General features: G+C 46.1%; 2 protein-coding genes across 3 annotated transcripts in view; both read right to left on the reverse strand.

Annotated features, from left to right (window-relative positions):
- LOC119171455 (uncharacterized) overlaps positions 1-9,013 on the reverse strand; it is a 9,941-nt gene extending 928 nt beyond the window's left edge. The window contains exons 1-4 of one of the 2 annotated variants that reach the window (XM_037422269.2): positions 8,940-9,013; positions 7,916-8,011; positions 5,354-5,546; positions 1-3,508 (exon numbers count right to left, since the gene is read on the reverse strand). The exon at positions 1-3,508 is cut by the window's left edge and continues 928 nt beyond it. In XM_037422269.2, the coding sequence (XP_037278166.2) occupies positions 3,148-3,508; positions 5,354-5,546; positions 7,916-7,973 (612 nt within the window). In that variant the 5' untranslated portion in view covers positions 7,974-8,011; positions 8,940-9,013 and the 3' untranslated portion in view covers positions 1-3,147. The remainder of the gene's footprint in view (positions 3,509-5,353; positions 5,547-7,915; positions 8,012-8,939) is intronic. The other variant, XM_075893623.1, reaches the window with a different exon arrangement.
- Positions 9,014-25,187: 16,174 nt separating this feature from the next.
- On the reverse strand, positions 25,188-121,693 carry LOC119172854 (uncharacterized). Its single transcript, XM_075893169.1, has 15 exons — positions 121,472-121,693; positions 118,361-118,399; positions 103,117-104,856; positions 102,945-103,024; positions 102,690-102,790; positions 88,645-88,913; positions 81,973-82,127; positions 80,152-80,313; positions 38,364-38,562; positions 35,723-37,873; positions 33,779-33,858; positions 33,540-33,646; positions 30,921-31,186; positions 27,068-27,222; positions 25,188-26,042 (listed from the first exon to the last, which is right to left on the reverse strand). The coding sequence occupies exons 1-15, from the start codon at positions 121,560-121,562 to the stop codon at positions 25,875-25,877; spliced, it is 5,763 nt and encodes a 1,920-aa protein (XP_075749284.1). The 5' UTR covers positions 121,563-121,693; the 3' UTR covers positions 25,188-25,874.
- Positions 121,694-121,896: the final 203 nt, after the last annotated feature.

A 121,896-nucleotide genomic window follows, 5' to 3' on the forward strand; every position in this document is an offset into this window, starting at 1 on the left:
AAGCCCTGCACTACGGCGTCTCTCATAATCATTGAGTAGTTTTGGGACGTTAAACCCCACATATCAATCAATTTCAACCATTGCAGCCCAGGTGGGAACATTTGCTCTTGATGATCTAGCTCCCGCAGTATATTGACAATAAATTGGAGCCTTCGGATATTGGCCCAGATTGTGCATGATTGTACGTGCCCCGTTTTTCATAAGTTACAGACTAGATATGACGTCAGCCTAAACAAAAGTTACAGTGCATCTCCGGAAATTGATCAGAGCATTCGTGGTTTAGCTAGCGAGATTTTCAATAATTTTGTGATCATGCATGTAAGATTTATTTATTTATTTATTTATTTAAATCTAATCAGCCATGGAGGCACTACATAATAGTTGGTCAAATAACAAGGGACAGCAATATACAAAATAAGTAATGAGAACATTGTATGATTTTACAATACTTAATTGCTGGAAGCTCAAAATGGTATCTGCTAGTTCATCCCTAGAAGATGACACGTCCTCTGTTCAGGCGATATGCATGATTTTACAATACTTAATTGCTGGAAGCTCAAAATGGTATCTGCTAGTTCATCCTTAGAAGATGACACGTCCTCTGTTCAGGCGATATGCCAAGCGCGATGAAGTTAACTTCTATGTGTGAGTCTAATTACGTCGGAAGCAAGAATTCATACAGAAACGGCATCTAAATATGAATAATCAAGCTATATATCGACGAGACAGCCTGTTTTTTTTATGTTACACGTGTGTCATGTGATTACGAACCCTAGCAAAGCATGACTTCAGCACAAAACGTAAAAGAAAAATGTGTGCCTAATATGCCGCAATCTCATCAATGTAACATCGAAGAATTGCTATCGCTTTAAAACAGTATGCATAACGGGCCCTTTGTCACTTAATGTAACATAAGAAAGCCGAAATACGTCATTCTGCTTTAATAATGTACATTTTGCCCGGCAGCTTCTGTGCGCAGCTTTTTCAGACCTCAAGCCTACTGCACATAAATATCTCAGTTCTGCTGGCAACTATAGAATCATAGCTAAGACTTACATCATTCATTGGGATCAGTGCCGGCAAGTTTAACGTCGCTACGTAGCTTTGACTAAAACTATAACATATTAAATACTGTCTGCATTCTACCTTTTCACCGACAGAACGAGCGAAAAAACTTTATGAAAACATCAGTCAATTAACATCAGAAGAACGTACAGCTCCCCCATCGTCCCTAGCCACCCCCTTACAAAAATAGATTTAGACAGTCTATGGGCTATCTAAATTCATGTTTCGACAACCGAGGCTGGAATCCTTTGAGATAAGGCTTCATCAAGGGCTTGAATTATGATTTGCCGGACGTTGATTTGATTTATTGATCATTGATTTATATGTAGGGTTTAATGTCCCAAAACCACCATATGATTTTGAGAGACGCGGTAGTGGAGGGCTCCGGAAATTTCGACCTCCTGGGGTTCTTTAACGTGCACCCAAGTCTGAGTACACGGGCCTACAGGGTTTCCGCCTCCATCAAAAATGCAGCCGCCGTAGCCGAAATTTGATCCCGCGACCTGCGGGTAAGCAGCCGAGTACCTTACCCACTAAGACACCGCGGCGAGGCGATTTGCTGGATGTTGAGGCCTGGGCCGTGGAGCATGGCCAGCATTCTGGAGTGCGCGAGCTATCGTACTCAGTGAGACATGCCCACACCCTGTAGATTAAATTTGCTACCTCATCACAAAATTCGCACTGGAACCGAAAAACTTCTGGGTGCACTTGCTGCGACGAACAACAATATTATATGTGTAGAAGCGATATGTTAGTCTCTTTTTTTTTCTTTTTTTGGCATTGCATAAGTTGTCAATGCTTCTGGACAAAGCTGTAGTTCCTGTGCTGTAGTTCACGTAAAAAGGCGTAGTCGTCAAATCCTCCTCCATTTTGCACAATAAAAATGGCGTTGAATATAAGACGACGTGGGAAGTGCATGTATCAAGCAGCCGCACGTTTATGAGGCGGCGTGATGACTCGACACTGCTTGAAGGCACAGCAGCGCCACCAACGACGGCCTTCGCGTTTGATTCAGCCTCCCTATTGTGTTTCCATCTTGGACGTGCCACTAGGACATTATTCTAGTACAGTATATAGGTTGTAGGCAATAATTGTAGCAAGGAACAAATGAAATGCCGTTGTACGTGAATACTTGTTGTGCATGAAAGCGGCGTTCTTGTTTGTGTTAGACGACGAGGTGAATCGAACAGGCAGTTATACAGAGGAAAGCATAAGTGACGTTAAGCCTTGTTTTGTTTCTTTCAGTTGTAGTGTAGCAATTATGATGTAAGAGCAAATGAATTAAAGTGTACAAATGTTTTCCTCGCTGCCTAGGCTACGAGTGCCGCCGGCTGACACATACCTGAATTTGGCGTACAAAGAGAGAGAGAGAGAGAGATAAAGATGCAAGGAAAGGCAGGGAGGTTAACCAGACGCACATCCGGTTTGCTACCCTGCACTGGGGAAGGGATAAAGAGGAGAAAAGAGGTTGCAGAAAGATGAGAAGGTACACACAATCACGAGCACACTCGGGGAGCACACACAGTCTACAGGCGGTCGCTCAGGTTTGTGGACTTAAGGTAAAGTAGCAGTGCTTTAGTTGCTTAGTGCGAAGTGAGCGGGGTAGCATCTTCCGTCGTGGCATCACCTGCACAATTTGAATGTTGTAGGCTCTGATTCTACCAAGAAAAACGGTGTTTTCTCTTTCACTTTAAATCATTTCTATCCACCTCATAACTGCTACATTACAGCTAAAATAACAAGAATTGATGTTCCATGTGCTTTCCTTGGTTTAACTGTTTGTTCGATTAATTCGGTTGTACCTGTAAAAAAAAACGAGCACTTTGAAAAAAAAAACACCTTTTGTTGATTCCTAGTTTTACAACTCGCCTATTCAATGTCGGCGCAATAAATGAGCTCTGCGGGTGGGGATTCCGCGCTGCTCGTGTCAGATTCATGGCACAGTAAACCAAGATTAAAAGGTAAATCAGTTCATGTGGCGAACGGCTGTTGTAACACCACAAGTCAACACGCCGATACTGAATCGATTACACGTGAAAGTTAGGCAGACAAATGACGCTTGCGCAACCTCCAACCGGTGGTTCACAGAGGGCAGTGCAGTGACGACGTGGACCCATCACTCGTGCCACGAGCCAATCCTCGTCTTCTGTCGAAGAGCACGATGCGTTGCTGCCTGAGTGCGTCCCTCCTCCTGTCGGCAGTGATGGGCTCGATTACCGGCCTGCCCCAGACGATAGCGGGCTTTTGAGTGCTGCTGCCGAGAAGCCCTGAATAAGCCGGTCGGCGCAGGAAGTAGTCCACAGCAGCCTGTAGCGTCTGCAGCGGGTCCAGGAAGCAGCCGTCGTACTGTCTGCCGCAGTCGGCGGTCGGCTCCCGTCCGTAACGCGCTGCCAGCTGTAATGGTGACGACGGCATTCCTTCGGCGTCACCCGGTCGAAATGGCCTGTTTGAATGAAACAAAGAAGGTGCCATTTATAGTTTGTGAACTTGTGTACTGTTGGCGCAATGGTAACGCGCACCCTCCGGTTTTTAGGAGTCACAGGCGCACACTTCCGACTTGGCAGCATGTGCACATATGCGCGCCTGGCTATAGGGTGATGATTGAACGGCGCGCACCATATCATGGCGAATGCTTGCCACTGTTCATGTTTGGTCTGAGGTGATTAGTACAAGGACTGTTGTTGTCCCCCCCCCCCATACCACAGTGTTACCATTAGTGGCTTCTGTGAGCTTGTCATGTAGCGCATGTACTTCTTATGACGGGGCACGCAAAGATCAAGCATTGTTTCCACGTTTGTCTGCTTTGTATTCTTTTAACTGGCCTGCTGTGGGGAGCTGCAGGTATATCATTTTATCTACACCATTTTCGTAAGTTCTGCAGCGAAAGAAATTGTTAACTGAAATGAGGCGCCTGAAACTAAAATGAACTAGCGAAGAAAAAAAGCATACTGTGTTTAGAAAAAAAAAACTGGTGAACGATTTAGAGTACTTGGTACTCTACCAAGGGAGAGCACTAGGCCGTCCCGTGAGCCTCCGATGTGTAGTTGCTGCAAGCAAAAAACCGAGTAACACGACATGGTAATGTACAGCACGCGTGCAGGCGTTTGCATTGCAATATGACGTTCGCATGCACAAGTTTGTACCAAAGCTCTTCCCACAGTGCATGGATTAACAAATCATTTCTTATAGAGCAACACACGGCTGTTAATAACCAGCGCTTATCTAGTTCAGTGTCCATGGAGAAGCCTTTTAGGGAGATGCACACCTTCTGCTCAATACGCTTTACTGCCGTCCTCGTTCAAGTATTTTTGGGAATGTAAGAGGGCGTCAGTGAAAACTTGCTAGTTTCTCGTCTAACTTTTTTCCCCTCCATTCGCCTACTTTACGCATTCCAAAGTTTGTCGATGCGCGCACATGTTCATCGCTGATTGTTTGACTGTGACTCTCGGTGACCGCACTGCATAGACATGAATACTTCGCTGTCCAAGCTTGAAGAATTTGGAAATCTAAAGCTAATACAAACATCATTGCGGAGCTAACGAAGCTCAAAAACGCACGGCCACTTCATTCGAAGTGAACGGCCACCATTTTTCGGGCGTTTCAGGTCGGGTGGTTCACTTACCGGTCAAACGTGAGGAAATAGACACCATATGTCACTGATATGTACAGCATCCTAAAACATACTGAGTACGACATTGAAAAAACGAAACCGGCATCCGGCTATTGTGACCCGGAGGCTTCCTGCACCCGAGGACTATATACACACAAATGCGTAAGAAGATTTTGCGGCGATAGTTACAGGAATACCTCATTTTGGCAGCGTATAATCCACTCCAACATATAACCTCGCAACCGCAACTGCGCAACTACAAATCGCGAAAAAATAAAAACTTAAAACGAAGAACGTGTTATTGCCGTGTAGGAGTCTTCTTTACAGCATAGCTAGCGGGGCAATGAAGCAAGCTTGCGCACCAGAATTCGCATTGGGAATACAATAATTTCTTTCAAATGTGGATATCGAATCGTCCGATATATCTGACTTCCTTTTTTATGGTGTTGGGGAGTTCGCTTTCAGTAAGTTTGACTGTATTAAAAGAAATGTACCAGCTTCACAGTGAATGTTGTGATAAGAAAGCTTGAAAAAGATGATCAAGATGTGACACGAGTACATAATATTCAAGAGAGTTTCAGGACCACCACATGCTTTAGTAATACTCATGAACATCGCAAGTATTATTTTGGCTCGTCTTCTCTTTTTTTTTGCGACAGTATACAAAGATGGACTCACGGGAAGAACAGCTGTAGCGCGATGCCGATGATCCCATACCGTCCGGGCTTGTTATGCGCTTCGCAGATGGTCCTCTTGAGGCACTCCTGGGCGTCCATGCGGGGCACTAAGTTTGGCATCTTGGCCGCCATGTTCAGCAGCAGCCGGTGGCTCTTGTCCAGCACGGTGTGAACGATGTGAGCTTCAGTCATTCCTGCACAGAGTGAGTTTCACTTCTTTCACCACATCCGTGTCGCCATTATCGGTTTCCATCGGTGCGTTCGTCATGTAGCGATCGCCTTCCGAGACCATTGCACTGTAAACACAGTGCGTGCCGTAATCTTTCTTCTGCTAATCGTGAACGCCGGTGAAAATGGTTGTGAGCCAGATGGAAGACGGGTACCCTGACGCTGTTTTCGGCATTTCTGCTTCGTTCTCTTATCTTGCAGGTAACCTGCGGTAAAATACCACTGCAAGTTGGAGCCTTTCCTGCAAAAAGCCCGTTGCCGCTTTGTGATTTACGAAGTGCGGCCACTGGTAATCAGGAAATCGGACCGCTTTCTCCGGCGAAACCGATACGTGAGGCAGCGTAACTAACATATGACTCCAGTACATCCAGAATCAGTAAGAATAGTTATATAAACCATGGATCAACATCGCTTCAGGAGTTTGCAGGCTGCACTTGCGATTATAGAACGCATCGCGCCAGTCCTTTAACGATGGAGAAGAACCAGCACAATTAAATTGTATTTGTGAAAAATAACGTCGTTCTAGCCGTCTGACAAAGGTCGTCATCTGAGCTTCCGTTTCCGCGGAAAATTGGTGGAAGATTTGGTCGAATATTTGTAACTCCGCAACAGAGGCCGCATTTTTGAACTCTAAAAGTGGGAATGGGCTCTTCGCGGGAAATACTTCTTTCGTATACCGACACCACCTTTCTGCGCTAGGTAAGAGCGCATATGTAGTATTTCTTTCATTACTTTCACTATTGGTCACTCTTAGGATATCTCCCGTTATACAAAAAAATTATGATGAGGGCAGTGTGCAAATGTGCCTTTATTTTCAGTATTTTCGGAGAAACTTGTTCAAACATCCCTTCATTCTCCGGAGATATACACGCCGGTAGACTTGGAAAGTCCATCTTGAACGCATACCTTGATGAATTGTGCCCTTCATGATACGCCCACTTTAACTCCTAATAGGAACACCGAATAAAGTGGTTGGCTAATATATGGACTCATAAAAAGTCGAACATGCCTACAATATGATGACAATCAATGAATAATAAAGATGTTTCTTAATTATTGATTCAGGGAGGTTTGCGCCCCAAAACCTCGGAGCACACTTGACATTCGTCTCTACGCTAGAACGCGAATCTGTAACTACACCTTGTTCACATTGCCTTCTGCAACGGTAACCATGCTTCTGTTCACGGTGCACTGTGCCGTAAGGAAAGGAACGATTATGCGAATAAGATTGTCCGTTTAGAGTTTTTCTTCAATGGCTACTGCGAACGATTACACAATTAAGAGTGGCCACTTAATGTTTTTCTGGAATGGCTACTGCGAGCACAGTTGTTAAGTGCCCACTACGCCATAATTATTCTTTTTTTTTGCAAATCAGCGAAGCACGCACTACGCATCTATAAGACAACGCATGTATATTTACCTATACGCAGCTGCTGCATTAGTTTATGGTTATGCTGCTGATGATGATTGATTATGTCTGAGCGCTTTGTAATGGGTGTGCCTTTAAACATTTCATGTGTTGTGCAATTGATGTTTGGCGCAATTGTTAAAGCCTAGTGCGATTGTACGCTTCTGCTACGGAACATTGATTTGACTCCTCGAATAGCACGAAATTCCTATATATAGGCTTTGTTTTCATGAACAGTTCTAAGCAATGGCGTTGCTCTGCGGTAAAACACTTGCTTCCCGCGCAAAAGATCTGCAACCCAGTTGAACCGAAGTTTGTTATTATCTATATACATACATCTCTGAAACTCACTCACGGACAACGTTGATTTTTTCGCTCACAAGCAACGACGCTGACGCGCACACCAACAGCGTAATTTATGCGAAGCTCTATCGCGTTCAATCCGCCAGACGATCGTGGGAGACAGCATATATATTGGAGGGCCCTGAAAATTTCGAACAATTCAACGAGCGCCCCAACCAAACCAGGCAGGCCTCTAGCTTTTGCCTCTCTCGTAATGCGGCCGCCGCGGCCAGGATTCCACTCCATGATTTTACAGCCGTGGTAGCTTAGCATGTATAAGGCATCGCGCTGCTATGCTCAAGGGCCGGTGTCCGATTGCCGGCGCCAGTGGCGGCATTACGATTGGAGGTGAAACGTAAAGAACACCGGTGTGATTAGCTTCGAGGGCACGTTAAAAAACCCTAAGCGGATGAAATTAACCCGGGGTCGTCACTATACGGCGTGCCTCACTATCACAACGCGTGGTTTTGGCGCGTGAAGCAACGGCAGTGATCTCGCCACCTTCGGTGGTTTAGCAAGTTTGCGAACTAAGTGGAGATATCGAATTTCATGCAGTGACATGCACTTGACGTTTCTGTAACAGACCAAGGGCGAGGACGCACGCGCAGCACAACGTTGCAGCTCTCGTCGAGTGGGGCTTCATGGTCGCTTGAGTCCACTGCGATGCTCACGGGCAAGCACCTATAAGGACAGAAAAAGCTACTCAAGTATCCACATAATTTCTTTATTCCTGGTTGTTCAGCGTCAAGGAACGATTACAGGTACAACTGCAGTCAGATAACAGGAGCCACGACGTTGATAAGTTTATGGGACAACAAAAGAAACGGTGGTTAACAAGTGCTAAGCAGCCAATTCATCAAGGCGCTTGAAAACCATATCGCGAATGTGGTTACCGGGAACTCATGTGAAATGAACCCTTCTACTGCCTAAAAAACTGAAGCGTGGATTTAATTGATTTGCCGTCGTAAACGTCTGTACAGTGGAATGCTCCAGAAGCCTCAGCTATGAAATGCGTAGTCACGCAATCATGTAGGCAGAAATGGTCATGGCACTGAATTAACATCCTTTCCGCTTCTAGCACCTCCCTCTCCAACTCGCCTTCACTATACTGCGCTATACCCTCCCCCGTTCTTTCTTGCCTTCTACCCTCACTTCTCTTTTTTGCATCTTGCTGCGCTATACTCTACATGACTATGCTATGCTATGCTATGCTAGGCTATGCTATGCTATGCTATGCTATGCTTTACCCTCCTTCTCATCTTTGCCTCCTTTTGCCAACTTCCTTCCCAGACTACACTAATTGTGCCTGTTTATGATATGCTTCTCTCTTACCTCCTTCTCCCCCTCTTTCACCAGACGACCCCTTGGTTAGAGCAGCTCCACTGTAATGGTGTTCTTTACCGACGACATGACATTCTGACTATTTCATTCAACTATACTGATTCAATGTTATTACTAATAACGCTTCGTGTACGAATATAGTGGTGTAACGACAAAACCACCGTAATCAGCAGTTTGCTTTGTTTAGAGGGGGAAAAAAGTCGAGAACTTGAAGCGGTGCGTCACAAGTCATAATTGATTCCCGGTAAACAACAGTAGGCGTACTTACGAACCGCTGCCCAGCATGTGCCCAGCATCGCACGGCGAAGTCGCCCTGCATTCTTTCGCTCCTTGGCCGATGAGGTGAACGAACGCAGCGCCACCGGTGAACGCGGAGGTCGCGTGAATTGCAGTCTGGCCGGTTCCGCTGTCGGTCGGGGCGGCAGCTTTTTTCTCGCTGTTCTTTGTTTTTTCAGCCTTTACTCGTAGAAGGGTTACTACGCCGTATACGGCGTGTACTTAAACGGGAATTCCGGCGCATCTTGATTATATTTGTATAATGCTGTTTTCAGAGGGCATTTCCAGTCCAGCGTGGGTGGTTCAACTCACTTATAGGCCCATCAATATTTTATATATTTGAAAGAACGGTGCATCAAAACCAAAACGCGTCAGTGTTTCATACAACGACATCGTACCCAGAGAAAACCTAATACAGTCGGCAACAATATGAGAGGCACCACAAAATTAGTGTTTCTTCGATGATTACTTGTAATGTGCCGATATTTAGGGAACATGTTTATTGTGTGGCATGCCTTTCGGTTTGAGCCTTTAGTGTTAGAATGATTTAGTGCTCGTGAACTATATTTCGTCACTATAATCCATAAAATCATGGGTCCCTAAAGCTTCTCATTTAGGAGTTGAACGGGAAAGCGATCTTCTGTTCCTAGTGCGTTTTTAGAACACTTAGTACATGACACCTTTTCAGACTTGCTAGGAACACACTAAGTGGTCTTAAGGAAACAGGTGCAGTAGCGCGTTTGCCTTTTGCAGCGTGTTACTAAGTTTCAACCACGAAGTCATTATGATAATTGCATGCTCTGACCCCCGATTTCAATGGGCGCCAGTACCATGCAATATTACTGCAATACTTCATGTTGCATTGTGAAGCATGTATACAGGACGCGTGTGTTTGTGAAGCATGAAAGCTACTTTCACTGCATTTCTAAGAAAAGGAAGTTATTTTCAATGTATTCACAAGCAGTGAAAGTGTGGTAGAACACTCTCTTGCTCTGCAAATGACTTGGGTTCAATCCTCACTCTTACCCAAGGGTTTTTCAGGGACGAAGCTCCTAAAGCCATGGGTCTCTCCCTCATAGCTCGTACGTGACTGCCTAGTTCGATGTCTCACTCAGCAGGCACGGACAGACGAACAGATGGACGCAGACAGATCGACGGACGATTCGAGGTTTACCAATAAAACCCTCCGAAGCATCGCCCCACTCCTAATCATTCACTTCGTAGATATGGTGTGGTTTTTTTATAATTAGTTTATTTGCATGCTACTCGATTCTTCGGTCATGCATTATATGATCATTTTTCGCTCACAATCAACGGCAGTGGCGTTGATGTCGACGTCGTTAGTTTTGATCGAAAAATCATCATTTTATGCCAACACCGACGCCGAAGTTTTCGCGATACGAGCTTTTTAACGCCATCGCATTAAAAGACAATTCCACTGTTTTGCTCTAATCTGGCTCACGACTGATAGTGGTGCTATAAAACAAAAGCCGACTGAGTAATCCGACGCTGTATCGAGCTGTGCCAGCTTTTTTGGAATCAGACAGCGAACATTTAAACGTTGAAGGATCGCGATTCGCTTTTCGACACACCGCCGTGCGAAGTAGTGGCGTTGTAACACAGGGTGGCCCGCATTCCATGCTGTGACTGCGGCTACCAATATTTAAAAGTCATTTTTAGGGAAACCAAATGACTTGCAGTCGCATCGTTCGGTACATACTAGAAAAGAACACATGCTGAAAAGTTTATTGGAATCTGAGTACAAGAAAAAAGAAAAAATCTGAGGAGTTTAGCGCACGGCTGATTAAATGGATATTGCAAAAAGACGGGCTTTAAAAGAACCGATGTGATCATGGAGTGTAATTTTAGAAAACAGTCTTCAATAATACAGAGATTAACCCCGCATAATACCGGATTCATAGTCCTTATCGCTAGGAATGTGGTGCGAAATACCACTGTGCAAGTCTTGTTCGAGATAAGTAGGTTCTGTTGCATTCAATTTCTTCCATGAGAAGAAGAAGGTGGGGTAGGGGGTCGTGCGGGTGTTCGTATATATGTGTGATTGCATGTATACACATGTATGCAAATATGAACCCCTCTCTCACTCCACCCCTTGGCTACGCCAGTGTGCTTGTGTGATCAGCTGATTACAGAAGCATCCCTTCGAGAATGAAGTAGGGAAGTGATTGCTTTATTTTTATATTAGTTCGTTATGGTTATGATTAATGAAGCGTGTGATGCAATTGTGTACAGATTCAAGGGATTTGTTGAGATAATCCTCGTGGTGGTAGATGCATTTTCTAACTGTGGCTTCTTGATAGTTTGGTCGAGCGTGTGGGCGGCTGTGCTGTGAAGGTTATAATGTTTATAGATAGTCTAATGCCGTGCACGGCTTTGTAGATATTTGCAGCGATTCGTTATTTGAAATGCATCCCTGGATTATATAAAAGCTGGACCTCGAGAGCTTGCGGGCAATGTCATGCTGTCAATGTCATTTGTCATGCTGGCAATGTCATTTGTTCGAACTCAAGCATGCGATCGAGGTCACACTGAAGTGTGCTATGGTGAATAAATTATTCTGCTCAACATATACCCATTCGTATGGTGAATCGCTAATGAATATGAGAAGTCATAGGGAACCCCAAGCGAAACATCAGTAACAGGAGGTGTGTCATTAATGACTATTTGTCCAATGACAAGCCAGGGAACTAGGATTCTATTAAAGCAAAAAAAAGTTTTTATTTATAAGGCGACATGGCCGAATGCTGTTGAAAAACCTATCAATACATAGTCCACCGAAACGTTATCATAACCTTCACGGAATGTATAGATATGTGGGGTTTAACATCCTCAAACCACCATATGACTATAAGAGACGCCGTAGCGGCGGGCTCCAGAAATATCTACCATTTGGGGTTCTTTAACGTGCATCCAAATGAGAGCACACAGGCGTATACAGAATTTCCGCCTTCATCGAAAATGCAGCCTCCACCGCTAGGATTCAGTCCCGCGACCTGTGGATGAGCAGCCGAGTACGGCAAGCATGACGGATCATCAGTAAATTCTATTCATTGTGCATGAGAATCTTTTTCTTAATGCATGCTGGTTTTCGAAAAAAGTAATTACGTTCCAAACGACCAGTCATGCTTAAACGGATGAATGGCTCAAGTTATTTACCCGAAACTCTTTTATCAATCGATACTTGTATACCTTATTCTCGATTCCAGAAATGCAAAACATCTTTAATTTACCAATTTTCCAATACTTCACCTGCTGTTTAGAAGTGATGGGAAATGCGAGAGGGAATTACGAATGGTTGGATCAGTATTATATTCATAATTTTTGTGTTTATGCCGTCCAGCCTCAGATGAAGTAAATAATATTTTATCGTGATAGTGTTATAGAGATTGTTTTGCAGAAATATCGGTGTTGGCGTCGATGGTTGTGCGCGAAAAATCATCGCCTTGTCCGTGACCAAGAAATCCAGAAAGTTTTAAATAAAATTTATGATAAGAAAATTCAGTTATAGCTCGAATCTAACCAAAGCGGCCAGCATGGCAAGCAGGTATTCTGCCACAAGGTCACTTCATGTTTGAAACTGCCTAAAAAGGAAATGCTATGTGAACATCGCGTAGTTTAAGGTGTCTCCTCATTGCGTGCAATATTGCAAGGTGGAAATGAAGAATTGCGCCATGCCTCAAAACATGCTGATTGCGAAACAAGCGGGTGTTTTAAAAGCCCACACAATAAAAAAAAAACGTTCAAGCAATGCTTCGCATGTTGCCGTGGAGATGTAGCGAACCCTCCGCAGATTCGCCGAACATAAGGAGACACTCATGCGTCGCCTTCAAGAGTTGAAAGTCATAGCGATATTCTGGTCCTAGTGCGCACTTAGTGTATGAAATCTTTTCGTACTTGCTGTTTAAAAAAGAAATGTTTGACAATATAAAGTATTTCATATTCTACTATGGGAGAGCCGAAAGCCGTCCTCTATACGCGCACAGATGATGCACCCACTGCGTGGCCTTGAGGGTTCAGTAACGTGTATGCTTTTTGTAGTGGGTGACGAACTTTCAACTACGAAGCCATTGTCGTAATCCCACAATCTGACGCCCAATGGCAGGGTACGCTTGTACCACGCACTATTACGGCAATATTTCATATTGTATTCTGAAGCATGTATACAGGACGCGTTTGTTTGTAAAGCCGAAATGTTACGTTCACTGCGTTTCCAACCATAGGAGGTTATTTTCACTGCATTCACAAGCAGAGACCAGACGGGTACTCCATCTTGGTGAGGTGCTTGGCCTCACTATAACACGATGTGCACGTACTCTCGATGTGAAGAACTGATGATGTGTTAGCCATAGACTGTTGCTTAGTGACGCTTGACCACTTATCATCGCCAAGTAATTTTACTCGTGTATGCTGTATTTTTGCCTTTATTACGCAAATAATTTATGAAGTACTAAGAAAAAAAAGAAAAAGAGGCTTATTGTGTGGTACAACTCCCGTTTGCCATGCAAACACGTATTTGATGCCCTTTCAGGCCCAGATTTTTAATTATTTCGTTTATTTGCGTCTTTCTCGATTTTTCGGTCACGAAAGGATGATGATTTTTCGCTCAGAACCAATGAGGCCGACGTCGGAACCTCTGCGAAACGAGCTCGTAAACGCTATACCGCTGAAAGAAAAATAATGACGTAGTGGGCACCTAACTCATCTTGCAGTAGACATTCTGGAATAGTTCAAAATGGCCAACGTCACGCTTACAATTGTTGGTTTCCTTACAGCGCGATTGAACCATGCTCTGAGAACCGAAGCCTGAGCAGCAGTTTAAAAGGCGATGCGGACGAGGCTCGATTACGCTATCGCGTTTCACGCTTGAAAGGTGCTATCCAAGTTTTTATTTGTTTATTATTGATCCCTCAGGTGTAACACTTATTCCGCTCATGTACTCCAGCTAACATAAGGCGCAAAAGGCATGTCATTTCGTGGACACAGTTATAAAGTAATTATTTAAAATAATTTAAAAGTGTTTATGCGTAATATGATTGCCGGAGTCTCCTCAAAGTAAAAGTGATCACGACGGAATACCGTGTTAACGTTTCACTTAAAGCTGCTCTTTGCTCCTTTAAAGGGAATAAAAAGAGCGCCTCTAGTATATGAATCACCGCTGACAGTCCGACACAACACCAGAGTGACCGAAATTGGCCCCAATTATTCTAGTACGTATGCAGACAAGCGGCTACAGTTGGAGAACTTGATACCAATTTCATGGTCACTGATGTCTTGTGTAGGCAAAGTCATGGAACATGTTGAACCTATCGAGACTGACCAACAGCGACGTTCTCTGGTCGACAATGTCGGGCTCCTCGGAAATTTATCTGCAGAGGCTGTGATGCTATAATTTAAACACCAAATCATAGATGTCACCAGTCGAAACAAACCTATCCTAAGACATGTTGCGGAAAATGTTTTGGCGGTGTTAAACAGGAAACAAAATTCAGTGCTTTCAATTTTACGTTTATCGTTTGAATGAATTAACTAATGAACTTCATTTAATTTATTTGCTCACTGATAGGTTGATATAGTATTAAAATCAATAAATGTTGTTTTGTCTGTAACATTGCCATTTTTTACGTTGAAGAAAGGAGCATTCACAAGAACAGAATGACACTTTGTAAATTCCAAGTTGTTTTCGGGGGAAGCCAGTAGCGCGCGCGCGCGCGCGCTTGTGTGTGTGTGTGTGTGTGTGTGTGTGTGTGTGTGTGTGTGTGTGTGTGTGTGTGTGTGTGTGTGTGTGTGTGTGTGTGTGTTTGTGTGTGTGTGTGTGTGCGTGCGTGCGCGCGCGCTTCATGCAATCCGGCCGCCATGTTTTCGTTTTGAAAAACGCGTTTCGGAATCGTGGATTGAAGTTGCCCTAAAATATCTGTTGTACTTGCCAAGGATTACGCTCATCCGAGGTACTGAGAACTAATGGTCAATAATGCGAAAGAAAGTGTAGGGGATGTCATCATTAGTAATTGTAATGTAAATGAGAACAAGAAAAGTGGATGAAAATGTAATTTTGTAACTTAAATGAGAAGAAACGAAGGGAATGAAAAGATAGCTTGCAACCGGCAAGGGATCTTTTCATAATCTTTTCATCCACTTCGTTTCTTTTTCTTTACATTACAATTATTTGTAGTAACATCTCCTGTATTCTCTCTGGCATTATTGTCCGTTAGTTCTCAATAATGTTGTGTCTGACAAAGAAAAAGAGCCCATAAATATACACTTTTCTTCACACATCTGAGTTGTCTTTTGTATACATAAATTTGGTAATGATCGTACCGAAAAAAAATTAAAAAATAAAGAAAACAGGTAGGACGTCTTACCTTCCTGTAAAAATTAAACGCGATAGCGTAATTAGGCTGCCTTCGCATCACCTTCTCCAACATATCGCAAAAAAATAGTGTCTGAGCGGGTAACACTAACAGTTTAAAACGATCCTAGAATGTCGACTGCAAGCAGAGTTCCCATGTGTCCACTGCATCATAATTCTTTCTTTTGCGAATCAGTAGTATACCCATTCCGGGTTCGTGAGGCAACACGCGAACATATACGAAACTGCTCACTTTGTTCATGCATTTGCTGCTGACGATGATTATTTTGTCTGGGCGCTTTGTAATGGGTGAGCTTCTAAACCCTTCTCTGGTTAGAAAAACTCACAAGTGCTGGCGCGTGCATGGCGCGATTCTATGTTTAAACGACATTAGTAGAGGTTGTTTCTTTTCTCTTTTTCTGAAGCAGTTCCAAACAATGGCGTGGCTCTGTGCTGGAGTGCCTGCTTTCCACGTAGAGGTCCCTGCTCGAATCTCACTGTTAGCAATATTTATTTAATAATAATTTAATCATTTATAATTACTTAGTTTGCATATAGGTCGAAATTTCACAAATAAACAATGCTGATTTTTTGGCTCACGCCCAACGACACTGACGCCGACACTGGAATTACTGCGAAACGAGCTATTTGTTGCTTTCTCATTAATACAGCAAAATATTGCCTGATGTAAGCCGTATTAGAACGTTTCGTTTTGATACGGCAAAGGTAAAAATATAGCAGGCACTCGATAGCCTTTTTTGTGTTAAAGTTTTGTATGTGCCCAGCTTGAACACTTTGAAGAGCCTCCACTCCAATGTCAATGCAATCTCTGCAGTCAATTTTGACGAATCATATTGCCTATCAGGGGTTAGCTGCTCCGATATCAGCGTCTGGCAAACCTTAGGGATCGATAAGGTATCCATCATATGGGCATTTATATCGTCTTCTTAAAAGACTGTCTCCCGGAAAATGAGGTGTCGATGTCGGTGGCATTGGTTGCGAGCGATATCTAGGCGTTGACCGTGAGTGAAAAGCTCCAGTCGGCTTGAAGTAAACACAGTTCATTCAGTGTAACGTTTAGTGCCAGTTTCTTCAGCAAAATGAGCAATCTTCGTTTAAAATTGTCGATATGCGAGCCCCGTGGATCTGTTTGCAATCCATAACGAAGAACATTTGTTAGGAAGCTTCACCGTTGAACTGTTGTGTGATGCAAGGAAAACTAAACGTTGTGCTAAGAAGCGTCTCACCAGCTTACGATAGTGGCCGGGAAAGGAGTTGCCAAAAAACAAATGTGCTTCAAGGAAGCGAATTGCCCCGTGGTCCTAATCACGCGACATAAGAGAGTGGGTTGCTGAAAATACATAGTTTGCAATTTTTTAGGGCTTCGAAGCAGGTTTAGAGCAACCACTCTCCTCAGAGTACTGTCCGAGGCTTGTGAATATTTAGGAAACAGACAGGTATATATCGCATATTTAATTGTATATAGTATACTGAAATTTTCACGACACCCTCCAAGGTCGATGTATTCTAGGTTTACTTTTGTCCTTAGCTGAGTGCGCGTGCAATGCATGGCGTACTTTTTGTTCCATGAAATATGATCTGGAGAGGGATGTAGATTTCTTGACGAAAAACAAACTCCTATTGTTTTTTGTTTATTGTAAAGAAGTTGCGATTTCACCACAAGGGCAAAACAAAGAATGCGGTGGCGATGAATTGGAATGTTATACGACGTAAGGCTAACATCCCTTTTGCATCTGACATGGCGTATTTCCATAAAGGGCTGGAGTAAGAAAACGCGGTCTCTATAGAGAGCAAACCAACCTTGGTGTTTTTCATGGCTTGAACGCAAACACTTCGATCAAAACATATAAAAAGTCACAGCTTTGCCACAAAGGCGAAGCAATGAACGCGATAACAACAATTTCAAAGGTAACGCGTATGGAAAGCAAATCGAAACGTGCCCCGCGTTTCTCGCGCACAAATAACATATGAAACGTACTCACGGGTATGGATGCACGTGAATAAGCGTCTCATTTGTTACTTCGCTGAGTCTGAAAAGCGCGCGCTTTTCGTGAACGGAGACTGCAATGATTGCAGTGACCTTTGTGCGCCCGGCAACTACAGCAGAATCGTTCCACGTAAAGCCCGAGGCCAGCCAAAGTGTATGATCCTCCCCTTCTCGCCACCGCGAGATAAAGACGTGCGAGGGAGCGTCACTCCCCTTCTCTAAGCCGGGCAAAGTACGCGTAGGAGATTAGAGCGGGCACCGGTGCACGGTGTGGCTATGTGCGCTCATTTTGCCATCTTTCTGGTAAGGCCGAAAACACAGCAGTGGTATGTGGTAGATATAAATTTTTTGCCGTTTGAACCATGAATGGCGTTCTGCGGGGTGGCTCAGTGGCTCAGTGGTTAACGCCTCGCTTCCACGACGCAGAGGTCGCACGTTTGATTCCGCGCGCCAGAGTACTTTTTTCTGGATTTTTTCTTCTTCCTGGCGTTTTCATATACACAGATACGTATACGTATACGGTGCATGAAGTCGACGTCAACGCCGACGGGAAAATCCAGCCGAGAGTGTCCATATAATCGCTATCGCAATAATATATAATCCCTCTGCTAATCTCTGTGAAGAGATGGCATGAACAACCGCTAGCGACCACGGCCGGCTGGTCAGTGCACGCATTTCCCGCCGGCGCCACTCAGCCCTCCCCCACTCCGGAACTTCTCCACACGCCTTTCGCTAGAAGGAGATGGACGGCGCGTTTCTCATACGACGTCTTTCATAAGCCTTTCCCAACAAACGACGCGTGGAGCGATGCGATTGATTTGCACTTTCGCGACGACGGTGCAAGCGCGTCTAGGAGGTAGGTATATTCGCTATCACAATGAAAAATATCATATGCGACTAGCTGGCTCATACATATGTATGAGCTAGCTGGTCGCTTAGAGGACGGCCTTGGTCCGCCCAAGCACTGTAAGCATGGTACGGAAGGAAGCGCGGTAAGGATGGTACGGTGAACTCCTGTAAGTTCACATGAAGGCAGATACAAGACATTTGAATTTCTTGATTCCGCCTTTTAGTGCTTATTTGATATGTTCCGCTTTGGGTGTCTGAGGATGGCTTTGCTGCGACGTTTCATTGTGTGGTGGCTGAGCTCGATCGACGCATTTTACTGCCTTAGTTTAAAGCTAGCACTAAAAATGAATATTAGCTGAATATCTTACTACAAATGAGCACAGAGCGTTTTCAAACTGCTTTTTTTCAAGCTGCCCCAATAGGAAAAAAAAAAGACACCGCAAACTTTGCAGGTAATTACAAAACGTTCGAGAAATGTTTACCGGTCAGCTGAGGGGGCTCAAAGTACAGGAAAGGAAGACACAAAAATGGCACGAACCATCACTTTTGTACTAGCGGACTGTGTGCGTTTGCATAGTGCATACGTTTATATAACGGACCTTAACTAAGTTCATATAATGGGTTCTAATCTGTACACTCCAGAAAGACTTAGTATCGTAAAAAATTGACCCAGTCAGCGCCGTAGACGTAATGGACCAAAGTCTTCGTCAAGTCAGAATCATCGCATTCGAGGAATGTGCTTGCATAACTCGATATCTATCCTCGTTACGGTCTTGCCTTTCTTTCTTTGTTTCCTTCTGTTTCTGTCTTTCCTTCTCTCTTTCCTTCTTCCTTCCTTCTTTTCTTTCTTTTCCTTTCTTTATTTCTGTATTTTTTTGTCCACGCTTTTATTTACTTGTTTCCCCTTTACAGACTCTTTCACCAGAGAGGAGGATAAAAACTGAACGCTTATTTTTATGCAACCACCCCGCTCTTCACATCGAATTTTTTTGTGTCTCTCATTTAACTTGAAGGAAGGGAAGATAATAATAGTCGTTAAAATTTAAAGCCCCGGAATACATGATTATGAAAGACGCCGTAGCGGACGGCTCCGGCTATTTCGATCACTTGGGGTTCTTTAACGTGCGGCTTAATCTTAGTAGACGGGTCATTCAAATTTTCGCCTTCATAGGAAAATGCGACTTCCACGACTGGGATTCGGTTCCGCCACCTGACGGAAGGAAAGAAAAAATCGCGTTATCATTAGGCGTTCCCCGAAAGCTTCAATTTCTCCTCTCTACAAGACGTAGTTAGGAGGAAGTGAAGGTGAGTGCAGGCACACGTCGCCAACGTTTTTAGAACAATTTGCACGTCGCGAATTACGTTCACTCGCCACTGCACTACCAAGCTTTTCGTGCTCCTCGGTGGAGGTGCGCCATCTCGTGGCATACGCTCTTACTGCGGCTGGAGTTGCAGGCAGCTGAATCAAGATGGCCCAATTTTCAATCCGGTGAATAAGTAGCCTATAAAGAAAGTCTTTATTTTAGGGGGGGGGGGGGAGCAGGGGGTTTCACCATCTACTTTGAGTATCTTCTTGCGTGCCGATTCATGTGTGCCTGTATATATACACATGCAAAATCGAACAATTCCGTCATTACATTGCCGATTATACTGCCCCTATCAATCTTACGCTAGCAGGGGCGTAACCAGCATGTTGTTTGGAGAGAGTGAGACAGATTTTGGGGGAGAGTTGAGGGTCCGAGCCCCTTACTCCGTCTGTGCAAACACTAAGACCAGATTACTGTCACTAAGTATTCTTCCAGTGTTTTCAAACCTACGCGTCACGGTCACCGTCTACTAGCTTGCAAAACAAACAGGCTTCTTTTATGAAAGAAAGGGAAGTAATTTGTTTGTTATGTTCGTTATGGCTCGTTCACACGAGAGGAGTTTGTGGACGGCTGTTACATAAGTTACATGATTTCGTTTTGCCATAATAGTCCGCAACTGTGTGCGTGTTGTGTCTGTTCACGCACCTATATATTAAAATGACGGAAGCACATCGAACCTGAAAAACATATGTGTAATATGCAAAAATCGATGCTGGCACCCAAGCGGTTCTTACGGTGTCTAACAGCGACAGCCTAAATGTGTCACTGAATGATATGTCTGCGTTTAGTGTCGTGGTAAACTTTTGCGAAATATTGTGTTGCTGTGTTATGGTTCTGAATATAATGCAGCTGCTTATCGGATCGCTCTAATGAAAGACGACAAACCGGCCTATCTGAGCTACCATTTATTTAAAACGTTCTTACTAAAGCGGTGCTTTGCTCCTATAGAACCAAGCACGCGTTATCGATAACGCCGAAGTAACCAGAATTCTCTTTTTTGAAGCGGTGTGTGCGAACCCAACTTACGCACCTTCTTGCGTATGTTTGCTCCACGTAACTAAAACCTTACGCTTCGTTTTACAAATGAAGTCCTGAGCAATTTAATCAAACTAACAACATATGCTGTGGTGTCATGTGGCGCCACTCGTTATATTTTTCGTTTGTGGTTAACTGACAAAAGAATTCTACGCATTTCCTAATTATTCACGTTGAAACTGAGCGAATGCGATTGCGTCGTAGAAGGTATCCTCACGAACAAGCGGTTTTGCAAGATTGGTTCAATTAAGGTTTCTGCACGATTTAACAGCCCGACTTTTACCTTTGACGCTTTGACAGATGTGGGTTTACAGAGAGTTCTTCATAAGCACTGGCTTTGTCCCGGAAACTGGAAGACGACCTGACAACTAGTATGCGTTCTTTGTTCCATATGCTCCATGAAAAATATGCTCCATGAAAAACGAGACAACTCCCGCCATGGTCACCTTGTGACGGCCATTGCAACAATTCCCCAAAAGCGAGTCTTCACCCACAAGCAAACGCCGCTCGCAATTTTCTTCATTAGCCTTCCGGGAAATACTTCTGTTCGGGGCAAGCAGTTCGTTGACAGAGACACTGGGAGCAAGGCTAAACTTCGGTCTTTTCTTCAGCACCGAAGCAACCTTCTCAGGAAGAGACATGTTCCCAAGAATGGTCAAAGATTCTGGCTCCAGTGGTCACTGGGTCTGGAGCTCGGGAAGCCGAACCAAACGCACTGTCACCAGCACTCCATTGAAGGAAGAAGAGTAAACTTTAGGGCTACTTTTCTTTGTTAAAAACAATAATATTGAGAACTGACCGACAATTATACCGACAAAGAAAGTATAGTAGATATTATTAGAAGTACTTAAAATGTGATTTGGAAGGAAAGTGGATGAAAAGAAAACTTGCCGTTGGCAAGAACCGACCCTGCGATCTTCGAATAACGTGCTCAATGCTCTACCAACGGAGCTATCACGGCGGCTTTCCCCTCATCCACTTTCTTGGGTATGTGCAATAAACAGTGAACAGTGAACAGTGAACTTTATTGACATCATCTACACAGTACACAATGCCGGAGGCCGGCAGAAAAAGCCATCGCAAGGATAGCTTGATGAAGCTGCGGGCCAAACGAGGGAGCTTCGGTCAGCGCTGCCCGTTGCGATTGCGGTGAGTGTTAAACAGTCATTTTTTTTTTTTTGCCTATTAGCGTCATTTAGCACGTGATAATACGACTAGCCGGCAGCTGACCGATAACTCCTCGCATACAACCTGAAGGCACGAAGTCTGCCAGAACGAGACCTTCGCACTTTACTAAGCGAGGGTGCGAAGCGATGACGTCACGGTGAAGCCACATCATGACATCCTTAGTCCCGTGTTCGCGCGGGTTTTCATACTACTTCATTCACCTGGCATATGTCGCTGAAAGGTATCCATTTCATTCGTCCTAAAATTGGGCTGGTGATCACGATGATAGCCTTTGTGTATGACCTCTATACTTAATGATATTCTATAACAACAACAAAATGAAAGCCATCGCGAACTATGCCCTGATGAATTTTTCTAGAAATTATAATTCAATCGACAATCGAGAAAATCTGTGTGAAAGCGATTTCAAGCTGTCTTCTTCTACAGCGGCCTATCTTATGCGAACTATGAACTTGCAATAGAAGGCCTCACCATCTCATTCGTCGCAAGCTGAAGCCGACAGTATCCACATGGAACCACGATTGCAAGTATTCAGCATCCAATTTCAATATTCTGAACGGAATGAATTGCTCCAGGGCACATGCCTTCAAAAAAAAAAAACATCACACTCTTTCGATTGATTGATATGTGGGGTTTAACGTCCCGAAAACACCACACGATTATGAGAGACGCCGTAGTGGAGGGCTCCGTAAATTTCGACCACCTGGAGTTCTTTAACATGCACCCAAATGTGAGCACACGGGCCTAGAACATATCCGCCTACATCAGAAATGCAGCCACCGCAGCTGGGATTCGAACCCGTGGCCTGCGGGTCAGCAGCCGAGTACTTTAGCCACTAGACCACCACGGCGGGGCCGTCACACTCTTTCTAAACACAATTTTGTACCACTAGCGGTCACGTAGCTAGTTATTTTCGCACGCTAATGTTCACGGCCAAGAACGCCGTTGGTTCTACTCCTGGTGGGTGGTTGTGTGTTCCCGCCTTCTGTGGACTCGTTCCGTTCTCCTCTGTGGCTGGTATTCTCAGTTCTGGCTGAGGCATGTTCTCGTGCGGCTTTTCGGTCATTGTTTCTTCGCCAATCACGCAGACCTGCGCCCATGCAGGTCTGCATGATTGCCTATTGACACGCGGCGGGCTATTCCGGAGGCCAAAGACTACCAGTTCTGATTTCGACATGCTCCACTGCATGTGCCGTTCAGATCAGAAAAACGGCGATAACTGTAAGTTTATCGAGAGTGTGAGATGCTTTCTTTGTACATATAATCTAAATATTGGGTATAATGTGCCGCTGAGAAAATTACACGGCTTCACCCCGTGGCACCGAGTCAGAAGCCATCACATGCAACTCTACGGCGTTGAAAAGGTTTAGTACCTTTGTTTCAATAATTGTCGTTACATGAGCATCTTAGGTTAGCAGTTTTGTGTGAAACATAAATTCGAGGTTTAAAAAATTCGTATTGTCAGCTCCTGCAGCAAATACACATTGATTAAAACATACAATTGTGCATCAATGGCAGAGGTAACGTCCGGTATTTTTTTTTTCGGTAAAGCGTTACCTTTCTTTTTTTTTGGAGGTAACGCACCTAGAAAAGTAACATTTTTGTGTGTGTTTGTTTGCTAGACTAACGAGTAAAGTACCTAGTTACCAACAGTGGTCTGCTAGCATGGCAAGTAGTCCACGATGCTGAATCGCCGCACTTGTAACAAAGAACAGGGCACGCACAGACCACACTGTGTTCTAGTGTGTATCATTCTTGGTGGTTGAGAAGGATGGGAAGGCTGAGTGAGAAAGCGAAATCAGCCGAAGTGAGTTCTATATACTGTATCTTCTATATTACGGTAATTATTCACAGAATCTTTGCGGCAGCATGTTTTCACTGATTAAGCGCGCAGTTATCGCTTCATCACGCATCTCGGACCATTGGTTTCTTTATTCGCCCTTTAAACGTATGTCGTTTTCAGCTGTGCCTCCCGTTTCCCATGGTGTCGACTCCTACGCTCACATGCTTAATTTTAAGTTTGACTCGCAATCATTCCTTGCCAGCCGATAGTAAACAGGCTACCGTTATCTTTACCCTGTGCCCTCGACTATAGTTGTCAGAATGAATGTTGCACGCAACACCTCCAGCGAAAACCTCCGTAGCGCATCAGAGAGCTCTGTGCAAGTCATCCACGTCTTACAAACGTACGTATAACCATGACTCGACGCAATTAAACCTTGCAATCGGATGTCTTGTAGGACAAAAATAGTGGAATAATATACTGTTAAGCAAAACCATGACTTAGCCCGACTGCTTTTTATTCTATATTGCAAGCATGATCGCTTACTTCCGTCACCAAAAAAGTTCGTTATTCAGTTGCAGGTAATCGGGCTGCTGGCAGGGGTCACTATATCACTTTGCCCCCAAGAATACAAAATTTTTCTGCGAAGGTGCTCTTCACGTGCCTCGCAGTGCTTGGCTGTGGAAGAAACATAAAACGTAATATTTATCACCCCTTATATACGCAGACAGAACTGATTATTCCAGGTGAATTGCGCGACGTGGCGAACCACTGCACACTCGTTATGTGGCTTTTTTTTTAGTCTCATCAAAACTTTGTTTACACTAATTCACACAACAAGTATAGCGAGTGGTGCTTTTTATCAGCCGTTGATAGAGCTATCCTGCAGGAGGTTGTTCATTTAGACGATTTAAAAACAAATTAAGAGCAAGAAACAAGCACATAGGAGACAAGAACATGTCGCAGACTGCCACACATCACAAGCCAATAGTTGCCTACAAAACTAACCGTATACGACTTGACAGCCCAGAAACAATCTGATCAACATTATTCTCAGAAATATTCAACGTGCCTCTGTTGCACGAAATGCCCAGAAAAGGGTGTCCCACGGATCAAGTTGGTGTTGTAGCATGCGATCCTACCCCTATAAAACGGGGGTGGAATCCTTCAGGACCCCAATAAATTTTTTCATCTATCCATAAAAACAAATCACACGATTATGTTAAATTTGTTATGCTTTTCCATATACGTTGCAAGTACGGCGCAATTATGTCTGCATGTGTTTAGCTTAGGACAGGCAAGTGCCGACATTTATCTGATTGGCGCACCAAAAGTATTTCGCTTCTGTCAAAGTCACGCGTCACGCTGAGCTCTTACAATGGGTCATAACTACGAGTATTTTTTTTTATTGCTGGGGTTCAACATCTCAAAAGCACCATACGATTATGAGAGACGCCGTAGTGGAGGGCTCCAGAATTTTCGACCACCAGCGCTTATTTAACGTGCACCTGAATTTAAGAACACGGGCATGAATCACTTTCGCCTCCATCGAAAACGCGGCCGCCACAGCCGCAATACGATCCCGCAACCTGCTGGTCAGCAGCCGAGTGCATTTCATTCAACAATTTCAAAAACTGGCAAAGTAGACCTTGATTTTACGCCTTTATTGTTCTAATGTCGATCCCACATCAGATTGTCCTGGATGAAAATAAATACTAAAGTCCAACAATTAAAAAAAAACTCTAGTTTCAGTTGGTCCGTGACCACAAAAATAAAATTTTCTAGCCCCGGTACAAAGAAGGCATATTTTGTTTTTGTTCTTTCCAACTCCTCAACGCATGCTAAGCAGGCCACATACAACTCGCGCACAAACAGACAAGTCCGGCGGTCATACAAGGGTCTTCACAGATTGTTCGTTCGCGACCCTTCCTTTCTATACATAAATCACGGTTACTAACTCTTAACGTCTTTTGCTTTCATTGATATCACTCATAACCGCTTTGAACAAAGGTGTTTCTGAACTGAAAGAACTGTCAAGAAGGCTTTGCCTAGAATCGACGGAGCAGCCACCTGTTACGAGCAGCCGTAACGACGAAGTTTCCGAGATGTCTATGGGTGTTCTTTGAACGGGATGATTGTCGAAAGTAGTCGCTGCAAATCCTGCTAGTCTTCGGTAAAGCCACCGCCGTCCACGCAGGCTTCCTCACTGCGATAGTGATCGGAAAGTGGTGACGCAGAAAATCTGTCACAGTTCAAAAGGAAGGGGGGAGGCGTTCACGCAATGCTTCCTGCTAACGTAGCGGAAGGGTCCAACGAAGGATCCGAACTTGTCAGGACTTTTGTCCGGTGACGCTGTCTATCCAGGCGCGGTACGCTGAGGTGCGCATGTAGACGCCCGGCATGTTGGGCTCGGCGCAACGAATCCCGTGCGACACGGTGCCCACCAACACCCAGCGACCGTCGTCCCGAAGCAGTGTCAGCGGACCACCCGAATCACCCTGCGAAGCATGATTGTACAAACGTTACACTCACTCATTTTACACGTCATTGCGTTCAAGGCAACCCGCCCATTTTATTTTCATGTGCTGCTCGCTCCCGTTGAGATTAGGTTTTGGTAGGGGATGGTGCAAACGAAATCGCCAGAACTAAATCATCCGACGTCAAAAGGCGTTTGACTACATTTTCATTGGGGGGAACGGGATATTAACCATGGCATCGTGAGAAAGAATGGTTGATATCGTGCCACTTCGTTACATGAACGACGGGCTTCAGTGGCAGCTCACTGCGTTCGTCACTGCAAGGATATCCAAACGAAAATTATCAGTGAAGCTTCACGGTACACAGAACGTGAGTGCTATCTCAACACACGCATCTCACATCGATGGGTCTTTAGTATTTAGCTAGATACTGGCGAGCTCCAGTATTATGAAGCAACACAATCAACAAAAAGTCATTAACGACAATGATGTGTCTAGCGTTCCGTTGGGCTTGTTCAGGCAGAACAAGAGCACAGCTTGAGTAAGTGTTTAATGTGTGGCTGAACTGCTTGATTATAACACACTGATCATTTTGTTGATAACCATTGTTATTACACTCCTGAGAATTTCACTACTTCGTCTATCTTTACCTCTGTTTACATGTTTCTTCATTGTATTATTCCTCGATACATGCACGTACGCAAACATACATCCTCACAAACGCATACATGAGCGAGAAGTCTATGTAACCCTGTATCACATAAAGAACGAAAGCAACGATTCATCACTCGTGACGTCAGGCGCTACTGACTGCGCTAAGGTCCGTTTCCCGTAAAAGTATACGTAGGATTTATTTTATATATGTATTTTTTTCCAGAATATTCTTCCTCGACTTAATCTGTAATCAAGCGCAATCCTGGAGAACCAAGCTGACCATAGTTTACTACATTTAGCTTTTATCCACGTTACACATCGCTTGTTAAATAATTTTAATTTCCAGCGAAAAAAAAGTGAGACATCTGGCTGTTCATTTCATTAGCGTATACCTCGCAGGAGTCTCGGTTGCCGCCATCGTAGCCAGCACAGACGAAGTTTTCCCTGATGGACTTTATGTGTCCCGCCAGCAGAAACATCTTCTGGCACTTCTCGTTGCTCAATATCGGCACCTGCACGTACTGCAGCACGTTCGGCACCGATCCACCTGCGACGAGTATAGGGCGTCACGAAGAAAGGCGATTATTGGTTGTTCCACTGAAAATTAAATATTTCATATATTATGAATGCACTTGAGAGAGAAGAGAACAGTGTGGCTTATTCACGGTACGCTTAGGTATTTTCTTTAAAGCTTAGATGCGCCATGAAAGTTGCGATTTTAAGACAAGACAAGGTTTTATTGACTTGAATGATATGTAAGGTTTACCGTCCCAAAACCGCCATATGATTATGAGAGACGCCGTAGTGGCGGGCTTCGGAAATTTCGACCACCTGGGGATCTTTAACGTGCACCCAAATCTGAACACATGGGCCTACAACATTTCCGCCTTCATCGGAAATGCAGCCGCCGCAGCCGGGATCCGATCCCGCGACCTGCGGGTCAGCAGCCGAGTACCTTAGCCACTAGACCACTACGGCGGGGCGACAAGACAAGGTTTGTCAAATGCCTCTTAATTTGTCGGCGTCCAACCGCATGCTTCGCCTTGCCTCTCATTTTGATTTGACGTGTAGAGTGGTGTGGTGAGAAGCTTAGCAATATTTGCTGCTCGACTGTAACAATGATTGTGATGGCGCAGGTCAAAAGCGAGGGGCGGGCGAAGGCAGGTGCCGGGCACTGCTGTTGCAGTAACGTTTATTATCTTCGCGACTGTCGACCATGAATATTCTTCTCGTCCACAATACAACCAATCAGCATTTTGGTGACGGATGGCGCCTGTAAACAGCAACTAATAATAAAGGGCTTCACCGTGAAATCGCGAACTAAATGAAAAATAACGAACTAAATAAATAAATTGACGTTAAGAAAAGGAAGATTTACCGAAATGTGTACGGCGACCAGAAGCGAGAACGAAAGTGGCACATCATGCGTTCGAAAGATAATGCATAATACAGTTGTGAGCTCTATAATTTAACCTCATTTACTTAAGAGTTGAAATTCAAACTACAATAAAAAACGGGACACACATTGTTCGGTGGTGTAACCAGGATGGCAGAATTGCAGGGTTTAACGTCACCCTAACCAAAGTCTACCGAAAAATGGACAGCTGGGATTTGATTTAAGCCATAGCACTAAATTAAGCCACTTTCAAATCGACACATGGTTTTGGAGAAGAGGTTCATCTTTTAAAAGCGCTAAAATTCTACGAGAATAAAAGCAAAAGTGTTGAGTAGCCTAAATACGAGATAACAATGAACTTGGAGGTCGAAAACAGCTGACTTAGCAGGTAATTAAAACGTTATATTTTAGTGAAAAATAAAATAGTGACAGACATAAGGCCGGACTGCTACCTACGTATATAAACACGCCCTTCCACACTGGCAACATCAGCGATGACGAATTTCAATTGAGCGAGTTAGTGACCATTCATGTGTGAAACATGCGCACGGACTTCGCAGAAGTGGAGAAAGAAAAGTACAACCGGCCAGAACTTCAACCATCCTGTGCAGCGACCACTTTTTTGTCGGTCAGCACCATATATGATAAAACGAAGTTGCAAAAAAATTGTCCTGGCATGTGCTTTGAGGGCATGCACTAGTGCTCACCCTTTTTAGAGCTTAAAGGGGCCCTGCAACACTTTTTGAGCTTGGTCAGAAAACGCTGCCGATTGGTAGTATGGGCTCCCGAAAACACGCGAGCCAATTCTTATAGCGCAGCACGCGACCTGGAATTCATATAAATTATCAGTCACCTGAAAATGGCTTTCTCTTCTCTCGACAAGTCATGGAATATATCCAAAAATGAAACGTACCAAGCCCATCTATCAGCCATTGATTGATTTGATCATGGCGCGCTCACTCGTTACCGAGATCGCCGTGGGAGACCGCCACTTGTCCACGCGTGCGCGCACGCACACTGAGAAAGTCGCGCATTCGAAGAAAAAAAAAATTGGGGAGGCCCTTAAGCCTCGCCTTTAAGAGTTCAACGCTATAACGAAATCCAACCTCTGTGCACCTTTCAACCACTAAGTGCCTACTTATTCATATGGCTTGTTACATACACACGTACGCACAAAAACACGCGCACAGTAGATTGGACCAGCGTGCGCTATTATCGCCGAATGGGCTCGTTTTCGTCGTAACACCTGTCGACCAAAATGCGTTAAAGGGGCCCTGAAACACTTTTTCAAGTAACCATGGAATGAATTCACTAGAAGAGCTTATTACCTCACCAATTCGACGCCGCAAAATGTTTAAAAATCCGTCCAGTGCAAGTGGAGTTACAAAAGTTTGTCGCATGCTGCAATTGCATTAACTCATCTCTCGTCCCGATGAAAGGGCTGGAAGTGAAGCAGGGAGGGGGCAGGGCAAAGAAACTACCACGCCTCGTGACCTTGAGCACTTTTTTCTTCGAATGCGCGGCTTTTCCAATGGACCGCGCGTTCATGCGTGGACAAGAAGCCGCCTCCCGCGGCTATCTCGGTAACTTGATTTTTCGGTCACAGACGCACAGACGGTTTTTCACTCACAACCAACGGGGCTGACGCCAGCGGCAGGTTTTCTGCTACACGAGATCTTTAATGCTATCGCGTTAAAAGTTCTCAAGGTCGCGAGGCCCACGTGACGTTTTTCTGTGGTCCATTCATCCCTCCCTGCTTAACTTTCAGCGCCTTCGTCGGGACGAGAGAATGCAATTGCAGCGTGCGACAAACCTTTGTAACTGCTCTCCCACTGGACGGATTCTTGAAATTTTTGCTGCGTTGACTTCGTGAGCCAATAAGCTCTTCCAGCAAATTCACTCCATGGTTACTTGAAAAAGTGTTTCAGGGCTCCTTTAAGTCATATGGCAAAGGTACACAGAAAACAGTGCCATATGTGCAGGATGCCTGAAAATTTGGCCGACTGTTCATGAGAGTGCCTAGATTCCTTGTGTTACTCCACTTTTTATGTTTCGCACATTCATTCAGGTGCACGTTACGGTGATAGGGTAGCAAACGTAGTCAACCTGCTAAATATCCATTCATTTATGTTGCATTATTTTCCCGCAAGTTAATCATAATATACAGGGGTGGAAGACGGTAGAATCATGTCGGTGAACGGTTTACCGCGCATGCGCAGTCATGACGGCCATATATTGCAGTACAAACGCACAGATGCCCCCCCCCCCCCCCCCCCGAAAGAAATTTCTTGCTACGTGCCTGCCAGAACCTTACAATTAACTCGTCAACAGTTCCGATGGCCATTGATCATTACTGCATCCGTGAATGATGGACTTCTGCTGCTCATCTTCTAAGCAACCAGATTGTGTTTTTTTTATTTATGCTGAAGGCGTACTGGCGCTAAAGCATAATAATAAAACTGAAGCATCTGAGCCGCTGGGCTTGTCAAACAGCGGCCAGGTGAAAATAGCGGACAGACCGTATCAGCTAAACACCGAAGTTAATGAGCGAATCACGCAGTAATATATCGCACCTTGCCATTCACTCGATCTGAGAAGCGCTGACACGTCACAAACGGAAAGCTAATGCGTGAGCCCCACGCGCTTCTAGCGGCAGCTGCATGCAGCGTGCCAACTTTCCCAGGAGCGCTTGCGCACCCGTTGGCGACGCCCGTGTGCTTGTAGAAAGGCCTGTTAGGGTTGCCTCATGCATCACAAGACATGGTTGCGGTCGTTAGGTAACCCTGCGTCCTGTAAACTTCCTCGCGTATACCAGAATACCGGTCAATTTAGAAACCTCTTAAGCTTACCGTGCGACAGCTTTCCCCATCCTGTGACGTAGGACGTCCTCCCCGTGAAGTCCTCGTTCCTTCCCGGCAGGCAGATGGGCACGATGTGCGGCTGGAACTCGACCGGTCGCTCCAGTTCGAGGAGGGCCAGGTCGTTCTCGAAGGTGGCCGGGTTGTATCGGCGGTGCACGATCATGCGCCGCACGGGAATGGAGACCGGCTTGAAGCGGCCGATGTCCCCGGACAGGTCGTGCTCGCCCAGGATCACCAGCAGCGATGACAGGAACCTGTGCCGCAGCAGGCCCCCTCTGAGAATGTGTCGAAAACGCTTCGTCTCCAACACTCCGAAAGGAAAAAACCAGCACAACACTGTCCGTGCACAACGCAGCTTCCATGCTGAAAGCAGTTCGCATACTGTTGTCCGTGCAGAAAAGCAGCGTCCATGCAGAGCGCAGTTCGTATGCCGTAGTTGTCCGTGCACAGTATTGCAGTCCATGCAGAACGCAGTTCGTAAGCTGTAGCGGTCCGTGCTCAATCTATGCGGTGAAACCTTGACGACATGGCTCGACACATTACGTGTCTTTTTTGTCATAATGCGGCCTTTGTTTCCTCTCATGACGGACGTTCTGCAGCACGTCATAGAGGGGACTTGAGATTTGATTGATATATGGGGTTTAACCTCCCGAAACCACCATATGATTATGAGAGACGCCGTAGTGGAGGGCTCCGGAAATTTCGACCAACTGGGGTTCTTTAACGTGCACCCAAATCTGAACACACGGGCCTACAACATTTACGCCTCCATCGGAAATGCAGCCGCCGCAGCCGGGATTCGAGCCCGCGACATTCGGGTCAGCAGCCGAGTACCTTGGCCACTAGACCACCGCGGCGGGGCGGAGACTTGAGATTAATTTTACCACCGGGTCTTCTTGCATCTCCAAAATGCGGACCCCATAGTCAAATATTTATCTCGCGTCCTCGCGAGCTTGGCAGCGCGAGGACTTGCAGGGAGTGGCGAGTGCCGCGAGAACTTTCCATATTGAGTTCGTCACCAAATGAAGTTGTTTTTGGAGCTTGCAGTGGTTGATACGTATTTATTTCCTTGTGTACCTTTGCGCTACCGGAATTTTGTTTAGCTTCCACATAAACTTTTTGCTACTGGTAACGCCACCAGATGTCACTACCAGTTATCCGCTAGTTTGTTACTCTAGAGGGCTGCGAGCCCGACATATTGGGCACAATCACAATTCATTCATATTCATCGTGCCATGGATGTCTCCGGTAACCTGGTATTCGCGAGTGGTAAGAGGCTTTCGGACCAATTGACACAGTAATTTGCTCTCGAGAAGCAACTTGCAGTGCGAGTTGCGCTCTCATTGCAGACTTATTTGCGTGCTCGTTCATGTCATCGCCGATTTCACTGTTAGAATGCGTTGGCGTTACGTGCAGCGTTGCCCGAGCGTTCTGGTTTTCTAAAATAAATGTCGAGAATGCGTAACGAGACAGCTAACACGATCACCATGCATGTACATACGTTATTAATATCATGAGAAACGTGCGACATTCTTACAATTGTGTATTGTAATGCCACAAATAATTTAGTTCCCAAAGTACGACACAAATACAGTGCTTACGGCATAAATAATTTTTGTATCGCTCTTCTATTGCCTATAAGTTAACTATACACTCCTGTCGCGTTTATTGAACACCTTTACTTCGGTGTGATCATAACGCGAGTAATACCAAATCAAGATAAAAACACGAACCTTAAAGAATGATAGTGCCGAAAAGAACATGGTTTTACTGAAGCGAAAAACGAGACGTGTTTTTGTACTGATGCCTTCGATTCTACATTAAGGGAAAAAAGCGCAACACGTGGTTGTGACAGGGAATATGATGCTGGGCGAAACGTTTAGGCTTTTTTTTTTTTTATCGCGCTGTCACTGTTTTCCGCACCAGTTCCAGAATGTGCTCGATCCGCGCACGTGCGTCGTGCAGGGAATCTGATGACACAATCCGGCACTATCCCGGAAAGTTACTTTGCATACAGGCGCTGAACTTCTTGCTTTTGTTTTAAAATTATTTACTCATTTGACCCATGTCCATACTTAGGAAATAGGAATGCCTGTATTTGCCCGTTTTGTCTTCAGTATGTAGTCCGAACTGCGGGTTTATATGTAACAGAGTTGCATGGCATGAGAGTGGTAAGCTATAATTTCGTCCATACTTCCGGTATTCCATATTAACAGGGTCCACATTAACAAAAGACGACTGTACTGGGAAACACTAAACCACAAGACGCAGTGTTTTTCGTTTTACATGTTGCATCGGAACCTAATATTTCGTTAGCGAAAAAATTCTACATAGCAGAATTCAATGCTAATTGTTATAAGTGGGAATAATACCTGGCTGTTCTTACAACATGAATAGGCTCTGTATGCCGAGAAATTTGAGGGATCAAGTTGTTGCTTTTGTTTTGAGACTCGTGCTTCGTGGGGTTAAATGATCGTGAATGGAAGTCTTATCGTTTTACATCTTGTCCGTGATGAAGTACATATTCCTTGTCAAAGTAGTGCGATCGAGAAGATTCGAAATTGATAAGGGCTTACGTTCGAACGGGAAGAGAGAAAAAAATCTTACCCTGGCTGGCAGTGGGCCGCAGTTAGGGCGTACTTGTCGCTGATCAACACGCCGCCGCACTTATTTTTTATGAACAGGCCGAGCCATGTTGCCTCCTTCACGAGCACCTGTGAAAACAAAATACAATATATATATAGGAGCCGTGACACTCCTCTGAGCGTCCCGAGATGAGCATCGCCTGCGGCACGTCTAGTCGTAAATAAGGAAGCAGGAAGACTTGCGGGTAGTGCAAAACGTACTTGCCACGGCCATTCACCGATGAACGAGTTCCTTCCGCCGACGATCCGGCCCTGGGGATGTAGCGGCCTGACTCCGCAGTCTTTATGGGTCAAAAAGAAAAAATTGTAAGATAAGGTGAAAAGCAACATGACGCCAAATGTGCGAGCGCTGATACGCTAGGCGATCAGATAGTCATCGATTAGATTGTTATCTTGCCGGCATTTCAACGGCAGGACGCTTCATCGTAAGGGATTATTAGAATAGCTTATCACAGGATTAGGACAAAAAAAGAAGGGCGCTAGACTAACCACTGGGTTTGAGAGAACGATAAACAGGTAAACCAAATGATGCAAGCGTGTAACCACATAAAGTTGCTTGAAGGTAACCTATCTAGCTATAAAAATGTTAATGAATCGAAGCTGATAGTTCGTCCGGGAGAGACATGGCCTGCTGATATACTTGTCTGTACCAAGCTTGTGGATGTGCAAAGATCTATACACGTTTTAGTATGTTCCCTTATAGAAGCAGTATTTTTTAAAGATGGCAGCACAACCATAGTTTATAATTCATATCGTCTAATGGTCGTCCGTGCGTGTGGGTACTCAATTGTCATGTATCACTCACACTACACGATACACTTGCCCCGAGTATTTTGTGTGCTGCCAAAACACAAAACGAAAAAAAAAGTGTCGCTCTTACAAAACATACTAACATGCGCAATATACGCTAAGTAAACATTTCACCATACTGCGTGACCCGCTGACATAATATTGGACAACACACAAGCATGCAGTGGGTAAACCTACTTAAAAGGACACTAGAGAAGAAAAAAATTTTCTCGTGCTAGTACATCACTTTTTCGAGGTTCCAAAATCCCCAGCTTACCACGCACCAAATGCCAAGTCGTCGTAAATTTAGGGTATTTACAAGGTCCTAAACAGGTTATAATCGCTAAACATGAAGTATTATTATGAGGCTGCTGACATGCAAACGAAGTACCATGCATGCACCAACTGGCCCTACAAGCCAACCTTATATGGATTGCTTGCACTGACGTCATTGAAGCCACCATGTTGAGGTACAAACGTATTGGAAGGCGAAATTATTGACGTCATGCTAAAGTTAACACTGTATCGCATGAAGGTTGTTTCGCTATTCACGTATACACAGGTCAATAACGTTTCGGCGACGTTATCACTGTGAATCAGGTCAACTGCTGTAAGATATGACTGCCCATGGTGCACGGCACCAAAACTGCCATATTGGAGCACAGTGGCGGAACGTGCAAGCTGAGAACGGGAGTGCTTACACACATAACGTCAACGTGTTACAGCGGATACAGTGCTTTGTCCTGCAGTCTGTCTTGCGACGCATTGTGCCAAAAAGGCACTACCGAAGATAAAGCATAATGAACAATTGCGGGAGCGTAGGCAGAATTTTTTTCGGGGGGGGGGGCTCTTTAATTTTAAGGATAGGTGGGGGGGGGGCACTGGCACATGGTAATTTTACGCTCTGTATGCCATGCAGAAATAAAATTTCGGGAAAGGGAGGCCTGACGTGCCGCCCACTGGCTTCGCCACTGAACAGCAGCTATGTCTTTGGAGCTACTGTCATTCTCGCTGTCTTTCCAGACACACGTCGACGTAAGGCAACGTCGTTTAGCGGCATTATAATTGCAAGGATAGGTGTGAAGGCGCAGGTACGATTACCGGCCAATTTAGGCTCGCTTCGAGGGGCTAAAATGCAAAGTTTTCTTCTACCGATATCCAGGAGCATGTTATCACACCTAAATCAGACGCGGACTTGGCTCGAAGAAAGCTGGCTGGAAACGTGAGCTTACGCGTGCAGAAAATTTTGCTTGAAAGCAACAAAAAAGAAGAAAAAGAAGAATAAATAAATTAAATAAAAGCGGAGAGAAAAAAAAAAGAGGACATGCGCATTAACGACAAGCCCATCGATCTTACGTTTCCGGTAGTCCCACTGCTTACTGCTCGTAGACGTCGGCGGATCCGTGCTGTTTACGAAGTTCTCAGTCGTCACGCTCACTGTTGAGGGACGCGTGGATGTGCTCGAGGACGGCGGCATCTTGGAGGGAGGCTTCTGTGTAGTCTTCTTTGTCGGAGATTTGGTGGGCAGCGGTCCCTTTGTAGGCTTCGCAGGACGGGCCGGCATAGGTAGGACTGGCTTCGTGGGCTTCGGCGTGCTTTTCGGCTTGGTCGCGGCTGACACCGCCATTGTCGTTTTTACGGGTATCGGTTCTCTCATTGCTGTCGTCGTTGTCGTTGGCTTCTTTGTGCGTTTAGGCAGCGTGGTCGTCGTCTGAGGTGTAGTTGACGTTATGTGGGCCTGAGTAATTGACATTGGCCGAGTGGCGGTTCCTACAAAGAGCGTGTTTGTGGACGGCCTAGCGGCGAGCGTTGTACGCAACGGAATTTTGAAGACCGTCGATGGCCAAAGCGTGGCCTTAGAAGGATAAGTCATGTGCTGTATGTCATTGGAAATTGTTGTTGGGGATGTTGGCGGGCGAGGCTTGGTGTGGCTTGGTTTGGACACTATCGTCGAAGGTCGAGCCTTTGTTTGGGGCGTCGTCGTTGGAGAGCGTGTTTTCAGCTTCTTGGTGGTCGTTGTGGACGGTCGCGGCGTAGAGAACGTTTCCGTGGAAGTCGAGACGACTGCTGACGCGACGTCAGAAACGGTGACATCTGTGACCTCTCCGAATGACGTCTGGCCAGACGTAGCACCGTAAACGTGCTCTGTCACTGTTGGTCGGTTTTCGACGTCGAAATCAAGCGTATATTCCATCACGTTCGTCGGGGATGGTTGCGTCGTAGTTGTCTCTGTTAGATCAACAAACCCTGGTTGACGCGTCGTGTGAACGTTTCCGCTTTCCGTAGGCATGAGCATACTCAGGGTTGTGGGATATCCCTGGGTCTTTACTCCGGCGTCGAGATCCGAAAGGTCATTCAGTGTTGATGGTGGAAGTCGGCTGACAGCATAAGATGTGTATTCCCCTGTGGTATATGGCATTGTGTGAAACGGGGACTGAGATGTCGAATAGTGAGTTGACGAGTACCCATACTTTTGCGGTGTAGTGGAATGCAGCATGATTGCAGTAGGAGACTCGTACTTGTGCGTCGAAGCAGTCTGGAACGCGGAGGATTCCGTGGTAGCTGCATGAGTTTCCGCCGGCGTTGCCAGCGATGACGTTGTGACAGGGGAACCGTACTTCTGCCCTGTCACGGTTTGTAAAGGTGTTTCTGAGACAGTTACGTACTTTTTCGTTGGCATAGGTTGCGAAGGTGTTTGGCTCGTCGTATATGTGTCCTCTAGCATTGGTGTGCTCGCTGCGTCGGACTGGGTGTTCACCGCGGTAGTTTTCTTGACTGGCTTCAATGTTGCGACCGTCGGGCGCGTTTTCATGGCCACTGTAACTGGCCGCAAGAAAGGCCTTGTTATGAGAGAACTTAGCATCCCTATGGGCGTGCTTGCGAGTACAGTATGTAGCGAGGGTCGCTGCACATACATTGTTGTCGGAACGAATGGCGAAGGTCGCAAGGCCAGTTTAGTCGGCGTGAACAGTACGTTTGGCCGCGTTGTCATCCAGGTGGTCACGGCCGGGGCAGTGATGCTCGGTGGCTTGTGGTGATTGCTCAAAGTCGTCGCTTGCGGTTGTGGCGTTGGACGCACGACGACCGGCCGCTTCAATGTTGCGGGTAACGTGAGCATGGGCCACAGTGCCGTCGGCCTGGGTCTCGACAACAGCGTTGTTGGTCTCGCGCTGACTGTCGTGGGTGCCTCCGTAGTGGTCGGGCTGGGAGGGAGTCGTGATGCTTCGGGGTGCGTGTCAGAAGGAGACGGTAGTGTGCTGGCGTCGACTGTGACGACGCTGCTGACCTTGGACAAGTCCTCGGTCGTGTACGTGCTCGGCTCGGTCCACATAGAAGTTGTGACGTTTGCTACGTCAGGAAGCTTGCAACAGGCACCAAGCAGAAAACCGTCCATGCAGGCGGACAGCATGGTGCCTTCCTGGCGGATGCATTCCCAGTTGAACATGCAAAGTCCAGTTTCGCCTTGCACGCCTTCGCATGGCCTCCTTCCAATAGTCCATTGTTTCCCTGCAGTAATGAACGCAAGAAAGATTGGTGTTTTATGAATATTCGTGTATTTAAAGACACGCAAAAAGAATTTGTACCGTTCACTTTCATTAGCAGAAATAATGACTGCCTATAAGGCGACCACGTACAGGTTCAATGCATTGACTGTGCACATTTATCGATTCATTCGGCAATAAAAGTGCACACAATACTTGCCACTAGCTCACCAACCACGCATTATACTAATACCAAGATTACTAACAATAAGACAGACACAGCGTAAATTTAAGATACCACGCACTTATGGTCACTCAGTTGTACAAGTCTCGCGAACACTATCCAGACAACTCCCCATTGAAATGTTACAGCAAAGGAGGGCTACTTGGCACTGACAAATATACGCGAATACGCCCACACTGAAGCGTATAAGTTCGATGAAGTTGCAGCTCGTTGAGCGAAGACAAATAATCCACTTATGGATAGGTTGTTCTAGAAGGCAACTACCACTTACAGGGAGTGACTGAGGTGTAGTACTTGGCAGTGTTCGCCGAGACCAAGGCTCCGCTGATGCACAGACAGCCACTGGTGATGATTAGCGCTGTCCATCGGATTTCCATCACGTCGCTGAAAAACACCGGGATGCATTTTTTTAGGAAAATGTTCTTACTGTATGCAAGAGCTCCTATCAGACAAACATCAATGAAGCATGTCACGTGTTCAATTCAACGACTTCCAGAAGCGATCATGCGTAGATTAAAGACAGGCGGATCAATATAAATGATTGCAGTTATCAGTCTCTGCGTCTGTTTCTTTTTACGCGAATTCCGTTGACGTCATTAAGGCTATCTTTCAATAAATACACCAGCACTGCGGGAGTCAGGTTTTGTAACGTCACGTGAATACTGTCGGCACATTGCTCTCGAGTACCGTTGTTCTTTTGGCACACAGACCAAGAATGTTCCTGCTGCTTTTTATTGATAGAGCCAATTATAGAGAACAAGAAGTATGCTGTGTTGACGCAATTTGAGCCCCAAAATTATAGCACACGTTCATTATAGTATACATCCAAGTGCATAGTACATTCAATTAGAGTACATTCAAAGGGCCATGGCAAGGTCACTCAACAGTTTGTGATTTTCACTGAAAACCAGAAGCAGAGTGTCTATTGCACCTATGCAGATATGATAGCTGAAAGGTAAACAAATATATCAGTGCAATACAAGCCCTAGAAGTTGACGGCTATGAACCGAGCCCACCACCGCAGACCGCCATTTTGCCACGGCGCGTGTGGTATCATGCGCTGCATGTCGGAGCGGAAGCGTCGTGCCATGGTCTGTGAAGGTTCCAGCACTTGCAGGTCGTTCTATTTCAGTGACAAGCTAAACAAAGCTAAAATATCTCAATTTCTCGTGCGGCTGGCCGCGAAACGACATCATTCATACCGGAATGCAGACGGTCGTACAGCTATAGCTGCTTCTTCTGTCACGGCCCGGAAGCGTGGCAGTTGTTGCCCGACTCTCATACCGCTTGGACGCTTATCAAATATTAAAATATAAATCACGTGCCTCGATAAATGCGATACAATTTCGTTACCTTATTTGTTAATACGCAACTTACATAGCACTGATTATGATCGAAAATTGGGCGTCAGGGTGGCAGGGCCCCAAATTTACAGAGTTCAAAAGCGAGACAGTGGTTTCTTTCACGCCTTCACTCCTTCCTGTACAATGCTATTCTCTCGCCCCGCCGTGATGGTCTAGTGGCTAAGGCACTCGGCTGCTGACCCGCAGGTCGCGAGTTCGAATCCCGGCTGCGGCGGCTTCATTTCAGATGGAGGCGGTAATGTTGTAGGCCCGTGTGCTCAGATTTGGGTGCACGTTAAAGAATCCCAGGTGGGTCAAAATTTCCGGAGCCCTCCACTACGGCGTCTCTCATAATCATATGGTGGTTTTGGGACGTTGAACCCCACATATCAATGCTATTCTCTCCTCGCCCCTAATTTCTTCATGAAACAATGTGGAATGTTAGCACTATAAGCGTTGAGCCAGGCAGGATTTGTTGTTTCTCGAATACACGCTGCTGCCTCCACCTGTGCAGTCACAAAAGCAGAAAACAAAGGGATACCGTTTTATCACGCGCAATGGTCGTGCTAGGCAAGGCAGAACTGGTGTGCGACTGCATAGCACAACAGGGTAGGCGACGGTTTATTGAATATCGCTTATTGATCAATCAAAAACTTATTTCATGCTGACATGACGATAGTTATAGCGCGAGAACAGAACGGCGACAAAGAGACAAGAAGGACCGTGTCCTTCTTGTCTCTGTCATGTCTCTATCGTCATGTCATACCAAGTAGCCCAAGCTGCGACACTTCATGCTGACGTCACGTGAATCAACAGCTGCCGTCACGAATTGCGTCGCAAAGACGGGACACCGGCGCTGGGAGAGAAAAAAAGAACTCGTTCATTCATCAGAGGTTTCTGAGGGGCCCTTAAGATCATGTGCCTAGAACGTTACTTGCATGTTATAAATATGGCATAACTTCATGTTCACATACATGTATTAGTTTGGCGTTACAAATATATATTATCACGTCACTTGTTAATATTGGTGTAATCGCTTTAAGCCACATGAATTTTGGTGTTCACGCCGCCATCACTGCGTAATTATTTATTTGCTTATAGTGGCCTTTGCCGTCACAGGATCTGCACCCCGCTGATATTGCATTGCGCAAAAGATGCGTAGACTCTCATAGAGCCTATTGTCGCATGCAACTTTAAAAATTCGCGGAATTCTCTCCACAAAAGCTGATGAAAAAAAAAAGTCTGCACCAATGGCTTGTGTTCATGAGCCGGAAAGCGATTCCATCTTCGGAGAACGTTATCGAGTGCATGAGTGAGATAACTTCTCTAGTTGCCTAGGCGTAAGACTGTCGCTGGGGGCGTAGCCAGAGGCTTTTTTTTAGGCCGGTGTTCATAACGGTGTGGGCCATTTCCTCCTCTTTATTATTATTAATATTATTAATATTATTTGTAGTAGTAGTAGTAGTAATAGTAGTATGTAGCCCCTCTAGTTTATATAATAATAACGATTTATTATTATTATTATTATTATTATTATTATTATTATTATTATTATTATTATTATTATTATTATTATTATAAAACGTGTCAGAACCGTGATACGATTATCAGAGACGCCGTCATGGAGAGCTCTGCAAATTTCAGCCACCTGGGGTTCTTTAACCTGCACCCAAATCTGCGCGCCGTATAGTAGAGGGCTCCGAAAATTTCGGGGATCTGGTGTTCTTGGGATACCGAAGCTCATCTTAAAAAAAATGAAGAAAACGACGTTATGGTGTCATGATACCTAATTTCGCGCGGTGACCTGGATAATCAAGCCTAAAATTTGCATAAAGCAACGCAAATAACTTCATCTTGCCGAAAACAAGCAACGGGTGCCGCGGGAGCCATCGCGAGTCTCGCCGCCACCTGTGACTGGTCGTAGCTCCATGACGTCACGCACGGGATGGTGAGAGTAGACGACGGCCGGCGCTCGCTGGCAGGCGGTGCTGGCTTTATCTGCTGAAATCGGGTAGTATGGCAAACTGTGGAAGTTGCAACGAGTTCGCTGTACATCTGTGCATGTTCCAGCCATGGTGATGACCTGAAACGATGTCAGCGGCGATGATGCGGCACAGGAAAGCCAGTCCCAACCAGCCATCTTCGCCAGCGTCGAAAACATAGACTGGTACGCATGAGGTGCATGTCAGTGCTTAATTTCACCGTAGCAAACTGATAAAGTTGATGCATTCAACTGTAGATAGAAAGTTCGATAAGGAACAGCAGTATCCGCGTATTGGCATGCATGGTTCACGCTGCACGCTGGCACTATGCGGAAACATTAGCTGTTCGTGGATTTCACTGCTTAGAGTGCAGTGTGGTTCATGCAGTCGGTATCAATCTTCACAGCGGGCAAGAAGCATGCGTTGAGTCACTGCGCTACCGCGAAAAAAAGATAAAAAAAGGCCACAAGCTTTCTTGGCCAACGCCCTGAGTGGGTGTGAACCATGAGTCCGGGAAATTAACAAACTATACTGCCGCACTTTTTCGCAGCGGTGACATGTGCTCAAAACTACGCTGCAAGCGTGCGTGTGGATAGTTTAGCTGATATATTGCATGTTTACAATGCCTTCGCTTTTTCTTAATTCCAGCCAGTACTACAGTGATGATATTTAAAAATGCAAGTGGCATATAAGCTGCGTTAGATACATGCGACTGTCGTGTGGAGTGCCTGATTTCGATGCGGCGTACTGATATCTGTGTACACTTGTTTTCGTGCACAGGTGCTCATGCAAGCACTGCATCGAAACGGGAAAAGGGGAGAATACGTACGGAACAACACGTGCCTGAAGATTCATACTAAGATATTATTTGGCAGTCCTACATTTCTTTCTTTCTGTGGAGTGCGATACAAATACCATCACCTTCATATCAATATAATGATATGTAGCACGCCTGCATAAATCAATCTCGGCACTACTGCCATGACAGCCCCATTGAGCTCAGTGCCGATTGTACGCAGCATAGCAATGTTGTACAGGCCTCGCTTCTGAACAAGAAAGCTCTAGGGGCATGAACACTTTTTGCGCTATGCGGTACGTTCGCTTACAATATGCGCATTCGGAAGTATTCACTGTTATCAAATTTGTCACACATTCAGTGATCGAAATAGAGAAAGGCTTTTAGGTGAAGCGCTACTACGCGAACAGCTTGGTCTGCAATTTTACTTATTGTGGTGGCATTCGGCAGTGATCGAATGTTACGGTAACGTTTAATTGCCGTCTGGATCGTCGTATGAGTGTTTGTTGCACCACTGCATTGATGATTGTGGATTTTGATCGAGAAATATTACCCAAGCCGGAATCGAAAGAAAGCGTCCGTCTTAAACGGTCAATTTTGTTGGCGATCAGCTCTGATAAACATTCTCTAAAGGCATGATCGCAAGCTGTCGCTGCAGCATGGAGATCACGGCATACTGGGTCAGATCGAGCAGAGCTGCGATGAACAGTGTCTGCGTAACGGCTCACGATCCGCGCGTTCCATGGAGATTTGAAGTGAGCGCCGCGGAAGTGAGGCAGCACAGAGAGCTGATCAGTGCTAGAGTAAGCCCATGCTCACTAACTAACTACGCACTGCTATGATGACACACACGTAATCTTACAGTTTTGCCTCAGCTTGATTGACCCTGATAGTGATGATGATGGTATTTATAGCCAACGTAACCTTTGTACAGGGTGGACTCGCTTTGCGAAATACTAAGTGTATATATACCCTTTGCAAACATATCTTAGTTGAGCCCCGCCGCGGTGGTCTAGTGGCTAAGGTACTCGGCTGCTGACCCGCAGGGCGCGGGTTCGAATCCCGGCTGCGGCGGCTGCATTTCCGATGGAGGCGGAAATGTTGTAGGCCCGTGTGCTCAGATTTGGGTGCACGTTAAAGAACCCCAGGTGGTCAAAATTTCCGGAGCCCTCCACTACGGCGTCTCTCATATTCACATGGTGGTTTTGGGACGTTAAACCCCACATATCAATATCAGTCAACATATCTTAGTTGACTTTACTGCAAGAACGTTTTCCGCACAAAACATCAAATATAAATAATTGTGTGAACATACATAGCCTCGCATTATATGGGGTATTCGTACGGGTGAGAAATACGCGGGCGAGGAGCGTGGCAAAGACGTCCGGCATTAACGAGTGGGTACAGCCCACTCGCTAATCCGCAACGTCGTGCCACGTGGTTGACGTAATCCGCAATCACTGCTTCTCCCCCTTTAAACAGTTATATACGTACACTAAGAACCTTTGAAAATTCTACAAAGACATGGGGCAGAGACAATATAGTAAAAATAATTGTGCTGTACTGTCGCAACTTATCTTGACAGCACTGTGGAAGCTAGTACTATTGTTAGCCTTAACCCGTCCCGACTATGCAAGCAGGTAAGCGTGGATTACGTTTAAAACTGATTGCGTATCGTCACTACTGAAATGATTTTTTGTTTATGGGGAAAACTAAAAACGTGACCTATATATGCTAGCTGCAGCATCCAAACTACCAGGCACGCCAGTAATCAGACAAATTTATTGTGTGGTGTTGTCATCGATCTGTTCAGTGTAATAATTACAATGTACGTACTTCTTTTGCCCCCCTTTTAACGCAATTACGGGAAAGGTATCCAGTTGAATGCCCTGTAGCAATATGGCTTTTTCTATGGCTTTCTAGTTTTTTTTATTCGTTCAGAGCAATGCGAGATGAAATGCCTGCTCATATACTTGTGTTATTTTCAAATTAAATGTGTCATAAGCACGTAAAGGTTCATTTATTTGTAATATTTCTCTTAGCTTTGCCGCAATAACTAATCTTTGAAAAGTTTAATTTTTTTCAGCACAAATCTTTGTGTAATAAGTAGGGTTGATTTTTTTTCACGCTGTTTAAGTGACTTCATGAATGCAAAGATCGAAAAGTGGTCACTGGTACCAGATATACCAACACCAGCACATATTTAATTTTTAACGCTGTTGAAACACAAATAAAGAATAAAAACAGAATGTCTCAGAATATTTTTATTTATTTTTTCATAAGACAACACTTCAAATTGTGTTTTTCTAGACATGTTGTGCTTGCATATAATAAGGGCACCCTTTGTTCGACATGGGCGAAAGAAAGATTGCCGAGAATTTTGTGCTGGAAAGTTTCGAAGGTCTTGAATTAGTGCGATAAAAACTGAACCAAGCGATATGTTACCCACTGATAAATTAAAGTACTTGTCGCTCATTTTCAGCCCCATGTAATGTTGCTTCGCACATCGAGATTTATTCTTTCAATTACGAAGCGTGCAGTTGATAGTTTAAAGGTGACGCACGGGAAGTCCCGTGCAATGTTTACGCACGGGACTTCGCACGGGACTTTATGCTTTGTTTTGCTGTCTTCCTTCTATTTGTTAAAATGACACGACGTACACGCCCAGACGTCCAAGTGGCAGAATGCATGTGGTTTTCTCGGTGCATTCACTATTATTCTGTAAGCTTTCATGGTATGAGCAGGCTCCCCTGTTAGTGATATGGATACTGATAAGTGTTAATGGAGTTACTCTCTAAAATAAATAATTTGTTCTGCAACCAGCACGTGCGCAGTTTCGAAACCTCGTCCGAACATTCACGCTTGTACCGACACCCAATACTCAGAAAAGCAATTTCTTATTCGTGTGAATCCAGTGAAGCTTTGTCCCCTTCATTCCTTCTCAAAAAGGCTCTAGCTTTTCCTTTTCGGAGTGCCACTGTTCCCAGCGGGAGGTTCATGTTTTTTGCAGGCGTGTTCTGAATATTCCAGAACTCGGGAAACAGCCTTCTTCCCGGCTTCCGTCAATGTCAAGTTGTGGTCGCGCTTCTCACATTTGACCCACTGTGAGGTGTGCCATTGCTTCTCAGAGGCACGAAACAATCTAGAGACGGCTGAGCGGAAGCAACAATAGCGCTCCGCCAATCTGCCGTGTCGTCTCTTCGGCTCCATACCGACGATCCTTGGACAAGCGCATAATCGTCGTACAAGCATGCTAACAACGCGGCATCAACAAGCCACCTAATCCCCGAAAAGATCATTAGAGATATCGCTGTTCAAACTATAAAGTCCCGCGCAGCCAACGGGACATCAACTTCTGAAATGCAGGTGTGCGCTCGTCATTACGGCCATGTCAATTTCCTATAGGACCACCGAAATATTGGTGTCTGCGTGGAGAGAGAGACAGAGAAGGGGGATGGACCCCAACCTGTTTAGTAAATCCGTGGTGAACCGGAGAGTGCCATGCTTGTTCACTGAGATCTGAATAATGTAAGCACTTGTACTATGTTTACTCTCTTACATCAGCTTGCCCTGATGAACGCCCTGGAGCAGCGACCCTTGTTCGCAGCGGCCACGAAACCCCGCAACGAATGAAGGCTTGGCGCAGCGAAACTGTCTCTGTCAGGAGTGTGGTAGCCCGTAATTTGTTGTTTTTTTCTAATTTATTACTACTAGAAAATTAATTAAAACAAATGAGTGGGACCATTATGAACACACTGACAGTATCCTCTCATGGCGTTCTTGTGATAATGTGTTCTGCATGCAAAAGTCAGGAATTCCCCCCACCCTCTCTTTACCGGTAGTACTTCAGGCAACCCCTTTCCCCCCTAAAATGAGTGGCTGGATCCACCCCTGTCTCTACTTGCTGTAGACTTTCAATCATACTTGGGAACGACCAACGTCACGCTCACGGTCTGTCGTTTCCTTACGGCACGATTGTGGCTTACACCGAAAACCACTTCGAAGGTGATGCACAAGAGGCCCTATTACGCTGTCACGATCTGCTCTCGAAGGCGAAGCACAGGCGTATTCCATATTTTTAGACAATAAAACCACCACCGGATATCCATGTATGATTGCATCTCTGTAATTATAAAGAAAGTACACTTCGACCTTAATAAAATGTAGCAGCTATCAAAAGGGAATAGTTTAGGAAAGGGTGAACAGGATCGGAAAAGAAGGGCAAGGGTGTTAAGCAGTCTAGAAATAGACATTGTGTTTAGTGTGCAGGGTCGCTGCAACCAATGTACCTCGGGCGGGGTACAAGTCATAACGGCACGAAGCGAGCTTTGATGCCATTGAATATAGAGAGATTTATATTACTTTTTAATTATTATTTCTACTCCTGCCAGCGATTTCTTGTTTCCGGATATGAGAGTATAACCTAAAAAAAATAACGAGCCAGGTTGCCGTGGTACCACGAGTGCACGTCCGTTTGGAAACTCTTCGGTGCACCATGATTACAGCACCCGGGTGAAACGTGAAGGGTGTCATCTAACTATGGCTTAAATGACCACGTTCCATGGGCAAAACTGAAAGAGAGCAACAAGCAATTCACAGTCGGATTGATTTACGCCTATGAGCTTGCAGAACCGTATAAATAGTACTATCACAGCACTTCTGGAGACACACTTGATATCGTATCCGTAGTGTAGGTCTCCCCCGTTTCATTTGTTGCCCTTTGTTAGGATATTTACTATCTCTATAGTGGCCAATGACTTATTTTTTTCTTAGATTTGCGCTACTCAAAATGACCTAAGGCAAAATTGAAAAAAGTAACTACATGCACTTCTTAGCTTATGGCAAGAAAATGTGCAGGGGTGGATTTCTAAATGAAAAGAAGAGAAAAGTGAGCCCCGTAACTGTCTCTCAGGGGGAGGACACCTCAACAGTAGCTCACGAGGGATGGGGTAGAAAAGGGAACAACAGGATAGGATTAAAAGGCAGAGAGAAAGAGAGAGAGGGGAAGGAGAATGTGTCGCAATACAGACTCATAAATAACCACGCTTCCAGTCCTTGTCTGAGTGCCCTAAAAGCTGTTGAGCCACCTTTCTAAACCAAGTGAGGGTGTCCATGAAGGATTCATGGGCATCGCTTGCTGCGTAAGTGAGCATTGGATTCCAACCTCTATTTACTTTACTAAAAAGTATAGTACTAGTAGTAATCATGTGTTAAAATAAAATCACTCAAGGCCTCATAAAACGTCATCTTTCGCAGGCTGGTTTAGATGCAGTCACGGTGTAAGAATTTGTTTTTGACTCCGTGGAAGTGGCAGAGCTCAACGATTTGTTTCGGATAGTTGGCTAGCACAAGGACTCGTCAAGAAGGGCGAATCCAGAAGGAGGTGTAAATGCCCTAACACTCCCCCCTTCTCCCCCCAACTTTAGGTTTTGCATGGAGACTCCCAAAACGAAAACTTATGTGGTCGGTCCTCTCGTAAGCTGATGCACGTGGCCCCTTTTCGCTTCTGAACATTTCTGTAACTGACCCTGCTCATCGCCGAGAGCATAACCAGAGTACAAATACTTCCGAGCAGTAACAACAGCCGTCACAATACTAGCGCAGTTTTGGACGCCATAGCGCAGTTTTGGACGCCAGCAAAGCGGGGAGAAAGCGATCGTCTGTTTTACTGTTTCTTCGTACGCGTGTCAGCCTCCCGTGTTCTTGTAGTCAGCTGCTGGTTCACAGCAAGTTGCCATCCTTTCTGTTCGTGTAGAAGCTTCATTCGAACTGTCATAACATCTGAACTGAACAGTTTACGCATGCTCTGGCGACGTTGACATTCTAGCTATCGCGCTTTGCTAATCATATGGGATGGGACCACGTACTGCAATTTCAAAGTTGTTGCTTTGATCCAATTTGCGTGTTATACCACTTTCACACAGGAAGTGACGCATAACATGAACTGAACCTTAAGTGGTCAATTTATGCAAAGGGTATGTCAGAACGTGATATGTCCTCTTCGTGAGTGTATACATTCAAGCATTAAAGGGAGGAGTTGGGGTGTAGTCGTCTGGATTTCCGGCTCCCCTCGGGATTGACCCGTGGACCTAATCAGTCAGCACATCATTACAAGCTACGAAATTGCGTGACCTTTCTGGAGTGTCATCTTACAAAGTTTTATGTACTATAAGCGCTGAGAACGCGAAGAAAGACAGACCTCTCTACAAGATACATTCGCTACGAAGAAGTGACCAACCTCGTCTCTTTGAAGAAGCCCGACGAGGTACTAAGACGAAGTCGCCACTCACCTGTTGTGACCGGTATTTCCGTTCAGTGGCTACCATTTCCAGGGGCGACGGCGTGTCAGGTGATGACAGTGCGCACGCGCTAGACCAGCGGACGAAATCGGCGTCGCCGGCATGATCATGATCCCGGCCTTGCGACTTCCGCGCTGGCAGCGGAGGCCGCCTCGGCGGACATTCCTTCCTTCCTTCGTTTTTTTTTTTTTCTTTTTCCGTTACTTCGGGGGACCGGCGCTGGGCCAGCGGGCCACCAGGGAGGGTTGCACTCTCGGGAAGAAGACCTGCCCGTTTGCGCGCTCCGAGGCAAGGTATTTTCGCGCACTGCCGTTCGGGCAGAGCAGCCTCTCTCGGTCGCACTGCTTCGCTCGTTCCTTCGCCGGTGATCGCGCGCACTCTCTGGGAGGGGACCGGTTTCCGACGACCACCTTGCCTCGTTCGTCGCGACGGGCGCAGTGAGCCGTCCGAACCGACAACAGTTCGAGGAGGGGGGCCACGTGCACTCGCGAGGCGACGCGCGCCTCGGTGACCGGCGGAGGTACGATGGCTGACCGTAGAGGGGCGGTGCGCTCCCCCCCCCCCCCCCCGCGGCGCACCTTTGCCACACCCTCCCCCACCGTTCCTTTATGTGCCAAGGGTCGGCCCTGCAACGGGCTTCTACAATTTTTTTTTCTCTAGGAAGTGTATGTCAGTTCCAAGCGATCTTGTCGGGTAATCTTTCTCAGTGGTGTGGAGCTGGCCATTTGGGTACATGATAAACGGCACCCAGATACGACTAGCTCTGATCGTTTATTAACTTCATACGCCTGTTCGCATAGCGTGCTACTATGTGGCTGTGCAGGACTTGGCCTACATACGGCCGCCTGAACCGCTGAACTTGGCCCTTGGAAACGTCCGAGTCAACCACTTCCCGCCAAGCCCATAGTCTGCCTAGTGGTGATTTATGCAAACGACTGCCTACGCGTAGAAACCCGAGTTGGTCCGGGAACGTTACTTCCGCGATGTACGTACTTGAGTCATGTTTAGCCGGCGTTGTTTAGCTGGCTGAAACTTGAAACTTTTCGAGCTGGCAAATGAAGCCGCGCACTCTAAAAGCTGGTGCATCCAGTCCGGTACCGCACCGTGCTCCTCGGATCCCTTCCTCCGGGCCTGACCCAGCATGTAGTGCGTGAAAGGAACGCCAAGCTTCACGACACCCATTCTTGCCGCCAACCGCCCCCGCCCGGTGACGAAGTGCCACGCGCCATGCGAGTGGCATGCCCCCCTCCTTCCTCTTCGCCCCATCTCCATTCCGGCACCTGCAAGCGTCGCCACAGTCGCGCGCGTGCTCGTGCACGCGAGTCGCCTCCTGGTGCACAGCGTGCGCACGAATATTACCGAATCTCCGCCTTGCCGCTGCTGTGGGACGTGACGGTCCCTCGCCTTGCTTGTTCTGCGATTGTTTTCTTTTCTGCCGCATATTACCGTCCTTTTTATGCGGCCGTCCTTTCTCGAAGACCTTTTATTCTTTCTTCCAACCCTCTGCGGCACGACACGACAATGCGTCGTTTTCGCTTGAGAGCACGACAGTGGATGTTCTTGGCGTTAGTTCCCTCCTTATATGTTTTCTGTTTCGGTGGGGCGTTTATTTTGCGCTTAAAGATTCGGACAGGCGAGCATTCTCTAAGGTCACGCGAGTCACGAACAGCTGTGACCGTTGCCTGTGTATAACGGTCAGACTTGCTCCGGAAGGCGCTGCCGTTTATGCAACGCCTCTGAGATAACAGAAGATGCACGCACTTCCATAAAGACGCTCGAATGGCGCGTACACGGGAGCGTATATTGGGTGGGACCTGTGTGGCTGTAAAGCAGACCCCTAGGGATGAATTTTTTCCAGTAAGACGGGGCGGGGGGGGGGGGGGGGGGAGTAGAAGGACACTTGTTGAAGACCTTTAAAAGCACAAAATTTTTATCATTTTTATTCGGTAAAACACCCTTCTTCATTCAAATTACCGGGGGGAGGTGGCTCCCTAATTCTCGCCCCCCCCCCCCCCCAAACTACCCGCCTGCTCTAATGAGATCATACGTTGAAAGTCAGGTACGCCTACTGGCATTGTTCTTTGGTACAAGGGGGCGTGGCGTTGCTTGATGCAAGAAATTTTATGTTGTCAGTCCTTCGAAATTTGACGGTATAGATAAATCTCTGATGCTCAGAGTCACCTGGGCAGGAAATGTGCGACGACTGTACGATTCAGTGATGATGCAGGAGCACCCCGAAGCGGTGATGTTACGCATGCCGCTTGTCCTGCAGGGGCTGACTTTAGAACCTGACGTCATGCAATTACGACGATAGTTATAGCACGAGAACAAAACGACGACACAAAGACAAGAAGGACACGACAGACACGTCCTTCTTGTCTTTGTGTCGTCATTTTGTTCTCGCGCTATAACTATCGTCATGCCATACCAACTAGCCCAAGTTGCCACTCTTCCATCCAATTACGGTGTGTTGAGAGAAAGGAAGAAATAAAACGAGGATATGGATAAATTTTGAATGGAAATAGTGTGATAGTCTGCGGTTGACGCTATATTATTCTGTCTCGGGCATGCGGGGTAACATTTTCGAACATAGTCAATTATGTCATTTGGTATTTATGCGTGAGAGAGTGCAAAAGGTAACTAACAACGCAAGTTGCGCACATTTCCTGTCTGCTGCTGCACTCACAACCGCGAACACAGACGTCTGAGATTTAAAAAAAATAGACATCTTAAAAGCGGAAAGACGCAAATGAAAGGCAACCCGTAAAGAAAAAAATGGACATTCAAGTTGACCGAGTTACCTGTCTGGTCAAGTTTAATTACTGAAGTGGACTGTAACGACACTTCTTAAGAACTGCATATCCGGTGTTTCACAGGCAGCGCGGCTCTTTTCTTTGAGGGTGAATGAATGTCGACATGTCTCTCCATGTCGCGTTAGTGCTTACAATTTATGATTTTAAAGGTATAATGTTTTAAACTACGAAGCGCAGCGAACGGGGAGGAGAGCTGAAAGGAGAGGGGGGTACAAACGTGTGCAAAGCATGAAAAGGGGGATAATTGCGGTGCCTGGCTGTGCGAGGCTGGGTGTTCTGCTTGCGGGCGGGCTCACAAGAGCCGCAGAAATAATGTCATTTCTTTTCCTTCATTCCCCCCTTTATGAAATCCATGGCATGTCGACCGTGAGTCATTTTCCCTCCAGACAGGCGGTATGACTTTCTGGGAGTATTCTTCGATGGATCGAAAGTGGGAAGGGGTGTCCGCAATCAGGTGGAGAAGTATCTGCTGTTTGTGAATTTTTTAGGATGGCCGCAGGAAGCGGGGTCTAATCCGTTATTGCACGATGGGGTCTTTCCTGTCTCTCCTATCCCCTCAGTTTGTTGTTGCTTCTTCTTCCTCTTTCCTATACCTTTACTTTTACCCTTTTTATCCCTCCTCACCCCCATCCCTTGTGAGCCCTGTGGCGGTGTCGCTCACTGAAGCAGACAATAACGGGGCTCACTTTTCTCTTCCTTTTTATTAAGAACCACTCAATAGAGCCTTCGTGACTCAGTGTGTCTCTTGAACACTTCGTTCACTATTATGTTTAGCTTGAAATGGCTGTTTGTTGCGGGGTCCTTATTAAATTTCACATATTCATCACCGTTCATGAAAGAAGATACTTCCTGGTCGTTCTTGCGTGTCCAGTACGACCATCGTGAGACCTTTGTCCGCGGGAATGGGATCGTATGCGTTCTTTGGAAGTTGTCGAGGGCTTTTCTTTTATGCGTAGTATAGGCAGACATTTACTGGACGAAATGTTTATTTAAAAAAAAATAACAACGAACGGTATGAAGGAAGAGAGCAACGAACGAAGGAAATAGTGAAGGCCAGTGTTTCTCTTTCGAGCACTCTGAAACATCAGCAGCGGACATGCGCATTTTAATTATAATGCACTGAAACGCAGTACCTGTTCTGTTCTGTTCTGTTTTGTTTGCTGCGGAGAAGTTGAGGGGCATATTGCCTCGGCTACTCCATATCGTGAAGTTCTGCAGCAAAAAAAAAAAAGAGAATGATACAATACGGTACCGAAAAATGAACAATAAAATAACATAATAGCACACTGAAACCAGTTCAAATATCGTGTCAATATACAGTTTGCTTACAGCGTTTCTCACTGTCATAGACTGTTTACACGCACACCTTCCTTTTCTACTGTCAGGATATGCATAAACACATTTCGTATATATCCATTTCTTGCTGTGTATCACATGCGCTTATCCAGTCCGGTCTCCACTAAAAAGTCTGCCAGGAAAATGTTCGCCTTTTTCTGAAAATGCATCTCACGCCATGGTCTAAGTACTTTCTCTAATATGAGGGGCCGTCTGTTTGAACTTGCTAATCTGTTATTTAATTTTTCTCTTTCATTCGCGTATTTAACGCACTCCAAAAGAATATGGCGAACATTTTCTTCTGCATGACCACAATGGCCTTCCGGTGAGTTGGATTTTCTGTGTGAATCAACTTCATAAAGTAGTTTCCTTTGATTTAGGGCTATCGAACCACTTCTCCATCGAACAATGGTTAGCTCCTTGCATTATAAAATGTCGAATACCCGCCCCAAACATAGGGATTGCGCAATCCCGTCCTTCGTTCAATGCTTTCTTCGCGAGGCTATCAGCCTCTTAATTTCCCGTTATTCCAATTTGACTGCGTATCCATTAGAATACGATGCTGTGACCCTGCGATGAGGCATATTCCACAGTTTCTGCAATACATCGTGCTGTTTCACCATTTTTGTAAAGTGATCTCGCATTTCTGATTAGCTGAAGAGCAGGTCTGCTATCCGTGCATATCACCCACTTTCGGGACTCATGATTCTCGCAGATAAGCTTAACTGCTTCAAAGATAGCCACCAATTCTGCTGTCGTCGATGGATATTTGTGCGAATATTTGTACATTCTCTTTTTCTGAACACAGTACCAAAATGGCGTTGTGGTGCGCCAGGCTGGGCGCCATTTGTGAGGTTTTCGCGCAGCTGACGACCAATGCCACTACATGTGTTAGCTGCGTGTGTGTGATGGGTGTGGCGTGGTTTTCCCTGACCTTTGGTGTTCGTGTGCTGCATTTACAATACTGCGGCGTTGCAAGTTTTTTCTACTACTGCGCGCTGTATGGACTCGTATAAGTGATCGCAGAAATACGTTGTTGTGGCGTGTGCATAACGGAACGAATGTAAACCAATGGTTTCACTTGGCCGTGTTACTGCAGCGGAAGACACCTCAGTGACTGCGCAAAATCACTACCTGACCCCGTGCGCCAGGGGTCAACATCAAAATGTGGTGACGGAACGCCTTGGAGCTATTCGACGTCCATACTTCGCAAATGATTTGGCTCTTAGTGCATACGTGAGCACCAGGCCGACATCATAAGCTCCCTGGTTCACGGGGAAAACTTCATGACGCAGGAAAAATTACAGCGACAAATCCTTGAAGGCTCATACTTACGTCACCAGCGCTCTCGTAAGTGAGTAACAACTTTATTAATCGAAGGGGTGAGGGGTAAGGGAGGCTAAGCCACGAAGGCTGCCAGGCTGTGCTTCTCGATGACTTCTTCCGCTCGTTTCAGGACCCGTGTCTGGATGTCTATGTCGTTGCTGGAGAGAAGGGCCTCCCATTGTCCCTCGGTGGGGGGTGAGCAAAGGAGGTCGGCGGGCGGGGGATCCTCCGGGCAGCCCCAGAGGATGTGGTTCAACGAGGCAACGTTGCCGCACAGGCAGCAGCGTGGATCGATGGCACCTGGGTGCATGTATGAAAACACGAGGGGGCACGGGAAGGTGCGGGTCTGTAGGCGACGCCAGGCGATCTCGGACCGCTTGGGAAGGCTGCTGTGAGGATGTGAATAGAAATATCGCTCGAGGCGATAGTGCTGAGTGATGTCGTGGTAGGTGACCAGGGGCTCCGGCTCTCGTAAAGCAACCATGGGTGAAGTTCGTCGTCGTTTCAAAGGTATAGGCTGTATACGCGGCGCATGTCAGTGGTTCGGCGTTTTTTTTTTTTCTAGCTATCCGTAAAGTTATCAATAGGGCAAGTAATCAGTCGCCGATACTGCTCCCAGCCCATCGCACTTCCTTGTCACTGTTCACTAGATCGGTAGCCAAGTTGCCGATAAGTTTACACGTGCTTTTCGCGCCTCAGGTCATGCTCATTCGCGTAAGCTGAACACTGATTTATCTTACCGTCGCTGTGCATGTCCACCACTCACGGGCATCCAAAGAAAAGCCGCTGCTTCCGTGGCGACTGATTAAAGGGGAAGTTACGTGAAAAAAAATTGTCTTTTTTTGCATAAAATGAAAGAGTTAAAGCCCTTGCAGAATTTCTGTACCCGCATTGAACGCACGCGCACCTCGGTGTAGCGTGCTCACACGTTGGAGCAGTGCATCTCGCAAACTCGGTAATACGACGTCAATTCGTCCAGGCCTTCGCAGCGAATACTATTCAGCCATAGAGCTCTGCGTCTTGTGCTCGCACACTGTCCGTCGTTCGTACACCGTCGCACACTCTCCGTTGTCTTCCCACACTGTCCCAGTTTGACTTTCGGCACCACATGGCAGTCCTCCCGTTGAAAACTTTCGTCGTTAAGCTTGTTGTTTGTGCGGTTAGAGCAACTGCAAACCGCACTGCTAATCATCGTGGACTTGGTGCAGCTCGACGAGCAACAAGGTGATGTTTCCTGGATAGTTTTATAAGTCCATGCAGCACGTAGCAGCAGAGGAAATTTCCAACACTGCAGTGATGTAAATGCCACGCACCAGGACACGGACATCCAGGGGACACCACACAGCACTCATCCTTAAACACAGTAAACACAGTGGCAAGCATAATTTACACGAACAAGAACAGGCGTAACCGTCTCGTGCTTGTCGAGTCGTCATCGTCGTCTCCTTCTGGTCGGATTCTTGTAGCCAGCACAGCTTGTCTGCTGTGTAAAAACTTAAAAAAAAAATGCGCCGGGCCCAGTGGATTGTGGCTGAGCTTCAGAGAATTCATAAAGGAGTGTGGTGGAGGGTTGTGTGAGTAGAAGGAGGAGTGAGTGAGGAAGGTTGATGAAAAGAATCCTGCGGAAAAGCTACCGAAAAGTGGTCGTACCACTTCCCCCTGTCAAATAGTTCTAATGGTTGTCCGTGGCACGGAGAAGGGAACACAGCGCATCTCTCAGTTTTGTGGCGGACGCCATTTACCTGCTTAATCTTAGTCCCTGAGATGGTATGGGGAGATAATAAAGAAAGGAAATGGGTGGGGAGGGGCACGCAAAAAAAAGTTTGTTGGTAGGCAGCCAGGGCCCATCCTTCGTACAGTTCTTCTTTCTATAGCGAGCGTTTAACTTCAGAGAATGGAGTCGTATGACAGTGCAAAACCATCGTTGACCTTTTCTGCAAGGCAAGAACACAAACAAAAGAAAACCGAAATGGGTTTTTTGAAAAAAAAAAAAGCCGTCACGGTTGGAGAAAAATTCGTCCTTGTTGAGGAGGGGAACAGCGTCGAGTAGTCACGTCTAAGGAAGCGCCCGCTTTGACAATGTGCCACCACGCTGACTTGGATGAATATCCTCCCATGTGGTTGCCGTTGGATGTTGCTTGCTGACGCAGTTTAACATGAGTTGAAGTCTATCGCATCGTAAGTGCTTAAGGAATTTAACGCAGCATAACGGGAGTTACCTTTACCGGTGTGACTATACAGTGTGAACGCCACGCACGCAAAGCCTGCCGTCAGAGAAAGTGGTAGTTGGCAAAATAGTGCCCCCAGCCGGATATTTCTGCATACGCTCTTAACCAGGATCCGATTAAAGTGCTAGATATAGCCAGAAAACCGGAGAGTTTTCGTCGGGTTTCCTGTTTATAGCAGCATTTAACCAGGACCTGATAGAGTGTAGGAGCGCTGAGTATGTTTAAACTTGAGAGGTAATCGCTGTGTTCTTACTGGCACTAGAAAAGTTGGGTTTGTGATGTTCAAGGTGCCAGAACCACACAATTATTAGGCATGGCTTTGAGAATTACGACTATTTCAACTACACGAGACCTAAGTTCACGAGCCTCGAACATTTCACCTACACCAAATTTTGTCGTACATGATCAGGATCAAGCACTTGGCTGTCTGGTCAGCAACCGAGCATCGGGATCACTGCATCACCATGGTAACTGGTGCAACACGATTACCTGAGGTCAAGATGGGGGATGTAGTTATAATGCCTCATCGTGCATGGTTAGTGGCACAAATATTTTAAAGGGACACAAAAGTCAAATAACAACTTACGTCACAGTGAAAGCTCAATGTATGTCAACATCTAAAACGACAATATTTTTAACAACAGCGCCCTACTCGCCGAGAAATTAAGGTAAATGCACAAGAACACAAGCGCCGCAGTAAGACATTTTCAAAATGATCCCGGTGACATCACACGGACCACCTACGATTAATCACTAGTAATCGATCTAACTACTCTAAATACAGAACCTTCGGCGAATCAAGAGACGCAATAAAATGCTGCTTGTTTGTTTCTGTTTGATTAATGGAAGAAAGAACCACCGGACGTTACTATGGTGAATGGCGCGAGTGGTTCGAAAATTCAATTCTCGCGTGGTGAAACGGGAGGGGTGGTGCCATCTAGCGGGGCGCAGTTGAAGCAAAAGCGTCTGCGATCTCGAAGTCGATGGCGGAAAATTGTTCAATGGCCGTTGTTGCTTTTGTGGCTCCCGCTGCTTTCGGTCTGCTGCTACTAGCGCAGTAAAGCCGGGCAACGTTGTGCACGGCAATAGCGACGTGAGACGATCTGGTCGGTCCGCTTCTTGAAGCGGGTAATTTGAAGTACGCTAACCCAACGCGGATCAGTAAAGCGTGATTTTATTTCAAAATATGGCCTTCCTTGGTACGAAAGCAACACTACGAGGTTTCTGGACCACCATTTCAACAATAAACGTCCACTAGCTAGTTGGCTTTACTGTCCCTTTAATTTTGAGAAGCGCAGTGCTGCACTATTTTTCATTTTTCCAAAACGATGCGCTATACAACGATGCCATGAAAGGTGTGCGTAAAACAAAGAAATGTTGGTGCCCATCCCACGATGTAGCTTTAAAATAATTTTTGTAAAGCTGATGTCTGCTCCTGGTTCAACGTGGATTAGTTTGTACTTGTCGCAGTGGCCATACTTGATTGAGATCTAAAATTGTTATCCAACTAGCTCCGGGATGCGATCGGAAGTGTTTGTGTGACCCCGGTACCAGTTAAAGAACACGGAAAACGAGAATAACATCTACTGTTTTCATTAAGCATGACGAATGACGGTCTTTATTGGACTCGTGTATTCTCCGTGGTGAAGAGTACATCCAGCTTCAGCGATCATAAAACATGTTAGTAGCTCACGCATCGCACATCTCAAGCCAGACATAATATGGCCATTTACAAGGCGCGATCTTTAAATGTCCATCCAAGAGTGAAACCGAACCGTCGTAGGCGTAAACACGAGTAAAGCAAAAAAGGATAAGCATCATGACACGACTTCACAGATCTCCAAAATTTGTAACGCCACAGGATGACGTCATCACATGACATCATCGCTTGGTGAATGGTAGGCGCCCAAACCACGCTATGCGCAGACAGCTTCCTGAAAGCGGGGGGGGGGGGGGGGTGGAAGAGGGAGAAGGCGATCAATACAATTGGCGTAGGCATATTAGAAGGCGGTTCCCACGTTCCAGTCGTGTAAGACTAATGCTCGAGGGACAATGAGAATTTTATCTGCGTGTAGCACACACGGCTCTGAGACATGCGCATTGACACGCCTTGGTGCCGAATTAATTTTTATCTTTAATAATGTAACTTCTGGAGATACTCAAGAAAGCCGGTCGCTACATGCAGTGGCGTAGCCAAGGGGGTGGCACACCGGGCTGGTGCCCCCCCTCACGGACTTTATCTTTATTTTTTGTCAAGGCATACCGAGCACAACAAATTGATACTCCACCCCATTTTCCTGCCCGTCCCCCTCTTCAAATACAAAAAGTTTCTCCACCCGCCCCAAAAAAAGAGAGAAAATTCTGCCTATGCCTCTGGCTACACGTGACTGGGACACAATACACCCCAACGCTTTTGCACGCAAAATACATCCGTAATCGCGCAGTATATCGCGCATAATATTGTCAGCTTCACTACTGTTAAAGATGAGCCCATGTCATCGCTGTTGCGTGCCGTACTCTACTCGTCACAACCAACATGGCCCATTTTAGAAGATGACGCCACTGTTACTCGTAAAGAAGACAACGTGTAGGGCTTCGTCGATTTGAACAGCCAACCAGCATGACAAATTTTCGTCATGCAGTTTATTACACACACGCGTTCTCAAGCACCTACCTCAACTAATCATATTTACGATAAATTTTAAGAAATTGAAACAAAAACAAAGAAACTTTTCAACGTACGTGGCTCACTCCTACACCAAGCATTGCGCTGGTGGATCACTTTGACCGGGGCACCAGCGGTGTTTGGTCAACCCCAGCACCTGCACGTGTGCCGGTGGCTTCATGAACTGTCTGTCATGCCGCCACCTTGCCGGCCGCGACCACCGACGCTGCAGCCATCGTTCTTCGCAAGGCAACATTCCTGCAGCTGAGCGAGGTGTGACAACCACAAAACAACATTCCTGAGTGGTGTGAACAATTAAGTCCTGCGCAGGCACGGTGCCGCCCGCCCGGTGTCATGCTGATCTCGTCAGGCCGGTCTTACCCTGTGTTGTGGAGAAAAGGGCAAGCCACCGTGTCTATGGCGAAGCCCACCCGTCCACCTCTTCTTTATTGCCAACACTGCTCTGATTTTAATGGTGGTAATACCACTCCTCATCTTCTACAGAATTTCTAACATCCTCCACGCTCCCACAGTGGCGCATGACGGAGAACGCTAAAATCGCACATAGCTTCCGAGTACACAATTTTCATCAATATGAGTTCCATGCCAGTCCTTGTATAGGAACATCCGGATTTCTTTCTGCGCTTGGCCTTCCAGCGATGTTTACGGCGCTTGTTCCACGCTCTTGCCAGTGGACGCGTCACTTTCGGTAAACTGCTTTTCACGATAGGTTTCCTTGGGCAGGAAGGTCCATTATGCAGACTCTTTTGCAAGTTTCTGGTGTAGCTGTTCCTCAGAACCTTTCTTGATTTCTTTCTCTTGGCTGCCCTTGCCTTGTGTCATCGGCCCTTTCACTCTGCGTTGGTCTGGGCTGTCTTATTCGGGAGGTTGACAGTGTCTTGACATTTCGCATCTTCACTAATATATGCCGTGCCAACCTCAGTCTCTCTAATCTCTACTTCTGTGGCTTACCCGAAGTGCCATAGTTTTGATAAGTACTTGAAGTAGGCTTCCGTTTTCTCGTTGACTTTAAATTTATATTCCCTTGGCGAAATGGCCTTGATTTCCTTTCATCAGGTATTTGGTTTTACAGACGTGAGGACTGCAATAGAACAAAATCTGGAGTCTTCGGCGTGCAATCATCCTCAAGCTCTGGTGTGTCATCTTTTGGATTTCCAGATGTCTTCTGCTTTTCTTTCGTACAAGTCTCTTCCAGCATGTGCACTTGAGTTGCTCTAACTGTCGTGTCGTTTGCTTCATTATTAGTGTACGCTGATGGAAGTTCTCAAAGCGTGGGCCAGTTCTTCGGAAGTAGCGGTTGTTCTGTACGTGCTTCGATGCTACTGTGGTGAAATTGACGACTTTCCTGCTTTCAGCACGCTCAGCGATTCGTCGTGAATCTGAGTCGTCTAGCTCCCGTAGAACAAGATTGCTGCTGAAGAAGCAAAGGCTAGATGGTGGCGCCAAAGATGAAGAGTGCACGTTAGCTTGCACTTCTGTCGAAATCCTTTGCCCTATGGCTTCCAAGCGAGCTTGTCGAGCATTTAATACGTCTGCGGTCTTATATTCTACTCTGACCTTGGCTTAAATGATCTGGTATTCATGAAGCTCTGCTTCGCCCGTCTCAGTTTCCAAGCGATCGATATGAACTGCATCTTCTACTTCCTTGTCGATTTGTTTAAGACGCTTGTAATGAGGCATCAAAATTCTATGAATATATTGTAACTCACTTACTGACGGACGCTTTACGTGTATTAGACATTCAATGTTGACAATGGCTTCTGTGACGGCCTTGCGCACTTCATTCCGCCTTGAAAACAGGGCCTCCATTATCCAGTTCAGTGTCGGAAACGTGAAAAATCACTGGCCGGTGACGTAACTAGGTGAAGTCGCAGTCAACGTGGTGTCCGTCACAAACGCTTCGCAGCACGAAGTCTCAAGCAATGTCGAGGTGTGATGCTTCTTGATCTGGTTCTCAAGAACGGTTTGGCTTCGCACATCAGCTTCAACCGACGGCGGCTTCACAAAAGTCCTCTAGGCTAGGACTGCGGTCGAAATTTGTGCAGTCCGCTCCGTCTCACCTCCGAAGGTCTTTCCTCCCGGGTTTCGGCAGCAGAAAGATGTCGCGTATTCAAGACCCGAACCTTACACCAAGAACGTCCCTTTATTCTGACTGCTCGTGCCTAACTTCTTCTTTCTTCGGTTCTCCTGCTTGTCGCGCGACTGCAATCATCCGCAACACCCTGTACAGGTGCGACAGGAGCTGTCAACGAGCCACCGACTCCACATCAGGGTCGTCAGAGCGGTCATTCACCCGCCTTGTGGTCCAACGTCCTCCACCGGGTTGACCCTTGGAGGCCCAGGCGTGGCCTTCTATAGATCCGTTCGATTCGCCTGCACCGCATGAAGCAGTTCACGAGGTGCTGAACCATGCGATTCGTTTCAGCGGTTCAGCATTGACGACCCCTGAACCCTGCCATTCGTTCTGAAAGGTGCAGAAGAGGTGCAGCACTGGTTTACGATTTTCCTGCGCCCTTTACGCTGATGGTACCGGCTTGGTGCAGCCGGGCTTGCAGCTGAGCAGACGACCCAGCGCTTATAAGCGTATACGGCATGCACCGTACCCGCCTCTATACTAACGCGGTGTGTTTTGCCAAGATGTTTGCGCCCCATGAACTGTCCGCATGTGCGGTTTACCATCGGTCAATGTTAGTTGAACGTATAACTTGAGCGAACAGAAATAAGGTTTGCACCTTGTCGGCACACATGCAGTCATTAGTTTCGGGTGTCGCGCTGTGCCTGCACCGCTGAACTCGCGCGGCGCAATTTCTGAACATTGTGTGCACAGCCGTTAAACGGTTCCGATTAGTACAGGTAAATCGAACGGAACTACTATGTACCAAGAAGTTGTGCAGGACTGCTGGGCTTTTGCAACCATATGGAGAAGAAAATGTTGAGGGGGACCTAGCCGTTCAAATTTTTATTCCGGTGCACCAAAGAGCGCCCTGCCTGTTCTTTGATAGCGGAGATCGTCGACATGTAAATACACTGTATAAAACATTTTCGGCATTCCAATTTGTCCTCATGACTGCTCGAGAACGACACTCGCGCGTATTCGCACCGGCCACGCAACCCCCGTTCTAAAACGTCACATTCGTCTTGGATACGTATATACATACATAGTTTTCATGGAGTCGCGAACGATGCGTAAGTGATAGGCGGTTGCCATGACGGTGAAATGCTATAGCTGAGTGTTATCTTTGGGGGAGTGTTTCAACGCGACACTTTTGCGTTGTGGGGGTTCAGTAACAGCCCGTTGTCGCAATCCACACGCGTGCGGTGATTAGCTGCAGTGCGATAAGCACTGCACAGAAAACAAACTTGCAGCTAAGAAGCGTGCCGCACCAATTAAGGGGGGAGATAATTCGCCAATGCGACAGCATAAAAGTATTGCCGGAGTAGACCCGGCGTCTGTGGCTCAGTCGCATCAACAGAAAGGACCTCGAGAACCCGGAGAGCCTGCGCCTATGCGGGCGGCATTTAATTTCAGGTAAGTAACACAGGATGAAGTGAACACACAAAAAAACTACACTATCTCCCGCTAAAAGGAACCATTGTTAAATGCGAAGCAGCTGGTGCTAACGGTTACATGCACTGGTGGCGGTGCTGTGCAGGAAAGAAACCTCCATGAGGCACAAAGCACGCAGCTGTGAGCCGGTGTTTCCTACTGAAACATGCCGATTTCTCCTGATGGGAAATGAGAGACAGAAGACTCCAATGGGACATACAGACCCGTACACTGCTTTCTTCTTTAGTCGACGCACACATGGTGAATTTTCATTTTTAACAATGCACAGGAGAAACCTCCCACCGGCATTATCTTGTAGGTCAAGATAGATCCAGTATCGACAGACCAATTTCACATGCAGGCTGCCATTTTTTTCGCCGCAGCGCCGTCTAGCGTCTGCGATGTTTCACCGCCTTGTCGGTGTGTGAAGATCTGCGGTGGTGTATGCGGCGCATATAACACAGGAACGTTTCGCGATTGTAAAGGTGCATCAAAGTAATCGCTGTCAGCTTAAATGGCTGAAACAGAAAGCAGCGGCGGCCCACGAAACGTTCCCGCAGCGGTGCCGACGATAGAGAGGAGGTGAGGAGAATTTCCGTACATTCATCTAGCAGCAGCTGTAAATGACTGATTGGTTGGTATGTTTTCTTATAGCTGGCCTTGTGGGGTTCCGGGAGTATGCACTATAGTGTTAACTTCATGACATGTCATGATTATCCTGTTTGCACCAGTCACATACCTTCGACATTCATTCACGTCTCATAATACCGAATTCGGCATACGTGAAACCAGCGCACCATGAGCATGTCGTGTAGTCATGTTCTTTCATGACACGCTTTTCTTGATTAACACGTTTCCACCAGTCATATATATAACTTCGTTAGCCATTCATGTCACGTAATACCAAATTCGGTATATGCAAAACTGGCGAAACGACCGCGAATGCATGATTGGCGCGGTATGTAGTCATGTTCTTACATGACACGCATGTCGCGATTATCGTGTTTGCACCAGTCATACACATTCGTCGTCCGTTCACGTCACGTACGTTATACAAATTTGGTATGCGAAGCTGGCGCAACAACCGCGAGCGCACCATGAGCGTGGCGTGTAGTCATTTATGACTTAGATGATATGCATGTCATAATTTTCCACGTTAAGGTCTGTCACTTATGTTCGCCATGCAGTCATGTCATACCATACCAGTTTTGTAATATGTCATGTAACAAAACCACCGCAACAGCAGCAAGAGCATGACATGCAAATCATGACATTTATGAAAAAATTTGTGATTTTCATGTTATGACTCGTCCCTTATGCGCGTCACGCCGTCATGTTACGCCATACTAATTTTCGTACAGTTCCCATTATCGAAACGGCCAGGAAAACTAAAAGTCGTAGGTGGCTAGATAGATATATAGACAAATAGATATGGTCAAAGTAACCGAAGTTCGTGAAGAAATGCTTCACATTTAAATTTGAGTCATGCCGGGTTATATATATCATGACCGCGAGTGTCTCCAAATTTAGCGATGTTCGTAGCAGCTTGTAACGAGACTGTTTAGACGCCGAAGCTACAATTTCACATGCGATGGCACACCAGGTTTCGCTGTTGATGTTTCGTAATTTGTGGGGCAGCGAGTGAGTCTAATGGTCGACCGAAACCGGGACTAGGCACCGAGTCAACCATTGGGGTACAAGCGCACCAAATATCGGCTAGCGAAAAAAGCGGTTTCCATGGGGTGATTGTGGTAGGAATTCGGCAGAGGCTTACCACCCTTCGCTCGAAATAGTAGATGCTGACGATGACTTCACTCAAGAGACGCCTGCAGGATGTAATAACGCGACCATTTGGTTAGCTAATGTGTGTTAACTCGCCAAGAAATTCTTGAATCCAGTAAAAATCAGCCCCAATTTCAGCTGTACTTAGATGCTGCTGCACAAACGAATGTCGCCGTGTCGTCCATGAACACATTTGAGGAAGACAGCACGTAGCTTGCGTTCGAGCTGCAAAAAGTTAAGAAACCAAACAAAATGAAACTTGAAGAGACACAGGTTCCACTTCGTCATGACCCAGCGAACTTGTGTTTTACACAGGCGTGACCACTTTGCTCCTTGCCGTCTTTCGAATTGTGCGAGTCTGTTGTGAAACACACGGAGCACAATGTCCTTTAAAATTTTCAGTCCATGGTGTTCCTTATGAAACTGAAGTGCAATTTTCTACTGCAAGACGTATACGTCTTACGTTGCAAGTTCAATGCATCCAATTCTACAGTGAGCACAGCTTCGAGAAGTTGGCGAATGCTGCTGTCTGAAAGCTGAAATCGTATTTTTTTTTTCAGCTGTCCAGCCATCGCATTAAAAAGGTCATGCGGCAAGCGTTTGGCACTAAAGTTGACTGCATCGAGAACAAATTGAGCAGCCATCTTCCCCATAGCCACGCAAGAATATTAAAGCCGCAACGCAACCAAATATTGGACAGCCATATATAGTTCTCAGGGTTTCATATAATTCGGAGGGGTGGGGTGACAGGTGCAGTGACATAATACACAATAAAGTGGGGTATACTTGACTTGTTGACGCAAGGCGACAGTCGTGAATTTGACATTAGAAGCACGCTTGGTTACTGCTGTGCATGCCGTTTCAGAGTACTTTGTTCCACAAAAGGTGGAAATCAGTTCCCACGTCTAGATATTTAGAACACTGAAAAACTTGCTAGTGTCCGCATGCACGTCAAGCAGGTAGTTCGGCTTCTTCGAAAAAAAATCTTAATTATGAAGCCTGTACAGACAATTAATTTTGTTGCGTGCAAGCAGGATGATCCAATCCCACCCCTAGACAAAATGGTCACATTTTGTTGTGCTTTTGTAACCTCTATTCATCTCTATAGTACCGGAAAACAAGAAAGAACCTGTACAACACTCTTCTGTTCCTACTAATGGTTGATTGGACTTGTCGACGTGAATAAGTAGAAGCCTCATGGAGAGGAGAGAGGACTCGTATACTTGTAGTAGCAGTCAAGTCGATTTGTGAATACGCTGAACCATGCGTTATCCTAGCTTCATTGACCTTATCTAAACAGAAACACAGTTTGTTAGTAAAGCACATACTCTCACGTGCTTTAGCCTTCAGCAGGCACATGCGATACTCCACTCTTTTTTTCGAACAAATCTGTTGAATGTTGCGCTGTGTGCGTCCCATCTCTTCCATGTCTGTGTCTTCAGAGCGCGCCATCATCATCAACATGAACAACCAACTAGCCCAACTAAGTAAGATCAAATCATTTTTATTTATTTATTTACTTTGATACCCACAACGCCGTTCAGGCATCACAGTGGGGGGAGGGGGGATTACACAGAGACTTTGTGCACCATACATTTCAAAAATATTAGTGGAGAAAAAAAAAAGAAACAGCAGAAGTACAACCTTTATTACAAGGCGCCATATATTTTAAGCGTCATATTTTAAGCTACTGGTCCCGGGCCCTGACCACAGCATTTAGGAGATGTCACAAAGGGGAAGGAAGGGAGAAAGGAACGGGAGGGAAAGGAAAGGCAAGGATGTTAACCAGTCTAACCGGACTGGTGTGTTACCCTACACATGGGAAAAGGGTGGGGGAGTTGGAGAAAGAGGAGAGAGCACACACACAAAGTCACACTTCACAGTCATCATAACGCATATAATTTATAATCACCGGTGCAAGTATGTTGCCTTAATTCAAGTACTTGATCCCCGCCTTCGTCCCCTTTACGCGCAATGGCCTGTCAGGTCGACAATCCAGAATGGTTTCTGCTGTCACCAGTCTATCATATATGTGAGCTAGAGTCGCTGTTAGAGATGTTCTCTGCGCATTGTATAGCGTGGACAGTCGCAAAAGATGTGCTGTAATGTTTCCTCGCTATACCAAACTTGTCGCCAAGAAGGTTGTCAGCCATTTCAATTCGAAAGAAGAATGACTTCGTGAAAAGCGTTGAAAAGCGCGAAGCATCGCGTGGTGAAATGTCCAAGGTACCTCCTACTTACAGAACTGTGGCATTCATTACCTTTTCATTCCATTTCTTTCTGTATTTTCTTGTACAAACCTAATTTCTACCTTCTTATACTTTCGCAAACGGTGACGGCGTGCTCCCTGTGGTCTGCGTCACTCCCTGCCTTGGAAGGATACTTGATAAGAAGCATAACCCTGAATTTTTCGGAAAAGTCTCGGTGAGCTAGCTCTCACATCTTTAATCATATATAATGAAAGTTCGCGCCTCAAACGAAGCAGTCGGATATGAGATCACCGGCTACAATTTTCTATTCGCAACTTGCAAGTCAATCTGCAACTTCTTAACGGTATTTTCTTGCCCCGATTCGTTGCTCTAATATATATATATATATATAATATATATATATATATATATATATATATATATATATATATATATATATATATATATATATATATATATATATTCGAACGCACGCACGTAAATACATAAAATATAGTTCAACCTCCCCCTGAAAATTTCTGGCAACCCACCTGATAAAGTGCGTCGGCACATTTTTGAACTGCGCTGGAGTAAGCTGAAGCGCCTGCTAATTCACACAAGCAAGATTTAAACCGCGAAGCGGCACAGGGCCGGCTACTGCACGCCTCTCTCCCTCAAGTGGCATCTTTCAACCCTGACACTGGTAGAATGGCGACGCTTATCCAGGCACAACCTTTTCTTTCACGCTTCTGAACTGTCGCTGCAAAATCAAATTACATTCGTCACAGTTTCTGATCAGATAAGGAAGCAGTCGAGAGCCTAAAAAGCAGGCCGCGCGCTATACCGCGAATTTACACCTTATCCGACGAGATGACGTCTATTTCAAGTCACGGTCTCGTCCTTTTTTGCCCTTTAATCGTTTATTACCTTTGTTTGTAGCCTTCCTCTCAGGCATTACTCACAGGCTCTCAGATATACTGTTTACCAGTTGATAGCGAAGTCAAGAGCCGGTGTCTTCCTCTTTCGAGAAGCAGGACCACTCGAACTTACATATGTGAACCGATTTGATAGCTTGATGCGGCCTCCTCGCCGCCTCGGAAATGACTTCCGCCTGCGCCTGCCGCAGGCGCGTATGACGCACACAAAAGAGGACGAATAATGGGAAGGGGGGGTCGATGGGGGAGGCGAGGGCTGCTTGCGATGCAGATCCGACGAGATGGAAACGTGCTGCGGAGTGCGTGCGGGCATGCGCTGATCGGAGACCGATGCCGCCGCCACTAGCGTGCGTTCGCTGCGCGTGGCTGCGAGCTGTCTCTCGAGGCACTGTAGCGGGATCCGAGTCGAGATAAGTGGGAACCGCGGCCAACCCGTTCCCGGCGTTTGGTGCCGGTCCCGTCGGCCGCCGTGCACTCGCGAGAAAAAAACCGGCTACAGGTCTGCAGGCGCCGGCCGGGATTGTGGTGCATGCGCGCGTTTGCGTTTGTATACACTATAGAGACGCCGCGGGGAAGTGGTCCGTTTACTTCTCGTTTTGTGCGTGCGTGTGCCTGGGGTTTAAGCAGCGTCGTGTTGCTATATCTTGGGTGAGGACGACTGACGGCCCGCAGTCGTATTCCGAGCGTCCATTCGCGTGCCGTGAGGGGGATGCTGTTGGCGTGGTTGGTGCGGCTCCGTGTGTGGTTCCGCACCTGCACGCAACCGGTCCTTACTAGTTGCCTGGCGTGCACGCATCTAGTTGATACTCGTATTGCTTTTTGTGCCATTCCGGTTATACATGGGCTTGCGAACGATGCGAGGTTTGTTTCGGTGTTGTGTGGTCTACGTTACGCACACACTGCGTCTGTAGCCGGCGAGGGGAAGCTTAGCACCTATGACCGTACAGACGTGTGCACAAGGAAGGCGAGAGAGGGGAGGGGGTATGAACCCATAATACTTCGTTTCGCACTGCGTCTACGAATCATAAGGGCCTACGTGGGAGGTAGTTTGGAAGAGAGAGAAAGAGGGAGGGCTGGGATGCGGTGAAAAGTTGTCCGCAGCCTCACCTCTTGAACCCCTGTCACACGTGGCCACTTAAGTGCACCTTGAGCGAGTACACTTCGCCGCGACTATCATTTGCGTGCTGTCACAAGTTTTTTGTCGCTCGCTGCAAAGTAAACTTGCCGGCAAGTGCGTTCCCCAACCTCACTCCCATCGCTTCGACAGCTGCGACCAGTGGTTTGTACAGAAATGCGCTGTTGCCTAAAGCGGCGCTCGTACTATTTTCAAACCATTGTTTTTGTTGTGATGATAAGGTATTAAAACATGTCATAATACAAGAAAAACTACCTCGCTGCTGTCACGTCAAGCAGTTTGCGGCTACGTTCACTGGGGGGGATGCGGCAGCACATGCCGTGCAATGGCTTCGTCCGTCGCGTTGTTTACTTCCAAGCACACTTGCACATGTGTAGGTGAGTTGTTCTCTAGTCACTTAAAATGGCGAGTGCCACAGGGGCTACTTCCACGAAGACAATGTGGTCCGACGATGAGACACAGGCACAAAAATAACAAATATACGTGGTGCTACAAATCTGCGAATTGCCACTGCCATCATTTCCAAAGTACACTTGGCTTTCTCGTGTAGCAGCGAACAGCCAAAATGACACCTCGTGAGCGTATACGTACACTCGCTCAAAGTGCACTAAAGTTCCAACTTATGACAGGGGTACTAATGTACAACCTTGCCGATGCTATTGTATACATGGCGTTGCACTGTTTTAAGCTCGAGGACGCCGGATCAATTCCAGTTCGCACTGGCCACATTGCGGCGGGAGAGAGATACGAAAAATGCCCATGTCCTACATACATTTGAGTGCGCGTGAAAGAACCCCAGCTGGTCAAATTATTGCGAGATCCTTGACGGTATACGAAGCGTCTCATATTCATATCGTGTTATCTTTTATAAAAATACCCAATTTCACCTATTTTCATCGCGCGACATCATGCTAAGCTCCCGCTCATGGTATGTTCTTAGCGCCGAATAAAAGTGCCAAACACGGGTAAAGCTAACAGATGACAAAGCACGCAGCAAGTTGAACGAGCTAGATGATCAGTCATTTAGCAACTTATTGCTCATGTTGCATTTCATTCCGCAACGTTGTTCGCATATAGGATGTGAAGCGTGTTCACATGACATTCGTGTGATTCGAAGGAAATCCAGATATGTTAAAAACATGGAGCTAATACGGCTGTGTAGTCTTTTCGGCAGTAACAGAAATGATCACTAACAAACTGCGCTCTCACATGAGGACACAGATTCGTCAACGCGTGATAATAACAATTGTTGGGGTTTGACGTCTGAAAACCACCACATGATTTTGAGAGACGCCGTAGTCTCTCAAAAAAAAGCCACGTTCCCAAACATGTCCCGCACGTCTCGTTGTCGCGATGTAGTAGCTATGGTGCCACTAAAGTATAGCTCCGGGCCATACAAAAAAACTTAGGACGTGGCAGCCAGGATTGGCCTGATTGTTTTCCCTTTCTGAAAATACATCTTTGTTTATTTCAGTAAAGGGGCTTCTCTCTCGCGCGCCCGCTCTACGATGTTTAGCACATGCGCTTCCCTCCCTTCGTCCCTTCTCTGCGCTTAGTTTCAGAGCAGTCATCTGGAGGCTACTGAACTGCAGCCGTGTGATGAGGGGCTTCCTCGAGGATTAAAGTTAGATGGACCAGGACGAATGTTTCGGCAACTGAGGGTCTTTTTTTAAAAGTCTGAATCCGCATTTTAGATTGAACCGAAAATGCTGTAGGTTCCTGTGCTCATATTTGGGTGCACGTTAAAGAACCCAAGGCGGACGAAATGTCCGGAACCCTCAACTACTGCGTCTCTCGTAATCATATGTTGGTCTTTGGACGGTAAACCTAACATAATGAAGAGAAGTCCGTATGTATTTCCGTGTGGCTTCGAGCTACAAAAGGGTGGTTGCCTCCTTTCCCTTTTTAAACATTTCCGCCACCTAGCGGGTTACGTATTGGTGATTACGTTTATATGTTTTATTTGTTTCAGTGAAGGCACACATCATACCGCGTTATACAAGGATTAAAATCGTACGTACGAACTGTGGGAGATGTTCACACCCTCGCGCAATAGCACATACACAAGTGAAAGAGAACATGGTTTTACATATGCGTTACATAATAAACCGAATTGACCGCTACACGCAACGATTGGTCGAATATATACGACCGCCGATACACTGTGCACGTCTTCGTCGGCTCTTACTAAGGCGATTTGCAGTCCCAAGTAAATATTTCAAATTAAATGGACGCGTTCACAAATGAGGTGGTCTGTAAAGAAATTAGTGGCTGTAGTATGATATAACATTTTGCCTGTTATGTTCCACATCGCCGAAAAATTTTTTTTCTCTTAGCATTCGTTCGTTTCTCTTTATTTCTATCTATTTCATTCGCACTCTCTCGGATGACCAGCTAGTATTCGTTCAGATAAAACATGAAGCCGGGCGCACTAAACGAGAAGAACGCGTCGTTCATGTGCCCGATTTCTCGAATGAAAATGACACTATAGATAATTGATTATCTTTATATTTTTTAGATAACTTCAGCACTAAGACTGACCTCAGACTGATGTGCATTAAGTTCAAAGAAATCTTCTTCTATTGCATTGACAGCTTTACACCTGCTGCAAAAAAAAAAAAAAAGAAACCTCTGTATTACCCGCGATGTCATACACCATAAAGGCCCACTCACCAGACTCTCAAGATGCAAAAAAAAAAAAAATGAGCGCAATATTATCTCTTGATATTATTTTGTCCTTCTTGCACACTTCTGTGACGCAGACAGCAGTTTCCGTGACGTCTATAGCGTACATGCTCTTAAATGGTCCATGTACAGGACAGGAAATATCAACTGTGATTTGGCTCCTGCACTGTTTGGCCATGCAGTCACCCATACGTTCTTCCTAGTCTACATGAATATTGTGCATGATCAACCGTTTGCACTTGATACTGTGTGGTTAAAACTGCGCAAGCGGCGAAACCAGCGTGTAGCCGAGAAGCGCGAAATCCTGATAGACTCTTTTGCTTATAGTGCCGACATTGTTCACGTGCTTTTAATAATTTGGGGCTGACGAGGATACCTCGCGTTTGCGAAGGAAAGGAGAAAATGACCCCCTCGTCCTTGAACACGGTGTGGTGAAAAGCGTAGGATCGGTCGCGAAAGAAAGAAAACAAAATGGTACCAATGCAAACTGTCAAATATGTCACTGCTGCAGCTGCGCATGCACATGCTCAGAGAAGCGATAAACAAATATCCCCCAGAAACCCTCCCAAACTTCATGAAGCCATCTCCTTAAAGAATTTGGCACTACCTATTGGACCGTGATAAGAAATATTACAGCGCAGTCACAAACTATGCGCTTGTGACTGACCATGTGGGGATATTGTCAAGCTTTAGTTCATATTTTCAGTCCGATTTTACACCTACAGCTAGGGTTGGCTCCCTACCACTGTTTAATCATCAGTTCCCTCACTCACTAACAGCTGGTTTAGCTGTGACAATCGATTAAATTCTATCTCACATTTTAAAAATGGTGAAAGAAGAAGACTGGCCTAGAAGAAATTAATACCTAATGCATTTTTACGACGATATGCGGATGGGGTAGCCTACTACTTGAAAACAATATGCACGCCCTCGATCACGCGAAAACGTCTTGCGGGTGATTGGCGCATGGCGAGTGTAATACCTTTATACCTAACACAGTTGGCAAGCAGAAAACTGGAAATTATCGTCCATATCCTTTGCTTGTGTTTGCTACAAGCTACTTGAGCATAATATAGCAAAGTCCATATAGCGTTATTTTCAGGAAAGCAACATGTTTTTCCCAAATCAGCACTGGTTCAGGCAACGCCTTTCTGGCACCACGCAGATTATGAAAACTATCAAAGGCTTTCCAAGGGCTTTGAACAATAAAAACAACTCGATGTGGTTTGTGTACACTTTTACAAAGCCTTCGACAGAGTCGTTCACTCTCTGTTGATATGCAAATTTTCACAAATGAGAATCATTCACAATTTAGTAGAATAAATCCAAGCGCATCTGCCTGGTCTAACGTAGTACGTGGAAATAAATGGCACAAAATCGAACACCTTATCAGTGAGCTCAAGCGACCACAAGGCTCTATTTTAGACCCTGTTTTATTTTTGGTGTACATTGATGACATCAATTCTGGTATCAGCGAAGATGGCACTTTACGGTCGTACGCAGATGTCTGTCTGATATACTGTGAGATCAATCACATGAGGGATCGAAAATCACTGAGCAATGCCCTGGCTGCGATTGAAGTGTGGTGTGAAAAGTGGGAATCGAAAATAAACGACCAAAAGCAGTTGCCTTCAGAGTATCAAAAAAAAAAAAGAAGAGAGAGAGAAACGAACAGGCCCGTATATACATTATGAACTCCGAAATGCTTACTGAAGTTCATACGCTCAAATATTTAGGAGTAACTATCGCATCAAATCTAAGCTAGAAACCTCATATCACTGATATCACTAGCGCTGCAGAAAAGACACTTTGGTTCATGCGCGTGAAGTTGAAGCATGCATCCCAATTCGCACATAACATTATGAAGCGAAAAATTCCGATAAGCATGATTGGGGGCCAAAGTAGTTCTAAAAATAACTTGTTCCACGTATCTTTTAGTACAGTGCTTCGAAATAACTAAGTAGGCAACTCAAGAAAGCATGGAGCACCCATAACACGAATGCTAAACATCTTGTACACTTTGCGTTTTATAAATTACGAAATTAACGAGAATGTATCAGAGACTTATTCATAAGGTGCGCAATTAGAAGCCACGCCGTAGTGGTATATACGGCGGACAAGTTTCAACCGCCCTGTTTTGTTTTGTTTTCCTTATTTTTTTTTTTGCGTAGAAGGGTGCGAGTGCTGCAGCGACTTTCAAGAAACGCGCCTTGTCATTTTTTCAACATACAGAGGTGGTGCCAGCATTATCTTTAGAAGTAAACTTAGTTTTCTGAGAAATGACATCGCATATTCATTCGAATTTTTTATGTACAAGCAGCGAACGTTACTTGTGACTTTTAAACAGCCCGCGCTCCTTTATGCTTTCGCCAAACGCGAGAGTGGAGGCGCCACTGGCCTCAGCCAACGCAGGGAGGTTCGACCACTTACACAACATAGTCACGTGTGGCGACCACTTACGTCTCAACTGCGACTACCGTAACTACTAGTGAACACTCTACCGCAACGGTGGTACGCAAACTGACATTTAAAATAGTCTAGTTTGTGTGTGTGTGTGTGTGTGTGTGTGTGTGTGTGTGTGTGTGTGTGTGTGTGTGTGTGTGTGTGTGTGTGTGTGAGAGAGTGTGTGTGTGTGAGAGAGAGAGAGAGAGTGTGTGTGTGTGTGTGTCGTACAGTAGTTTTTCGCTATATGTAATAAAAAGGGTAACCATGGAAACTTTTCCACATCTTCTGTCATGGTAGCCTCTCGGGCTGAAGTGGCCACCTTGTCATTCCCTCCACCCGCCCCTAGTGTAGCTTTCAGCATGCTCACTGGTGTGAGAGAGCAAGCGCTTAAAGGATGCGAGAAATTCCCTGGACCCCAATTCATGATTAAACGTTTATTGAAATGTTTGCGCCGTTCTATTTGTATGGCAATAAACTTCTTGACGGATGGCATTTGAGGATAAACACTCTAAAAAAATATCGAGTAAAAAGGGTGTCTTTTTTGTCCCACGACAGTAATTGTAATCAGGCTTGCGTGCGCTTCCTTTCTTGAAAACTTGGCGCTGGCCACTTTCATATTGCGAATGCTATGCAACGCTGATAACACGCATGTCGTTCGTGACCGGAATGTACCGGATGCGTGGCGATAGCGAAAGGAAGGAACGCAAGATAGATGACGATTATTGTCGTGAAACAAAAAGACGTCGTTTTTACTCGATCTGTTATAAGTGTGAGTCTGAACGTTGTGGCACGGCCCCTCCCTGGTTTGGTAGACGTGCTTTGCCTGTTTCAACAGCGAACCGCGCTCTTATGCAGACACAACATACCTTTATGACCAGAACACTATTTTGTTCATACGTTAAACCTCGATGAATTTGCCACAAGCGTGACAACGCATCGCATTCCCGTAAAATGATACGGTAAATTCAACTCCGCCTATTGACTGCGCATTTAGAAAACGCTGCCGATCAGCATCCAAGGCTCGCGCCAACTAGCGGAGCACTGTATGCAGCGCGAAACTTGCAGTTTCTTTTCAAGACCAGCCACTATTGACTCGCTATCTACTCAGTCAACAATGCAGTAAACATGACAGGTAAGCTCACAAGTTGATTTGATTACAGCGGAAACAACAAATATTTATACTCCTCGTTTCGAGTTCAATAAAGAAAATATATATTATCTTTTGAGAGGCACCGAAGCACAAGTCTTGATCAAACGTTATTGCTTGACAGACAAGCTAAATTTGTCCGTGAAGTTTTAGTGGGCTACCGGAGCAATCGACAGCGGTGGAAAAGCTCTCGTGGGTCTTGTGGCGTCTTGTCAGTGCAACTACAAAAGGTGGCTTGCACTAACGTTACTGAAAATGCCGCGTTCGAGCACCAGCAAGTGGGGACGCGATGGTTCCGATGTGTCAATAATGTTCTCGAAACACCACATGCAGGTTCTTTCATTATTACCGCACTGAGACATTCTTGCAGCGTCGTTTTCACATAGACGCAAGTTGTTGCGCATCAAAGCCGCCATCATGCAGTGCCAGTTTCTCTCAGAAGCTGTGTTATGACGTCACGTACAAGCTATCTATACCTTTTCGAAGATATACAAGCATGTCAGTGTTCTCAAGGCAAAAAAAAAAAAATGAAAAGGCTGTGAGCTCATACTTGTAAAGTGCACAATGCTTTAACTGAGCACTTAAGGAAAGCATGCAAGCCAGTGCGATATGTTACTTTTGCGTGGCTCTGTTCAGGTTCTCAATCATCAGTTGCTGCTACAAGCATTGCGAATCCCAATATTTCTTCAGTAACCCCCCCCCCCCCCTCAAAAAAAAAAAAAACGCAAGTGGCTAAATGTCTTGGACAGGTTCTAATTTTCTAACTGTATGGGTTGCTCCTGCATCCATGTCAGCCGGCCCACCACACGCACTGTACCACGTACGTTACATTCCTCAATCTGTCACTTATCTCCTACTGATTTCACCACAGAGCTACTTACCTTTGCACATCGATGCGCATATGTATGTGTGTGCGTTTGTATGGCGCATGTATCCATAAACATGCGTAAAATGACGAATATCGGAGGGATTAGAATCGCTCTCTCTGCTTCACCAACGAAGAGGCACGTGGTAAAAACTACCACCAAACTACGCTGCTGCTAATCGTGTTTTCCGTAAGTGGTGAGACCCGTATGTACTAGAAAGAAGAGCCATGCTTTTCATGAAGCACTTGCATATGGTAGACCTTAGTATTGTTTTATTTGGATTAATCAAACGGACTTATAGAGTAGGTTCACGTCATCATCATTTACCGTCGGGATCAAGATTTTAAACCTCCTTAGTCGGGACATGCACTGCCAATGCGAGGATTACTACTAAGGTCTCCAGAGACGCAAAAGTGCAGTACAAGTTCAACAGAGCTAACGAGGACGCAATCAGCTGGGAGGAGATGCCGGGGCATTGTTTCACTATACGGTGCAAAGGTTGTGTGCACCCCTTCTCAGCAGGATACAACTTTTTGCTTTGTTCTGCTCAAGTTATGCACCCCTCTGAGCTATCGTCATGCAAGCTAGCGCTGCGGAGTATTTTAATGCGTACCAGCCAGCATTGATGGTTCCTGGTCAACCTCAGTGAGTTGACCCACTGAGGTTGAGGCGCCGAGTCTCCGTTTCTGAATATGGCCTGTGAGCATGGCTGCGTGTTATATAGAGTACGGCACACACAAGTATACAGTGTCCCTACACGAAAGCTTCTCTTCCTGCCTTGTGTATATATTCAGACCCAGCCTCACTGCCACGTTTGGAATACGTGCTGTACGTTCGCGCATGTTGCACAAGCGGTGAAATTGTCTCATGTCAAGGCGTTCTACAGTGGTGTTGTAAATGTCACACCTCCTCGATTTTTTTTTTCGCGCATACAAAAAACGCTTCGCATTCCCATAGTGGTGCATTTTGAAACGGAGTGGTCGAGTACACTAATGCCTTAGAATGTATAATCTGGTCGGTAGGCTTTGTTTCGTCACGTTACAGGCACTCCGTTGGCGCAAGTTTGGATTCTAACAAGTTCGGGTCTACCGCGCACTGTGAGAGTTCCTGCAGAGCAGCGGGCTTATGAACAACGGCGTCGAAAGCAGAGGCGGCATTGCGCCCGTCAGCTACGTTGGCCACCCATATTCGTAGCTGTAGTGGAATGTTCTAGATCTTTTTTGTTTCGCGTCCATTGAGTTAACAAACGGCTTCACGTTGGCGAAATCATAGCGACTGCATAAGCACACCTCATCGAAGAGGAAACAAATCAGTGAAGGGTCCCTCTTCATTAGCGTTTGGAGCTTTTGCTATCGTCAGTGAGAGCATACCTCAATGGGAGAGAGAAATCAAGTAAAAGAATCCCACAAAATTCGGTTTGAGGGCATACATTCTTATTTATTGTACGTCTAAGTTTTCCAGGCCCTGAAAAGCACGATCGTGTGAATGTAACTTGCCTTTTCATGTTATGTAGCGTTATGTGTCAGAAAATAAGGGCAGGTCTCACAATTCAATGATGAATGAGTTTAATAAATAACTACATACACTTTGTAAAACAGTCTTCTACGTGATAAGCACCATTGAGCATTTAGATTCAGTAGACTTGTTATGAGTCCAATAAGGAATTCGTAATCGATCCATTGTGTAATGGCGACTTGGATGGAATCAGCTGACCATGAGAAGACCAAGTCAGGAACATTTAGTAAAATTCTGTGAAGCACCCACTTTGTACAACAGACAGAGCGTGCCGCGGCACGCCATAGACGCTAAAACCAAGACAATGTTTTTAACTTGGCGTAATCAACCAGCGCTATGCAATTCATTCGATTATGATAGGCATGACCATACATGCTGCACTCGCGAGTTTAACAACACGCACAGATAGAGATGTACAGTAGTCAGCAACATTGAAACGCACACTCCACAGCGTATCCTGTAACATAGTGATTGGCGCTGGTGCCGCGTAGCTTTGGTTTCCGTTGTCGAGATGTTATCCATGAATATAGACAAACTATCGAAGCATATCCAAGATACCATATCGGCAACAGCACGCTGAGTTTCACGGATGTAATCAGTCTTAGTAGGCCTGGTCACGCGGTGGAGCATTCTTGTTAAGCTTCCTGACGACTGTACGTTCGGGTACCGACTTAGAAGTCGGTGGTGTTCCTACCTGAAAGGCATATTCACACAAGCCCGAACCAATGAGCGCGCATTCAAGACTCACGTCAGAGAACATAGGCGAGGCTATATAGTGCTTTTTAGTCGCGGGTGACATCTTCTGCAGCACATCGGTAATGCGGCTGCGCATTGTTCTGCCTTCTTGAGTCATGCCTTGCCATAGATAATGATGCCTTCGCAATAATTGCGAAATTAAGAAGTCGCAGGATGTGTGGACTTTCATACGTTGAGATTACGAAAGCATATTAGGCTGGAGTTTCATAATTGCTGGCAAAAACATAACAGGTATACAACTGTATTTTAAAACATTTACACCCGAAATCCACCGAATTACATGGAGCACACGTATCTCACCACATCGTATCTGTGAATAAACAGACGTAGAATGGTGACCGAAATGGCACTGGCGACTTACACTGCGTGAAATAGTGTTTTAGGAATGTGTCCGGCACATTCCTTTATGGCCAAATACCTTTTGGCTACAGTATACTTAAATCCATTTGTACGCGGAGGTTGTGTCGTTATCAAAGCATTTACGTTGTCACATGAGTAGCACACCGTTGCTCGGTGCAATATATGCACTTCACAAGAATATAGAGTCCACGGATGTCGTCACCAAAAGCATTTCTAAAAAAAAATTTGGCATCACATCAGTTCGGTGGTAATGGTAATATGTACAAACATGGACAAATAAAGTAGGAACAACTAAGCTCCAACTAACAAGCGTTGTATTGTTCTTCTTTAGTCCACTCGTAATATACGACCACACTTGCCAACCGCATAACCTGCGCGGGATGGTGCTCACGATAGCTACCACTTGCAAAGCCCATTCTGCTTTTCAACTTCTTGTTCTAGTTTAATTTGTCCATGACTGTACGTTAGTCTGAGTAAAATATCCGTCGGAAAGCGAAACACGACATCGAGAAACAGTCAGTCTTTTCTACAGAGTTCATTGCAATGGGTACGTAGCCTTTAATATTGTTAAGCCGTAATAGCGGCTCCCATGTCACATCTTGAAAAAGATGCGTGTGCTTTTATTTAAATACACGACGTCTAGGTGTTCATTGTTATATACCACTAACACATCGTTCAACTTATCATCATATAACACTAACAAGAACAAACCAATTAGAGCTTAACACTATTACTAACACATGACTGATTCTTCTTACCATGCCCAGCATACTTAGATGCAAACACTGTGCACATTATGCCATGGTATTTCGTGTACTGCGTTATACAATGCTCAATGTTGGCTTACACCATTGCTGATATGTAACCACTCTTTTGACTCCAAAATATTCTATATAACTTCGCCTGTCGGACAGGCACCACGTCACCCCTACGCTCAAGCACAGAGAAAAGACGTCATGAAGTTTATTGAAACAAGTTAGCGAGTAACACTGTGGGGTAAAAACAAGAATAAATAGAATACTTACTCTCTTTACCAGATGAAATAAACTAACACATCACACAATAAAAAGCCTGCTGGCCTCTCTACCAGAACTTTATACAGCCTGTACGACCGTAATTCTAGAAATATTAGGAGAGTGATCCCTATAGCTTAGAGAAGTCAATACAGCAAATAAAAAAAGCGCATCTGAGTGCACATGAAATGTGCTTTCATTGTGACTTAAGCTTGTCACAGTACCGACTTCTTGGTGCAGTATGGCAACAGAAATAAATAATGAGAGGAATGACATGGCTTGCAAAATGAAAACGAAGAAAGTCTTGAGCATGAATTCAAGTAAGCATGAAATGACATTTAACACTGGTGAATTATTGATGTAAAAGTGTGTGCATATATATATATATGCACACACGCGCGCTTTTTATCCTTGATATAAAATATTTTTTGATACACCTTTGCGTATATGATTGCACCGTGCTGTAGACTCGGCCTTTCTGTTAGCCCCATATTTCGCACCCCACAAGCACCGCTGTAGGCTAGCTCTAACGTCATAGTCATATACGATTGTGTGGGACGTCAGCTGAGCCGTATAAAAGGCTGCGTAGAACGTGAAGCTGTGTGCGAATCGGGAGTCGGGCAGAAAACATTGTAATGGATAGCAGTTGTGACCCCCTGGAGCGAAATATGGTCAGCTTATCATGATACATTGAGTACATGAGAACAGTCGCCCCCTTAATGTTTTGGCGCTTTCACCGCAACGCAGGATTTCTTGCCCAAGAAATAACCAAGCAGGTTGGTCTCCTAACCGGTTCAGATGCGCACCGCCGTCATTTTAAAAACGTTGGCCCCCAGTGAAGTAGAACAGCCGCCTAAAAAATCGAATGTCCCATCAGAAGACGATTATTTGTCGAATCCAGTCGGCGAAATGCGTGATCCTCGTGTACACTCCGGGTTGATTTGGCAGAGCACACCCGATGCCCCACGATATGATGCCGATCAGTGACCACTGCCCCGTCTTCAGATCTTTGAGCACCAGTGGCCCTCCAGAGTCACCCTAAGGGAGAGAAAACGAGGCATTCACCAAAACGTATGCAAACGCACACCAACATGCACATAACTGATACAAGAGGAGGCTCAGGGACTTGCATCATGACTACGCTCCTACGTAAATGTGTGGAACGAAACCCTTCTAACCTTTATTGTTTTGAAGGCAGCATGTCGCGATTTCATATTTTAGTTTAAGTGACGACAAGGTACCCAGGTACATGTTGATAGCTTTGCGTGACAGCAAAGTATGCGAGTCTGTATTCATGGTTCACAGTTTCTAAATGACGCAGTTTGTGAAAGTGGGCATTTTCTGCTTTCTTTTATTGCTTTTCTTTATGGGCAACAAAGGTGGCAGTTAGGAAAGGAAGTTTGCTGTAGCAGTTGTGGTGCATGTCCTCTTGCAGGACCCTACTGCTCCCCCCCCCTTCCACCTCCTCTCTCTCTCTCATACACACACACGCGCGCAAACACACACACACACACACACACACACGAGAAAGCCTGAGCGAATGACAACAAACTTAGTGGGACCTCATCTGATTCGGAAGATAATTGAACTGCAACAGTAACTGGATGAAACGCCCGATAGGTCATCATACAGTACCTTCAAACAAATTCTACAACCAACACATGTCATCGACTTTCCCCTCGATAGCGTCATCCTTCACTGCAATGCATCTGGAAGGCTGTTCAACGTCCTAGGCGACTACCTTTTATGCCGATTTCAGAATAATCTCCTTCACGTGAGCTCGTGTGAGCACAAAGCTGTTACTGTTACAAGTTTCTGTTGCTGTTAAATTGTTACAAACACGACCCGACAAGCACTTTCAGTCGTTTCCTTCATGAACTCCACCGGTCATCACCGGCCTGGTACTTCAGCTGTCAGGGCTCATATAAGGTGACCATTGACAAACACAAGACAATGACACTTTTGTGCTTAGTGAGCTAACCGGCATCTTTCAGCTACTAAACTCGGCCTGAATATTCTGCAAATATATATCACTTTTCCATTCTTCCCGTAGCTGTAATTAAACCTGTGTTGCAATATGCTCAATAAATATGTCAGTATTTTTAGAGACTAGGAACTCTTTAGATTGACGTTGATATTGCGCGTGCTTTATAAACAGAGAAATAAGAGAATGAAGAATTTCGCGAGATTAAAGGGCAGCAGCCGTGTTGGCTTAGGGGCAATAAAATTGCCATTTAGGCATTGCACTGGGAAAGAGCAGTTTAGGCACAGAAATTTGAACAACCTGTGACATTTTTCTTATAAACAGCTCTACAGTATAAAACACAGTCAAGAGAGTATGAAGCAATAAACATAGAACATGGATATGTAATTGCAAATTCTTAACATAAGAACAAAATTTCTTAAATGAGAAGCAGATACAACACATCCGTAAGTGATCAATAGCTATGAAATAATAAATTACTATTAATGAAAATCAATACAGAATGGAATTTCAAAAAGCAGCTGTAGGGGCTTCATTAGCAGCTATGCTAACAGTGAAAGACAAAAGTCAATTTCTTTCTGATATAAGTTAGAGAGGAAAATGCCTTCGCAATAATTAATTCTGTAAGGGCAGTTTGATTGCGTAGAAGTGCAACAAACACTATTTTACTTAATATTGGATGCAGAAATGAAAAACACCTATTAGGGACCTACCTCACAAGAGTCCTTGCCTCCTTTGGCAAGGCCGGCACAAATAAAGATGTTGGGGATATCCTCGATGAAGCCCGCCTTGCGGTACATGCTCTCACATTCTTTGTTGGTAATGATTGGAACACTGACCTTCTGCATGATGTTCGGAAGGGGTCCATCTGCGTAGTAACAAGTGCTCTTCATATACTCGTGTGACATGAGCAAGCGAAACGGCGCAGACAATCGTCTGCACTCCGAACGACTACTTGCTTACACGAGTGCGGATATAGTTAGGAAATGAACACACGAGAGAAAGGGCGCTCACTCGCAGCTCAATTTATTCGAAAAAAGCTTCACGCCCGGAAAGCTTATGCGCAGGTGCACTGGCAACAGACACTGTCGCAGAAAAGTTTTCCCACATCGCCGGCAAACCCGGTAACGGTCTATGAGTGTTAAAATGGGGAGGGGGGGGGGGGGTCGCACTATTTAGTTTAACTGATGTAAAAAAATTCTGTCTTTTTCGTCGTCAAGTGAACGTCCTTTCTGTCGTGTGTTCTTCTCCTAAGCAAGTCCACGCTCCCCAAAGCAAAATGCCGAATTGACTAGCCTAACAGCTGACCATATTGAATGACAACTCTTAAACTCTTTAAAGCTGTTCAACTAGCGAAAGCCAAGAAAGTCGCCTGGGCATATTGACTAATCGTTGTGTTTATTAGGAGCGTTTTTAAGCATTGTATAGGTAGAATTGACTTTATCACAGTAAAAATGTTGTTGACAGTAAAAATGTTGTTATCTATCTATCTATCTATCTATCTATCTATCTATCTATCTATCTATCTATCTATCTATCTATCTATCTATCTATCTATCTATCTATCTATCTATCTATCTATCTATCTATCTATCTATCTATCTATCTATCTATCTATCTATCTATCTATCTATCTATCTATCTATCTAAGGTGTTGAAAATGAAGGAATACTTGGTGCTAAATTCTTTCCCGGTCACAATTTTTCTACACATTGATGCATTTAGAAAATCCTTATGAAGAAATTAATAAATATAATGTTACTATACGAACAAGGATCTTGCGTTATTTATTAGTGGTATGGCATGAATAACTTCAGTGATGTCCCGATGATTCAGTCATGGACTAACTCGGGACGCCCCCCCCCCCCCCATGAATACATAAAGGCCAAGTCCCTCTGTGGCCCCACGACCCCTCTCAACAGCCGTGAGTTGGTCCGCCAGCATGTCACTGCGAGGCATCCGCTGCTACCAGTGTTCGCTTCGAGAACCTTCACCAGCCAACGCCGAGCAAGGCAAGATTATGTTGTGTAAATCAAGCAAATTCGCACTCTTAGTAGAACAGATTGAAACACAGCCGTCCGGATTAATTTTATTCATGACAACCGGGTTAGGGTATGTCCGTGTCTGCACAAGCCGTAATGTAACCGTCTGTGGTTTGTTTAACCTATAATGTGACAAGGGAAATGTGTGTGCCTTAGGTAATACTACTTAGTGATGTAGTTGTAGGTTAACAGCTGGTCCTTTAACTTGGTAGCGGAAAATACAGATCGCTCAGGGAGTGCACGGCACAATAATCCTTGTGCCTCCCTGTGCGCCACTTCTTTGATGTTACGCAGGGCTCACCCATGTGCGTCGGAAGCCAAGTAACTGTATGCGAAGTGATGGCTCCGCCCTGCAGCAGGTCGGCAAGCCGGTGCGGCAAACTTATCTCTCGAACAGGCTTAATTGCAGATCGAGAGTCCCGAAACACTGAAGTTTTGCAAAAATCAATCAGTGCTAGAGCAATAGCCATCTGCTCAGTGACCCCCGAATTCTTTGTATAAACGGAAGTGGCAGTTCAAGCACTCCTTTTGCCATCTAGCACCACCACCACCACCGTGTAAGCATATTTTCCATTAATCCATGCCACGTCTACAAACGCAAAATCCTCATCCTGCTGATTATTCACCCCCGAAACCAAGTCCTAGCTCTCATCATCCGCCTCCCAACCTTCCTAGCACAGGGCGCACATTGCTTGGGGACAGGCGAACCATGATAATAGCCCTAAGGCTCACGTTCAACTCGTGTAGCCGCGCCCCATTGCACAACACAACCACGAGTTCCCTAACTGACCCTTTACGATATAGCTATCCGCCGGTCCACCTAGCGACCGCTCTGTGTGCCGTACGCCAAGTCTAGGCGGTTTCATCCAAAGTATATGCAAACCCAACCTCAACAACTAACCTCCCGGTCCTTCCATTCTTTTTCTCCTCCTCTTCCTCTTCCTCCTCGCAGCATCAACATGTCGTTTGATGTTTTCACATGCAGAAAAGCGCCACCTTCATGGTTTCTCTATAGAAGCTTCCTATTTGTTTCTCTCCACTTTTCAAATATGGCATATAGCGGCCACATGCGAGAAATGGTACAAAATGAATGCTGGAACTAACGGCATGTCACGTTTTCCTAAGCTTCTATGCCGATTGGAGGACCCTTGAATAAATCTTATGGCCTCCTCTATCTTTTTGGTAATTCACTGAATATTATTCGATTTATTGATTTCACATACCAAACCCAGGGCGCCGATATCCTCAAGTTTTGGTACCAACTCGTCGCTAATATAGACTGTAATGCAAGTCTAAACTCCTGTTTCCAATTCTTTGGCCTATGACCTACTTTGATAGGTTTGAAGATCAGCAACTTCGACTTTTTTTTTTTTAGAGGAACACTTCAGCTTCTTGAAATTAACACTATTTTGTAGGTAAAGGCTGAGCTCTAAAGTTAAGGACGCAAAAACATGAACTAACACAAACAAAGCGCAAACAAAGCGCATTGTCTTTGTTAGCCCTGTTTTTTTTTTCGTCCAACGGCAGCATCATTGCCTGCGTATAGCTTTCAGGAAGGGAAGTGACGACTTCCGTGTGGAAAAAAAAAAAAAGTCTTACCCCTACGACGTAGGATAGCGTAATGAAACCACACTGTGAAGCGTCTGGTCTCCCGGCACATTCGAACACCTCCTACTAAAGGTACTTGGGTCCGTATTGTAAAATATTGAACATTCTTGGAAACAAGGCGTTTTGTAGTGCGATAGTTAAATTTTACCTAAATGTTCCAGTGTGTCTCCTGTATAGTATCGGGAGTCGGTTTTGACAACTAGCCATGATTTTTGTTTTGCCTATTTCTCGTTAGTCACGGCAGGATGCTGTTGCCACTGGCTAGAGGGGGCTTTCGTGCATATGTCCCTAAATGCTGGCGATAATTTCCTTCGAAACGCTGAGCAGAATGACATTTTCAGACTGCATAAGAGAAAATTTTTGTGGATTCGTAGGACATTGATATTGTCATAATGAGGTCGCGGTGCAGTCATATAATATTTTTATCTGTCATACCTGCGTTGTCCTGCACAAATACAGGGTGGCCGTCTCAGTGTCCCCAGTGACCTTCGTGGATTTTCTTTGTCCCTCTCTCCTACTCTGTTTAGTAGAAAAAGCGGCCATTTTAGCTTACGTGCTTATTTATTGTCGTAATTGAGACAGGCAAGCACGACATGCACATTCTCACACACGGGGATCTGCCCGAGGCACTTTTCGAACATTTATGCGTAGGAGAACCTTCAGTGCTCTAAAAAACAGAAGCGCCCAAGCGTTCGCACGAAACCCGATCACATTACGAGGAAACGCATTCCTCCGTAGTCGACCATAACCATTTGAGGCTAGAGCACGGGTAAATTGAAGCTGCGGAAGACAGGTATTTACGCCCTGCCATTAGTGTTCTTTCTGGGCGGTCGAGTGTGGCCAGTAACCCTTTTGACGTCGCCTACAAAGATCGCAAGGAGATAGCTTTTGATGAAGGTAAATATACGCAAAAATGTTTTCCTCTTGTCTCGACGCCTCTACGATTTTGTTGTGGGTAGCTTTCTTCCTGCTTGAGGAGCTTTCCTTAACGACCTTCAAATTGCAGGGTCAGTGCTATTCACGAAGTACCTACATAAATCGACGACATTGCCTACTGTGAATGAATACGTCTAACGTTCGCATTATTGTTGTTTTTGCTTTGGTGTGACTTTCTTGTTTGGCAGCTTCCGTGTTGCTATGTAGCGCCTACCTTCTTTGCGTTTCGCCGACGAGAAAGGGGCCGGCGTACAGCCAGAAAAGGTGATTTATTGCGGTGGAGAAACGTGCCCACCAGCACACAACTAGTCAGGCGATCTACATAGTCCTATCTCTGGGACGACCCAGGGGAGCACAAAAAGTTCAGGGGCTGTAGGGACAGTGTAAGTGAGCTGATCTCCGGGAATTCCCCGTTTAGCGCGACCAGAACAGAGGTTATTTCTAGTTGTACCCTTATCTCGAAGGGAGCGGGGGCATCCATCCACGTCCTGTATTTATCAGGGGTCTCAATCATACTGCTGTACGGTGCATACACGCAAGAAGTAAAGCTGGCAGAATTCGGAAATTGTGATGGCGAACCTTGAAAAGCCACATGCGCTCACGTGAAAACGTAGCACAGCTTTCCTCTTTGGCGATGACGCTGTACAACAAAGCAGTGTTGTGACGGTTGTGACATAAAACAGTGTTGCAATAAAATATTTGTGGTGCAGCATTGTGGGAGTTAACAAAGAAGTCCCAGTTTCACCGCAAGGGCGAAGTAATAGCAAAAACTTGGAATGTAACGCTGAGAACGGCAAGCAGACTGAAACGTGCAGCACGGTGCTCACGCACAAATGATGCACGAAAACAACATACACAAAACGAGAGGGAGCTCACAACGTTTACCTCTCGATATTTAACGCACTGTTAACAAAAAACGAGGCACGAAACATAACCACAGATATGAGTGCGAACTAACAAGTGCCGCACTTGTTACTTCGCTGGGTTTGAAAAGCACACCATTTTATGATCTTCACTTTGACGGGCTAGTGTGGATTGTCGCTATCGGTGATGACACGTGCATGGGCTGTACTGTATTCTTGACGTGACATAATCCAGGTTTTATCGGTCTACTGTTGTATAAACAGCGTGTGTGATCGCAAATAAAACATTAGTTGCAAGTTAGCGCTGTGTGTGTGTGCATCTCTCCTTTGTGTGTGTCCTTGTCGTGGTGCGCTATACCAGTGAAAATGTCTGAAAAGTGCGCCCTTTTCGCAAACGGAGGTTATGCAACAATTGCAGTGACCTTTGTGCTCCTGGTAACTACAACAGAATCGTTCTGACGGAACTCAAAGGCTAGCCAAAACGTATATTCTCCCTCTGCAAGATAAGGGCGCGTTATCGAGCGTACACCCCTTTATTTTCTACGTAGGCCAAAGTATACGCGTGAGGGCTGAGAGCCACCTCGCGCTCACTGCGCCGTCTTGCTGATAATGCTGAAAACACGATAGTCCCCTCCCCCCCTTCCCGAGATGCGCGCCAACAGCGGTAAGTGGTAGATATGGATAGCTTGACGTTTGAACGTTTAAAGAGGTACCTCTCGATGGCTCAGTGGCTAGCGCCTCGTATTCACGACGCAGAGGTCCCACGTTTGATTCCGCGTGCCGGAGCCTTTTTTTTTTTCTGGGATATATATAGATACGTATACATATACGGTGCATGACATCGACGCCGACGGTGAGCTCCAGCCGAGAATGTGCATATAATTGCTATCGAAATAAGAATATTTTGTACAGCCGCGGGCACGTCTGTGGAAAGCGCGTGAGCAGCCAGTTTTTGCTCTGCGGGGCGGAACCTTGTGGCAGTTTTAGGCTCTCGAGTGGCGGTGTATCAGGAGCATGCGCGGCCTAGTTGTCAGGCAGACCACGTGAGAGACCGATACCGCCTCAAGGTTTCGCCTTGCAGAGTGAAAACCGGCTGCTCGCGTGCTCAACCAACGATGGCATTGGCTCAATACACACGCGGCCACGGCTGTACACCTTGAATGTGGAAGCAGAGTAAATTTGCACAATTGTGCGTTAAACTGATCACTAGTCGACATTTAGGCAAATAAAGAAATATTCGTTGCTCGGCCGAAGCTGCTAATGGTAACGGTTTTCGTCAGGCTGCGAAAGAGAAATAAAGGCAGGATGGACGGTGTAACCTCCACGTGGAAGAAGGAAGAAGGGCGGAAATCGTCCTTTTCCATTTTTCTGTACAACCTTCTGTCGTTCTGTTAAGGTTTTTGTAGAAATTGTGACGATGGGCATTGCCTAAAGAAAAAGAAAAGCCCATGAGTTCAATAAAAAAAAACTGCGCGAGTTTTCCGCTAGGGTAATGGTGCATGTGTTGTGACATCGTGAATGAAGCGGATTGAAAAAGCACCAACGCGCACAAAAACAAGAACCACTACGCGCAAAAGCGACATGAAGCTGCTCACCGCAGAACGTGCACGCGCAGCTGCTGTCTTCGCTGTCTTGAATATTCACAGAAGTGAATGGGCTCCGAACTTGTCTGTAGGACTTTACACAGAAGAAGTCATGATTTTCTTTTTTTGCTGCCACTCGTTAAGTACACGGGGTGTCTGTGTTCTGAACTTAATATTTGGACACGTGCGACCTTTTTTTCTTCAGTTATGCTTGAATACTATCGAGGCTTGGTCATTCTGGTGCATTTATGACTATGAATCTTCTTTGGTACTTGGGAGCTTTGTAGCTGTAATGTCGATTTGCCACGGTGTTGGTACAAGATCGCAATTCTCGTACCGCTGTACTGTCTTACCTTCGTACAGACGTCCCCACCCGGTGACAACGGCACTGCGACCAACGAACGTGTCGTTGGTGTCGGGTACGCAGACCGGTATCACGTTGTCCTGGAAGGGCACGGGCTCGTAGAGACGCAGCAAGGCCAGGTCGTACTCGAAGGTGCTGGCATCGAAGCGCGGGTGCGTGGCCACGATCTGCACGCGTCGCTCCACGTGCGACAGCGGCTCGTGCTCACTCTTCAGGTCGTACTCGCCCAGCCGGAGAAGGATGTCAGTGGGCGACACGCTGCCACGTACAGAAGAGAAGCATGTGTTGCGGATAGATGAGAGTGGAAAAGGCTATCTCGCGCAACAAATTATTTTATTTGAAATATTGAACCTGTAAAGAAAGGATGGATCGTACAGCTCCCTCTCACCCGCAAGTGTTAAAACTCCCAGGGTACCTTATGATCATCATCATCATTATGCGTACGCCCACTGCAGGACAAAGGCCTCTCCTATGTTCCGCCATCCAACTCGGTTCTGTGCTTGCTGCTGCCACTTTGTACCCGCAAACTTCCTAATATCATCTGCCCACCTAACTTTGTCTTCTTAAGAGACAAGAAAAGAGCAGAGTGGGTCAGGAAACAATCCGGGGTTACGGGTATCATAGCTGAAATCGAAAATGGACATGGGCTGTGCACGTAGTTCGTAGGCAGGATAATCATTGGTCATTAAAGGTAACTGACCGAATTCCCATAGAAAACAAGCAGGTGAGAGGGAGATATTATGACGATGACTACTTAATATGACTGGAAGGCGACAGCCACCTTATTTTTCTCAGTCGATCAAGTGATGCTGCCCCGGCACCCTTCGTAATGTGTCTGCACCTAATGTGGTTTTTCACTGCCTCGGCGAGTGAAGGCACTTCAGTTTTTTTTTTCATAGCCTCTGGGATCGGATCACCTTTGACCAAGCCACGATGTCATGTGATAACGGCATCATGCGAGGGTACGTCATGATGACACACAAAATTTCGGTGATTTGGGACGTCATCATTAGTTATGGTGATGTAATGACGCGATTTTCGTAGCGCTATAGTCCTGACACCGTAGGACGCTGACACCGATGGTCAAATTTCGCGTTTAACAAGGTACCCAAGGCTTTCGTCTTGAAAAAATGAAATACATACTACTATAACATTCACAGAAAGAAGCGTCTCACGCGGGGAATAAGGTAATTCAAAGGTACAACCAACACTCACAGGCTCAAGCTTATAAAAGGCTATAGGATGGCAGCTTCACACTCAAGCACCTGTTGTGTTGTAGCATATAAATTACGTTATGAACAGTTAGGGTTATCGCCCCCGCTTCAGCTGGCTTTCTTAGCAGTGGAATATTTTTTTATGAACGTAAAGAAACTTGCTGCGTTCGGAGTGTCGCGAGCACGCCATTATAGAGAGCTGCCGTGTCGTGTTTGCCTTTTCCTACGGCTCTCCAGACATACTAACCAGTACGAATGCTTAGTGTGATAGTGTATGTTCGTGAAGGTATGCGTAATATCTGGGGGCAGCTGCTCGTCAATACAGGAACCTAATTACTAATCCTGTTACATTCGAACTCTGAATGACGCAAAACAATGAACCGCACAACCATACAGAACTAAAGACCCCAAAACGATGTGCTACGTTTTAGTATGGTTAACAAGTTGCACAATAAGGCGGTCTCTTATAGTCCTGCTTTTATTAATTTCGCTATAACAGGCCAGTTATTGGACGAGCAAAAGACTGTCGAAGTTTCTTGTTTGAATTTCGCACCCAAACTTGAGAAGGTCCCGGTGACGCCCGGAAATTCGAAGTCATTTCTCATATCTTGGACAGGTTGATTGAATGAAGTTTTCAAACCCATGAAAAATGATGTTAACGCCGTTTACGAATAAACCTTTACGCTGGCCCTAAGACGACAGGAAAATCTACGCCATCACGACGAGCTCGTGGGCGAATGACAGGGTGGCGTCACCGCTTGTATAGCTTTGTTTACACGCCTTTGTTTTCATTTGTTACGCTTCTTCTCGCAGTAAGAGTGGTGGTGTAACTTGGCAAAACCAGAAATTTATTCCTATAGTATCCTTATAGGTGAACGATGACTGGTCGATTTTAATGGCTGGAAAAATATATTCTCGCTCAACGCAACAACATATATACTTGTGTTGTTGCGCCATCAACAACTTCATAATTAATCTAGCACTTTTTAACTCTCATCAGCTGGATCATTTGGAATCGGCTACAAGATGGCTGCATAGTATGTATTCGCAATCCAGCTTACGTCCAGGACTTACAAAAGCCCGAGAAAAGAACGTGGGCAGAAGATGAAATACTTGAGTATATTTTCGAGAACTCATGCCGGCCATACACCAGGGGTCAGCCACCTGTGGTCCGGCGGGCAGTAATATGCGTACCCTTCCCTTGTCACTTCTTTTGTGAAGGCCTAAATTACAGTATTCACCTCAAATATTAGTCACTTAATTGTTATAATTAATTATATCTGGGGTATTACGTCCCGACACCACGACATGATTATGAGAGGTGCCGTAGTGGAGGACTGTGGGAATTTCGACCACTTGACGTTCTTTAACATGCACCCAAATCTACGTACAAGAACCTCAAGCATATTAGCCTTCATCAAAAATGCGGCCGCAGCATCCAGGATCCGACCTCGCCACATTCGGCACACTACTCATAAAGATGGCAGAATTTACCAAGAGGCATATAAGTGCTTTGAGTATCTATTCTGAAGCGAGAGACTGAATCGCTCTACTTTCTCTCTTAGTTCCAGCTCATTTATTGGATTCTTGCGTATCATTTTTTGTCGGAAACTGGTCTTAGCGTTGACGCATTGAATGAAAATCTGACTAGTATCATTACGAAGTGTGCAGTGGAAGTTGTAGGTGGGTTAGTTAGAGAGGCCAAGCTGTGCCAGGAGACGAAGAACCTCATTAGGAAACGCCAAAGCATGCAAGCCTCCGACACAACAGACAAAATAGAACTGGCAGTGCTTTCGAAGTTCATTAATAAGCGTAAGGTATCTGATGCACGAAGGTATAACATGGAGAAAATGGAACATGCTCTAAAGAACGGAGGAAACGTCAAAGCGGTGAACAGAGTCTTGGGATAGGCAAGAACCAGATGTATGCAGTAAGGAACAATGAATGCAAGAGAGAGAGAGAGAGATAAATAGAGAGGAAAGGCAGGGAGGTTAACCAAGCTTGGCTCGGTTGGCTACCCTACACTTGGGGTGGGGGAAAAGGGGAATAATAGAACGAAAAGAGACAGAAAAGAAGAGGAGTAAGAAAGAGAAGCATAAATAGTCAGCTCGAAACTACACAGCACGGCCTCGCACAGTTCTTTCACAAGCGGTCGTGAAGTTTGTTGTTCCTTAAAAAGTACAAGAGGGCTTTCGTGGCTTTGCGCGTATGGGAAGCTGTTGGCCAAGGTCCCAGGATCTTCTCTTCTGTAAGCGGCCGTGAATCCAGCTGACAGAGCTTGGCTTCCATAATACGTCGTTCGGTCTGGTATGCCGGGCAATGACATAGAATGTGCTCAAGCGTTTCCTCGCAGGAGCAGATGTTGCATGCCGAAGTGCTCGCCATTCCAAGGAGACGAGAGTACGAATTCGTAAATGCCACGCCCAACCTCATACGACACAGTAAAGTTTCAGCGCATCGTGGGAACCCGGATGGCAAACGAAGTTGCAAGTTTGGGTCGATCGAATACAGGTGCGTGTTGGAGAAAGCCTGCGTATTCCATTGTAGAAGAGCTATACGGCGAGCAAGTGATTGTAGTAGCCTTGCAGCGTCCGTTCTCAAGAGTGGTATGGGCGTGCGCTGGTCTTGGTCATGAGCCGATCGAGCAGCTTCATCTGCGCGGTCATTGCCAACGATTCCGCAATGACTCGGCAACCACTGAAATACAATATCGTGACCTTCCGCGAGCGCTTCGTGGTAGTCGTGCCTTATCTGATATACTGATTGTTCATGTAGCCCGTGCTGCAGAACAAACCGTAGTGACTGTAAGGCTGACCTGGAGTCGCAAAAGATGGCCCATTGGTTAGGTTCCTGGTGAAGAATGTACTTTACTGCACCTTGAAGTGCTGCGAGCTCTGCTGCTGTCGACGTCGTGGTGTGAGAAAACTTGTACTGAAGCAACACATTTTCAGATGGAACAACCACTGCTCCTGTGGAGCTGTTGGAATTAGTGGAGCCATCGGTGTAAACATGTATGCGGTCGAAGTACCTTTCGTCCAACAGATGCAAAGTCAGTTGCTTCAGGGCTAGCGTTGACATGCGTGCCTTCTTAAAGATACCAGGAACTGATAAGCGCACGTCAGGTTGACGAAGACTCCATGGCGCAGTTGCTGGATGCATGGCAAGTTTGAAGCCAGGCGGTAGTACGTCCTGATGTTTTGTCACGATACCGCAGTACGAAGAATGGGGCCTCCGAGCTGTCAAACACGCTAAATGATGTGACGGTAGCCGTGATAAATGCCGAATGTGCGCTCTCAGCGTCTCGACAATGATGTGCGTTGTGACCGGTTGTTCTTGTGCAATAGCAATAGTTGACACTGTCGATGAGCATCTTGGAAGACCAAGGCATGTCCGAAGTGCTTGGGCTTGTACGCTTTGCAGTGCACGGATGTTAGTCTTGCACGTGTTGGACAGGGCCGGAAGGCTGTACCGGAGAGTTCCGAGAAAGAGGGCTGTATAAAGCTGCAACATGGAGTGCACGGATGGGCCCCATGATTTTCCGGCGACGAACTTGAATACATTCTCAATGCCAATGAGCTTTTTCTTCAGGTATGTGACATGCGGGCTCCAGGTTAGGTCACGATCTACGATGACGCCTAAGAATCTATGAGTGCTCTTATATGGGATTGATCTGCCATCGATGCACAATGAGTAGAAAGACATCGGTTTGCGTGTAAACGCCACCGCTGCGCATTTTTCTGTGGCGATAGTCAAACCTTGCTGGCGAAGGTATGTCGATGTCATTGTTGCCGCTTTCTGTATTCTTGCGCGCACTTGAGGTCGTGTCACGCCGGACGCCCAAATGCAGATATCGTCAGCGTAGAGAGATACATAAGCCGTCTGTGGCAGCATTTCAGTGAGCCCCACGAGAACCAGGTTGAAAAGTGTAGGACTCAAAACACCGCCTTGTGGCACCCCACGACTTGTGAAATACTTATTCGTAGACCCATCTTCAGTCAAAACGAACATAGATCTCTTTGTGAGGTAGCTTCTTACCCATCTAAAGACACGACCTCCAAGTTCAGCTGCTTCAAGAGCATTGAAAACAGCCTCGTGGGTCACGTTGTCATAGGCACCCTTCACGTCTAAGAACAGAGCTACCGTCAGCTGCTTCTGAGCTTTCTGATGCTGAACAGAGGTCACTAAGTCAATAACGCTATCAATTGAGGACCGACCTCGTCGAAAACCAGCCATAGCATCAGGATAGATGTTATAATGTTCCAGGTACCATTCCATGCGTGTAAGCAGCATCCTCTCCATGACCTTGCCAACGCAGCTTGCTAGTGCTATAGGCCGGTATGATGCCAAATCGAATGGAGACTTTCCGGGCTTCAGCAAAGGCACCAGGCGACTACACTTCCACTCATCAGGCACCATTCCATCATGCCAAGACTTATTGAAAATGTCCAGGAGACAGCGCTGTGCCTTCGGGCCTAGGTGACGTAGGGCAGTATAGGTCACTCCATCCGGACCTGGGGACGATGAGCGTCTGCATGTGTTCAATGCCGCATGAAGTTCTTCCACGGTGAACGCAACCTCCATTTGCTGATCTCGTGCGACTGGAACATCCTGTGGCATTAGATCGATTGGTATAGAGATGTCGCCGGCGATCTTTGCACAAAATTCCCCAGAAACATCAAGCTGTGAGCGACGTTGATGTAGCGCCAGAGCGGCGAAGTGGTGACGCTGTTGCGGATGCGAGTGAATACCTCGAAGAGTCCTCCATACGGGAGACAAGGGCTTTTGAGGGTCTAGCGAGTCACAAAAATTCTTCCACCGTTGTTCATGAAGTTTGTGCATTCGACGCTGGATTTTTTTCTGAATGCGTCTGGATTCTCTGAGGTCAGAGATAGATTTCGTGCGTCTGTATCGTCTTTCGGCACGTCGGCGGACCGCTCGAAGTTGTTCCAACTCTTGGTCGAGTGCCGTGCGTCTCGATTCTTTCGAACATATCTTCGTGGAAGTCTCCATTGCACAACTAATCACTTCTTCAATGGATTCCGGTGGTCCGTGCATGCACTTGCTCTCCACTGATATCTGAAACTCTTCCCAGTCAATAAGTCTTGAGTGTCCAGGGGAAGGAGAATCGTCCAAACCTCTGACTGTCACGTACGTGGGGATATGGTCGCTGCCACGTGTTTCAATATCTGTGAACCATTGGACTTTCGTGACAATGCTATGCGACACTAATGTCAAGTCCAGGCAACTGCTGTAAGTTACTCCTCGGAGATAAGTAGGGCTGCCGTCGTTCAGCACCTGAAGCCCGTGCTCTGATGCGAGATCAACTAGGTCCGTGCCTTTTCGATTTGTCCTGATGCTTCCCCACAATGGATGATGGGCGTTGAAGTCACCCATCAATATCCAAGGCGCTGGAGTCGTTGTAAATATACCATTCAAGATTTGTTGATCTAGTCGACCTGACGGCGCTATATATGCGCCTATCAGTGTAAACGACAACTTCTTTTTAACATATAGACACACGTAGTGATTTCCATTGTGAGAATCTACTCTTTGGAGAACATAAGTGAGTTTTTTACGGATGTACACAGCAACTTGACTTCGCTCAATGCACGTTGAAGAAATGAACGATTCATAGCCCGACAGACGAGGTAGTTTTGAAAAATGCGGTTCACAAATGATGATGATGGGAAACTTATTTTCGAAAATGAATTGTCGGAACTCAGGCATTCTTGGCTGTAGACCTCTTGCGTTCCACTGAATTATGGAAGCACGCTTGACTTTTTCTCGGAAAGGCTGATGCGGTCTATGGTGCGCCATCTTGTTACTGAAGTCCGGCAAGAACTGGTTCTAGTGTGTCCAAGATTTGCAGCGCGCATTTAGCGGCAGGGATCTGTAGACTATCCAATAGAGTGCGAATAGCACTCATGAACGACTTCAGTACAGAAAAGACTTGTGCCTCTTGGGCGGACAGACTGCCTGCTGGGGGCATATTCGTTGTTGACTGTCGATATTGCGGTTCCGTAGACACGTGTAACCGCGGTAAAGTGGGCCAGTCAGAGCCGGATGTTCTCTGTAGCGCCACAGTGTCTTCCGGTACCTCTGGACGTACCCCACCTGGTGGCGGGGGCGGTGGAGGTCTCTGTGGTCGTGGCGGCGGTGGTGGTGGCGGTGGCGGCGTTAGTGAAGGCGCCTTCGGCACAGGACTGCTTTTTCTTTTCTTCGAGCACCGCCGTCGACGGGAACGCCGTCGTTGAACAACCGTTACCGCTTCCTTTCGTGAGGATCCGTCTATAACCATTTGTCTCAGAATGCTCCTCTCTTTCTTCAGTACTGGGCAGTCTTTGGACGAGGTCTCATGGTTGCCGTTGCAGTTGCTGCATTTTAGGAGAGTTGCTTGGCAAGCCTCTGCTTTGTGGGGTCCGGCACAACGTGGGCATGCTTGCTTGTTGTTGCACACAGCACTAACATGACCCAGTTTTAGACAGTTGTGGCACTGTAGTGGTCTTAGGATGTATGGTCGGACAACGTGACGAAAATGACCAACCTTTACATGTGATGGGATGCAATCACCTTTGAAGGTCACCTTGATGCAACGGGATTTGCCAAGCCGGCATACTTGCAATATGTCCGTTGCCCCAGTAGCTGGCTTTATCAGAACAGGAAGGTCTGCGTTCGGTATGGAAACATCAACGTCATAAATGACGCCTGTCGTCGTGTCACTATCCTGCGGAATGTAAGTTCTGAGATAGATGCCTCCAATCTCAGTGACAGTTCGCAGGGTATGTAGCGCAGCCGGGTGCTCAACGTCTATGGCCAGGATATTCTTCCGTGGGTTGAGTCTAATATCCTTTATCTCATTAGGCACGATAGCTTCGAGACGCGCTGATATCACTTGCCTGTTCATGTTCTTCAGATTGATCGAAGAGTCGACAGGAACAAAAAGTATGGTATGGCGTTCAGAACTGCACGCCGCCTTCACGGTAGAGACGCTAGCTGGCGAAGACGTGCCGACCATTCTTCTTTTAGCTTTACGCTTCACTGCAGGGATGAAATCTTCGTCGCTGTCTTCACTACTCGCCGTGTACAGTTCAGTGCTGTCACTGGTGCTGTCGTCTTCCCGGCTGTTACGCTTCCTTGAGGTTGACGTCGAAGGTGACGCCAAGTCCGGATTGCGTACGGTGGGGCCTGGATCCATCGCTGCCCGCAGGAGAGCGATGATCCTCGGATAAAACGTAAATTCCCACAAAAACACCAAACGAAATAGGCAGCGTTCGGTAGAAATACACTTCGTCGTCGTCCTCCATCAAAGTAACTACCAATATGAGTAGGATGGTTAAAGTAGTGGAGTAGTTTTACAGATATCTTTACAGTAGTCGAGAACACCACGACCATTATATAAGAACTATCAGTACACCAGGTGAGATCCCACCATTAATGGTAGAAAAAGCAAGGAAAGCCTTGGAGGGAATGCAAAAAGGCAAATCTGTTGGTGAACATCAGGTATAACATCAGATATGCTGAAAGACAGGGAGACATTCTGTTAGAAAAAGTGACGACGCTGTATACGAAGTGTCTCCTGACGGAGAGGGTACCAGAATCTCGGAAGAATGCAAACATTATCTTAATCCATAGGAAGGGGAACAACAAGGAAGAATTACAGGCCTATCAGCTTGCTCTCGATCGTATAAAACCTATTTACAAAGGTAATTGCTAACAGAATTAAGGCATTGGAAGTCAATCAATCAAAGAATCAAGCAGTATTTCGTACAGGCTACTCAACAATCGACCACATTCATACCATCAATCAGACGATAGAGAAATGCTCAGAATACAGCCAATGACTATACATAGTCTTCATAGATTACGACAAGGCATTTGATTCAGTAGATAGATCAGCAGCGTAGGACGAAAAACTTGACGAGCTCCTTGAGATTCACTTATGAACCTAATTTAAGCTTTGGACTCACTCGGATTCACTCACGGAAATTTTTCCAAGGCGGACTCACTCGGATTCACACTCACGAAAATTTTCTTCAACTGGTCTTACTGTGGCTGAAACTCACCAAAATATTACTAACCCGAACTCAGTCACACTAAGAGTCACAGCTCAGTCTGAGTGTAAGTAAGTCCGAGTGATTAGACTATGAGTCTGTTAGTCTAGAATTAACTTGTTCGACTATGGTGTCAGTGCTCTTGAACAGCAGTATCTCTCGTAATCGGTACTCTTCTGGGCGCCGTTTGACCCAGTATCTTGGACAACGAGTTCTGAGTGCTTGACAACCAGTAAGGTACTTTTTTTTTTGAATAAGTTAAGAACTTTCATGGAAGAATTGAGGGAGGTGGGGAGGAGGGTCAAGACACTTCCCTGCGGGATTCGCGCCTCTGAGCAATGAATAATGAAATGGTGTGTGAACGACACTGCTTTGAAATACCTGCGTGTAAATGTGAGCGTAAACGTAAATTCAGACAAGACTGATATTAAAGCTGAAGATGACTAGATACGACAAAAGGTCGACAAAAAATAGTGCATCTTACTCAGACTCACTCAATATATATATATATATATATATATATACCAGATGCTAGTATCCGGTATGCTAACCTACACTGGGATAGAGGAATAGGGGGTTGAAAGAGAGAGTTAAAAAATAAACAAGAGAATAACACGGACACACACGCACACACAAAATCGGCCCACTCAGAGGCGTTCCGACAGGCCAGTAGTTCACAAGAAGCCTAGTAGCGCTTGCACGGTCTCACTTGAACTCACTTGAACTCGAACTCACGCTCACGAAAATTTTCAACGGGACTCATTCAGACTCATGAGTTGACTCACTAGGACTGACTCAGATAAAGCCGTGAGTCTGATTGAGTCCTAGTGCGTCGACTCACGAGTGAGTTTGCCAACCTATGACCAGCAGTCACGCAGACACTGCGGAATCAGGACGTCCACGAAGCATGCATAAACATCCTAGAAGAAATCTTCAGCGGATCAACTGCCACTCTAGAGCTCCATAAAGCAAGCGTCAGATCGCAATACAGAAGGATGTAAGACAAGAGGATACTATCTCACCAATGCTATATTTACCGCGTGCTTACAGGAGGTTTTCAGAGGCCTAGAATTGGAAGAGTTAAGGATACGAGCAAATGGAGAGTACCTTAGTCCTGTGCTTCGCCGTTGACATTGCAATGCTGAGTCACTGAGAAGATCAATCGCAATTCATGATTACATAATTAGACAAAGAGAGCAGGAAGGTAGGTCTTCAAAGTAATCTGCAGAAAACGAAAGTAATATACAACAGCCTCGGAAGAGAAGAGTGCTTCGAGGTGTAGTAGAAGTGCACTTGAATTTGTAAAAGAGTACGTCTACTTAGGACAAGTAGTAACGGCGGAACCGAAACACGAGATAGAAGTAACTCGAAGAATGAGAATAGGGTGCAGCTCACTCGGCAAGTATTCTCAAATCATGAATGGTAATATACCCCTAACCCTAGAGAGGAATGTATATAACAGTTGCATCTTGACGGTATTCACCTATGGAGCAGAAACATGGAGGCTTAAAGAGAGTTCAGCTTAAATTGAAGACGATGCAGCGAGTCATGGAATGGAAATTGATAGAGGTAACCTTAAGAGACAAGAAAATAGCAGAGTGGGTCAGTGATATCATAGTTGAGTTTAATAATGAATAGACGTGGGCCAGGCACGTAGCTGGTAGGCAAAATAACCACTGGTCATAAGGGTAACTGACTGAATTACCAGGGAAGGTATGCTAAGCAAGAGGGAGGGACAGAAAGTTAAGTTGAGATTAGGAAGTTTGAGATAAGGATGTTTGCATGTATAAATTGGCAGCGGCAAGCACGGGAGCGAGCTGACTGGCTGAACATAGGAGATATCTTTGTCCTGCAGGGGGCATAGTCAGGCTGATGATGATGATATGAGTGCTTATTAGAACGTTATAGTAACAGCAGCCAGCAAGTGCCTAGTAACTCTACTGCCAATGACGATTGCTACAACAACATATCGAGCACTGACCGAAACGAGTAAGATTTCGGTGTAAATGAAAACATCATAATTAGTGGTCACATAATGAAGCATCATTTTCAGACTTTGAGTAGGATTATATCACATAAAAAAGAACAACTATGCCACTTGCCTAGCGGAACAGTCTTGATAGTCACTACACCGTCGTTCCGTTTGCAGTAAGCCTTCTGATCACTTTATGTGCACCATATTTATTGCTTATACTGAAAGCATGTATATTAATCTCCATCACCACTTTATTGTGTGCAGTATTAGGACTTGACGCTGAGAAATGGCACTGCCTTAGCGGAAACCAGAGGAATATGTGGAGCCGCTGCGCAAGCGCGAAGTGTTCACGCATCCGCAACAAACCGTGGCGCACAAACGTGAAGAGCTATTGCGCTCACTCTCACCAGTTGTAGCATGTGTCGTGTGTATGACTTCACATATAAAAAAATTAATTAAACATCTTTCCTAGCGTACTGAACTTCACCATTCCGTGACTAGACACTCTGACCAGTGAGATTTGTGTGACATTACACGAAACAGGTACGATAAGAATTAGCTGTCACACCTTTTAGTGTTAATACCTGAAGAAAGTGAACAAAAACCCAAAGTCAGAAACTCTGCTGCAATGGCAGTCACCACCGTATCTGTACAGATCGAAGTGCTATATATGCATGCCCCGTAAGATACAGTTTGGGGCACCTTAAAAAGGTAGCTTATTAGTGCAATAATTAGGTTATACGTGATGAGCAGGCGGCAGTTTAAAAGAGTAGGTGCATTACAGTGTCTTCTTTGAAAAACATAATAATCTAGATTGTTGCACGGAGTGACAGTTACTAGGTTACGCAAGTTTGGCTAGTTTATGTGTACCATTGGGTTTTTCATATAAAGGCAATTTCATAAGTAGAGTGCTATGGTTGTTTGGTTTTTGCAGTTTAATTTCCCAAAGCAACCCAGCTAATGAGATATTCGTCAGTGTAACCGGCAGTGTCTTGTATTATAATTAATAATCACCCGCGAAAGAGAGGAGAGGCATGGCCTTCCGATTCCGACATTGCAGCAGCCAGTGGCGAGCCAAGGGCCCCAGCGGGTCATCACGCCTGGTTCATCAAGATGTCAATAATGTTCTAGTCTGTCTGTCACCTATTACTTCATGTTACTGTCATGTTAATTACATCTTTCAGGGAAAAATCGTAGAACATTGTATGCATATAGTAATGAATGAACCATCAACAAGAATACGTAAATACGGATACACGCACCCTCAGAAAGAATATCAAGGCTTCTACAAGATTTCAAGTTTTATAGTAAGCAGTAAAACGTAGGGATATGCGCAGTAAAGCTGATATGTGGGTAGCAAATGAACGCAAGCCTGCACTAACAGGCGCTCTCTCAAGACCGACATCATGAGCCGGAGGGCCGGGGACTCCACCGTCAGAAAAGATAGCAGAGTGAATGAGCGGAACTATTTCTTCAGACGCTGAGGTGATAGGTTCTCGCACTTGAGTCATCTTGGCGAGGTCTCTTCGAACTATATTTAAGATGTGACAAACTACGGTGACAAACATTCTCTTACTACTACTACAGTGACATTCTCATTCTACTACTACAGTGACAAACATTCTCTTAGATTAATTAGGGTTGTACGTGCACCAATTTTGTAGCTACAAAAAAGGATGAGGGCAACTTTAATGTTTGTTTTTGTAATGCTCTGATTCCATCTAATGGGGCCACATTACTTTTAACATTCGACTTATTGATAGACATTGGCAATAATCGCATTTACGCATGCTGTAAGGCAGGCTCTACACAAAATACGACAATTTATACATACACATGACAATAAGTGATGAGCTTAGCGAGGAAAGTGGTCCTTGTATGACAGGTGTCTTAAAATCACCCCAGATAATCGGCAGCAGTCACGAACATCAGCCCCACAAGAGGCTAGTACAGTGAAGACGTCGTGTCGGCGAAGTGGTCGAACAAAATGCTAATGCTACCATTTCGAAGGAGGCCTTTCCCATATCACGCATACGGATAATATTAATGGAGGTTTAACATCATAATTAGGGATGATGAATAAATGACTAAAACCTTGGGGTGAATCCTAAAATATAATGCTTCTGTCCAAATCCATGGTATGTTTCAACACAAAGTGATTGCATGCTTGAGACCAGCCACATCTCTGTAGCATACCCGGAACAAAGCGTTATACCGAATGATGGGACAGAAAAATAATGCGAGCACCAACTAGCAATGCCACGAAGGGGAACACAGACATATAATAAATATGGTATGAAGGCAGTATTGTGTGGGCAGTGCGTTTGACACCCCTGATGTATAGAATCAGGAAAGAGCACTTAATAAAATAAAAACATATTTACACCATGGCAGCAACCGTAAGCTGGATTCAACTATGTCAATTAAGTGAGGCCGAGGTTGTGTAGACGTGATGATTGCGCTTTTAGCATGTTCGTTTCCAATCTCAATGTTATAATCAGATAATGAAATTGAACTCGCGGTCTCATTCGCTGTGATGATGTAACAGCGTTACTACGTTATGAAGAGCATCAGATGTACTGTCAACAGAAAGTTACAAAGTTGTGAGCTTGAAACTAATCACAAAGACTAAAACAGCACATAATCAAGACAAAGACGTAACACAGTATAGCCGCTGTGGTTGTTGCACTATAAAACGACGACACGACTAGCCGGCGAAGAAAACAGATTGCCTCCATTACACTCAAACCAGCATATCGAAATTAATTCTGGTGAGGAATACTGAAGTACTTACTTGTGAACACAGTGGGCCGCGCTAATAGCCCAATATTCGTTGAGGAGCGCAGCACCGCACTTGTGTAGGAAGTTGTTTCGTTTGAACTGTCGCAGTGATATCTGAAAGTGGGCGAGAGCAAAGCGCTAGGTCAACTACAGCCAGACTATCCCTTTTGGTTGATCTTCATATTGAAAACTGAAGCACACAAATCCATTTGCAGGCACAAGTGAATACGTCAGGCCATTGAACTGATGACGACTTCCAAACACTCACCATCCAGGGCCATTGAGCAAATTTTGTCTGTTCGCCTCCCACAATCCTGGCACTTGCCACTGACCGCGGCCGGCCGCATACTGCGAAAGTGGACGTAATGAGAATCGGCTGTTCACAATGGCTCACGCTATGGCTCAAATGTGTGTTAAAGGAAAGATCAACGTAAATTTACTTTTGCGGATGTCCTTGTCAGGAGAGAGAGTCGATGGCCCCGCTTTCGTCGTAGTCGTTGGTGTAGTCGTCGTGGTCGTAGCCTTTGGAACGGTTGACTGGACAGTCGGCGGTGGCGTTGTTGCTCTTATAGTAGTCGGCATTTGAGACGTGCTCCTTCGATCTTCCGAAACGCTATACGATGGCACGGACTGCTCTGTTGTGTACTTCAAAGTTGTTTGAGGCGTTGTCGTGATCGGCGCGGTCGTCCCTTTCGTGGTAGTAGTCGTATGACGTGTGGACAGCGCAATAGTTGTGGGTATAGGTCTTCGGCGCGTGGTAATTGTTGTGGTTATATCTGGGCTGGAAGTGCTGCTAGGTGGGGGTGTAGTCGGCCGTGCTGTTGACGTCTGCTGTAGCGTGCTTGTGAGAGGTTGCGTACTTATTTCATCTCTTGTTGAAGTATCTGCTTCTGTAGCGCTTACCAATTCGAGTGACGGCACCTCCGAAGGATCTGTTCTGACTGTTACAAAATCAGCCTCCGTGGTTAAAGCGATTGTCGTAGAGTCCAGTGTTGTGGCTACTGGGTTAGTCGTGGTCGGGAGAACTGGTTTCTCAGGAGGAGGCTTCGACGGTAGCGGCGACGTGTCCGCCACATCTGGTGGTGGCTTCTGCGTCGTAGATAGCTCAGCCATATCGACCCACGAAATCGAAGTAACCGTGTCGGTCACCGTGGACCAATCCATCACCGATGAAGTGGAAGGTGGCTGGCCGGTGGCTTCAACTTGCGTCGGAGTCGTCGTTTGCTGGCCACTGGCATCGGCCTCATCCACAACTACCCAAGTCTGCTCCGTTGGTACGGACTGTGGAATAGCCATCGTTGTTTCTCGTTCGTTAACAATCCACGTGTGACTCTGCACTGTCGAAGTGGATGGCCGTTGTGTAGTGGCCTGTGCTGTCGTAGTGTCGGTACCAGGTGCCTGTGTAGAAGTCACAGGCGCTTGCGTAGACTTCGTGTAATTCTGCGATGTGGTATCGTATCCAGCTGTTTCAGTCACGCCGCTGGTTGTTTCCACTGGTTGCTCCGTTGTGACCTTTGTCGCCGTCAGAGTAGAAAACTCCGTTGGTGGCCCTGTAGTCGTTTCTCCGGGATCGAGAAATGTGCTCGCCACAATGGGTATCCGTGTGGTCGTGACAGCAGCTGGCGCGGTTTGTTTCTCAGTCGTCGTCGTCGGCAAGGTAGTTGCATCCCGAACGCTTATACTTGACCCGTAATCATTTGGCACAGTTGAGGGCGGTTCATCGGAGACAAATGGCAATGTTGTCTCGTGAGGCCTCCATGTTATAAGACCTGGTGTAAACGTTGAGAGGCCGACAAAAGGAGTAGGCCCCGTCGTGGCTGGCACCGGTGTAGGGCTTGGTGTCGACACAGCAGAGGTTACTGGTTGCGTAGTCTTCGACGACATCTGCAACGTGGTTTTGGGAGTGCTCGTGGAAGGCCGCTTCGTCTTTTTCTTGTAGTCGTCGTCGTCACCTTCGTACGGCGCAGTGTCAATGCTGTTGGTCGGTTCAGAAGGCTGGTCATGTGGCTGAACGACGACCCCGGGCGGTAGTTTGCAACAGCTGCCCGTGTAAAAAGAATCTGTGCAGTATGTGAGGTGGGTGCCGCCCGCGCTGAAACAGTCCCAGGCAAACATGCACGTGCCTTCTTGGCCGGTAACCCTGTTTTGGCACGGCTTGAGCTTTATAGTGCGGGTAGCGCCTAGAACGAAAGAGAGAGAGAAAAGAGATTAGTTACCCCCGCGGTTACGCGTCTCTACCTTTTCAGAACGCTAGCACTTCGTCGAGAAAGCTGAGCCACACCAGCTCGCGTAACTTGGTCAACAAGCCCTTATTCATAAGCTCACGTGCATATGCTTTATTTCCTCCCGCAGCATACTGAATCAACCGGAACGCTAGACGTGTCAACTTAATACATCCCTCTAGCACAGGCCAGACACGTACGCGCAGTGGGCTGACGGCTGTCAGTCGGGAACACGGCTGAACGCGCCCTACCTGCCTTCCAAAACGAAAATTAATTTACGCGGTCCTCCGAGGAAATGTAAAGAGGTCACACGGGTTGCAAAAGGAGCAGCAAATGGCAGCCAAGTGCTGCCACCGTAACGTCTCAGGCAACGTAGACCCCGCTGGCTCCACGAAAAAAGCCATGTCTGGCGGCCACGGTGGAGGGGCAGGAGGAGGGCACCCACAACACCGCAAACACATTGACCTTCACCCCTGAGCCTTCCTCACCCGCCGTCACACCTGTACGAAGCCAAGGGCGCTGGGGAGAGAGGCGGGTCTGCCCTTCTTGGTCTCTACCCGGCGCGTGACCTTGCTGGTCGAAATATCGGTTAGAAGAGGAAACGGGTTGGGAGGAGGGGGAAAGACCAATGGCGGAACCGGCAAACGCGGAAGACTCGTGCGGCATCGTGGTTCACAGCGGGAAGACGATGGCGAAGGGAGGAGAGGGGGCAACCCCGGCTGTCGACGACGAAAAAGACGAACATGCACAAACTGGGAGAGAGAGTCCAGCCGCTTCTTTCCTGCAACAGCGTAGGCAGTGAGGCAAAGACGAGTGCAGGACATCCGGTCGTTCACCTTCATCGCTCGTCTTTTTTTTCTTGGTATTTTTTCTTTTCTTTTTCTTCCCCAAATGCCAAGGTCGGTTTTTCTAGGGTGCTCAGAGCCGGCGCGTTGCGTTTTACCTGGATAAACGGCCTCGACGGAGGCTGGCGATCGCTTCGCCTCGGGCTTCTCACCGGAGCGAGGGAACCACGACAAAGAAAAGCCAGCAGGGAAAGAGGACTGCTGGCGGAGTGCCTCGGATGGCAATAATCACCCGCCGGGTCGTTCGATTTGCGTCCCGGGATTAACTCTGTTGCTGCTGCTTTCGAAATTGGGCTAAGCAGCGCGCGGAGACGACGGCCCCGGTGCGTCGGAGATGTGTCGCCTCCGGGGGGTCTCACTTTGCCGGTCCCCCGACAGGACGAGGCACATACATCATGGCTGCTTTTAGGACACGAGGCAATTTGGCAAGGCGCGGTAGCCGATCGCTCTTGGTCTTTTGTTGCGTTTCATCGGTTGCCCTCCTCTCCGAGATCGCGTGCGACCATTCTTGCTGCTGCAGCATCCGGACAAGTTCAAGTTCAGGGCCGACCGTCCGTTGGCTTCTCTGTTAGTCTTGCAAGAAGCAGGCTAATCGCTCGGACTCTGTCCCTATGTTATTCTCGTTTTATTCTCCATTTCGTATTTTCGGTTCACCGCGTTTTCTCGGTCGGCCGGGGAGCAAGTTTTCGCCGAATTTCGCGATTTGGCTATTTTTCTTTCGGACTTTTGAGTGAGAGGTGGAGTCTTAGTTCGATCGGGAACGAGAAAACACAACTAAACTGATTTTGTTTCCTCGCGAGAGACAGGTATCGTTCATGACAGGCGACTAGGTCCCGCACTGCTTTCCGTGGTCTTGTTCTACTCACAAACTTCCGGGAGGCCCGAGTAAAAACTATCTGTTCGACAGACCTTAGGGCGCCCAGTCATCGACAGACCCCTGCACTACGGCGTCTCTCATAATGACATGGATGATATATTATTATTATTATTATTATTATTATTATTATTATTATTATTATTATTATTATTATTATTTTATCAACCTAAACCAGCCTTAGCACATGACCAAGCGAAACGGAATGCGACACCCGATTTGTGAAAATGAACGAGCACAAATTATCTAGAAAAGCTGGCTACCAGCCACATGTGGAGCGTGGGACTGATATTTCATAAAGAATTCTCATTGAATATGGCCATTCCAACACAGTCCCTTGAATAGGCCGATTCAGAGCGTTTCGAATTTTAGCTGCACGTTCAAAAGGCTCAGTGTTTCGCATCTGATGTGAGCCTTTAAACGGGCAGCACACCGTAAGCAATCGAGCATTTGTTGCAGGCAACTCACAATACAGTTCTTGCCTCCATACCAACGGCACCCGGAATCAGACACGACTGAAACGCTGCACTATTATCTACTGTAGGCCGCTTCATTTGATTGGAGCAGATCGTAAAACTGGACGATTAGGTATTCACTGCAACGTTGCATACCAATGTAGCACTGGGACATGAACGCAACGCAGAGACGCACACAGTCGGCAAAGCTAACAATAGAGATCTGCCTGTATGTGAACAGTGTAACATCACTGCGAGCCTATCGCCCACACTTTACTCCCACTCAGTAGGGGCTTGTTGTCAAGAAAGTTCCGCCGGTGGGATCTTTCTGCATAGCAGCGCTGTGTGTGTCCGCATTCCTTCGATAAAAGTTTCTGAGAACTGCAATAGTCTAGAGACAGTTTTAAAAAAGGATCACTGCCTATAATGCACGGTTTTGTTAGGTTAATGCGAGGCGGTTTGGTCCTCGTTGATGGCAGCCATAAAAAAGAAGTCACGGTATTTCCGCAAAAGCGAAACAATGAATGCGATAGCAATACATTGAAATGCCACGCAGAGAACGGCAAGCAAATCGAAACGTGCCCTACGTTGCAGACGCACAAATGATGCATGAAATGTACTCCAAGTTCAGATGAACTCGAATAAGTGTCTCAGTTGTTACATCGATGTGTCTGAAAAGAGTGCCCTTTTCGCAAACTGAGACTGCGCAGCGAGTGCAGTGACCTTTGTGCGTCCGGTAACTACAACAGAATCGTTCCGGTGATAGCGCAAGGCGTATGATTCTCCCCACCGCGAGATAAGCGCGTGCACGCATGAACCTCTACCTCCTCCCCCACCTCCGGGAGGGGGGGCGGGCAATGTAAGCGTGTGAGGTGAACTCATGAGCACGCGTCGCCGCGTCACGACGATCTGGCGACGCGCCTTTTTGAACCATCTCGCTGGTAATTCAGAAAAAAAAAAACATTCCCCCCCAGATGGGTATCGCCAGCGGTAAGTGGTAGATATAAATATATCTTGCCGTTTGAACGTTGAAGAATGTGCTCCTTCGTGGGGTAGTGGCTAACGCCACGCGCTCACAAGCAAGAGGTCGGAAGTCCGATTCCATGCGTCGGGGTCTTATTCTGGATTTATTTTCTGACGGCAGTCGCCGGCGGCGAAACGCAGCCGAGAGTTTCCAGATAATTGCGATCGTGATAAAATCTTATCGCCTTCGAAAGTGAGCGTTCTGCATCGTTCCCGTTGGCTGTCGCTTGGGAAATTACTAGCATAGGATGGATGACATATGCACTGCAGTTTTAAACGAGGTACACCATGCAATAATGGTAAGGTGGTTTTGAGCTTCTTACTGCACGTAATTCTGATCAGACATGAATCAAGAAGAAAAAACAACAAGAAAACTGTTTGCCGTGCGTTATAAGCAAAGGTTAACAAATAAATTCTCGCGAAAGTTAAAGCAAAGCTCTGGCATTCCTCATAACTCACTGAAAATTAATGCAGTTCTAAACTCTATAACTTAATTATATACATATTTTTTTTTGCCGAGTCAGCTCATTGCATCAGATGCCTACAACGTTCTTGCACACTTAGTTTGCTCTTTTCAACCCGATACACAAACTTGTAATACGCATTATCACTTAATAAAGATTGAGCCGTAAAGATAACAAGTATTTGAAAAACAAGAATATCTCCTGTTTCCATTAAGAGGTATGCGGTCTCCGCTCATACGAGTTACACTTTTATTGGGTTTGCGTTCTCGCCCTGGCGAAGAGTATGTGCAGCTTCGGCAATGCAGAAGCATGCTAGCAGCTCATGCGTAGTTGTATCTTCAGCCCGGAGATAATGTACACTTTTCTGCACGCGGCTCAAACGCCGAGATGTACGCACTCGCAGATGATCGCGTCAAATGCATTTTTTACCTTGACTGTAATGTCGAATCGTGATGTTCCGTCCACAGCCGGTTAGTGCCACCGGCTCACAACTAGTGCCAATGTCTTTGCAAACAAGATGCATCGTTATTTTGCACACAACACACAATATAACCAGTCTCACTGTCCGTTAACCAATCTTGTCGATGCCTTTCAACGCACAGTACACGCTAAAAAAAAAAACTGAACATTTTCAAAGACGATGCCACTGTTCCTCGCTCAGGTCGTCCTGTTTTCACTTTCACTTCTCCAAGACAAACAGCAAGCTATTGCGTGGCAAGGTTTTCACCACGCACTTCATCACACACCTAGTTGTTCTCTTACACATACCATAGCTGACCCTGCCCAGTAAGATGAAGTTCAAGTTAAAAAACAAAAACAAAAGCTTGCTCCAAGAATCGCGCAACTGTTCCACGCTGAGCCACTAGCGGGGATTATCTGCCTACAGCCTCATTGCAGGTAGGCCAGTGACGTCACACTGTGACGTAGCTCGGAACAGGTCTGTTGGCAAGTTCCTTGGAAACAGGAAAAACAAATGTAGAACCAGAACCAAATCCAGAATCCCCATCCTTATTGTACTAATATGGGCCACGTCTTTCGAGGATGCTGACTCCACTATCAAACAGGTTGACACATGGGAGGCGCTTCTCTGTGGACAGCCTCGACGACTTCACTTGCTTTTCGGGCCAAGTTACTGATGATGACATTCGTCGTGCCAATAAATTGTTTTTAATAGCATGAAAGGCAATGCGCAGACTGTTGTAATATGTCTTTATTTACATTTTTTTTCTTGCGAATCCAATCGTTTTTAAGGGTAAGTGTAAAGACACGAGCGCTGTCAAAACAACAACAACAATAATAATAATAATAATAATAATAATAATAATAATAATAATAATAATAATAATAATATTGCGCGGACAAATGTAACATAGTTTCATGTTTTTGTTGCACAGGCACAATATTTTGTTAACAAAGGTAAATGCCAGTCCCGTTTACATTACATTCCATGACAGTGCAAGCCACATTACGCCACAAGTGCATGTAATAAGTTCCAAATTTGTGCGAGACAGTGTCTTATTATATAAATCAGAGTCACAGTTGCGTTTTACGCAGTCAGACATATCCGAATAAATCCGAAGTAGAGTCACGCATTGTGATGCGTACATACAAATGCGAAGAGATGCGCATTCTCTGGTGGTGAATTCGCATGACCTGTTTGCACGCGGCTAAAAACGGTCATTTTACAAGCGCTGAATGGGCACTTTTTCCACCTCTGTGTAGATTGAATGATCTACATGGAGCAGGGATCCATTGATCTCACTCACCCAGCTTTCACATACGATATCTAGTACCTGTAAGTGACATACGTACCAGGACAGTACCGTTTTATAGGTGAGAGCACTGTTGTGACGGCTTTGGCTTGTTAGATCATTTCAAGTATATGGTACCAAGTATAAAAATTAAGCTGCAGCGAAAAAGAATAAAATGGTAGCACTTTCATTTTGGTATTGTTTTCTATTTAACTTAATTACGCTACTGAAATGTTTTAGTTAGAAATGAGCCGAAGTAACATACTGCGGCCGTTATTTGATGGGACGTTAACAATCAAGCCCTGACAGTTGCCTGCCGTTAAAGTGTTACTTGATGTCTGTCTATGTTCTTCTTGCGATACTTTCAATATACCAGTATCGAAACACGCTTGGCGCCTCCAGCAATCCGTCCGGAGGGACGCTAGTCACCAGTATGAGACACTGTAGAAGCTAGATCCATCGAGTCACTTCACTGTACTGTGAGACCTAAACAGACAAGACGAGACGAGCTTAAACGTCGCATATACCAATTATTTCAGAAACGAAATCAGACTGCCAGGCTCACCGTTACGTGAACAATGTAACGTCCTGGGAAACGTCAATCACGTCCTCTCTGAGTGCATGAGATACGCACCTAAAACTGCAAAGGGAATCAAACTTGGAGTTCACCGATGTTCTAAGCCATGGCAAAACAGCTCTAGTGCGTTACATGCCACAAATGCGCTACTGACATTCTTGCTACCCACAGGTCTGAATGAAACATTGTAAACAGTGTAGCTCACGTGGGTGGCTGCATGTGTTTTGTGTTCATCGTTGTATACATCATAGCGATCACCCCGTACCTGGGGTAACACGTCAAGCCAAAAGCCAGACAAAAATCTGCTGCTCTCCATCAGAATACTTCTCTCTTCGACTTCCCATACTTTCGATCGGTGAGAGCTCAAGGCGAATCAAAACTTTCATACACTGTACTATGTTTTTCGAAAAAGCTAGCTATACTTCCAGCACCTGAAAGTCCTATTCTCGATCCTCTCACCCTCTCCTTCACCTCACACCTTTCTCGCGAGTAAAAGACCTCTCGCCATTTTGTTCGCACAACTTCAACGTTCTCTTTCCGCTTCCGTAGGGCGGGGGGGGGGGTAGAAGGGAAAGAGATTTCTTCAATAGAAATTTCTCTTTCTACCTCTCCTTCTCTGTCGCCAGTTTCTCTTGAGTTCGAAACACTAGCACTTCCGACCAGCGTGCGCAGCTTCGCTCGACCAGTCCTACAAAAACTAAACGCAAAAGAAACAAAAAAGTGCAGACGTAACCAGTAGCAGTCATGCACGCGCATCGCTGCCCAGCAGTGGCCGACGGTGCACTTTTCGGCGAAATCCAAGCGTGTCCGCTTAGTGCCGCGGATCTCAACGATCCGTGCCCGATCCCGTTTAGAGCACCGCGCAGTTGCATAAGCCGATTTGGCCGACGATTCCCGAAGGCACGCACGTCGTTCCGCCGAGACAAGTCTACGACACCAGCAGGTGACGCGTCGGTCGCCATCACGTGCGCTCCGTGGGCGGCCGAACGCTAGCCGATCCGTCAGAACAACAGCGTGACCGAATGCTGCAAGAATGCGTGCACCCTCGGTCCTTTCGAAGAGGCGCGGAACACGCCCTCTTACGGTACTTACTGGACAAACCGGAACCTGGACGCCACTCCTGCCCTCTCCCCACATCTGACCCCCCCCCCCCCCCCCAATTTTTTTTTCTTCCTGGACCCCCTCAAACGTCATCTCATTGCAACTTACTTTTCTTTGCCTCACGTCAGACGTCTCTGACGGCACTAGTCTCCCGTTGCATGACAGGCGCCCAGGATGGCGCGTGCTTACCTTCGCGAGACGCCCCTTGAAAAATCCAGCCGTGGCTTCCGCTTCTTGCGGCTTTTATGTTGTTTTTAAGCTCGCATATTGTGAATGCACGAAAAGTAGGCGCACCGAAGGACGCATTACTTACTACATGACAGAATTTTCAGAGCCTCTGAGCTGACTTTTGTGTCGTTTTCATTGTTTGTTCTTTCTTGAGATATCGGCAGCCATACGGGAGGAGACAATGATCATGTAACGGCACATCAAGCGCTCGATTTCAGTGCTGCATTTGTATTCAGTTCTGTTTGTCGCTGCTCGATAATGACGCCGGCAGCGCAGGACATGAACCAACTAGAAAATTGTGGGCGGCTGGTGCATTAGATCAATGGAAGACTTCGAAAAATGTTACTTTAAGTGCGAAGATTTTCTAATGTAGTAACGTCGACCGCAGCAAGAGCTCGTCCCCAGAACAAGCTATTCTTCCCAATGAGCATTCGTCGTTGCCTTTCCCTTCCTTTTTGTTCTCCCCTTTCCCTCTCACCAAACTGGTGACCTTCTCAAGAATATGGAGGGCTGAGGGCACTTGGTGGTAGAAAAGTATTCAGCAAGCCCCATAGCAGGTATCTTGCAGGTACTCATTAGGCAATACAACTATTCGGTGTTTTATCACAATAACCTTGTGCCATGAAACAGTAGCAACGCGTAAAACGCATGCAAAAGCAACTTGTGCAAGCTCGAGTAAACAACATAACACCTTCCTTGATTGGGCTAGTTTCAATTAAGAAAAGTGCGGTCAACGACACTTTAAACGAGGCCAATGTTGTTGTAGGGGTGGAGTGAAGATCGTTTGCAGATAAAGTAGAAGAAGTGGAAGTTCGACTACTGCAGTCATCACCGATAACAGGAGCCTATGGTCTCTCCAAATTTACATTCCTATTAAGAGGGCCCTCGTGTCCTTTTTTTCTGTATAAGTGCAACTTCCGCCCATATTTGTATTAGCACTGGTGCGTATCAACATTCACTTTGACAGAGCATTGAGTCTGTTTAGGGAACTGAGTGCTGTCCTCAAAAGAAGCTACTCGACTTTCGATGATTGGACACTTTGCAAAATAGGGAGCGCTTCCTTGCGTATGCTTGAAAAACACGTCGAAGATGGCTTTCTCACAGCAATGTTTTCCAACCAGAGTCTTTCCTAGCTGCAAGCACATTCACCACACCACATTCCAGGGAAAGTACGGGAAAGCCAAAATACTTTTCACAGCACATTGCAGGCATGCGACGCCTCATTTCATGTTCCCGCCGCGCAACAAAAGATCGGGAGAAACGAAATGAAAGAAAGAAAGGGGGTAATCATCAATGAAAAAAAAATAGAATGCCAGCTAGTCTGTGGCCGAGGCCACCCGGTTGAAGACAAACTTGCTCATGCATGCGCAATGACTGTTTTGCAAGCTGTCGATTTGTATTGCAGTCAAATCTTTGTCAGTAGGGTGAGAGATTTGATTGATTGATATGTGGGGTTTAACGCCCCAAAACCACCATATGATTATGAGAGACGCTGTAGTGGAGGGCTCCTGAAATGTCGACCACCTGGGGTTCTTTAACGTGCACCCGAACCCGAGTACACGGGCCTACAGCATTTTCGAATCCATCAAAAATACAGTTGCCGCAGCCGGGATGCGATTCCGCGACCTGCGGGTCAGCAGCCGAGTACCTTAGCCACTAGACCACCGCGGCGGGGGAGAGTGAGGGATTTTCGAGCCGCTACTCTTCTTACGTTTTCTTTCACCCTTCTCCATTTATTAATGGGAGTTGAGCAACAAACAAGTTTCTGGCGACGACCCGATATGCATATCACTGTACGTCGCACTCCTGGTCTTCGGGGGTCTCGCTGAGCAGGGTGACTCGCCATCATTAGGCGAAGCACCCTGCTTCAGAGGGCCCTGCTGTTGTCCTTCTCCTTGCCCTTGGCCTCTATCACTTCGTTTATACTTTCATCAATTATACGTTCATGTTTATACTCTCATGGTTTGTACGTTAGTTAATGTTTCATGGTTATTTCATGGTTTATGGTTGGTTCACGGTGGGTTCATGGTTGTATACTCTCATGGTCTTCATTGTGCATGAGCACGGGAGGCAATATCGGCGCTTTGTGCTCGTACCAGAGCACCCAGGAGATGGGTGCAGCCAAGTGGCGCATAAGGGTTGGTGAAAGTGCTCATCTGCAGCGACGGCATGTCGACCGCCTTCAACCTGTCCAGCCGTGCATGGGGTTGCGGACATTTCTTTCGATCCTCCCTGGCGTGCCCGGGCCCATCTCGGTACGTGGCCGGGAACCCTACAGCGTAGCGGTCGGAGTACCTTTGGTTTCTAGCTTCATCGGTTACGACTTCAGATGCCGTAAAATTTCATTCACATCTTGCGACCTCATGTAGCTCTTCCAGCGACCTAAAGTAAGCTGTACGTCCTATTGACTCTATTCGATCAGCACAACCACACAAACTCGATCCCACCTTAACAATAGATTTCTTGTGCCCTTTAGGAACGTAATTGCTTGCCGCATCGTAATGGCAGAGGGTGCTGGATATGACCAGTGCGGCAGTTACGAAACCATAGAACGTATCCAGCCATTGCCTTCAGTACAGCTACCAGGGACAATTCCTCTCAAGAGTGTGTGCGTGCCTCGACGACCAACCGCTTTCTGAGCAATCAATTTTGGAATGCCGAAACGACCGTGCTTCACGCCAGAAAGTGACGAAAACGCCGATGAAGTTTCCAAGAGCAACCCGCCTTGTTAAACGATTACGTCACTCCTATGACGTAATGGTTTCTTATCTACCTCTCTCTCTTATCTACTTATCTAACTCCCCCTCATTCTTCTCTTGCTTTTCTGTCTCTCCTTGGAGACACCTGGCGGATTTCGTGACTGACGATTCCCTCGTCCACGATGTCAACTCTTGGATGACCGCTCGCCGATCGTGGCCCCATCCACGGACTTCTCTAACCTTCTCTCAATCTTTTACTTTTCTCTCTATCTGTTTTTGATTCCCCTTTATCCTCTCCCTTTTGAGCTACGGCTGAGGTGTCACACTCTGATGCAGGCAGCTGCGGGGATCACTTTTCTTTTAAATTTTTAAATTTATAATTACTGCCTACCTTCTTACGCCTTTCCAGAGTAAGGTAGCGAACTTGATATTTATTTCCCCGTTAACTTGCGTGCCTTTCCGCATTACAACACACTCACTCTCTTCCTTGTCAAATGCCCACGCGAGCTGGTCAGATACCGGGTCGTACAAGAAAGGCACAATTGCTTATACTCTTGCGCGTTAAGCGGAAATGGGTGAATGGATTCAGTATAATCTCGAGATGCCAACATCCTTGCATTGTATCTGCGTCGATACCGTACGACATTTTCTCGAATCGAAGATGTTGCCTCTCGAACAGACTATCAGATTAAAAGAATACTCACTCATAGTTACATTTCAGTAAACGTAGCTAATTAGCATAACAGTGCTGCTGCTCTAACCGTAGCAATTTATCGACACCACGCAATAACCTTGGGTAGCCACTGTTTCAAAAATCACACCAAGAGCACGATTATGTTCATACTCCTGCGATTCAACAAATAGGTGACTCAGGATGCCATACACCAATGTACGAAATGAGGCGTATGTATCTTTCCAACAGTTTACATTATAAATCAAACTTGCCCGCTACGCTGGCGCACTTGACGATCACGCGCGTGATCCACAGTTATACGGCCGCACTCTTTTACAGTCCCATTTATATGCGACTCGCGAAGAAGGAAACGATGACGTGCTCTCTGCGTAGAGACCCGTCGTAATTTCGGCTCCGTGAATGTGTACTGTTCGCTTTGATGAGTTCGCAGCCGGTTCAATGCTTTCAGTGAGAAGACGGCGGAAAAGGCAGTCTTCAGCGGGCCGAGACGACTGATAAGGAAGACCCGCTCCGGCGACGGTCATCATCTACCGCCTGCTCGTTGGTTCCCCTTGCGGCCAATAATAAAAAAAATGTCAAAGAAAAAAGTAGAGAAGTACCTGCTCACCCGGCTCAGACTTGTTTCCTGGAGGTGATTAGGAGTGAAAACTGCCGCCTTTACGTCTGCTGGTGCATCCTACGGCTTCATTAGGGCGGTATTCATTTGACATGCGTGTTTCTCCCTTCTTTTTATCATGGTCTGGAGGCAAGAGCCAACATAATGGAAGAGTGGTTTTGCCTTTTCTGTCTTCAAACGGAAGCGTAAGATGGTCCCGGGAGCAACTGGAAACCTTCAGTAGGTCGGCGACAAATGCAACCACATGTGATGGGCGATTTTGGCTAAGCGCGCTATTCTTCGTGCTGTTCGCTTTGTTATTTCGTGCTGTACATGTTTGTTTACCTTGAATTTTGTCCCTCAAAAATACCGAAAACGGCCTTTCCTGATTTTCAGCATTGACAGTGCACGTGACGTCACGAAAACAGCCTTCCACTGTTCCAGAATCTCAACACGGTTACACGAATAACACGCTAATGAATTCAACATATATCATTACGCACCCAGCACTTGACGGTACCAGGCTTTTCGACGGAGTGCCAATTGTGACCGTGCGAGACACGCGTGCCGTGTTATGAAGTTTCTTGCACATGCGACAGCTTTTAAGTACCCCTTTTAAGTACATTCATCCGCAACAACCAAATCCATGGGCACTCTTTTGCGACTCGAGGCCAGTCTTACAGACACTGCGGTTCGCTTTACGGCATCGATTACACGAACAATTATAGTATATCATATAAGGCACCATTACCACCAAGTGCTCGAGGAAGGACACAGTATTGTATTTCAATGGCTGCCGAGTCGTTGCGGAACGGTTGGCAAAGACCGCGCGGAAGAAGCTGCTCAGTGGGCTCATGACCATGACCAGTGGACGTCCGTACACTATTCTTGAGAACGGACGCTGCGCAGCGACTACAATCACTTGCTCATCGTATCCCGCTCCTTCAAAGGAACACGCATTGTTTCTCCAACGTGCGCCTATATTCGACTGACCCAAACTTGTAACTTCGTTTGCCACCCGGGTTCTCACAATGCGCTGAAACTTTGCCGCGTCGCATGTGGTTGGGCATTCACGAATACATTATTCGTCTCCCTTTAAACGACCACAGTGCGACATGCCACATTTGCGCTTGCGAAGAGACGCTTGAGCACATTCTATGTCACTGCCCATCATACTAATCTGAACTACGTGCTATGGAAGCCAAGCTCTGTCACCTGGATTCGCGACCGCTTGGAGGAAAGATCCTGGGACCTTGGCCAACGGTCTCCCATACGCGAAAAGCCACGAAATCTCTATTGCTCTTCTCGAAGACTACCTGACTTCAAAAGCACTTGTGAAAAAACAGCGTGAGACTGTGCTGTGTAACCTCAAGCTGATTATTTATTCATATTTTTCTTACTATTATTTTCTTTATATATGTTTCCTTTCTATTATTTCCTCTTACCCCCTTGCCAAGTGTAGAGTAGCCAACCGAGCCAAGCTTGGTTAACCTGCCTACCTTTACTCTCTATTTATCTCTCTCTCTTTAAGTACACTAACAAGGCGTCACAGTGACGTAAATACCTTATCCATAGATTTGAGAAAATTGAACGTGTTGTCTGTTTGTGGCTATGTTAGAACATCAGATCTAATTTACATGGCACACTGCTATTCGCGTGAATACGTTAACGTCGAATTCAACTCATGGTCAAACCGCGTCTTTAACTTAGGCGATGCGCATTCGCCTTACGTTGTGCTCGTCGCCCGAACGCGATGCAATACTACGTCGTATATTCACGATGACAGGAATGGCAAATAACTTGTTAAGTTGATTTAACACTTTAAGTTGCTAAGTGCCTGCAACGTTTTACATGTGGGTTCGATCCATGGCCTCGCGGTGACTCATGCTAACTGCTATGATCCTAGTGTGCGGTTGAACTATTTGTGAACGCCAAATAACTACCACCGCCATCTTAGAAAGTTGCTGAAATTAGCTACAAGCGCAGAAGTACACAGTTCCTCATTGTTCCTTTCACATGAAAAGTGTTGTTATCTACTATTACGCTTTACGAAGCACCTATCTGCAGTGCTGGTTATTATTTTGATCTAATGCACCAGATAGAGCGTTGTATTAAACCATCCGGGATATTGTATCACGTTGCGGTCGATCACTCACCAGTGCGCGGCCCCTGACGGCGACTTGCGAGGACACTTTCTGAAAGACGAAACGCAGGTTCGCCAAAACGGTCAGCTGAACATCGAGTGCCAGTAGTGGCCTAAATGAGAGAACAATCGGTACACCAGCGCGAAAAGTATGGGATAAAAAAAAAAGAAAGCAAGGTTTGCTGCTCAGGAGAAGCAAAAACGAAACCGACAATGTGCTCTTCCGAAAAAGCCCAGGTCATAACCATATCTGCAATCGCCTGAATAATGAGTGAAATTCAAATGGTGTTACGCTTAGCTGTGTGTCCTTTCAGCTGCCTCGCTCTGCAAGAATGAAATCGTATTTTAACAACGTGCATACCACGGGCTTCAATGTGGAGCAGAGCACGGCTTTAGATGCCTAACAAATCACCGAGAAAAATTTTAGGTGAACAGTTTTTAAAATATTTGTGCTGTCAAATTATTTTCTGTTCGAATTTGAATATTTAGCCCCAGAAATATAAATTTACTCAGAAGTAAGACACAGTTTGCTCTTTTTACATGATCAAAAAGACTCAGATTAAGGACCCTTCGAAATCTGAAATCAGGTTGAATGCAACGCTGTTAATGGTTCACAACGAAGACAGCGGCAACGACAAAAAAACGTTGGCATGACAGCCAGCAAGGCACGAGACAGTGGTAATATTATGAATATATGAAACGTCGTTTAATTACAAACTGCACCATAACTTTTTCCTACGTCATTCACAGGATAGCGATTCGCAATGGGAATCTACGTCAGAACTTACAGTGAACAAAAAAATGTGCAACACGGAACGGTACCATGCGTATAAATAAAGATGACATAGTTATGAACTGAAATAAAGCACAGAACGTGGTTTTACGCAGTCAAGCATTGTCCTGGCGTTGTGAAATGCACAGAGATGGGAAACTGCGGCTCTGCTTGTGACATACTGCGAAACTTTGCGATACTAGTCGTAGTTACATTCCTGATAAGTGTGCTTCCTTGAGTAGAAAGAAAAAAAAATTTTCTGTAGGCGTTGCGACAGCATCACCTAAACACAAGTCAGTTGAACGTTTTCCTACGGGAGTTCGCAATAGAATCTTGTAAGAGGGGCGTTTTCCACATGTGCACTGCAGCGCATCATCGAACTTCAGGCTGATACTGAATTGGCGTTGTTTATGGTGGTATCGTTTACAGAAACAATTAACATTTCGTTCCCCGACGTTCCACTGTATTAGTTTATTCGTACATGATTATAAAATATGCAAACGATCGTTATCAACTGGCTCAGACGTGACTTCTGCAGCTCCTGCGGAAATACGGCTAAGTGCCAGATGCCGAGTTCTACAGCACCATTTTCGCACCACTGGCCCCCTGTCCGCCTCGATAGAACAGCGTTTAAGGTGTGCGGCTGCTGACCCGAAGTCGACCCCAGCCGTATTTTTGTGACGCATGCGAAAAGCTAGAAGTCCGGTACTGTGCAATGTCAGTGCACGCCAATGAACACCAGAAGGTCAAAATTTCTGAAGCCATCCACTACAGCGTCCGTCCATCATAAGCATATCATGGTTTCGGGACGTATAATCCTAAATATTACTATAATTAACCCCTCCTATAGTTGCTGTAGAACTTCTAACAGCCTTGAATGCATACGCCATGACAGAAACGACTGTATGTTTCCGCTTGATAGATACATGGACGGTTCATTTACGGACTGCTGCGCATTTGCACGACGTCCCGACCACAGCGCTCCCCTACCATAACGGTAGCAACGAGTACGTATCGACATTCCGTTTCACGAACGCGTACAAGGTCAAAACCAAACTAGCACGCCCGTGTCACATGCTTAGCCAGGTCATCTTTTCGGAAAGGGCTGAACGAGAAGGGACGCAAAGGTGGTGTACGCGTTGCAGCTGGAGGAGCATCAGCATTCTCAGAACACGGTCGCCTGCCTACCCGACGCCGCGCGCGTAGTTATGACAGCTGAATTGGTTAGGAGGGCGGATAATATATACGTACACTGCTTGTCTTCCTTATTTTGCGTGGTTATATACTTTGTTGGGCACCCTTATTTGATATCCGTAGCAATTCATGCATGACGCTGGCTCGTTCGCAAGGCCAGGGACGATTGAGAGTAAACAGAGCAGACGATTGAAACTTTCGCCTTCTGTGTGCGTGACTAAATATTTACCCTTTGACGCCTGTTCGCTCAACACTGAGCAGCTGAGTCACGTGATCAGGCACACCGAAAGCAGCGATCGCGTATTTGCAAATTGACGCATAGTTTCCTAAGCTCGTGCTGGTTGTCATTTTACTAGCGCATTCAGCGACAGAATTAGGAAAACCAGTAATGGCAGTGATTGCGGCGGAAAGTTGACAAAACCGCCTCTCAACGCAATCAATTTGTTGGAATTAAAACACGCTGCGATTTAGAAACGAACCTCCGAAACTAACCGATTGCTTAGATGGGGATAGGCAGGGTCGAATGAATTACGCACGGCTTTGTTTAGAAAGGTCAAAGGAACAGAATTCAGCCACGGAAATTACACGCACCACTCTCCTATGAAAAAAAAATCGAATGTACTGGCGATTAAACAAAGTTTTCCTACGGAAATATAACGCAGCACTTTCCTTTAGAAAAATGCATTAACGCGACTTACTGATCACCCAATATATTCGGACTGAATGACAACGTTCCCCTCGCTTACAAATCTGCTTCGTACAAAGCCGCAAGCAAAAGAAATAGACCCTTCCAAGGAATACGAAAATACCAACCTCGATGGTTTTCAAGCTAGAAGCGCCAGAATACACGTGCAAACGACGGTGCCGACTACCAGACTTTCATGTTTTGAAAGCCAACGTGCACGAATGTTACGCACAGTCCAGCCTACTTCTTGGTCATTCAAGTGCAACCCAAAATGAGGGTAGACCTACGCAAGACATAAGTAATCAGACGGTGTCGGTATTTTTCGGCGTAAATGGTCTGTCGTCTCGAACGATGCCTGTCACGATCGAGCAAGCTAGCATCTACGAGAGCAGCTGGACCAGACATCGCAGGACAACCACCCGCTTGCCGCACAAAACCGCCTCGTGAAAAGCAATTTGTTTTCTGTCACTCACCGAAGAGTCGGTGATCCAGGACCCTGAGCGATAGCGCGGTCCACGTGTGCAGTGAGGCGACGGCGAGCAGCGTCGCGAGCCCGCTTCTCATGGCGACGGCGGCTGGCGAGTCTCTCCTCGCGAAGGACCGGCGGCAGGAACGTGCGCGAGCCTGGCCAGGTCGCGGCACGCCGCTCTCTTCCTCCCCTCATTGGTGGGCTGCCCTCCCTGCTGCTCGCCTGGTGCTGCCGCTGCCTACCTGGACTATGGCTGCACTGCTCGGGGAGAGAAGGACGCAGCCATGACTTTCGCTTTGTCGGTGCGTACACCCTTCCCCCCCTCACCCATTCCTACAATGCCCATGACGACGACGCTTTTAAGCGGACGCCACTAAAAGGCGTGAACTCCCCCAACGTGCCTTGCGCGGTACCCCTTTGCTTTGGTCA

Source organism: Rhipicephalus microplus, chromosome 4 (genome assembly GCF_043290135.1).
Source record: "Rhipicephalus microplus isolate Deutch F79 chromosome 4, USDA_Rmic, whole genome shotgun sequence".
NCBI lineage: Eukaryota > Metazoa > Arthropoda > Arachnida > Ixodida > Ixodidae > Rhipicephalus > Rhipicephalus microplus.

Coding starts and splice junctions, on each gene's coding strand:
- LOC119172854 (XM_075893169.1), bottom strand. CDS start 121,562: ATGAGAAGCGGGCTCGCGACGCTGCTCGCCGTCGCCTCACTGCACACG. Junction 102,791..102,944: donor TTGCTCAATGGCCCTGGATG/GTGAGTGTTTGG, acceptor GCCCACTTTCAG/ATATCACTGCGACAGTTCAA. Junction 26,043..27,067: donor GCAACCGAGACTCCTGCGAG/GTATACGCTAAT, acceptor CATGCTTCGCAG/GGTGATTCGGGTGGTCCGCT.